Genomic DNA, 144179 nt, shown 5'->3' with positions numbered 1-144179 from the left:
CTCGCGGGAGGCCTCGGTCAAAAGTTTACCTTCGGACTTAGTCTCTTTTCTGAAGATTTTCTTCAGCGGGACGAACCTGCCAGTCCAATCCAACCTCCTGGAACTCTTCTCCGGATACCTGTCGCAGGAGCCCTCGGTGGAGATTTTTAACTTCGGACTTAGTTGTATTTTCGAGGTGAAAATCCTTCGACCGGGGTAAACCTGGATCTTGATCCTACGTCCTTGGAGCCCTCCTCAGATACGCTGGCTGGGAGGTCCCGGTCAACTTTTTACCTTCGGACTTAGGGCCAGATGTATGAAACTTTTTTGCAGTCGCAAACGGTGCGAATCGCAAAAATCGGCCGTTCGTGAATGCAAAAACATGGTCTGCGATGCATGAAAGGCATTCGCAGACCAAAAAAAAAAACGCCAAAATTGCGTTTTTTTGCTTTGCGACCTGCTTTTGTGAGTCGCATTTTGCTATTCGGTATTTCCAGTAGGAAATTGCGAGGCTCAAAATTCTATTCGCAAAATCCAAGTCGCAATTCGATGCACCAAAAAATTGCAAATTGCAATTTTTCACAGAATGGCATTTTGCACATGCAAAATATCACTAAGTGAACCAGGTGCAACCTATATAAAGAGGCCCAGAATGCCTCAGACTCTTTTCCACGATGGCTGCACTCTAGGTCATGGTGAGGAGGATGAGGATCTTGGCAGGTTTGAGGAGAGGGAGGAGGAGACAGGAGCGCATTTTCAGAGTGCGCATTACACTTTTTGACCAGCCTGAGGAGGAAATATTTGGGAGGTATAGGTTGAACTCAGCCATGATACTTGATCTGATAGCTGTGCTACAACCCATACTGCAGCGCAGAACACATAGGAATCACAGTATCCCCACCCATGTGCAGGTATTATGCTCCCTCCACCTACTTGCCTCAGGGAGATATCAAGGGGTCATAGCAGCAGCTGGAGGGGTCTCACAGAGTACCCTCTCTAGATTTTTCAATGCATTTATTAACGCCATGCTGAGCAGGATACACCAGTACATCAGATTCCCCCACACCCCACAGGAAATCCAGCAGGCAAAAATAGATTTTTACCGGATAGCACAGTTCCTCCATGTCCTAGGTGCCATAGATGGGACACATGTTGCAATCTGTCCACCATCAGCCACAGAGTATGTGTACCGCAACCGTAAATACCAACATTCAATGAACATACAGGTGATATGCAATGCCTCCTACATCATAACTGATCTCGTGGCCAGGTACCCAGGGAGCACCCATGATTCTACATCTTTCGCCATAGCGTCATTCACACAAGACTGCTAGCTGGGGAGTTTGGAGAAGGATATCTACTAGGTATTGTCCATCTGTACACTGGCACATTGATGGCGTGCTGATGTCAGATGGCTCAGTTACTCAATATACCCTCTGTCCCTTCCAGGAGACAGTGCCTACGCAGTGCGCACCTACATGATGACGCCCTCCCTAAATCCTACTACACCTGCTGAACGGAGATACAATGCAGCACACAGGGCACCCCGCAACGTGGTGCAGCGCACCTTTGGCCTGCTGAAGAGTCACTTCCGGTGCCTCCATAAAAGTGGAGGGGCACTACAGTACAGCCCAGAGACGACACGTAGAATAGTGGCTACTTGTGCAATCTTGCACAATATAGCTACCAGCAGGGGCATACCTGTGGAAATATCGGAGCCAGACTCAGATGAGGATGATGATCCCATACCAACCCTACAGCTAGCAGACAGGACCTTAAAGTCAGGTAATGTTAGTCCAACGAATACCAACAAAAGTGAGTAAAAAAAAAAACAATAGCAGTTCACAGTATAGCAATATTCCTTCATAGTGTACTCATTACCCCTCTGGCCACTACAGTCACTTCTTGCGGCCACGCATGCCACTCGAGTGCCCAGTTGTCTCACTGGCACCTCGATTATCTGCCTCTGTAGCAGTGCTGTGCCTGGCACTGCGCCGTCTGGTGTCCATTGCTGGCACAGCTAGGCTGCTGAGGCTGGATGTGTCCTTCGTGTCCCCCAGTCCAAGCTCGCTAGGTGTGGCTGACCTGTTTCCCATGATATTGTCAATCACATTTGTGATTTGGACTAGTCCGTGAGCCACATCCCTGCTGCTGTGTGCTGCCTCCACCTGTGCAGCCACTGCACAATGTGAAATTTGGGAGGTGGAATTAGCCAGCCTAGTGACAGAGCAACAAAATCCCCCAAACATGCTCATGAAGCGTCGCTCCTGCCTGTGGTTGCTCACCCTGTCATGGCGCAGCTCCTGGCATAGTTCCCTCAAGGCAGAAGTGAGCTCCCTTGTGTCCTGCGATGCCTGGACCTGTCCCTCATGCAGCTGTTCAATGTTTGCATTCAGGCCCTCCAGCTGGCGATGCAGGCCGCCCATGTTGGCATTATGTTGCTGCATCTGTTGTTGTAATGCAGTGATCTTTTTATTCTGTAGGCGCTGCTGCTGCAACACAGCCGATTCCAGGCCACCAAAGAAGGAGGTTCCCTCACCTGCCTCATACGCCTGTGCACTTGCATTCGTAGCCATCCTGCGGGGTGCTGTGGTCTGCTGCGAACTGGGCTCCTGCATCTGGGTGCATCTGCCAGTTGGGGATGGTGTATGTGGGCCTTCCTGCTGCTCATCAGAGTCCTGACTGAGTTCTTGCAGTGGCAGTGCCCTGGCCCTGCGTCCGAGTGGCGCAATGTTCAGAGACCCACTCGTATTGGAGTCTGAAGCAGGATGGGTGTGAGTCTCTCCTAAACTGGCACATGCTGTGGCTGCTGGGCCTGGCCCACCTGCAACGACAATATGCAGCATGTCAGTTATGTTTGTTACAATTACGGTCACACAATGGTAATAAAGGTACAGGTACTTCTCTTCACTGTGTTGTGGGAGTTGTGTTCTTCTGGGTGTCGCTCTACTTAATTACATTGTATGTGCTACTTTCAGCTCTGGGTTGTGGACTGCCACTCCCATAAGGCATTGTTGTGCTGCTTCTAAGATGTGGAATGGACTACTTCTCACAATGTTTTAAATTACTTGCTAATTCCTAAGGGGCTTTTGTGCATACACATATGGGGTTATAATTCAATATTGCACTTACCTTTGCTGGTTCTTGGTGTGCCGGAGGTGCCAATCCCAGTGACCCCACTGACTGCTTCAGGGAGGAGTGTGGACTCCACTAGGTCCTCTATCGGGGTGAAGGGTGACTCTGTGGGTGGTCCGCCTCCTATGCTCCTGGCCTCCTGCAGTCGTCTTACCACCCTCTCCTTGGCATGGGACCGCAGGTCATACCACCTCTTCTTAATTTCTTCTACCGAGCGCTGTGCCACTACAACAGTGCAGATCTTTGTTTGTATGTCTGCCCAGAATCTCCTTTTCTCACTCTCAGGCACCTGGAGTGAGCTTTTGCCAAAAAGACGGTCATGGCTCCTGACCACCTCCTCTGTAGGCACCTCCAGCTCTTGCTCGCTAAATTTAAGCTTACGCTTTCTTTCTCCCTTCTCCTTTACTTGGGCAGAGGTGTCCATGGTTGTTCTGGTGTGCTGCCTCCTTCAGAGTGTTGCTCAGTGTGGCTGGGCTGACTCTCTCTGAATGCTGGTTTGGGTGTGGCACCTGAAACTGCCTGGGATGACTCACTTCCTGCTTGTGATGTCATCAGGCTACTCCAGGTGTGCTTTCTCGCAATTTCTCGCAATTTGTGATTTACAATTACCGAATCGCAATTTGCGAAAATGCAAATTGCGATTCGGTAAATGGGCCTCGCAAACCACAAATAGCGATTTTTAAGAAATCACTATTTCCGAATCGGAATTATGATACAAGGGCTATTGCGACTCGGAAATAGCGATTTCTTCAAAATCGCTATTTGTGATTCGCAAAGCCATTTCTTCATACATCTGGCCCTTAGTCTCTTTTTCAGAGATTTTCTTTACCGGGACGAACCTGCAAATCAGGCCGGGTAGCGGTTGAGGCAAGCCGGCTAGAGTTCCTGATGTGGGTCGGTCCCTCTATGGAGCTTTTTTTCAAAAGTACTCCAAACTTCTGGGGCTTCTCCCAGATGTTCTTTTATGGTTTTTTGGGGGTCCACAGCTCACCCCAAGGGTCCAGAAGCTCTGAGATAATCCTTGGGGGTGCAGACTACAACTCCCAGAATGCACCTGTCGCAAACTCCTTTTTGGCCACTGGACAGTGGTCAGCTGGTTGATTTCTTCAGGAGTTGGTGCAGGGGACTCTGGTTAGCAATTTTTCACCTGTAGCAAACAGGGAGTCCCTCCTTGAACCAATTGAAGCCAGTCAAAGTCTTTCTTGTGGTGAAGCCCAAGTGTGCAGCTGGTGCAGTCCTTCTGAGTGCAGGTTCCAGGTGCAAGCCAGGGGTCCAGCAGGGCAGTCCTTCTTATTCTGTAGTTCTTCCTCGTAGGGATGTGATAGGGAACTGAGGTGTGGGTGCAGGTCTGCCAGTTTTATCCTTGCTCCTGGGTGAAAAACAGGGGGGTCCTGGTTCTCCAGTCATGCGCAGGGTCCTTCCCACTGTGAGGACCACTTCCTGGGAAGTGTGGCAAAAATCAATCCCAGGAGGCAACATTCCTCAAAAATCTATCATGGCTGAAAATTATTTTTGGAGGTTAGATCTGGCTGAGCTCACCCACTGGTGTGGCTAAAAATCATAAACACACCCCTCTCCTGCCCTCTCCTAATCTAATCAAGGTGGCACCTAGTTCTCTGGGGTTGCAGGATGTTGGGGTGTTACTGGGTTGCTCCAAATGTCCTTCTCTGCCTTTGAAGACCAGTTTGGCAGCCCTCCCTCTTCCTGCCTCACCATCTGCTGAGGGGAAATTCCCTCCCACAGGCACATCTCTTTGTGTGAAGCCAGGCCACTTCACACCTCATCAAGGCAGCCTGGCCAGGATGTCAGAGGCTGGCCAATCAGAGCACAGCAGTAAAAACAACACAGGGCTGAAATTGGCAACTTTTTAGGTAAAGTTTAAAACTCTTTAACTGAACAAGTTATATTAACTCCAACAACTGGAAGTTGTGGGATTTATTATAACAATTAATTTGATACCAAACTCTAGGTATCTATTACTTAAGGGGACTTTAAAAAATAAAATAAAGTCTCCCCATTCTAGCTTATGAAGGCCATTCACTACAATGAGGGAAAAATGAATTTGGCTGTTTTTACCTCACTAGGGCTTATAAAACTAGGGCACACCTTAGGGGTGACTGATATTTACAAATAAGGTAGTTTAAGACTTTGGAACTACTTTTAATTCCAAAGTCGAATTTGCATATAACTTTAATTTAACAGCAGCCAGCAAGGCAGGCCTGCCTTTAAAATGACACTGGGCACCTCAGCAGTGCACTACCTATGCTGTGGTCCCTAAACCTACATGCCCTAACATATACTAGGGACTTATAGGTAGGTTGACTTAGCCAATTATAATTAGCCTAATTTGTATATTGAATTTACACAGAGCACAGGCCCTGAGACTGGTTAGCAGTACCCAGGGCATCATCAGAGTCAGGAAAACACCAGCAAAAAGTGGAATATGGGGCAAAAAGTTAGGGGGGCCTCTGCAATCAGCCCTGTTTTCTCACATACGACCTGATGGTGTTTTGCTGGTGGATGCTGCTGCTGACAGCAGCGCCACGGACCGTCTCCAGCTAGAGGACCCTGTGCAAGCAGGTAAATCGGGTTCTCCTACACTACAGGAAATGAGGGTGGGGGGTGTTGTGTGTATGTGGGGGGTGTGTGTGTGTGTGTTTTGGAATGCGTGCATGCAGGTGTGAGTTGCGTTGAATGAGTGTGTGGATGAGTGATTGTGAGTGTTGTGAATCCATGTGTGTGACAAGGTATGTTGGTGTGTGTTGCGGTGTGTTGATATGTATGTGTGCATGCGTGGGTTGTGGTGGGTATGCGTGTGTGCATGTGTGTATATGGATGCGCGTGAGTATATGTGTGGGAGGGGCAGGAGAGGGAGGGGTCAGGTGGGGAAGGACTCTGGGGAGGGGGAGGGGTGAGGGGGAGACCTCTATCAGTGCCAGGGAAGGAATTCCCTGCCACTGACAGTGCCTACCGCCATGGTTTTCGTAGTGGTAAGATTGGCACGAAAACCATGGCAGTAGGCCGGGTCGTATTCCCGAGGGTGGGATTGTGACTGCCGCCGGGCTAGAGACCGAAGTTTCCAACCCAGCGGCCGTTACCACCCTGGCAGTCTGTGTGTTAAAGTGGCGGGTATTTGATGGCGGTTACCGTCAGGGACAAAATCCCTTTTTTTTTTTACCGCCGGCCTGTTGGCGGTATTAACGCCGCTTTAACACCGACCGCCAAAGTTGTAATGAGGGCAATAATGTCAACATTATATGCATCACCTTTATTATGGTGCGAAGGTCCCTCCTGGAACCTTCTCTCTAGCTTCACGCAATGTCTCCCCAGGACACACTCCCCATTTTTCAAGAAGGATCAACGGTTCACACGTATGCATGTCCTTCACTGTGCCATTAGTGTTTACGCATCAAATCTCTGTTGTTTTCTGATAACCCCATTGCGCTATGTGAAGCATTCTCAAAATGTGAATCCCACTTCTGTCACCATAACTTATTGTTCAAAAGTCACTAACTGATTTGCAATGTTGTGGCATAGTATTGTCTTTTACTTACTCTATTAATAACGTGATTTCTCTAGTGCACCATCCCCTCTGTTCAAAGGCAATCATATAATGATTGTTCTTTCATGTTGTTGGCAGGAAACATTCCATGTTACCACTGGAAATAGACAAAAGGTACCATAGCATACCACAAGTTACCAGGTACCACATGACCGATAAACAACAGAACACTTTTGCTTTGTATGAACACATTCATCAAGGGAGGACAAAGTCTAATATAATCGAAGTGCCTATGAGTAGAGGGTCAGACATAACAGTGCAAACTTACAAAAAAGTGTCCTTAAGGTCGATAAGCATCCCATTGTTCATGCTATCTCAAGGCAATAACAGTAATTATTGATAACCATAGATTGCGAAACGCTGAACTTTAGAGGTAAAAACTAAGTCCCTGATTAACTCTACATGCCTTATGACAGGCAACGGGCCAGTAAGCCTACGAAAATTGCTCTTATTACACTCAGGGCTGGCATATTCTTCTGTCAGTACCCACATTGTGAAGGGTTATTTCTAAAGGAATATGATACCTGACAGGGAGAGAACCTCATTGTGGGAACGTTTTGAGGGCTCAAAGTACAATCAGAGGTTATTGAGGTCAAATTGTAACAGGGAGGGCTGTTTCCCACTGGCGTCCTGGTGCTTAACTGGACCACTGAACAGACAACTGAACAGCTTTTTTGCACTTGAACCTCAGGGTGACAAAGATGATCTGTCCAACCCTTGCTAAGGTGGTGTGGGATAGAAACTTTGAACACAAGGAGCCATATAACCATAGTGAATACATCAGCAACCAGCCAGTGCTTTTGCTTAAAAAAAACGTAACCTCAGGGTGGCAAAGATGAGTTGTCCAACCCTCACTAAGGTGGTGTGGGATATAAACTTTGAACACAAGGAGCCATATAACCTTAGTCAATAAATCAGCAACCAGCCAGTGCTTTTGCTTTAAAAGAACGTACTTTCAATTTGAAATGCAAAATGCACATACATATCTGAGGTCAATGACATTGTACACATTTACCAATACAAACACCATTGTGAGATGGGAAACATCTTGGACTGGTTTAGGCTGACCTTTTTGAAATGGCATGGTGTAGTTATAATTATTGAAAGTTAAGACACATCATTCTCTTTGCAAAGTGGTGGCTAATGCTCTTATGACATCCACCTGGGTCCCTGCCATCCCACGCAAAACACTCAAGTTATGTGTAGCTTGAATTGTTCAGTTCCACCAGCTCGAATTAAAGTTCTCCCTGCAAAGTCTCAGACATGCACCGGACCTTTCTGTGTTTCAGACTTACTATTTCCTCATGGAGGTGGGGGATGAGCTGCTACTGGTGATGTGTCATCCTACTCAGCCCAAAGAGATCCCGCTGACTCTGCACCGGTGCAGTCAAGTGGATTCTAAATGTTAGATCTTCGTCAGTACAAAACACAAACCCATTAGCCTTGCAAAGTAAAGAGCTCGCCTTGGGTTAGAGAAGTGATTAAAAAGTAGAGGGTTGGTCGAAGCTACTGGTGATTGTGGTTTACAGCATATAGATAGTGGCTACTTGCACTGGGTGCTTTGCATGCTTTTGAAGAGGATGACAAATGTATTCATAATTTTCTTAGCACTTAAATATCACAGATGACGAAATTACCATGAGCACTAAGCTGTCACAAGCACTCTTGATACTTAGGCCCATATTTATACTTTTTTAGTGCCGCGTTTGCGCCATTTTTTGACGCAAAAGCGGCACAAACTTGCGAAATAGAGTTGTATTTTGTACGTTTGTGCCATTTTTGCGTTAAAAAATGGCGCGAATGCGGTGTTAAAAAAATATTAATATGGGCCTTAGTGGCTAAAGGGTCACTTGGCTCTCAAGGCCTCATCACATGATCTGGTGGTACAGAACCTCCCCTTGGCTTTAGCCATCTGTTCTCTGTTCCTTGTCCTCTACCTCCTCACAGTCCTCCACATCTATGCAACCTCTTCTCCATGCAAGAGTATCTCCAGCACCCTTCCTCAGCAGCGAGTCAGCTTTTTCATATAGGAAGGCTCAAAACAGCCCTTCTCCTGGCATGTTGCATAACTTCCAGCTACCTATTCCTGAACCTGGCCAAGGAGAATTGGAAGTCAGCAACCCAAACCCTGATGCATAGAAGAAGCACTCTGTCTCCATTGCTATGGTATCCAGCATTTTGGGTGACGAAAAATCACAACTGGTGGTTTCTACCATATATTTATAGCAAATTGGCAGGCTAGTCCAGCCATATTAATTGTCTCACACTGTCAGTAGGAAGGTGGGATGGAGTTGAGAGTTCCTTGTCTATGCTCTTTCAAGCCTTCATCTTATGTACTACTCCAGTGCAGGAAATATAAATGTATTTCTGGGTGACCACATGTACATGTAGTTCACTCACTTCATGTGCTATCTAGGACCCAGTTGCATAGGCTCACAGACATATTTCCAGGCCGTGAGTGGACTGGCGCTTTTCAGGTAGATCCCAGGCTCCTCTGATGCGTGTTTACTCACCCTCTTTAGGGCTAAGCATAAGCCTGTAGTTGTACTTGGGCTCCTCGGTGGTCGCATTGGGGTATGCATTTTGAGTCAGGGATGGCCGCTCAGGGGAGTGCTGAATCTTTTCATGGTTGGTCCGGTGGGTGATCAGTGCAGTCCTGATGCTGCTGCGTGTGTCCAAATCAGTGTGGTCAACATAGATGGGCTCAGGAAGATAGTAAGGCCTCACTCAGGCCTTTCTTGTTGAATTGTGGACAATGGCTTCAGGCAAGCCAAGGTCTCAGGTTGCACAGCAGCTCCAGGTTATGCTATGAGTGGGCACAGGTGCAGCAGCTACTGGCCACAAAGTGGTTTAACAGTTCAGGTGCAGCAGTTAAGGTCATGCTGCAACTTTAGAGATCGGTTCAGTGGTTCAGGTCACACAGCACCTTTACAGGTTTGACTCTGTGGCTCAGATCATGCTACAGCTTTGCAGATTGAACTCAGTGTCTCCAGTCACACCACAGATTCATAATTTTTGCCAGGAAATGCATTGGAGAGTCTGAGGTCTGTCAACATCAGGGCACAAAGATTGCTCTCTACTATTCTCTGCTTCTGCTGACGCCACATCGGGTCACACTGCACTCCCTCTGCCTGGACAGTCACTTCTCTTGCAGTGTTTGCTGGCTCCTTCAATACCTTAGCAATAGGCAGGCTTCTAGCCACTTCAGTGCAGGTAATTGGTCAGCTCTTGCAGCCCGTGTTAGTCTCAGGGGATGTCCCCTGACCTCTGGGAAGGCATCTGTCAGGAAGACACCAACTCTGTTTGCACAACAGTCTGCTGTGGAGCACTCCCTTACTCATAGAGAACTTGAAACTAGAAAAAGAAATGGATCAGTGGGTTGCACTTTTATATAGCCGAAGCAGTGACGGCTCCTCCATGATGGTGGAGGACATCGCCCCCGCCACCAGCAGTGAGAGCCGCAACATTTTTAATACTATGCTTATTATCATTATTTGGTAAAAGGGTGGGGCCGCGGGGAGACGAGCAGTGAGTGGGGGGGGGGTGCTCAGCACTCCCCCTCAGAGCGCATGTGTGTTTGGCCGGCCCTATCAGGCCGGCCAAACACACATGCGCTGTAGGCTCTCTCCAGCCCAGCAACCGAGTGGCTGGGCTGGAGAGAGCCTGCACAGTCTCCAAGTCTGCCTGGGAGTGCCCTGGCTGGGCGCTTCCAGCCAATCCTGATGCAGCATCAGGATTGGCCGCAGGGCAGGCTGGAGTCTGTGCCTGTAGCGAGGAGAAGCAGGAGCAGAGCATAGCGTTAAGGTAAGTTTTTATTTTAATTTAATTTTAATTTCTCCCCGGACCCTTTCCTGAGTGCCGCCCTGCCCCTTCTACTTGCTGCGAGCCGTTCCTGAGTGGAGGTAGATAGAACATATGAATCCACTGTCTGCACTTTCAGAATTGGTTTGGAGTGGATCTCCTTTCAAGTTTCCGCTTTAGGCTGCTCTCTAGACATGAAGCCTTTGTGTAGAATGATGCACCTCACAACACATTAGTCTCTAGCATGGAGCATTCACAACAAAGGCACAAAGAGCTGCAAGCTTTCGGCACCTGCCTGTCACGAGACATACTAAACAGTGATCAGGAAAAAGACAAAAGGCTGGCCTCACCCAACGGGTCACTTTCACCTTGAACAACAGATGAAGTCATTATCAGTTCCAAATCATTTCCCAAACTTTATGGCACAATAATCACAAGCATGCTACCATACTATCTTCTGCTAGGTTCCGCAGGTGCCAAGCCTGCAGTGTGTCTGTTCCTCACATTTTCTCTGTGTTACATCCCAATCATGCAGAGCTATGTAAGTGATTGAAATGGGGGTCTTCCCTCACTAAAAATGTTTTAAAATAATGTTTTCATCATTAAAATAAAACAAACTTGCAACATGCTGAAAACAAATAATTTCCTTATATTTTCAATGGTGGTGTGTGTTAGAGAGACAAAGACTTGAATGGAAAATTTGGGGTGCTGCCAGGCTGTTCAAAATGCGAAAATGCCCTGCCTATCTCTGATATAAATGACCTCGTATGGTCTATGGAGGAGAGCTGTGACAGTGGGTAACTTGCTAATGGCTGGTAGGGTTATAGGTTTGACAGAGACTTGCTTAAATAGTCATTTTCTTGGGTGCCAAACCTGCATCAGATGGATTCTACACTGCTCTATTCCTGGCAGTCACTGGGGCACAAGCTCCAAGTCCAGATGTTGCTCTCATGCTATACCAACCATGAGAGCAGCACAGGAATTGGCCTGAGTGGGCTGGTATGACGCTCAATCAGGCACAGGCAACCTACAGAGCTGACTGAAATAAGGGAGGGAGATTTTGTTCAGAGGTGAGAGTGTAAACATTGGAACATTGGGTCCTGCTGACTAATCAAACCTTACCCATTCAAAAAAGTGTGATTCTGTGGAATGTACCTGATTTCCTTGTGCCTCAGTAACCTTATCTGCTGAAACATAATGAACACTGACCTAATTCCCTCAGTGGTATTCTGGTTGTGATCAGACCTTGCAATCCAGAAACATGGTAATTCCACAAACATGGAAGTAAGACCACATCTTACTTGCCTTGACTGGAGAGGTACAGCATTAACTGGCAGTGTTCACACACACAGACAACACAAACGATGGCCCAAGAGGAATTAAACACAACTTTTATGCACAGTATCATTGTCTGTGTTAACCAAATTGTTTTCTGCCATCCTCCACTGGAACACATAAAACTTTTCCAGAATCTGAGTTCAGTTGATCTTCTTTGATAACAGGGACATGTGCTAAATTTACTGACATTTGGCAGGACACACCTTCCTCCACCTGCTCCTTCTTCTGTGATGGGAACCCACTACCTGGAGTACGCAGATGAGAAAAAGCAAAATAGGGTGAGAAAGGAAAGAGTTGGACACTTTGAGTGGATGTTGTCCTGGAGAGGGCTTTGTTAGGTTGTTATAGCATAGCACCAGGCACTGATAATGAAAAGAATAGTGCTACCATTTTCAACTGTGTCTAGCTGTGAAACAAGTTCATACTCGACTCTCACATAACTTGATGAGGCTCATTAGCTGTACTTGGTGTTCTATTGCATGCTTGAGTATCCCTTTAATAAGAAATGACAAACTGGAATTATCATCCAAACATTCTTGATCCCCAACATGCTACTTTTCAAACATACTGTGCACCTGGTTACCTCTTGCAGATGTATTAAGGTTGGTGGAAACTGCATGCTCAATGGATTTTACTATATCACAGGATGCAAACTAACTGCTCAATGGAGTTAGTAGGTGGAAGGAGGCAGATGGTCTACCAGGCTGGGTGACGTCTTCCCCTCCACCTCTCACTAACTCAGGGAATGTCCGTCTTTTCTCCCGATAGGACAGAGAGTATGGGTGCTTTAATCTGGGAGATCTGAAGAAAGGAGGGGTGGAGACTCGCAAAGACCTCTGGGCACATAATCCCTATGTCAGGGCTGAAGGAAGAGGAGGAGACTAACTCCTACTGGGAGAATGGTGCGTGACGTGGGAAATGCTGTCAGGGAAGCATAGACCCTTTGGAGAACCTCCTGAATGTGCCACGGATAAATGGTCAGCGGAGAATGACTCTTTACCGCAGGAGCTAAGCCATAGGGAGATCGCCACGCTGAGTGATGTCAGTAGTGCAGCAGATCGAGATGGGGCCTGCCGAGATGCCCAAAGTTCCAGCCATGTTTCAGGAGGGACGGCTTAGGCAGGTGCTTGCAAAGCTACAAGCCTTGTGGGGTACGGGGAGGACCTCCTCTCTCAAGTGGTGGAAGGGGATTACTTTCCTTCTTCCTATTTGTTTTTTTTTCTGATTTGCCTTTTCACATTTTTAATTTTCACAAGTTTTGGCCTCTTAAATAAGGAGTCCAATGAAACTACTATACCCTGGAGAAAAAAGGTTATTTGTAAGACAGTAAAGGGAATATATCCTTGTTGTTCATTCTTTTGGAGAAACATAAAGCATTTTTTCTTGACCCACGTTCACGCATACACTCGGTGAATGGTGATGGGTTTACTGATAGGAGATAGAGATACTTACCTGCCTCACTCCTGTTTTTTTCTGAGGTCCTCGGCGTGGTGTCCTTACATCTGGAGCTAGTGTCCAGAAGGGGAAAAGAGAAGATCATAAGAACCGCATACTTTACAATGAAAGCTGTTAGACCTGGCATCCATAGTGTGGATTCCCCTGTCTATTTGCCTATGCCTCCTGTATTTTTGACTGTGTGCTAGATTTTGTTTTTGCTGGTTTTGGTACTCTGGGCACTTTACCACTTCTGATCAGTGCTAAAGTGCAAGTGCTCCATGTGTAATGTGTGACTATGATTGGTTATCCATGATTGCCATATCTGATTTACTAATATGTCCCTAGCATAGTGTACCATGTGTGCCCAGGACCTGTAAGTCAAATGCCCATAGAACTGACTGTGCCACCCACATGAGTAGCCCTGTAAACATGTCTATGGACTAGCATTCAGTGTCTCTGTGTGCAGTTATAAAGTACCATATCGACCTTGGCAAGTGCACCCACTTGCCAGGCCCAAACCCTCCCTTATAGTACATGTACGTCACCCCCAAGGTAGGCCCAAGGTAGCCCCATGGGCAGGGTGCAGTGTATTTAAAAGGTAGGCCAAATACTGATATGGTTTACACGCCCTGATAGTGAAACACTGCCAAATTAGGTTTTCACTATTGCAAGACCTATCTCTACCATAGGTTAACATGGGGATTGCCTTGAAATATCTCTTAAGTATAATTTACAATTGGGAGCAGATAGAGATTTGAAGTTTGGGCTCTCTGAACTCACAATTTAAAAATACATCTTTTAGTGGAGGTAGTTTTTAAATTGAGGGCTTGAAAATGCCACTTTTAGAAAGTGGGCATTTTGGTGCTTAACCATTCTGTGCCTCTGCCTAGCTGTGGAATACAGGTTTGGGTCAGGGTGACAGTTGGTCTAGTTATTACTTCACTCTAGACGGTCAGACAAAAGGAGCTGAGTTGTGCCCTGCATATCCTGATGGGTGTTTGTGGGCTAGAGTGGTGGGAGGAGCTGACACCTGCACTTGAATAGGAATGTGTTTATCCTTACACAATGCAGTCTTCAACTCCCTAAAGTGTGTCTGAGACAAGAAAGGCAGGATCTTGTGCACTACAAAGACTTTCCTTTGACGTCTGCCTACTTCATAGGCAGAAATGAGTATAAGCATTGGACCCAAAACTCCAAGGAGAAGACCTGAAGAGCTGTGAGGAGGAGTACTGCCCCTTTACTGTGTGTGCTTTGCTGGGTTGGCCTGCAGTTGCTGCTTCTGCTTTGGAGAGGACAAAGATTGGACTTTGCTGTGTATCCTGCTTGTGAAGTTTTTCCAAGGGCTTGGACTGGGCTTACCTCCTGTTAAGAAGTCTCAGGGATATCAAAGACTTCACCTGGCAGCCCCTGAGTTCTCTTGTTGAGGGCCCTGGCTTGCCAAGAGGTGCCCATTCCATTTCTTGGGCCCTTGGGAGTGAAATCTGGCATGAAACAAGAAGACACTGGCATATTGACTCCAGATGACTCCAGAACAGACGCCGCTGCCCGACTGCAAGCCGCTGCCTGCACCTGAGACTGTAGCCCCGCTGAGGTGTGACGACCGTGATGACACTGCAGGCCTGATGCTGCCACAGCACCTCTGAAGTCCTGCAACATTTTGAGTCCCAAGTGCTGTGTCACCAACTCCGTGAATCTGCTGTGGCGCCTGTGGTCCGGTGGTGTGACTGTGACACAGCAAAGTTGCTTCATCGTGTCATGACCCGCTGGACTCATCGATCTCACCGGATCGTAAGGAACCGCTGCTTCACCAATGCCTCACCTCTGTTGCCTCCGTAAGGAACTCACACCTCACCTCCCCTGCATAGCAGTAAGGAACTGATGCCTTACCTCCTACGTAGCAGTACAGATCCAACGCCTCATCAGCCCCAGTGATACCTCACCTTCCCGAATCCGTGCCACGTCTTTGATTGTGCCTCATTTCTAAGGTACTGTACCTGGGGTCCGATCAACTCCATGACTGGTGCTGTACTCCTTCAAGAGTTGTGTAGGACTGTTGGGAAAAACTCCTCACAACGCTGTCATAGCACCGGTTGGAGCAATTGTGTATCTAAGTGCCTTATTGGGATTTGATCTCTTAAAATGTATCTCTTTGCTTGTGTATGTTGAATTTTTGTCATTTTGGTCTTGTATTTACTTAGATAAATATTGGCTATTTTTCTAAACTGGTGTGGTGTCCATTTGCAGTGATTTCACAGTATTACTGTGTGTGGGTATAAATACTTAATACATTGTCTCTGAGATAAGCCTGACTGCTCGTACCAAGCTACCAAAGGGGTGCAGGTGTTATATTAGAAGTGTGACTCCCTTACCCTGACTAGAGTGAGGGTCCCTATTGGACAGGGTGTAAACCGATTGCCAACTAGAGCTCCCATTTTAACAAAAGCATTTATACAAAATCCTGCAAAAACCCTCAGTACACCATAAATGGGCTATCACCCTCACTTTCTGAATAATCCCAACTCTGACAGTAGGTAAGGCTGTATTCCAAAACCAACAGTTAGTTAAGCAGGATTTGGGATACACCTTGGGGCAAGATTCACAACAGCCAGAGTCAAGGTGCAGGGTTCAAGGTGGTTTGGAGCCTCTTTTGTCCCTGAGGCTCTGATGAGGATGCCAGCCAGCTAGCATTTAGAGTCACACTGGTGGTCCTGGGTTCACATTGCAGGTCCAGTCCTTCTCATTCAGGCTGCAGGGTAGCATAGCAGCAGAGCAGTAGTCCTTCCTGCAGCAAAGCACCACAGCAGTCTTTCTTCTGAGTTTTCGTCAGGTCTAGAAGTGATCTGAAGAGTTGGGTCTGAGGAGCCACTATTTATACGTGGTGCCCACCTTGAAATGGAAGAAGCTTCTATAGCTCTCACTCTACAAGTGTGTATGACATTTCCTTCCTTCATGCCTGTTAGAAATGGGGTTTTTGGTTGCAGTCAGTTTGCACTCTGTCCATGCAGGGACCCTCACTCTAGTCAGGGCAATGAAATTGCACACCCAAGAGAGCGATTTGCCAATTTCCGGACAGGGAACCTTGGATCTGCGCAGGTTCACGATGACGTTCACACCCATCGATGATGCGTGAGAAATCCGGCCGCACAGTGTTAGAAAACAGTGCTGTGTGGGTTTGCGTTATCAGCAGCTGCAAGTGGGTGTTGTGTAGTTTCTCCAGTGTGATGCATTGATTTCCCAGCTGTGATGCAGGTAGGGCAGCGAAGGTTTTCAGTACGTGGATTTCAGTCCTTGTTCTGCCATCTTCACCTTTCAAGGGCTCAGGGACTTGACAGGACACCATTTGGCAGGGCAGGAGTCTCAGCAGAGAGTCCAGGGGCTGGCAGAGAAAGTCTTTGATGGCCCTGAAACTTGTAAATAGGAGGCAAGCTCAGTGCAAGCCCTTGGAGATTCTTCTCAAGCAGGAATGCAAAACAAAGTCCAGTCTTTGTCCCCTTTCACAGGCAAAAGTAGCAACTGCAGGATAGCCCAACAAAGCACCGTCACAGGCAGGGGCAGTACTTCTCGTCTGCTCTTCAGCTCTTCTCCTTGGTAAAGGTTCCTTTTGAATCCAGAAGTGATCTAAAAGTCTGGGGGTTGGGTTGAATACTTATACTCCTTTCTGCCTTTGAAGTAGGCAAATCTCAAAGAAAAGTCTCTGTTGTTTATAGTATTCTGCCTTGCCCAGGCCACAGACACACACCAGGAGGTTGGATACTGCATTGTGTGAGAGCAGGCACAGCCCATTCAAGTGTGAGTGACCTCTCCTCCCTACACTCCAGCCCAGGTGGCTCATCACGGTATGTAGGCCACACCTGACAAATAGCCCAGCTGTCAGTTTGACCCAGACAGGGAATCCAGAAACAGGCAGAATCACAGAATGGTTACAGCAAGAAAAGTGGCATTTTCAAAATAACAATCTAAAAACCAACTTCACTAACATGTATTTTTAAATTGTGAGATCAGAGACCCCAAACTCCATAATTCTTTCTGCTCTCAAAGGGAAACAGCACTTTAAGGATATTTAAAGGCAGCCCCCACGTTAACCTATGCGAGAGATAGGCCTTGCAACAGTGAAAAACAAATTTGACAGTATGTTACTGTTAGGACATGTACAACACATTGGTACGTGTCCCACCTTTAAGATACACTGCACCCTCTCCATGGGGCTATCTAGGGCCTACATTAGGGGTGCCTTTCATGTATGAAAAGTAAAGGTTTTGGTCTGGCAAGTGGGTACGCTTGCCAGGTCGAACTGGCAATTTAAACTGCACCCACAGACACTGCAGTGGCATGTCTGAGCCATGTTTACAGGGCTACTTGTGTGGGTGGCACAATCAGTGCTGCAGACCCACTAGTAGCATTTGATTTAGAGGCCCTAGGCACCTCCAGTGCACTTTACTAGGGACTTACTAGTAAATCAAAGATGCCAATAAAGAAAAAGCCAATTACATATACATTTCCACTTAGGGAACACTTGCACTTTAGCACTGGTCAGCAGAGGTAAAGTGGCCAGACTAACAAAAACAGCAAAAACAAAGTCAAGCACACAGTCAACAACCTAGGAAGCAGAGCTAAAAAGTTAGGGGAGACCACACCAAGAATGCCTGGTCTAACATGTGTCCCCTTCAAGTGAAAGTGGGAAGAACTAGCCACTCTCCTGGGAGTTCTTTTCACTAAGTCGGAAGAATCAGGACAAACCATCAACATTGGGGTGTTCTGTTCCAGGGCAGCGCTCCACCATAAAGTCCACCTCAACAGTTTTGGATTCTCACCTGTCATCTGCATCAACCATCTGAGTGGGCGTTGGCTGGTCTGAACCCGAAAGTGAGTCCCAAATAAATAGGGTCCTAGCTTCTTCAGTGCTCATACCACAGCAAAAGTTTCACGCACAATTGCACTCCACCTACATTTCCGGGCAAGTAATCTCCTACTAAGGAAGGCTACAGGCTGGTCTAGGCCCTCTTCATTTAGCTGTGAAAACACTGCTCCTACACCATGCTCTGAAGCATGAGTCTGCACGACAAATTCCTTAGAGAAGTCAGGTGCCTTCAGCAAGGGTTCCATGCATGTGGCTGTCTTCAGGGCATCAAAAGTTGTCTGGCAAGCCTCTGTCCAGATCACCTTCTTTGGCTGCTTCTTAGAAGTTAACTCAGTCAAGGGAGCAAGAATAGTGCCATACACAAAGCACTGCACAAAGCACTGGACAACACCGGACCAGAACACCTTAACAAACAACTCTATTTCTACACCCGGACCTGGCATCTCTGCTCCACTGATCTCACCCTCGATACCATCCCACGCGTCCGCAGAACTACAACCCGCGGTAGATCATTTTCACACCTCGCCGCCAAAACGTGGAACACTCTTCCCACCCACCTGCGCCAGACCAAAGATCCCCTTACCTTCAGGAAACTTCTCAAGACCTGGCTGTTCGAGCAGTAGCAGCACCTCCCCCGCCCCACTTCCCCCCTGCCCTCCCTCACAACCTTGAGACCCTCACGGGTGAGTAGTGCACTTTACAAATTCCTGATTGATTGATTGATACCCGTTGACAAACCTCCTATAGTAGCCTGTGAGACGTAAAAAGGCCCTCACCTCAGTCTGGGTCTTGGGGAGGGGCTCCTAAGCCAGAATGGTGTCAATCTTTGGTTGGCCACTCCCGACCTGGTGCCACGTACACCACAGAACCCTGCCCTATTTGGCACATACTTGCCTTAATAGTGAGGCTTGCCTTCTGGTGGGCCTCCAACACTTTGCAGAGGTGCTGGAAGTGTTCCTCCCAAGTGGAGCTGAACACAGCAATGTTATCCAGGTAGGCTGCACTGAAATCATCCAGTCAAGCCAACACCTGGTTAACCAGCCTCTGAAAGGTGGCAGGGCCATTCTTCATACCAAAGAGCATCACCTTAAACTGGTAGTGCCCATTTGGGGTGAAAAATATTGACCTCTCCTTCGTCCCCACAGTCAGAACAATCTGCCAATATCCAGAGGTCAGATCAAACAGACTTAGATATTTGGCGGCCTAGAGTCAGTCAATGAGATCATCAGCTCGGGTGGGGTGCACTTGAGTCTTAGTGACTGCACTGAGTCGCAGGTAGTCTACACAGAACCTGAGTTCTGGAGTGGCACCAGGAGCAGCAGCTTTTGGGACCAAGATCACAAGGCTCGCCTCAGGGCTACTGGAAAACTCAATAACCCCCAATGCTAACATCTTGCACACCTCGTCCTTGGTGTTAGCCATAACTTTGTGAAGTCACTCTGTAAACCTTATATTTTACAGGAAGGCTGTCCCCATGGTCCACATCATGTGCACACAGATGGCTGACCCCTGGGATCAAGGAGAAAAGAGAGGCAAACTGTCCCAACACTTGGTGACAGTCACTCTGATGCTCTGGGGCGGGTGAGGGGGAGAGGTTCACACCCTCCACAGACCCATCTTTCTCCTTAGCAGAAAGGAGGTCAGGAAGAGGCTCACTCTCTTCCTCCACCCCATCCTCTGTTTCTAGGAGTATTGTCACCTATGTCCTCTCAAAATGAGGCTTGAGGAGGTTCACATGTAGGACTCTCAAAGGGTTTCTGGGAGTCTGCAATTTCACCAGATAGGTGAAATCACTGTTGTGCTCCACTACTTCACATGGCCCAGTCCACGTATCCTAGAGAGCCCTGGGCTCCACTGAGGGCATCATCCACACTTTCTGGCCAGGTTGAAACTCAACCAGAGTGGCATTCGGGTCATACCAGTGCTTCATATCTTCCTGGCTTGCTTCTAGGTTCTCTTGGGTGGGCTTCCTGAAGCGGCTGTCTGGTTCCTAAAAGCCAGAATGTAACTGAATACATCCTGGGGTGGGGGGGTCTTGTTGGAGGTTTTCTCTAAGCCTTCCCTAACCAGACTCAAAGGTCCCCTGAGAGGGTGGCCATACAGTACCTCAAATTAGTAAATCCAAGACCCTTTTGAAGCACCTCCCTGTAGGCAAATAGAAGCATGGCAAGATGACATCCCACTTATGCCTCAAGGGCTCTGACAGGCCCATGATCATGCCCTTCAAGGTGTAATTGAATCTCTCAACCAGACTGTTACTTTGTGGGTGGTAAGGAGTGGTGATCTTATATCTCACCACACACTCCTTCCACAGAAACTTCATATATGTTAATATGAAGTTGGTACCCCTATCAGATACCACCTCCTTGGGGAATCCCAAGCGGATAGAAAACATCAATGCACGTCCCACCACAGGGGAGGTGATTGATATCAAAGGAATGGCTTTTGGGTACCAGGTGGCATGGTCCACCATGACCAGGATGAACTTGTTGCCCATGGCTGTCTTGGGATCCAGAGGCCCCACAATGTTAATACCAACACTTTCAAAGGGGTTGCTGATCACAGGAAAACATTGGAGGGAAGCCTTAAATTTCCCCCCACTCTTGCCACTTGTCTGACAAGTTTGAAAAGACCTACAGTGTGCATCTGAGTGCCTGCGCATTTTGGGCCAGTAAAAGTGGGTGACAAGCCACTCAAAGTTCTTGTCCGACCCCAAAGGACCAGCTAAAGGCACACCAGGAGCCAGACCCAGTAAGAAAGCTCTAAAGCACTTGGGTACCACCAGCACATGGGTTGACCCAGGCTCAGCAACCTTAGGCTCACTATGTAGGAGGCTGTCCTCCCAGAAAATCAAGTGTGATCCAGACTCCTTGCCAGACACGTGGTCCGAAGCCTGCTGCCGCAAACCCTCCGAACTAGGGCATGTCTTCTGTGCCTCACAGAATGCCTCCCTAGTGGGTCTCCATTCCTGCTGCCACTGAGCCGGCCGAGGGACCTCCCCCAGTTCAGCCACCTGTTCCCCTGTAGGTTCCGGAGAGTCCCCACAGGTTCTGCCTCCTCCTAGACAGTGGGAACTTCTGAGGCCAGTTTCCCAGGCCCCTTGCCCTTTCTCCTTCTGGTAGACACCTGGGCCCCTCTTTCAGGCTCCAGGGTCTCCTGATCACCCTGATGGGCTGCCATCAACTGGGTGAGCACACACACACCCAGGCAGACCCAACATCTCCAAGTGAGAACTGTGTTCCATCTCCTTTCAAGGGGAATCCTCCAGGTCATATCCAAGCAGACAATCTATAGGCATAGTTGGACTTGCAGCTACTCTCAAGGCACCAGAGACCCCCCCCCCATTCAAAGAGAACTTGCACTACCCTGCACAGGTGCTCTGAGCTGTCTACCGCAACTGCTCATTGAAGTACATGGGGATCTATTTGCTCTTCAGACACCAGGTCACTTCTCACAGTAGTCACATTGGCTCCTATTTCTCTCAGAGCCTCTACCCTCTGTCCATTGATGGTCACCCATTGCCTTTACTTCTTAGTGTTCTCAGGCATAAGGGTGCTCTGGACCATCTCACTGTCCCCTAGTAAAACAAGGGTCATCTCAGCTGGCTTCCACCCACCTGAAACCAATTCTTCCCCAAGCGCTACCTTGCCCAAACCCTGTGACTGAGCACCATTGGGTGGCCGTGTCCATTTGGGACATTTGAGATCCCCCCTCATGTGACCCTCCTGATCATATGAAAAGCACTTGTGGGGACCCTTCTCTGCAGGTTTTCCTGTAGAGACCAATGGTTTCTTTTTTACTGGGGGCTGGGATTTTTATCCTGGGAACTAGGTTGGGGCCCTTTAGAGAACTTCCCTTGTTTACTTTACCCCCCCCACTTTTTCAGATGGGGAATCTGCCCACCCTTGGCATGGTCTCCCCCGTACCCCCTTTGGACCCTAGTGCTCTCCCAACGGTCCGCTTCCTGCGCAAGCTTCCTGGGGTCAGTCAGCTTGTTGTCAATCAGGTGCTGGTGCAGCTCTGGAAAACAAAGGCTGTACAAGTGCTCCCAAGTAATAAAGTTGTAAAGCCTCTCATAAGTCGTTACCTTACTGCCCTTCCCCCAAACATCCAGTGACCTGCAAAAAGAGCCAACACATTCCAATCATGTTTGGGATTCCTTCTTTTTGTAGGACCTAAACTTGTCCTTGTACTACTCAAGGGTGAGACCATACCTTCTGAGTAGGGCTTCCTTCATGATAGGGTAAGTGAGCCCCTGAGGATCCTCTAAGGATGTCAGAGTATCCCTCCCCTCTACCTCAAAGTGCTCACAGACCTGCTCTGCAATGTGCATAAGGGACCATGTTCATGTGGAGAGCAGACTCATACCCCTTAAACCACATATATATGTCATCCTCCCTCTTGTAATCCTTAACTAGGTCTTTGGGAATGCGTACCCTCCTGTCAGGCTGCACTGTGCTACTGCTGCCACCATCTCTACTAGACTGGCTCCTCTGATCTAGCTCCCTCAAACTAAGCTCATGAGCCAGGAGCATCTTCGTCTCTTTTATGGCCAGCCTCCTCTCCTCCATTTCTCACTCCCTTTTCATCCTAAACTTCTCTAGCTCCAACTGGTGAACCCTCTCTGCCTGTCTGTCCTGCAACTCTTCAGGAGTCAGACCTTTGAATGACACACTACCACCTGCTCTGGAGACCCTCCCCCCAGGTGTAACAGGTACATCCACTACCACATTGTGAATACTCTGCACCTCTTCACCCTCATCCTCCTCTGTGCGCGCCGCAGCCTCCTTGGCTGTCACCCACGTCCTCAGTGCCTTCTGCAGCTCTTCCTTCCTGGTGGAGCTCTTAATGGTACAGGCAAGTTCGTTACAGAACTGTGTCAGGTTGGGCAACTGTGTATCTTTCCAGCTTCCCTAACTCAAAAACAGCTCCAGCTAGTGCATTTCCAGATTGAGACATGGCAACTCGAAAGTGCAAAGTTCCAAGGCAGAGCTAAAATAGTTCCCAATAAGAAGTTCAAAAATCACAAAAAATGGAAGCAGATGAAGTCCAAAAACAAAGAAAAAGGAAAACCACAAAAACGTCATGTAATGCCTGCACTGAAACTAGTAGTGTACACTCAATCACTGTATGTCAAGTACAGATACAAGTCCAATCCTCACCTCTGATCGCTAATGTTAGGATTGGGGTCTCTGGTTGGCAGTCAGTTTGTACTCACTCTAGTCAGGGCAATGATGTTACACACTGAAGATAACCCCTGGTCACCCTCTTGCTCACCCCCTTGGTAGCTTGGCACAATCAGTCAAGCTTATCTCAAAGGCAATGTGTTAGTATTTGTACCATTACACAAAGTAATCCAGTGAAAGCACTACAAAATGGACACCACACCAGTTTAGAAAAACAGGTAATATTTATCTAAATCAAACAAGACCAAAATGTCAAAAATCCAATATACACAATTCAAGATATTAATTTTCAAAAGAATAAGAGTCTTACTCTATAGAAATCAAGGAAACATTGATTTTACACAAAGTACCTGGTTTGCGTCAAAAATAAAGCCACACGGGCCAGTGTGTGTCGGAAAAGTCAGCGATGCATCAATTCCTTACTCGCAAGTGAGGCAGTGCATCATTTCATCTCCGGTCAGGTAGGTGATGCATCGTTTTTCTCCCTCACAAGAAAGTGATGCGTCGATTTCCGGACAGGGCACCTCGGATCCATGCAGGTTCACAATGACTTTGACGCCCAACGACAATGCGTGAGAAATCCGGTTGCATGGTGTTAGAAAACCATGCTGCGTGGGGATTGCATCATTATCAGCAGCCTCAAGCAGGTGTTGCGTCGTTTCCACAGCCGTGATATGCCAATTTCCCAAGTGCGATGCACGTGGGGTGACGGTTTCAGCGACGAATCGGGTAGCACATCGTTTTTCAGCCGAGTTGCAGGTGGTGTATCGGAAATTTCCCTGCACGGTGTTCTGTGTGTGGATTTCAGTCCTTGTTCTGCCACTTTCACCTCTTAACAGCCATGGGACTGGATTGGGCCCCACTTGGCAGGGCAGGAGTCTCAGCAGAGAGTCCAGGTGCTGGCAGAGGAAGTCTTTGATGACCCTGAGATTTCAAAACAGGAGGCAAGCTCAGTCCAAGCCCTTGGAGATTCTTCTCAAGCAGCAATGCAAAACAAAGTCCAGTCTTTATCCCCTTTCACAGGCAGAAGCAGCAACTGCAGGATAGTTCAACAAAGCACAGTCACAGGCAGGGGCAGGGGTAGCACTTCTTCTCAGCTCTTCAGCTCTTCTACTTGGCAGAGGTTCCTTTTGAATACAGAATTGATTTAAACGTCTTGGGTTTTGGGTTGAATACTTATACCCCTTTCTGCCTTTGAAGTAGACAAACTTCAAAGAAAAGTCTCTGTTGTTTAAGGATCCTGCCTTGCCCAGGCCAGGCCCCAGACAGGCACCTGGGGGTTGGAGACTGCATTGTCTGAGGGCAGGCACAGCGCATTCAGGTGCAAGTGACCATTACTCCTTCCACTTCAGCCCAGATGGCTCATCAGAATATGCAGGCTACACTCCAGCTCCCTTTGTGTCACTGTCTAGAGGAGATCCACAAACAGCCCAACTGCCAGTTTGACCCAGACAGGAATCCACAAACAGTAGAGTCACAGAATGGTTAAAGCAAGAAAATGAATACTTTCTAAAAGTGGCATTTTCAAACTAACAATTTAAAAACCAACTTCACTAACAGGTGTATTTTTAAATTGTGAGTTCAGAGACACCAAACTCCATATTCCTACCTGCCTTCAATGGGAAACTGAACTTTAAGGATATTTAAGGGCAGCCCCCATGTTAACCTATGAGATAGATAGGCCTTACAACAGTGGAAAAACAAATGTGGCAGTATTTTACTGTTAGGACATGTAAAACACATCAGTACATGCCCCACCTACATACACTGCAACTTGCCCATGGAGCTACCTACGGCCTACCTTAGGGTGCCTTACATGTATGAAAAGGGAAGGTTTGAGCCTGGAGAGTGGGTAAACTGGTATGGTTGAATTGGCAGTTTAAAACTGCACCCACGGACACTGCAGTGGCAGGTCTGAGCCATGTTTACAGGGCTGCCCATGTGGGTGTCACAATCAGTGCTGCAGGTCCACTAGTAGCATTTGATTTAAAGGCCCTAGGCACCTCTAGTACACTTTACTATGGACTTACTAGTAAATCAAATATGTCAATCAAGGGAAAGCCAATTACACATACAGTTTCACATAGGAAGCACTCGTGCTTTAGCACTGGTCAGCAGTGGTAAATTGGCCAGAGGAACAGAAACAGCAAAAACAGAGTCCACCACACAGTCAACAACCTGGGAAGCAGAGGCAAAAAGTTAGGGGTGACCAGTCCAAGGATGCCAGATCTAACAATGCCCTAGCCCCAATTGTTCAGGGTGCATAAAAGACTAGTGTGAAACCCTTTATGAGTGCTTGTGATGAGGCAGAGTCTTTGTGATGTGTAAATGAGGTAGGCAACAGCTACACCGCCCTATCAAGCCAGAGAAGGCCCATAATGCCAACAACTACTCCTCCTTTGTCAAGCTGCATGTGAGTTATACACAAAGACTAACTGCCAGCTACGGGTAGACATGTGACCCAGTATACAGGCTGCAGACACCACATGGTTGGAAAAGAAAATGCCAAATTACTAAATGAGTTTAAATAAAGAGGACAACCCTATCTATCCAAGTATACAAAGGTAGGTACGTATTTATATAACAACTGCCCTGTGAGCCGCATTTAAAAGTGGTGCCTTCATTTGTGTTTTAGAAGGATCCCACAGTTAATCAGACTTATTCATCGGACCAACATTAATTACAAAGAAGACAAACTACAGGACTGATATAATCTGCATTTTCCAATGCGTTGACTCCAATTAAGTGTAACAATCAACAAAATAAGTTTTCATAGTGCAGATGACGCAGTGACCCAATGTTGATTATATGTAAAAGGAATATAGATAAAATACACTATAAAATTTCCAATGGTTGTATGCACTGATTGATAAAATTCATATAAGGGTTTGCATCTGTCAGTGTGGAATCCATTGAAGTTAAATACACGTAACAAACAAGAGGAAGGGTTCATCAATGTTTCACCCTAGTGTGACTGTTCGGGTCTCTTCAGAACATAGTCATCTAACTACCAGGCCTACACATAAGAGAAACAGAAATAAAAACAACACTTCTAAGTCCTGTGCTTTTACAAACTGTAAACGTCTATTAAGCAATCAATGAGTAACTCACCACCTAATAGTGAGTGCAGTTGTCTAACAGGAAGAAGTATTAGGTATTCAACTTATTTATAATACAAGGCAAGGAAAAACACAATCCAAGTTCATCACAACTCAGTGGCATATATACGTTGGTTTATGAGCAAAAAAAGGCTGTGCACCAAAAGTGTTCAAGGTGACTTAATAAAAAAGGGTTAGAAAATGGGATCTCAAGTTGGAAAGATGCAGCGTGTTGAAACAATGCACATTGAAACTACTCATCTTATATGCGAAGTGTGAATACCGTTACTCATACCATTGGTGAGATGTACAACAGAACTCACTTTATGCTCATACGTTAGTTATACAAGAGCATAACAACAAGTGAAACATCACCTGTGCGCCTAACGAATGAATCACGCCTGGTATAAGGAACTAGGAGAGCCCATCAGATGGCAAGGCATCATGTTCTAACAGAATAAAAATAATCCTCTGAGTTGTGTTGGACCTCTCACCAATGGTATGAGTAACAGTATTCACACTGCTTATAAGAGGAGGAGTTTCACTGTGTAATGTTGTGACACGTTGCACCTTCATAACTCGAGGTCCCACTGCCTCACCCTTTCTGACTGAGTCACCTTGTATGCACACTGATGGTACACGGTCTTTTCTTGTGCTCTTAAACCACCAGCGTACATACGAGCTCTGACTTGTGACAAACTCAGGTGATGATTTTAATTGCCTTTCATTATACAATGCTATAAACAATTACTAAGTGATTGCTTAATGGAGGTTTGCGGTATGTAAAAGCACAGAACTTTGAAATGTTGTTATTATTTCTGTTTTAATTTTGTGTAGGGCTGGTATTCAGAGGACCACGTCCTGAAGGGACCATAACAGTTACATGGAGTTGAAGTGTTGGCAAACCCTCACTTTTGGTTGTTATGTCTAATTGAACCTTAAGCGATATCACAATTACAGGTGTAAACCCTGTTATGAAGGTTATCAATCAATGCAGACAACCATTTGGAAATTGTACACTGTCTTTTATATATGTTCCTTGTGTAAATAATCACAATTGAAACACTGATTTGCCTGCACTGTGATCACTTATTCTGTTGATTGTTACACTCGATTGGAGCCAAAACATTAGAAGATGCAAACTGTGTTTTGTTTTCTTTGTAGCTAATGTTAGACTGATGAACAAGTCTGAGTAACTCGGAGTTCCTTCTAAGACACATAAGAAGGTACCACTTTTGAATGAGTCCCACAGGACAATTGCTCTATAAATACACATTTCTAAAAGTGACATTTTCAGAACTGTGACTTAAAATTCAACTTTACAATTAAAGAGTGTTTTAAATTTATAATTCTTTAGAGACCAAACTCAACTTGCCTACCTGCTGCAAATTAAAAGTTATCATTTATTAAATGTAATAAAGTAACCTAATATTCTCCAATGGAAAAGGAAGGCCTTGCAGTAGTGAAAAAAATGTAAGAGTTTTTCACTACTAGGACATGCAAAAGTTAAAAGTGCACATCCAACGTTTTAAATGCACTGCAATCTGACCTATGGGAGGTATGCGGTCTACCTGTAGGATGACATATGTATTCAAAGGGAGTTTTACACCTTTTGCCAGGCCAAACTGGCAGTTTAAAACCGCACACACAGGCTGCAATGGCAGGCCTGAGACTTTTAAAGGGCTACTTAAGTGGGAGGCACAACCAGTGCTGCAGGCCCACTAGTAGCATTCAATTTACAGGCCCTGGGTCCGTGTAGTATCACTTTACTAGGGATTACAAGTAAATCAAATGTGGCAATTGAGTGTGAGCAAATGTTAACATGTTTAAGGGGCAGAGCACAAGCACTTCAACACTAGTTAGCAGTGGTAAAGTGCACAGAGTCCTAAAAGGGAATAAAAACAGGTTCCGAAAACAGGTGGGTGAAGGCAAACACACAGCAGAGAGGGGCAAGTCCAAACCGTTTTATGGTCCCATGAGGAACAAGGTTTATGAAGAAGGGAGCACATTTCCAAAAGCATTCTCCTAAATACATGTGATGGCTCCATGGCGAGGAATATTGTGAAAAACTACCTTCACATGGGATCCTTGAGAAGTGACCAAAACCGAAGGCCACTTCTCAAGAAAAAGAAGTTTAAACCATCACTCCCTTCCAACTACAGATTGCTCTAGAGTGGCACAATCCTGGGAAAACCAATAGAAAAAGTGGCATCCTCTCAGATCTGCAATATTATTGAGGAGACTGATACACTCCTGGACCAACAGTTGAGTTTGAACCCATACATGGAGATAGCAGTGCTAGCAATATGGGATCATCTGAAGTTAACAGTAGACAGAACTAGTATGGTATCATCACCGCTTCAGGGCCTGCCCACAGCCTTTCTCACTGTCTTTCATCAGATGCTGCAGTTGATATAAATGAAGAAATACTCTAAAAAGATATCCTCCTATCTAAAATACAAAAGGTGGTCATTTTGACCTCAGCGGTCTTTTGAAAAGACCGCTGAGCTGAGGGACTGCCGTGCTAAAGACCGCCAATGGTGGCGGTTTTCCACTCAGCGTATTATGACTGCTGGCAGCCCTCCGTCCTTTTTCGGATGGAGAGCCGCCAGCAGCCATACTGGCGGGCGGCTGGGAAGTGGAGGTTGCTCCACCTCCACCACCACGTCAACAGAACACCGCCCACTGAATCACGTCCTGTGATTCGGCGTGGCGGTGTTCTGTTGACGGTGTGGTGGCGGCGGAGCAGCCCCCATGGATCCCGTCCCCTCCCGGAGGATCAACGGACCAGGTAAGTTGATCTTCCGTTAGGGGAGGGGGTGGGGGTGTTGTGTGTTGTGTGGGTGCATGGGGATGTACGTGTGTGTATGTAGAGGGGGTGTGTGAGTGGGTGTATGCATGCAGGGGTATTGTGTGTTTGGAAATGAGTGCGTGTATGTCTTTATGTATGTCTGTATGGATGTGTGCATGTATGTCTGAATGTGGGTGTGCGTGTATGACTGTGTGTGTGGCTGTTGGAATGTATGTTGATGTGTGTGTGGGTATGTGTGTTGGTGGTGCCTGTGTGCGTGTCGGGTGTGTATGTGTAAGGTGATGTTGGGGGTAGGGGTGGGGAGTGGGGTCTTGCTACCTTTGGGGGGTGGCACGGGTGGTGGGGGTGTAGGGGACGGACTCGGGTGGGGATGGGGGGACCCCTATCAGTGCCAGGGAAGGAATTCCCTGGCACTAATAGTGCTTACCGCCATGGATTTCATGGTGGTTCCAAACCCCATGAAATCCATGGCGGTCAGCCGTGTCATAATACCGCCGGCGGTATTGTGACGACTGCCGGGCTGGAGACCCAGGTCTCCAGCCCAGCAGTCGTCTCCACCCTGGCGGGCGGAACGGAGAAGTGGCGGATGACCATGGCGGTAACCGCCATGGTCATAATTTCAAAATTTTTACTGCCAGCCTGTTGGTGGTAAGACCGCCACTTCTCCGCCGACCGCCAGGGTCGTAATGACCCCCAAAGTCTGGCACAATGTCAGCATTTACCTCTTCACCTCACACTCAGCACTTCTACATCCCACTGGGCTGCATGATTTTTCCACTTCTATTTAAACCTCTACCTTACCCCCTGTCCTGACCTAATCAATGGCCCTGATGTCATCTGTAGCTGGGATTGGGGCTGTCTCAGTGCTGTGGTTGGCTTGGAATCCAGATTGAGAGAGGTCGAGGAGGTTGTAGTGTTCGGTGAGTTGCTGGTTGATTGCCTTTTCAAGAACAATTGCAGGAAAGAGGAGCCGGGTGGTGGGCTGGTAGTTCTTTGCTTCCGCTAGGTCAGCAGATGGTTTCTTCAGGAGGGGCCTCACTTCAGCATGTTTCTAGACCTCAGGGAAGGAAGCCGTGGTGACAGAGGCATTCAGGACTTTCTTGAGGTCTTTGCCAATTCTCTTGCTTTGGCGGTTGAAGCCATGGGTCTGTGGTTGCCCCAAATGCAGACAGTTCATGATGGAGTTTGTAGCTTCAGTTGTCAGAGGGTCCCCTTGGGTGATCAGATGTTTGGGTTTGTGTCCATGGGTATGAGTAGGCTGATGCTGTCGGTGGTGGGGAGTTGGGGTTTGAAATTTTCTTAGATGGCTGAGACCTTGTAGTGGAAGTAGTCCACCAGGGCGTCACACAGTTCTTAAGAGGGGATAATGCTGTTCCCGGTGGCTGCAGGGTTGGAGAATTCCTTCAAGATGGAGATGAGCTCCTTACTATGGTTTGCGCTTGCTTCTTTGCTCCCTTCTAGAGCGATCTTCTTTGTTTCTTTCAGGAGGCTGTAGTATTGATTGAGTGCTGTTTTGAAGGTAGTGTGGTCTTTTGTTGTGTTCCACTTTTTGTCAAATTGCTGACAGTTGCTCCTGGTGGATTTCAGCTCTGCAGTAAACCATCTGGCTCTTCTGACAGGTACTTTGGGTTTTGCTGGCTTGGCTGGGGCAGATTGGGTTGGCACATTCTGCAATCCAATGGGAGACATTTCTCACAGCCTATTCTGTGTCAGATGTTATGTCTGGGAGGTGGGAGTTGAGAGCATTGTTCCACTGGTATTCTGATATTTTTTCCAGTTTCTGCCTGTGGAGCTAGGGAGCATGGTGCCAGTGTTGGTAGATACTGGGATGATGAAATGGAAGCTTTAGTGGTCGGTCCAGGTGAGTTATGAGACATGGTTGTTCTTTACTCTGCTGCTGGATGTAGAGATGGGATCAAGCGTGTGCCCTGGGATGTGGTGGGGTTGGAGGCATGGTGTTTGAGGCCGATGTTGCTCATGCTTTCCAGGAGGATGGTTGTGTAGGTGTCACTAGGGTCGTCGAGGTGGAAGTTAAGATCCCTTAGGAAGCTGTAGTGCTCAGAGTTTATCGTGATTGGGGCGATGAAGTCAGGGATAGCATTGCAGAAGCTGCAGTGTTGTCCCAGTGGACTGTATGCGACGGTGCCTCTGATGGCGCTTGTGCTGTCTGTGTGAATTTGAAAACTGAGATGCTCAATGGCGGAGTCGCCTGAGGAGGTTGTGTAGTGTATGTTATCCTTGTGGATGATGACAGGTGAATCTATGTTTTGCACTATACACATGAATAGTATTATTTTATCTCAATATTTATAGTTATCTGTTTACAACTACCACTAGCAATAAATAACAATAATGATATGTACAGACACTGGCACTATGGAGACAAGTGTGCTCGGAGACACAAACACTAGTTAAAACATACATTTACGTACACTGGAAGATATGGACACTAGGATATAAACTATTTGAGACATAGGCACTTGAAGACACAAACACGAGAAGGTACAGACACGCTGCGGAGAACACAAGCACCGAGAGACCCAAAAACCTAGAGATACAAAGACTGGGCGATAGGAAGACTGAGAGAAACGTGCACTGCAAGGCATGAACATTGCGAGACAAATACCTCTGGAAGAGTGGACCTTGGAGAAATGGCACTGAAGCAGACATGGACTGTGAGACAGATGGGGGCATGCTGGGAAACAAACACATTGGGAAAGACAAACACTAGAAGACTTGGACACTGAGAGGCATGGACATTGGAAGACAGGGATGCTGGTGATACAGGCAGGTAAACAGACAGGCACTGGGAGACAGATACCTTTCACGTGAAAATACAGAAACTGTGTGGCGCCGACAGTGTGAAACTGGCAGGTGGAAAAAGAGGCTGTATACACAGAGGCACAGGCTCTTGGAAGACACATAAACATTTGGGATAAACAGTCACGGAGAGGCACTGATAGTGAACAAAAACAGACTGGGATTATGTAAAATACCAATGATACTCTGTTTAAAGTTACGTATACATTGCTGTTATGTAAAACAAAACGTTATTTGCATGAATCGCGCTGTGTACACGGAAGTGTCATTAACCACACTCATGTCGCCTCTCTAGAACTCATAGTTTTGTATTCCTAAAGTATCCCTCCGGTTACATCGCAGGCACGCCAACTAGCTGTGGTGCTGAACTTTGACACAAAGATCCACACGTATCACCTTGACCTGGTGATCCGATGGGTGTCCCCTGCCCGGAAGTGCCTGTCCTTTGCTAGTACGCTTTAGTTACACGTGTCTGAAATGCATAACCCAGTCCAGGAAATGAGGCGGCGTGAATGCCGTTCCAGTCACACTCCTTGCTGGTCGCATCCGCTCAAAGTCCACTTCAAAGGCATGCGACACCATGGAAAATAGACTAAATTAAAATAATTAAAACAAGGGCTGGGGACAGTCTTTTCTACTTCCTATGTTGGTTCAATGAAAGGTGCCGCCTCTCACAACACACAGTGTCTTTGGCAAATGAGAAAATGGATTTGCCGGTAAAAGTGCCTGAGGGTGGGCTATCTACAAGGCAATTAAAGATCATGTAACTGACCCTGCTCCATTCTCACTAATTTAGAGAGGCGCTGGCCCACTTCTAGTGAAGTCAATTGCCTAGTAAAATGTATCATGGCTCATTTCTCCCTTCTTGAACGGTTACTCGTAGTGTGCATTAGATTGTACTGGTAGTTATAAACTCGGTGCTTTATAAATATCTGGGTGGGGGCGCCCGTACCTACTCGCAGGGATATTGTATTGGGTCCTGCATAGGCAAAGCCAAAGTCCTTATCAAATGCGCGCATCAATTGTTCTGTCGTCGCACAATCCACCTGCCCGCGCTCTGCTCCTTTCTTCTTGGGGTACCTGCCTCTGTTCGGTGCTGTACCGTCCCCTGCCTTAGACGGACACATAAGCAGGACCGGCGCTAGGCATGAGCAGTGTGGGCAGCTCTCAGGCCAAGAGCACAGGGCCCCACGCCAGTGCGATCATAGCCGGGCAACAGCACACTGACCCACCTCCCCCCCAATCGAAAACTGGAGAGCAAATTGTATCCTTGCAATTGTGTGTCCACGGGAGGGACCCCCTCCCCTGGGCCTCCGATCCATGGTATAGGGAGAGACCTAACGGAGGGGCGGCCCTCCTATGGGCCCACTTGCAAGGAGAATTCATGGGACGCCCATTGTCACACAACAGTGTTAACCTTTTCGATTGCAATCAACTCACACATTAAGTCATTTATGAGCTGCTAGGGGCTGCTTATCGGTGACTGAGAGGGAGGGGCTGCCACATTGGGGGGTTCTTAACAAAATCCTATAAGGGTCCCTGCACCTAAGGACATGCTGAGTTACAATGATATATTTAGTAATTTTGTGCTTCCCAGACCCTTGCCTCATCCCGACCCCCTCACAACCCTCTGGATCTCAAACAAGATAAATTGTGTACAGAGCGTTTCAAGGGACCCTAAATCAGGAGTTTCTAGTCCGCCCACTACCATTTTTTCTTTACAGTCTGTGATTTTTAGTCCCAGTGTCATATTAGAGCAAGCAAAGGCAAACAGGGCTGGCATTAGTTGCTAGCCTTTTGGCTTTGTCAATTCTTGTTTTATTTTGGGCTCTTTTTGTAAAACTTTTTTTTTGAGGAGCTGGCAGGCCCTCTCAATGTATAAAAATAAACTTTGGCTAAAAGATTTTGTCAATCAATAAGGATTTATAGAGAACGGTATTATTTAAAGAGTACCCACAAGAGTATTTAAGGCACTAAAAACAGAGCTGCTAAAGGGGTCAGTTGAACAAACAAGTCTTGAGTCCTTTCCTGAATTCCAAAGAGAGGATGAGGTCCGAAAGTGAATGGCTGGAGTAGATTGGCCCACAGCTTCAGGCAGTATGCGGTAGTAGAAAAACAACAGTACAATGGATGAAGAAGGATAGCATACATGTAATTTTAGTATACTCAAAAGAGCTTGGCTAAGGGCAGGCCCAAAAAACACAAAACAAAACGAAAAGAAGCAGAAAAGAAAAGAAAAAAGAAAACCAGGACTGGAAATGTTGTCCAGGCCAGACTTGCAATGTATTGATCTGAACAACTAAATGATATGGCATAGCCCACGGAGTTGTGTACCTCTCACGTGCTATTTATAATACCAGGGCTGACTTTAAATCGATGTTGTGCCACCTACCGGTCTCAGCACTTGCTCTCCCAGTCTGACACCTGCGATACCGGGACTATACTGTACTAACAGCCGTGCCCACACCTTCCCGGTCCCAGCCCTGCCTGTCCTAGTTCTCTGTGGCAGACACCAGACCCCGCCTCTCTCGCTCGCAAGGTCTAAGCGCCATTCCTTGAACTCTGATTGGTGGTACAGCTTTGCCCTGCCCGCCCTCTCTCAGACGGGAGCTGTGATTGGATCGGGCGTCACAGACAGGTGAGGCGTGCACCTGGACTGGGGAGTTTAGCAGAGGTCAGCGACAAGAGCGGACTGAGGGCAGTGGAGTCGGGCATTAACAACTTCATCGGGATACTATTGTTCATAAAGGACCTACGGAGTGCAGGGGGACGTTATTAATCACAGAGCACCAACAGCAGTACCGAGCAGCAGGTAAGCAAAGGGGCGGTGGCAGAGGTTGTGACAAAGTCGACGAGGGAGACTTCTGAACTATAGAAAGAGAAAGAGAGAATAAGGCGATGGAGAGGAGTGCGGTGGTGTCAAAGGAGAGGAAAAAGTGGGGACCGTAAAGACTTGACTTAAGGAACAGAAAACTCGGACTGGATTTCCTCGAGTACGGAGAGGAAGGGGATGAGAGTGCGAGCAAGGGGAGTACTAAAGACTAAATGGAGATGTAAAGACGGAGGTGGGAGAAGAGCGAGACCACGTGTATAATAATACGAATGTATATGAAGCCTCTACGCACGCAATAAAGAGCGCCAAAGAGGTGGCTGCTTGTGAGCTCCATAACCTGTAGGACTGAAGGATTCACGGGCTTGTAGGCAGTGAAGTAGCAGATTGGGAGGTTGCGGGTCCAGGACAAGCTTTGTGAAATATATTCGTGACAGATTGCAAAGCACGGCCCAAGCCTCAGGGATAAACCAGGAGTTAAAGAGAGACATCCCCACTGTAAGGTGACGAGATCAAAGAGAATTTCCCATACCCCTCTACCCCCTTAACTGTCCCGAAACAGAGCTCAGGGGGTAAGGCCAGGCAGAGCTGGACTGGGATAAAAATAGGCCAGGGCACCTCAAAACAGTGGCTCCTACTCCCGAAGCCCAAAGCAAAAGAGTGGTAATATTAGGGGAATTAACAGTAAAAACCGAACCACCTAGACATAAACCGGTCCACAACTGCTAAAAAACCTGCCCACTCAGTAATCTGTCAGATCAGCCCACCGGACATTGCCTGATTGCCCCATAGGCAAGGCCACCGGAATTGTGCGGCTGCAGCGATTTTCTAATAATGATAAAGTTGCTGCATTTGCCACATAATCGATCATCTGCTGCATAATCCATAGATTAAAAAAAAAAATCTAGCTCAAACGGTTCAAAAGTTACTAAAATCGTAGTGACGTGTGTTGCTGCACAGTGGAAGGCCATTGCAAAGGTTGACTTGTCACCTTTCTGTAGCGTATTTGCTATATTTGGATATTCAACTGGCAATGCGGTGCAACGAATGCCCGCACAGTGTTAACTTGTTTTTAAAATTACAAAAAATGAAGTCATACCATCACAAAAAGTGGCACATGGTGCCGCATAATTTGCCATTTCATGCTTCATAATTTACTCAAACCACCTGCAGCATAATTTCACCCTCCCCTACTGCTTAATTCCAGTGGCAGTGCCTATGAGCCAATCCGATCCCGAGGCCAGGCCCTTTTGTAAAGTCCCCAACAACAAAATAGAGGGTGTGTTCGCAGCACAGTCAGGCTTATGTACGCATCCTAATCCTCTCCCCCACCCTGTGATAGAATTCATTGGTTCTCTCGCACCCTGAGAGAGAGACTTCGGGGTGTGGGAGAACCCCCACCCACTAGTCACTCTGAGACAGATCATGATGCCAGATCTGTTTCTCTTTCCTCGAAGACAGATTTCCAGTTGTGAGTGGAGGTCACGGTCCAGGGCGCCAGGCAGTGGCGAGAGACGGGTTTTACTATGTAAGACAAGCTCTCGGAGACATACTTGACTTTGTCCCAGTAGGGACCGACGAGCCCATAATTAAAACGGCTACCACGCTGGCTCATCTGGTACTGCCAGAGTGCCCACAAGGCCAGAGGCATGTGTGTGAGAGAGGAGTCTTGTAGAGACCGGTGTGAGATGGAGAGACTGGGGATTGTCTAAAGGGAAGGTGTGAGAGAGGAAGATACGAGAGGAGAGAGTGAGGTGACCGGGATAGGGTATTTTTGTGTGGGCGAGGGAAGGATGCAGGGTGGCAGAGTAGAGAGAAAAAGGTTTTGCTAAATAAATAGAACACGGCTGGGAGTGGAATGTATGTAAGATAAAGAATGGGAATTGAGGTGGTTAGAAAGTTGAATGGGTGAGGGGAATGCCTTTTTCAAGAAAGGAATTTGCTAGCAAGATCTGAAGAGGAGGTGAGGGCAAATCTTGGGAAAGGTTGACACGAGCAGGGAGCGCCGTTTTACTAGTACCCGAAGCCCGATAGTACCCGATAGGCACCATCACTACAGGGGGTAGTCTAGAAAGATGACCCCTCACATGGGGCCAAACATTCTTGCACGACCCCCCCCCCCCTCCCCAAAAGGCGGAGAGGAAGATGGGAGACCGGTGTAAAAAAGAGGGCGAAAGCGATAAGGGAGGCTGGGAATGGAGAAATATGAAGGGTGTGGCACAAATGGTGTGTAAGAGAGAGGGCTGGTAGACAAATGGACAAGTGAGACAGGAGGGAACAGTGTGCGATTCGGTGAGAAAGAAAATATGACATTTGTGAAAAGGCAACGCAGCTGAAGAAGAGAGGAGGTGAGGGACAGAGGAAAGAATTGGAGGGGAAGGGTAAGAATGAATAGTGTGTGTGCGCGACAGAGTATCTGACAGAAAGTGGGAACAGAGTAGAGGAGGAAATGGAAGGTGGTAAAATAAAAGCAGCATAAAGGCACATTTTGTCTGTAAAGAGTATTACTGGGCAATGGCAGTGGGTATAACAAAGTGCCCATAGCCTATGAGATCTAAGATTCATTGACAAATATACACGAGACTGGCATAGGATTTACATGAAGTGACTGCAGCAAGTCCACAGGGTATGACCACAACTGTACTTTGAGTAACCAGAGAAGGACTTTCAGGATGTGACCTAAACGTCTGTTCTGTTTGCAAAAAAAAAAAAAAAAAAAACATATGTTGCTCCTCCTTCTGCACCCACCTGCTGTTTACCTATTCTTTGTGTTAGGGAAAAATACACTGCTGCCGCCCATGTTGCACCTGTGTTGTGTGTTAGTTGAATTTACAATAACTACTACGCTTTCAGGAACGTTATTGACCACCCCCTTAACACACACACACTTTTACAGCTACAGTGGGGTTACAATTCTTTATGGGCCTCTTCTTTCTGCTACTGGACAGACAGAAGGCTAAACAGGGATACAACTTAAAAAAAAAAGAGCGAGCAGAGGCAAGGGCAATTGAAAGATTGATACACAGAAAAGGGTAAGATGAAATGAATAATAAAGGGAAGGATGGGTGAAAGGTAGGTAGGATGGATGAGTGGATGGGCGAAAAGAGTGGGTAAATGAATGATTGGCTGAAAGGATGAGTGGTTGGGTGAATGGATGGCAGAGTGGATGGATGAGTAAACAAGTAAATGGTTCGCTTGCTGCACAGGTGAAGGGATGGCAGAGTGAAAGGAGCGTTGAATAGGTATGAACACAGTTTAAATAATGGGAGAGTGAAGGGATCAGTAGGTGGATGGGCAGGTGAAAGGAAGGCAGTTTAAAATGATGGATGGAAGGAAGCGCGATTGAACGGCAGAGTGGATGAATGTATAATGGATGGATAAGAGAGTGGATAGACGAAAGGGTGAATGGCAGAGTGGATTGATTTATGGGTGGATGGATCAATGGCATTTTGGATGAATGATCTAGGGAAAGACTGAATGATGGAAGAAAGAATGACTAGATGGCAGAATGTAAATGTGATAGTGGATGTCATTGGGTGGATGGAATGGTAAAAGGATGAATGAAAAGATGCTTGGATGGAAGAGACAAAGGGAGCTCTTCTACAGAGGGTTGGGCTTCACTTTCCTGGTGCCATCAGAGCTTTAGTTCTAAGTAGTGTGTGTGTGTGTGTGTGTGTGTGTGTGTGTGAGAGGGGTGGGGGCATTTTAATTTCTGGCTACTTCCCTGTACACTACCCACAAACCAAAATGATTGGCATTTTCTGTGGTTGTTTTGATGGATGATATAAATGAAAAAATGAACTCTCAAAAATGTGTGAGCCAAGCTTACTTTTGGTTTGGTGATTGAAACAAGAAACGTTTTCTAAATGGACTAGCAAATTTTAAACTTGGCTGTTACAAACTTCCATGCTACAGGGAGTGCAGAATTATTAGGCAAATGAGTATTTTGACCACATCATCCTCTTTATGCATGTTGTCTTACTCCAAGCTGTATAGGCTCGAAAGCCTACTACCAATTAAGCATATTAGGTGATGTGCATCTCTGTAACGAGAAGGGGTGTGGTCTAATGACATCAACACCCTATATCAGGTGTGCATAATTATTAGGCAACTTCCTTTCCTTTGGCAAAATGGGTCAAAAGAAGGACTTGACAGGCTCAGAAAAGTCAAAAATAGTGAGATATCTTGCAGAGGGATGCAGCACTCTTAAAATTGCAAAGCTTCTGAAGCGTGATCATCGAACAATCAAGCGTTTCATTCAAAATAGTCAACAGGGTCGCAGGAAGCGTGTGGAAAAACCAAGGCGCAAATTAACTGCCCATGAACTGAGAAAAGTCAAGCGTGCAGCTGCCACGATGCCACTTGCCACCAGTTTGGCCATATTTCAGAGCTGCAACATCACTGGAGTGCCCAAAAGCACAAGGTGTGCAATACTCAGAGACATGGCCAAGGTAAGAAAGGCTGAAAGACGACCACCACTGAACAAGACACACAAGCTGAAACGTCAAGACTGGGCCAAGAAATATCTCAAGACTGATTTTCCTAAGGTTTTATGGACTGATGAAATGAGAGTGAGTCTTGATGGGCCAGATGGATGGGCCCGTGGCTGGATTGGTAAAGGGCAGAGAGCTCCAGTCCGACTCAGACGCCAGCAAGGTGGAGGTGGAGTACTGGTTTGGGCTGGTATCATCAAAGATGAGCTTGTGGGGCCTTTTCGGGTTGAGGATGGAGTCAAGCTCAACTCCCAGTCCTACTGCCAGTTCCTGGAAGACACCTTCTTCAAGCAGTGGTACAGGAAGAAGTCTGCATCCTTCAAGAAAAACATGATTTTCATGCAGGACAATGCTCCATCACACGCGTCCAAGTACTCCACAGCGTGGCTGGCAAGAAAGGGTATAAAAGAAGGAAATCTAATGACATGGCCTCCTTGTTCACCTGATCTGAACCCCATTGAGAACCTGTGGTCCATCATCAAATGTGAGATTTACAAGGAGGGAAAACAGTACACCTCTCTGAACAGTGTCTGGGAGGCTGTGGTTGATGCTGCACGCAATGTTGATGGTGAACAGATCAAAACACTGACAGAATCCATGGATGGCAGGCTTTTGAGTGTCCTTGCAAAGAAAGGTGGCTATATTGGTCACTGATTTGTTTTTGTTTTGTTTTTGAATGTCAGAAATGTATATTTGTGAATGTTGAGATGTTATATTGGTTTCACTGGTAATGATAAATAATTGAAATGGGTATATATTTTTTTTTGTTAAGTTGCCTAATAATTATGCACAGTGATAGTCACCTGCACACACAGATATCCCCCTAACATAGCTAAAACTAAAAACAAACTAAAAACTACTTCCAAAAATATTCAGCTTTGATATTAATGAGTTTTTTGGGTTCATTGAGAACATGGTTGTTGTTCAATAATAAAATTAATCCTCAAAAATACAACTTGCCTAATAATTCTGCACTCCCTGTATGTGTGACACCCTCAGACACACATCTTTCCTAGTTAGGGATTCTGAGCCCATAACAGTATTAAAAGTAAAACTACAAGCCCCAGAATGCAGTTGTTGGTCACTGAAAAGTCAGGCTTGGCTAATGGTATCAAATCATGGAGCACCTGTCACCCGTGTGAAAAGTGAAATAAAATTAATCTGAGAATTGCTCAGTTGATTCTGGTCGGCATGCACGCTGCACAGTCTGGTGACTGAGAGTGCAGGGATGGCGTTTCAGGTTCAGATATGAGCACTCACTGCTAATAGGCTGGCACTACCACTCCTCGCGATAACAAAAACAAAATATTTCGGTACCCAGAACAACGCGCCTACATGGGGTTCCGGTACTCCAGCATCCCTACGCCCTCCCTCCTCCTCACATAAGGTCAATAACAGAACCTACAGCTGAGGTGCTGGAAAAGACAGGAACAGTTAAAATAAAACAATGCGCTGGCGCAGCATTGCGCCTTCTAAACCTCTGTGAAGCCCTCTGCTATGAACGAGGCAGCACCTGCTGCCATGGGACGGTCGCCTGTGATACTCATTTTACCAAGACCACACACATTGGGCGCAACTGTGACAACTTTTCAACCTATGAAAAAGGAGCAAATGGCTTTTGCACTAAGGGCGTTACGTTTGTTTGATGCTTCTTTTTGCATGTTGGGGGCACAAGAACAAAGGCGCTTTGTCCTCTTGTGTATAAGGCAAGAGGCAAACCATACACAGGCCATGTGCTTTGCATTTTGCGCCAGTGAAACCTTTACAAATGTGGTGTATACGTTTCAAAGCCACCAATTTACCCACAGCGTGGTTTCTCTCTGCCCTATGATTAAGCCTCACTTGTATGCTTGGAGTCATGGCGGCTCCACGTGAGCTCCCGTGACCAAGAGCAAGGTGGCTGGAATAAGAATTCGAGGCGGTGCACTGCAATCTGATGTCACTTTGCATGTGAAAGTGCCTGTGACGACGTTAAGCGCATGGCTGGCCAAAAAAAAGGAACAAGGCAGACGACCACAAGGACAGACTACCACTAAAGCTGCAAATGTGGCATACCATGATTGTGGCCAGTCTTGGTTTTCCAGGCAGCAGTACTAGGCATTCTTGAATTTGTAGGCCAATAATTACACAGTGGGAAGCCCCAGCATGTTTTTTTTTCCCACCATTAACTGATATGCCAGATCTTGCTAGAAGTCCTCCATGATAACTCGGGGGCCTTTTGAAGTGTTGCACTACTGAGGTGACTTTCCGAATTGCCATGGCATGCATTCAGTTTGAGGTATAATCCACTGATGCTTATGGCTACACCTACACCTGCAACTCCGTACCAGCCCAATAAAGGAACGTGATGTAATAAATAAAACTACAAGTACTAGAATTCAAAGGAAAAACCTGGACTGGAGCAGGACATCACCATGGACCTGTGAAACCTGGCAGCTATGCCCTGGTGTTGAGTGACCCCGGCTAAGGAGAACTTGGGCGGTGTAGCCATCTAAATTATTTGTACTCGTATTAATAAAAAAAAACTCCAAACTCCCCACCCTTAATGAAGCATTTGCCATATGCGTTCTAAGCAGAGAAAAGCAAACGACTCCAAAAGACGTGATCGGTCAAAATTGCAAACGTCGTCGACGTTATTATGATGGCGTGAGAACGATGGGGAAGGAATGTGGTTGGTTGAGCCAAATACTTTTTCAAAACGATCATAACGCGGTGGTGTACGTGTGGGGAGGAAACGCTTTCTAATGTCAACAAGTCCTGCAGGCGGACTTTGTGTTTTCAGAGACCTACGTCTTAGCTGGGTCTTGCTGGATTCACCAAGCTTTTCTGTGTTGGGCAACTCTCCGGATTCTGGCTATCTGAAAGTTGTGAATTTTTTTAACCTACTTTTGTTGTTTCTTGTTAGGTGAAATGTGACGCGTATTTTAATTAAAGAACGGTGTTTGTTCATTTGCGTTTAACTGTGGCATTATCACCGAAAATACAAATTTATGGGACTGTTGATCTAAAAGAACGTCGTTTAATCTAAATGTAATTGCCAAACGTGTTTGGAAAAAAACAGAGTAACAAATAATGTCATAGCATTTCCTATCCACCTAGTACCCTCGATGCCATATCTGAGAACTCATTCTAAATAGATTCTGAAAAAGGCTGTAAATAGTCCCCGGAAGAGTGCCTGACGCTCGCATCCAGCCTGTTGACTTTCAGCGCTCCCAGAACAACGGTAGCATGACCCTGTGCTCTCACTCAGCATGTTTCCTATGTATTCTTGCAGAAAGGAGACACATTTCATTGTGCACTCAGATTCAGCATGCTGTCTGTGACTTCTTTGAGAAAGCAGTAGCATTATTTTGTGTATTTATGTTCATCCTGTTGCCTATGGGTGTCCTAGAGAGCAACAGCATGTTATCGTATATTCAAAGTCAGCATGTTGCCTATGGTTTCTCTAGGAAAGTGACAGCAGTACTTTGTGTACTCGTGGCCAGCATGTTGTCTGAGTGCTCCCTGAAGGTAGCAGCCTCAAAACATTGTTCACTCGTGTTGAGCTTGTTGTCTGAGTGCTCTCATTAAAACACAGCAGGCCATTGTGCACTGGTGTTCAGCTTGCCATTTCTCAGAAAACCACAGCAGGCCATGGTGCACTTGTGTCCAGCTTGTCGTCTCTGAGTTTTTTCAGAAAACCTTAGCGGGCCATTGTGCACTCGTGTTCAGCTTGCTGTCTCTGAGTGCTGTCACAAAACCACAGAGGGCCGTTGTGCACTTATGTTCTGCTTGTTGCCTACTATGTGTCCTATTTAACAGCAGTATAACATTGTACGTACACATTCATCATGTTATCTATGACCAGTTCCTAACATTAGCAGCATGGCTTAATGCATCTTGTCGATTAAGACTATAACTTTTATTGATTTGTGGTGACAGGCCTCTGTAAATGATGTGTTGTGGAAAGTGGTGACCACCAGATTTTGTGGCTGTAGACCCCTTCAAAGCAATTTCGTCTTTTCATATGAAGACTCTTGCACCGACCATCTCATGCTCTTCTGCTGTAGTTCTAACCCAACCACCAAATCTATCTTCCGCTGCTTGGCCATTAGAGACTGTAACTGGATTGAAGATTTTTCCACATCTCCTGTGGTCTAAAATACAAAGCTTTGTGCCTTCCATTGACCAGGCAGAGATGGTATTCATTTGGTGTTTCACTCTCGTTTGTTCCTAGAGCTAGACACAGACAATTCTATGAAATTAAGTATGGGAGAAGCATTCCCTTGGAAATTCTCATCAGACGGTTTCAAAAGGTCTCTGCTCGTCATGTGGATTTTGCAACACTGTACTGTTATCAGTGTAACAAAAACAGCAGAAATATCTGTTAAAACATCATTAGGCGTCAATAACGTTTGCTGCCACTAGGAAGCAGCTAGAAGATCCACCTGAAACAATTGGGGTTTTCTGAATACAATGTAATTGAATATCCACATACCCATGGGCAAGCAGAGCAATATGTAACGTTCCAATGAAATCACTGCTAGAGATGTTTTGGGACAAATTGGTCCTGGTCAGTAGGAATGCAAGAAGTCCAGCATAACAGAATTTCACTCTGTCCACCGAACTTAAATAAACGTTTTGTAATAAAATAATGTTTTACCTTGTTTGTGCTCCCCAGACCACCACTGACTGTTGTATTAGGCAGCTTGCATTCCACTTCATGTTGTTTTCTGGATTGGGTCGCTCTTTTTCCTGTGTAAACAAGAATCGCCCATGCTGTGCCAAGGGAAATATTTGCTTGTTCACAGTGTCGGAGAAGGACGTAAAAACAGGCCATGTGCGTCCAGCGGTTTAACAATTAACCACAATCAAGGCCCTCTCCGATGTTGCTGAGGTATGGCCATGTGCCTACACTATTAACTCTTTTATTGAGAATGGATGCTGTTCTCTAAGTACAGTAAGTAGCTCAGTCTGCAGCAAATAATGATCTGCTCCACTGTTGCTAAACTGCTTCTCATGCACATTCTTCTCGAGAGTTTACCCATTTTTGCTGGAGCTTCAACTTTTAAAGAAACCCAGTATTCCTCACCACCCTACTGTTAGGTGTTAGACTACTCATCTCAAGATACGCCACCCCACATGTTGTCCAGAATGGCAGTCTAAGCCTGCTCTTCTCTCCAGTCGAAATAGGCTACCTCTCTCTTGGTATCTTGTTGCTGTCTCATGGCTTCTTGTACCCCACAACTCTATCAGGTTTGTTCTTCTTGCAGTACTTGATTTTCCCTGCCAGGCTCGTCTTCACACTTGCTGGTACCCATTTTGATAAGCACGATATCACATCCCCATAAAAAACCAGGCATCCTTTCCACATAAACATTGTATCATGAATATTTGCACTGCACTATTCTGTTACGGGTGAGGTACAACATAAGTGAAGTCGTACAAATGTAGATGGAGGCTGTTTTGGTTTGAGGCCTAGAAAAAACGTACGTTAAAAAAAAAATTTTTTTACTAAGTTTTGTGAACATAAGTTATCGCAATATTTCTTTAAGATAACCACCATAGAAGCTATATCATTTGCGTCATATAATCGAACCATGACCAGCAGTATTTAATTTGAGCCAGTGGTTGCAGGAGGGGCCCATCGGCACTCATTTTCGGGATCACCACCTATCTTACCCCACCAGACTTTGACCAAAAGGAAGAGAGTAAAAACACACAATTTTGAAAAAAGTTGGAAGAGAAAGACGGGCAAACCTCATAAAGGTAGAAAGAAGAAACCTTCAAGAGTGAGAAGAAGAGGCAGAGTGTGCCTGATAGTGAATTAAAGAGGCATGAGGTGGAATTAAGATTACATAGCCTTGGCAGGCCAACATTTAATTTTGCAAGCCGCAGGCTTCTCAGAAAAACATTAGGCCGGGGCACTTATTCTTTTGCAAATCAAGCACAGGTGACCAGTATTGTTGATACAAAAATCTGTGACTGAGCAGCACAACAAGTCGCCCACCCAATAACAAAAGGCCACATTGTCTTCTGACCAAACCAGTTTGGGGTTCTAGTGATATTCATAAACCACACTGCGTTTGACTGATTTACTATTGTCACTAGGACAACACAACTGCATTTATTAATGTAGTTTTGTGATGTGGGAGTGTTGTTGGCGTTTGGCCACCTGGACACAGCGTTTGAGGTTATTTCCTGTTGCGGTAATACGAGAGTCTTGAGAGCTCAAATAATCATGTTTCATCTCTGGCACCTGACGTTATAATGATGATATATGTATAGCAGGCTACTTTGTAAACATTTAGGTACTGTCATATAGAACCTGGATGGGGATCAAGGATGTGCACAGTAGGAGACTAGTGTGGGGTGGAATGTATGGTGAGGCTGATGAGGTATAATGTGGGCTGTTAGAACCCACTCGTCTGGTTAGATGGGACATCCCTTTGGCCATGTTGATTGCATGAGTGCCTTTGAGTACCATTACTCCATTGAACCTCTGAATGACCAAAACATTAATTAGATTTTAAGTGTCTTTCCAGTGCATAATCAGTGGTCTATTATAGGAGTGGCTTATGTAGTGAGTCATGTCATTCAAAAGTAGGCTGGTCACATTACAAGGTTACATTACAATCTACGGTTGTTGCTGATTGTCCACTTTTCTTGTGGAAAATGGTTATCTTTCTTTCATCAGCTAATCTATCCCCAAAAGTTACTGAAACACTTAAATTCTGTGGTGTCTTTTGCTGGATGCATGTGGATATGGTCTACTATCACTGATTGATGGAGCAGTTGGTTAGTTTGGATGTTCAACAGCAAAGAATCTGCAATACTCTTATTGAAATCCTTGACTTTGTGATCTTGTGGGTTTTTGTTCATCCCTGAGCTTTGGCTGTTCTGGATATATTTGTCCAGTATGATTAATCAGTGTATAATTATTTTTGGAGAGATGTAAAATAGGCAATGGCTACCTCAATTTCTACTTCCCATCTGCATTCATGAAAGAAAAAAAATAATCAACTCCATGGCCCCCCACAAGAATTAAATGTTCACACATAAGCTTTATTCGGCCAACAGACCATCAAAGCGATACAATACAATCCAATATAAATATAAATAAACATCATAATATCATACAAAATTTAAAAAGAATAAAATCCATGTTTGCCCGACTTAGAACAATTTCAAATCATTGTAAATAAGATGCGTATGCGCCATGCCGTTACTAAAAACTTGCTTACTGCATAAATTGTCACATTTGAATTATGGCTTTTTAAAATCCTCAAAGCGAAAACATATTTCCTTAAGTTCAATTCCCGACAGATTTTGCAAATCCATTTAAACCTTGGGGTTGAGTAAGCGGGACAAAAAAACATAAAATGTTCTACTGTTTCGGAAGAAGTGCCACATGCAGGACAAATATCAGAGCTTAACTTAGGTCCCCATCTGCTTGTCAGGGCCTTCAAAGGTAATGTTCCGAATCGAAATCTGGCATACAAACTTTTGCCTAGTAAATCAGGTATTATATCTAGATATAGTTCGAACTCTGGGTACCATTTGAAATCAATAAACAAATTATTTAAATGACCATTCGATTTTTGGGAAATGTAATTATTACGTATGTGGGACCAGTAAGCTCCTTTCAGTGCTTTTACATGGGACTTCACAAGTTGCTGGGGATTCTCCCAAAAGTTCCTCAATCCCAGCGTACAAAACCAACTGGATACGTGTTTAATCCATGGGATGGACAAAGAGTTAGGGCTTTTTAACAATTCTAATAAAGAAGACTTATATATGGCCAGTTCGGGGACTATCCAAAGCCTCACCCAATATAATAGAGGCCATAAAATAATTAGGTCAGCCATTCGTTTAAACCCTAGGTCTAAAAATAGGGGGGTTAATGGGGTGCTAGTAGGGCAAGCACATAAAGCCCGTGCAAAGCTATTCTCAATTTTGGTTATCCTGCTGCTATCTGACATGCCCCAAATCTCTGCGCCGTTAACAGCAGCACCCCGTGCCTTAGCCACGTAAATCTTTACTGCTGGAGACACAACTTTAGCGATCGTATTCCTATAAAGGCGCAATATGGATGCTGCCCGATGTTGCAAAAGCCCAGCACTCTTGCCAACTTGTTCCTCCCAAAGGAGTGAATCTGTAAGTCTCACATCCAAGTAGTCAATGGAGCTAACCTGGTCGAAAATAGCTCCATCTAACCTAATAGTACATTTCTTACGAGGGCCAGAGCGAAGCACCATCAGTTTTGTTTTCTTCGAGTTCAGCTCTAGACCAAAATTCCAGCAGAATGATTTAAATCTGTCCACAAGAATTTGCAAACCCATAGGGGTTTTTGAAATCAATAGAGAATCATCCGCAAAAAGGAGAATAGGGATTTTCTGATTGACTAGGGTGGGAGCATCATTCTGACATGTCATTAATTCTTGGACCACCTCGTTGATGAATAAAGAAAACAGAAGTGGTGCAAGCACACATCCCTGACGGACACCTCCTTTTAATGAGAAATTTCTTAGTCAATTCACCTTGATTGTCCCATCTTACTTGCACGTATGTGCCTTCATGCATGCGTATCAATAGATGGATAATATCGGGTGGTGCCCCTATTTTGTGTAACACTCCCCAAAGCTTATCTCTTGGGACCAAATCAAAAGCAGAACGCAGATCAACAAAAGCGACATATAAAGTTTGCTTTGCCAGGACTACGTATTTCCAGTGTAGCACGGACAACCTAAAAGCCTGGTCAACCGTGCTAACTCTAGAGCGGAACCCTGCCTGAAGCGGTGAAAGGATCTGCTGCTCCGTCACCCAACTCGATAGTCTAACTAGCAGCTGTTTGGCAAAGATTTTTTGTAAGTTGTCGATTAAACTGACCAGTCTGTGATTGATTGGAAGATTTACATTACCCTTTTTATAGATTGGGATAATTTCTGCACCCTTCCACGTCTCAGGGATCTGTCCTCCTTTTGTGATTTTATTTGACAGTAGGTAAATATACCAGGTCCATATAGATAACTCTGATTTGTAAAGGTCGCCTGGAATTTTATCGGGACCTGGGGCTTTACCTGACTTCAAAGAGTTGATAGCATCTGCAGTTTCTTCTAAGGAGAAACAAATATAACTCTCAGAGTTATATAGATTCCCATCAGGTGGAGAAGTGGCAAGGTTAGCATTTGGTAAAATAAGGGGGCCTAATCCCACTTTATCGCAATCAGCAGCCCCAGTGGAGATAGTTCCTTCATAAAGGAGAGTGAAGTGCTCCACCCAGGTTCCGGGTTGGATATGGTTCCTTAGATTGGACCTACCCCCTCTCTCGTGCTTAGTCAACAGTTCCCAGAAAAGCGTATTGTTGTTTGCTTTTGTAGCATCTAACAAATCCTGCCAAATAACATCTTCCCAAGTTTTCTTTGATTGTAAAATTGTCTTTTTATACATACATCTTGCTTGTTTAATCACCCCCGGGGTCCCGGCCTTTATGGCGTTTTTTAGCTCGGTCTTAGCCCTCATACATACATCATTAAACCATCTACTGTTAGACGAAACCCCCGTGTTGCCGGCTTACCATGGCTGCCTCTTTATAAAAAACACTTAGAAATTTGACCATCATATCTTCGTGAATATCAAGAAGTGGGATGGCTTCAGGCTCAAGGTCCTCGTAAGCTGACAAATTATCTAAAAACACTTGATAAATCTCACGTAGCAAATAGGGGTTTGACATAACTTTGGGCCACCTCACCTTTGTATTAACATTGTTTAAAATAGGGGGAGGGACCATTGATGGTTGCGTATTCGAGGTTCTACCAAAGATATTCCCAGAAAGGGTAAGCAGCAGTGGGAAGTGATCACTCTCGCACCTTGAATCTACCCTCATGTCTAGCAGCAACGGCCAGAGACGCACATCCACCAAAAAATAATCAATTACACTGGCCACAGAACCTCTTAGGAATGTCGGTGCAAGGTTTAAATCAGAAGGAGTTCGACCATTGCAAGCCCTTAGGCCAAACTTTAAGCATAATGTAGCAAGCTGTGCTGCGACACGAGAGCGTGGACGATGACTATCACCATCCAATTGTGCAATCCCCCATAATTCGTCCTCTTCCACAGTTACATCACTAAGAAATGCAGAGGGTTCGAAAGTGCAATTTACATCCCCGGCAATAATTAAATAGGAATTATTTTGTATGGTGTCTAAAAAGTCAGAAAGTAGAGTTAAAATATGTGATTCTGAACCACGTGCAACAGAACAGGCATAAACATTGATAAGAGTTATGTTAAAATTTTGTTGAAAAGAAATTTGTAAGCCCATCAAGTCGGGACAATCAAATTCTAAAACCTTATAATCACATTGGAGCTTTAAATTTAAAAGAATTAAAAGTCCCCCTTTTGCACGACCGGTTGCTTTCTCTGATGGCTGTGCAGGGATATGAAAAGAGAGAAACCCATCCATACTTGATTGGCCCTCAACCCAGGTTTCTTGGAAAAGGCACACATCTAGAGAATTTATGTAGGCAACCCAGTCCACATCATCCAGTTTCCTAGCAAGGCCAGCAAGATTCCAAGTCATAATGGATAACCCATTAGTTCCTGTTGCAGTCCCATGGTTTGAGGGTAGAGCATCCTTGTAATTCGGCTCATTGACAAAGGTCTTATCTGATTTATCTATTTTGGATGTCACTAAATTATCCTGATTGACGGCTATCTGGGCGAAAGACAGTCATATAGGACCATGATGCAAAAATACGCCTTCCTCCCTAGAGCCTTTCATTAACATGGGCAATGGGACCAGACACAGAAACCTGTTTTGAGTCAGTTAGATTAGAAATTAGCCTAATGCCTCCTCCTTTTATCCCCTTGTGCTGTCCCTTGCGTGCAACAGAGTCAATAAGTTGGTCTGCCAAGAATTTGTCCAAAAACACAATCGTAATTGCATCAAGATTTGACCCAGAGGGGCTCCATCTTTCAGTTTTTAGAATGTCCGAACGTATAACTGAAAGGCATCCCTGACGATTGCGTAGACAATGAATAACCTTATTAAGTCTAGACTCTTGGTCCTCAACAGACCTGGATGGCAACTTTGGGACATTAGTTAGGAAAAGAGTGTTGGCTCTGTGCCTAGGACCAACACTATTTGAAAACACATCTAAAGCACTATTCATTCTTCGAGAAGAAAAAATGCAGCTGGATCCTTAGTTAGAGGGTTAACAAGTATCTTTCTATTAGTGAGAAAAGGGCTATCCCTATTCTTTGGTATATTGATAGTAGGATTTTGCCTCGTAGTGGAATGACAGTTCGATGGGGCAAGGAAGCTACCATCAAGGTCTTCCCCGTGCCCTGTATTATCTCCACCGAGGGGGATACTGCTGCCCCCAGTGTATTTATTTTTTGGATGGATAATGTGAGAAGATATGTTACCTTCTGCGGCCCTCCTATAAGATCCAGATCTCTGGGCATGGTAAGTTGGCCCCTCACATATATTAGCATTAGATGTAGCAGAGTCGACTACCGAAATTTCACCTGCCCCTTCTGCCTCTGACTTATGACATTTGCATCCCAGTTGTTGAGCCGTATTCCCCTGGAGCAGTTTAGTTAGCTGCAATACTAGTTTCTTGACTTCATCTACTCTCTGAAGAATTAAAGGCAGATTAGCTACACTGGCAGACGGATCAGAACACATAGCAATAGTAGTAGGAGGGGAAGTGGCAACTTCAGTAGCTATAACAGCCGTATAGGGGTCGTGGGCCTCAATCAGATCGCTTCCCTCAGTCAGAAGCTCAAAGCGATTTTTACATGGAATGTTAGGGGCCAACCTTATCTCAGGACTCAATGGTAGGGGTATACATTCTATTTCCTCCACGTGCAAAATCCCCTGAGTTTGTGAGGGATTAGAAGTACTGCTACAAGCCACGATGCCCTGTTGAAGTGAGGGAACAGTGGCATTAACAGTATGTGACTTCCCTACGCAATCTGTTAAACCCCCAGAAATCGCTGATCGAACTTTCCTATTCTTGGTGAAAAACTCCTGGATCTTTTTAGGTTGGAGTGGAGGCTTCTTCGGGGGCAAGAGGCCATGAGTACCTAGTTCGCTATTAAGTATAGCCTCCACCTCCTCAAATAGTAGATCAATCTCATCAAGTGATTTCGGTTCCCCTTGAGCAGGCTTAATAGTTGATTTCCTAGGTCGCTTTTTCTTCTTTTTTTATACCTTACAATGGTGCCGTCGGGCCAACAGCCTTTCTTTTCCCCATGATCCGAGAATAACAGGAAGATGTGACCTTACTTAGTGACTTCCTTTAAGGGACTAGGCCCGTCCCGACCGGCGCACGTCCCACGTCCCGCGGGAGACGCGCCTCTTTGTAGAAGCCGGGAAACTGTGGTCGTATCCGGTCTCTTGGCAACAAGACGCTCCTTCTAGCAGGCAAGCTGTGGCTTAGGCCGAATCAGGCTCCAGGATCTGGATGAAGAAGTAAAGAGACAGGGCCCAGCCCGGCCTCAGTCGGTCGAAGACAGGCGAAGACGGGCCCGTCTTGGCCCAGGCGTGCCCTGCGAGGCGGGAGCGCTATTTCAGATTTAAAGGGCTTCTGCCCTTTGATGTAAGGGTCTGTGCCTTCCTCGGCCCCCTGGATCAGCTGTGCGCGTCCCGCGAGGCGGGAGCGCTATTTCAGATTTAAAGGGCTCCTGCCCTTTGATGTAAGGGTCTGTGCCTTCCTCGGCCCCCTGGATCAGCTGTGCGCGTCCCGCGAGGCGGGAGCGCTATTTCAGATTTAAAGGGCTCCTGCCCTTTGATGTAAGGGTCTGTGCCTTCCTCGGCCCCCTGGATCAGCTGTGCGCGTCCCGCGAGGCGGGAGCGCTATTTCAGATTTAAAGGGCTCCTGCCCTTTGATGTAAGGGTCTGTGCCTTCCTCGGCCCCCTGGATCAGCTGTGCGCGTCCCCAAGAACTAAATGTATTCTGGAAGCTTTCATCAGAATTTCATGAATGAGCACGCCGCATGCCACCAAGAGGTCGTGGAGGTTTTTGTCCAGTTCAATTAAGAGATTCATTCTTTGCTGGCCATGTCCTGTTTAGCTTCCCTAGTCTATCGGAATCACGATGACTGATTGTGGAAAAGGTTGTTCTTTTCAGTGTTGGTTTTGCACAATTAAGGGACATTAGGAATTGGTCTAAAATGGGTGTAGTTTGCAGGTCTTCCTTGGATTGTTTTCAGAAAAGAGGCCGCTGATCCACCTCAGTCCGTAGGATAAAAGACACAACATTGATTTAAGAGTGATAAATACGTTTAAAGTTAAAAAATAAAATAAAAAAAAAGCCAGAATATATCTTGTTTCACAGAATATCTGTGTACCTCAAATAAGAGTCCTACTCTTCTTCCTAAAATGTTAAAACATTGAACAAGATGTATTTTGACCTGGGTGTTCTGTGATCCCAAGCCAATCAACTAGAATCTTTTACTCTTTGGTTTCTCATTGCATTTTGAACGTTTTTAGCTGTATATCTCTCAGTTCATATATTAGGATGGCAAGGTTGCTCAGTTAGTTAAGTATCTTCCACTGACAACTGCTATGATCTTCTGGTCATAATCTCTTATGCTGGCTATACTGACTCTGTCTTCCATTTTTCTTAGGTTAGTCAATTGAGTACCACTATACTGGGTTACAGTAATACCTATGCTTATCTGGGCAATGCAATGCTTAGAAATGTTGGAAGTGCCTATAAAAACATGTTATTAGTAAAAGCTCATATCTCAGTGTGTCATATTTATTTTAGTCATTCATGGAGTAAACATTCCTTCACATTTTGCATCAATGCAAATCCAAATACATATTCTGCACTCTTCATAGCTCATCAGAAGAGTGTAGTACTGTGTAAATGTTCAGCTCATGAATACATACAATTACATAAGAAGGTGTACTTGGAAAAATGTAATAAGTTTGTAACGGGGGACCTGTGATATGCAAGAGGTCCACAATCAGAAGCTGTGAAAGACATAGCTATGTCTGAGAGACGTTTATGTTAGTTTGTGGAAGTGCTGCCATAACTCACTTTTGGATTCCATATTATTTACAATTAGCCCCAATATGAAAGCCTCATTGTCGTTGGTACAGGACTCTGCCAAATAAATGAACTAAAAAAGGATCTTCAGAAAAGTAATGCATTTGGTTGTTTCTGGTGATTTGGTGCAATTGTAACGGGTTTCAGTGAATAGAAGCATTGGCAAAGCCAATAGGCCTGGGTTTAATTTGCTCATACATGCACCACTGTCATATAGGAATGCAACACTTGGATTTCAGACAGCTGGAGCTGATAGAGGGGCAATAGTTGTAATGAAGTTCCTCATGCGGAGGAAGAAAGATACACTTAAACAGCATTAGGTGAGAGATGAATCCTTCTCTGGGCTAAGCCAAAATGTGATTGACAAAGTCTCAATTCACTGGCTATTAAGAGGCTGGCCCAAGGAAGCCAATTGGACAGATTCAAAGCCTTCTTGATCTTATATTATAAGCATTAGGTTTCATTTGACATGCGTGCAGTCAAAATCCAGACCTAATTAAAAAATTTCAGCCATAATTGGAATACATTAAGTAATTGTTACCCTGCGCCGTATTCATCAAATACCAGTATGGCTCACAGGTGCCAAGCCTCACACTGTACTGGAAAGGTGTGGGCCTTTTGTTGTGACATCACATGGACTATAACTACTAAGTTAAATTGCATGACTCGCAATCTGTTGTTGTGCAACAAACGTGATTTCAAAACCGATGGCTTGAATATCACTGACATCACTGCAGCTGTAGAATGTTCCAACTAAACACACTTCAACGTCCTGCTTGAAACTGACACTCAATACGTGACACATTATTCCCAAGTTCTGTTATGCATTTCCGGTGATGGTGTTTAAAGGGTGCTGACCACACTCGAGTTCAGACCCCTGGAGGTAAAAAAATAAAAATAATAATAAATAAAATAAAAAAAAAAATATATATATATATATATAAATTTCGAATAGCAAACATTGCAGACTGTGTTGTCTCCATGTGCTTAAGTTTCAAAACATTTTATTACACAGTGTAATAGTATGCATTTTATAGACATGATGGTCTGAGTTTGTCATGCAAAACCTTAAGTCTCATGCAACCCGTTACTCTTTGGTCTTAGCTAGTATCAATCAACACTTTTCTTGGTAACCCTTCTCTCAAGAACATACTATCTAAGAACTCCACAACGGACTCTGCATCTGCCTTTGATAACAACCGCAATTGAGTAGAACTTCAGGTAATTTCAATGAGAAGGATAATATACTTGGTTTCACCCAAAACTGTCTGAACGGGTCCCATTATAGCCACACCAGCTGTTAGCCAAGGCAGGATACTAAATAATTGGGATCAAGACTATCTCATGATATCCAAAGTCTTGTCGGAATTAGCACACTGTGCACTATTACATACAATCTGCTCAGGGTCCAAATCCATTCCAGGCCACCACCATGATGTCTCAACCCTAATTTTAGTTCTCACAGTGCCAAAATATTACTCGTGACAAAGATTAATTGCTCTGTAATAAAACAATTCGAAGTACAGGTCTCTCACTCTTCATGATTAATCCAGAAACAATGCTCAATTCATGTTTTTTAACCTCCCAAATCCTCTCACTGATGCTGGAAAATTCCATCCATCCCTCTCTCACAAATTACATCTCAATTGGAGATCTCTGCCCGGTTCATAACTGTCCTGTTCCCTCTTGTCAGTGTTTAGCTTCCTCATTTTCCACAGAAGCAATTTGATACTCATCCCATTCACTACATATATTTTCCTTCACAGATAAGGGTAACCTGTTTAAACAATCTTCTACTTCTTTTTGCGTACATGGAACATAACTTTCGATTGCTGAAGTCATAAAACCACATTGATAATCTAGCAAATCTAGGTGTAGCCCTTAACATTCCGTCAGTACTGAGTAGCTTCACCAAAGGCTTAGGATCAGTTCTGACTGCAATCTTTGATCCCCAATCACGAAGGAAAATGTTCATTCCTCAAATATGTCAATGTCCCCCCTTCAATCACGGAATAAGACTCTTCCACAGGAGATAAACTGCAAGACGCAAATGTGGTAACACTTTCTTTACCGTATTATTCACTTCAGTGAGTAGAGCCCCAAAACTCTCCCTACTAGCATCTCTAGTGATCACACTTGAGGCTTCGAAACCATGAATAGGAGCTGCATCACATATGTTGTTCCTAATTTCCTCAAAAGCACACAATCATTATCACCCACACACTTCACTTTTCCCTTTTGCAATTGTCTCAAAACATGGGTTTTTTTCCCCAGCAAAATTCTTAAACTTGGATTAATATTCGGTTAAACCTAAGAAAGAGAGCAAATCATCCTTATTCCCAGGAGCATTTCTCACTTCTTCTAGCAACTCCTTCTTGGGAAAAATACCCTCAGAACTGATCTTATTTCTCGAGTATGTTGCAGAGCTTGTGGTAAATGTATATTTTAGAAATTCAGCCATCAAACCCCTCTCAATGTACTAAAAACACTTCTCCACCTCTCATCATGCTCCATTCTATCTGCACTTATAAAGAGAATATTATCTTGAAAACACTGAACTCTTATTATGCACCTCAAAACTTCAGACATTTGTCTTTGGAAAAACAGAAGCAGCGGAAGCCAGGAACAAAAGCTTTATGATGAACTGGAAACATCCCACAGTGGTAATTAATGCCATTAACATCATATTTCTCCTATGTAATGGGACTTGATGATAAACTGAAGACAGGTCAAATGTTGAAAACCATTTGATTTCTTTTGTCTTGGAGAGAAATCTGTTTATCTTTGGTAATGAGTATTTATCCACAAAGATATTTTTATTCACGTTTGTTAAATCTGAACTAAGCTAAAACTGATTATCCAATATGTTCAGTTATTGCAGCAGCTTTCAATTTGAGCAACTCCATCTCCTCCCTCACCACCAATCGCACATTTCTCACTATATTTATAAATTAGAATTGTCCCGGAGAATTATTGAATGTTTAAATCCCACAGGTTTACTAATCATGCTTGTGAACACATTGGAGCATTCGTTACATACGGTCTCTCCCACAATAGCACACTCATCCACAGCCAACACTTGTTCTCTAATATTTGGGTTTATTATAATATCCAAACTTTGTTAGTCAATCCATCCCAACACACAAGGTTCACGCTCCGCCGCATACATTTTTCCCTCCGCTTTCCTTCCTTTAAACTAGCAAACCTGTACCCTGACATTGGTATGAGTTCTGGTGTGTATCAGACGCTATCAGGTTACTACCTATTACACTCTCAATTTTTTTCCTCCAGGCATTTGTATTATTGTGTGAGGCGACCCTGAGTCTGCAACAAAATTGTTCACAAGTCGAACAACAACTATCTCACTAGAAGGTTTATTCAGTGAATTTTGACCTTCATCACCCTGTCTCTCATGAGCAACACACAATCGTCACTTCCTGAATCATCATCTTCAGTATAAGAGCTCTTCTGTGACTGTCAAATATTTTACTTTGAGTTTTTTCTCCTTCTCCTACAAGCTCTTACATAGTGATCTACCTTGCCACATGCCAAACATTTTTTTTCCTTTATATGACAGTTCCTACTATTTGCTAAATGCTTGCGTTTCCCCACCTATAACAACTGATGTTACTCTCTCCCTCTTTCCACATCATTGTAGATACAAGTTGTATGGAATTCTTCTTCCTTTTTTTTTTTTTCTTTTCTCTCCAGCCGTGCTTTTTACTAACTCTTTTTTCTTAGCTCCCACTGGACATACTTGATTCACCTCCTTCACACCCCCAAGTTACTGCTTTCGAACAACTTCCTGACAGTTCTGATTTTCCTTCAATGGGTAACATATCTTTTAGTGCTGCAGCCCCATCCACCCAGAATCTTTTTTGTCCTCTTTAGTCCTTTGTATGCATAATAAGTTGATCCCTTATCAATTCATTTTGAATCACTCCGCACCTAAATGAATAGCCAGTTTCTTCAATGCAGACAAATAGGGCCTCATTACTATGCTGGCGGTCTTAGGATCACCAGCCTCGTGGTCAAACTGCCACACTCTAGGCGGTCCAACCACCACCTTACGACCCTGGAGGTCAGACCGCTGCCGCCGTCAGGAACAAGGTTCCCAACGGGGTGGGTGGCAGCAGTCAGAGTTCTGCTCAGCCAGGGCTGTGCTGAGTTCAATGCTGATCACAAGTCCAGTTTCTGTCATTCTTTTCATCGCAGAAATCCCATCATGAAGGCTTATGGAAACTCAGTGCTGGGGGCCACAGGCGGCCCTGCATTGCCCACGACCATGTGATGGGCAGTGCAGGGCCCCCCCCGCCCAGCATCTTTGGAACGCACACTGTCTGCTACAGCACACGGTGTGCATTCCGAGGGTGCTGGGAGCACCTTCTGTGCGACGACCTTGGCCTCGGCTCCATGAGGAGCCAAGGCCAGTGCCGCTGCATGATTTCCACTGAGTCGACCGGCGGAAACCTCTGATTTCAGAGGATTTCACCTGACCGCCCAGTATAAACCTTGTAATTGGCCTGGGTACACTGCAGCCTCCTCTCCATGGGGCTGGCAGGCTGATGATGGGCCTAACAACCTCGGAATGAGGCCCATAGTCAATCATTAATAGTTTCTTGTTGCTCTTGTTTCCTATGATAAAACTTATAATGGTCAATAGCTATGCTATCTTTGTTAATAAGTCACCAGATCACAATGATCATAACATCAGTTTCATCCAGTCTTGTGCTTTTATTTTCCATCTGGTTATATGGTCTAATTTCTCCTGCCCTAATCAATGCAAAAATATACCTTTTCTTCTTCTCAGAAGTTAATGACTCATTATCATTTGTTATCATGTAATTGCAACAATATACTTTGTATTCTTGCCTTTTCTTCGCGGTCCTCCTGGCGCTGACAAAAGTTGAACTGGAGGTGCTAACATGAAGGTTTTTTGCTGAAAACATTTTCTCCAAAAATGAAAGCACAAAACTGAGAAATATCCAAGGAAATAGCTTCTTCTCTATTCCAGAATTACTCCTTAGAACCGAATCCCTCTTTTTCTTTCCAAATATTATTGATGGCAGCTTCAATAATTATCCAACAGCATGTCAAAATATCGTAAATTATGGAGGCAAGTATTTTTGCTATTCTCTTTCACCTGTACCAATGTCAACAACAACTAGTAGATAAACAGGAAAAAACTAGCAGAGTAACCAAACCAAAAGTCAGACTAAAGTCCTGCACATTCCAAAGGTTTCTGTTTCCAATGATTCCTGACACAAGTCTATGCTTGATTGCAATCCAGTGCATCCTTTCTAGTTAATGTTTCCTACCAAACTTGTAAAATTGCCTCTGCTTAGGCCACAGTGTCGACCTTGCATATTCGTGCAACACGCTCTTCAGTCTCAGGAGTCCCACATGAACGCATGCGCAGTATAACCTAACAAGATACTGTGCGATGCAACTCAAGTCTTCAGTCCACCTCCACCTAGAATGCACAAAGATGCAGTTCACTGCATTACGGCCAATCAGGTCCGTATTTAAGTCGGGTCTACAATACGCTAACATGTATTTGGAACATGTGATTGGTTGAGCGGTTTCGTCCTTCCACTGCTTCACTTAAATAGTTGTCCAGCTTCTTTAGTCTTTTCCTGCTAAATATACCCCTCAATCCAATGATGCACACGAAATGTGAAAATTAAGTCCATGGGACTTGTTTCAGGCAATGGTTTCAGCCCAGGGCTGATTGCTGCCAGGTGTTGCATCACAGAGTACTCAAAGCAAGGTAAGTCATCCTTATTTATTCACCCCTGCAACAAAGGTCTGAACACAACGACCTCCAAGTATAACTTACTACTCATAAATTCAAGAGCTCTGTGGCAACCTAACACATTACAGACTCTTACCTCACAGTCCTGTTTACATGCCACGATTCTGTTACCACGAGGACCATCATGTACATTGGAGTGCATCGTAGCTTTCTTGAGGGGTTAACCAATTGTAGTAAGTCAGTGCCAACGCTTCTGAGCAGGAGTACCTTACAAATACAGTTAACTAGTTCAACCGTCTAGATACCCAACAGCACACAATAATGAATTGGCTTAGAGCTTAATTAGTCATATTATATACATCGAAATTGATCGTCGAAAGATGAAAGAATTGGTTGCGCTTGGCTAGGGTACTAGCATGTAAACCTGATCTGATGATATACATTCATCTGTATATCAACCCATCCAGTGTTTTGCTCTTTCCATTGTGGGCGTTTTGGAGATGTACATTTTAAAATGGGACTACATGATCCTGAATACAAAGGAAAATCCCGGACTGGAAAAGGTGCTCATACATGGACCATGGAACGGTGAATACCTCGGGTCTAGCACTTATGAGCAACGCTCTATACGTTTTTATAGTACCATATCTGCTATTCATACAAAAGCTGTTGTACTTTCAACAGACACACAGCAGGACTGCTAAAATTATAATAAGGCACAATGTATTTGATTATATAGGCTACTTAATGGAAGTTTACATGGGAGTCCCGTGTCGACGGAACCTTCTGCGTCAATAAAGGCACTTGTTAGCAAGGCTACTACACTTCCTATGGTAGTGCCAGCAGGTCAGCTGTACCTATTTTCTGTTGTTTTCTTTTTATTAATGAGATTCAAGCGCTGCTCAGTGAGGCACCTGCGCCTGGGACAAGCAGTTCTCCGCTGAGCCGAGGTATGTTTAATGAGTGTCCTGGCTGTTCTCAGAACTCGGCATGTAGTTTGGGGCAGAGATCACCTCCACTGCATGGTTTACAGTTTGGGTCCTGCCTTTGGCACACCCAGAATTGTGCCATATGTAAACAAACTTCCTCCGAGTCCCGTGGCTTCCAACAGCCGCTCGACGTGACATCTGCTTCTGACGTCCCCATGAGCGTGTCGCGGTAACGTGTCGGCTATTTATAACTCCATGCTTGGCAGTGAGGAAATGGGTCCGGCTAGCGTGATTTAAGACTCTCAAAACAGTTTCGTTTATGTTAGGCTGTACCCATATTTAGGCCTGCGTGTTAAATCGGCAGCTTCGTCCTTGCGGTCACGAATATCGAAGTCGAGGTAGTCATTAAACTATCCGAACTGGGGGTAACCGAGGGTATCTTGTTTCCAGTCCTGATCTTCCTTACACAATCCTCTGGAATGCTACTTTCATCCAATTAAAGTTGATGTAATACTACAACTCCCAGAATTGTTTTTTTTCTTTTTTATTTAATGAATGTCCGCTACAACAAACAGTGCTTTAAGTGGGATGAAAAAAGGCGGGTGCTTGAGAAGGAGGGTGGCAGGGCGAGTGGTGGTCTTGATTGTTAGGGGGGGGGGGGGGATTTTCCATGAAAACGTTTTGATCAAAGAAGCGTATACAAGATGCATTGTCGATAAGATATAATTAAAGGTATGGCATAAATATGGACTGATATCTTGTGCTTTCCACGCGTGCCACCTACCCAATAGTTGTGTGGCTAGCTGAGTTTTTAGTTGTTGCATCCAGCCGTGACAAAACGAGCATATACACAAAACAGTGCAGGTAAATTTGTAGGAGGCTGGACTGGCTTGTAGTGAGTACCAAGGGGTACTTGCACCTTGCACCAGGCCCAGTTATCCCTTATTAGTGTATAGGGTGTCTAGCAGCTTAGGCTGATAGATAATGGTAGCTTAGCAGAGCAGCTTAGACTAAACTAGGAGACGTGTGAAGCTACTACAGTACCACTTAGTGTCATATGCACAATATCATAAGAAAACACAATACACAGTTATACTAAAAATAAAGGTACTTTATTTTTATGACAATATGCCAAAGTATCTTAGAGTGTACCCTCAGTGAGAGGATAGGAAATATACACAAGATATATATACACAATAGCAAAAATATGCAGTATAGTCTTAGAAAACAGTGCAAACAATGTATAGTTACAATAGGATGCAATGGGGAAACATAGGGATAGGGGCAACACAAACCATATACTCCAAAAGTGGAATGCGAACCACGAATGGACCCCAAACCTATGTGACCTTGTAGAGGGTCGCTGGGACTATTAGAAAATAGTGAGAGTTAGAAAAATAACCCTCCCCAAGACCCTGAAAAGTGAGTGCAAAGTGCACTAAAGTTCCCCTAAAGACAAAGAAGTCGTGTTGGAGGAATAATGCAGGAAAGACACAAACCAACAATGCAACAACTGTGGATTTCCAATCTAGGGTACCTGTGGAACAAGGGGACCAAGTCCAAAAGTCACAACAAGTCGGAGATGGGCAGATGCCCAGGAAATGCCAGCTGTGGATGCAAAGAAGCTTCTACTGGACAGAAGAAGCTGAGATTTCTGCAAGAACGAAAAGGGCTAGAGACTTCCCCTTTGGTGGATGGATCCCTCTTGCCGTGGAGAGTCGTGCAGAAGTGTTTTCCTGCCGAAAGAACGCCAACAAGCCTTGCTAGCTGCAAATCGTGCGGTTAGTGTTTTTGGACGCTGCTGTGGCCCTGGAGGGACCAGGAGGTCGCAAATTGGACCAGGAGAGAGAGGGGATATCGAACAAGTCAAGGAGCTCTCTCAGCAGCAGGTAGCACCCGGAGAAGTGCCAGAAACAGGCACTACAAGGATGCGTGAAACAGTGCTCACCCGAAGTCGCACAAAGGAGTCCCACGTCGCCGGAGACCAACTTAGAAAGTCGTGCAATGCAGGTTAGAGTGCCGTGGACCCAGGCTTGGGTGTGCACAAAGGATTTCCACCGGAAGTGCACAGGGGCCGGAGTAGCTGCAAAAGTCGTGGTTCCCAGCAATGCAGTCTAGCGAGGTGAGGCAAGGACTTACCTCCACCAAACTTGGACTGAAGAGTCACTGGACTGTGGGGGCCACTTGGACACAGTTGCTGGATTCGAGGGACCTCGTTCGTCGTGCTGAGAGGAGACCCAAGAGACTGGTAATGCAGCTTTTTGGTGCCTGCGGTTGCAGGGGGAAGATTCCGTCGACCCACGGGAGATTTCTTCGGAGCTTCTAGTGCAGAGAGGAGGCAGACTACCCCCACAGCATGCACCACCAGGAAAACAGTCGAGAAGGTGGCAGGATCAGCGTTACAGAGTTGCAGTAGTCGTCTTTGCTACTATGTTGCAGTTTTGCAGGCTTCCAGCGCGGTCAGCAGTCGATTCTTTGGTAGAAGGTGAAGAGAGAGATGCAGAGGAACTCGGCTGAGCTCTTGCATTTGTTATCTAAAGTTTCCCCAGAGACAGAGACCCTAAATAGCCAGAAAAGAGGGTTTGGCTACCTAGGAGAGAGGATAGGCTACTAACACCTGAAGGAGCCTATCAGAAGGAGTCTCTGACGTCACCTGGTGGCACTCGCCACTCAGAGCAGTCCAGTGTGCCAGCAGCACCTCTGTTTCCAAGATGGCAGAGGTCTGGAGCACACTGGAGGAGCTCTGGACACCTCCCAGGGGAGGTGCAGGTCAGGGGAGTGGTCATTCCCCTTTCCTTTGTCCAGTTTCACGCCAGAGCAGGGCTAAGGGGTCCCTGAACCGGTGTAGACTGGCTTATGCAGAATTGGGCACATCTGTGCCCAAGAAAGCATTTCCAGAGGCTGGGGGAGGCTACTCCTCCCCTGCCTTCACACCATTTTCCAAAGGGAGAGGGTGTAACACCCTCTCTCAGAGGAAGTCCTTTGTTCTGCCATCCTGGCTTGACCCCAGGGGGGCAGAAACCTGTCTGAGGGGTTGGCAGCAGCGGCAGCTGCAGTGAAACCCCAGGAAAGGCAGTTTGGCAGTACCAGGGTCTGTGCTACAGACCACTGGGGTCATGGAATTGTACCAACAATGCCAGGATGGCATAGAGGGGGCAATTCCATGATCTTAGACATGTTACATGGCCATATTCGGAGTTACCATTGTGAAGCTACATATAGGTAGTGACCTATATGTAGTGCACACGTGTAATGGTGTCCCCGCACTCACAAAGTTCAGGGAATTGGCTCTGAACAATGTGGGGGCACCTTGGCTAGTGCCAGGGTGCCCTCACACTAAGTAACTTTGCACCTAACCTTTACCAGGTAAAGGTTAGACATATAGGTGACTTATAAGTTACTTAAGTGCAGTGTAAAATGGCTGTGAAATAACGTGGACGTTATTTCACTCAGGCTGCAGTGGCAGGCCTGTGTAAGAATTGTCAGAGCTCCCTATGGGTGGCAAAAGAAATGCTGCAGCCCATAGGGATCTCCTGGAACCCCAATACCCTGGGTACCTCAGTACCATATACTAGGGAATTATAAGGGTGTTCCAGTAAGCCAATGTAAATTGGTAAAATTGGTCACTAGCCTGTTAGTGACAATTTGTAAAGAAATAAGAGAGCATAACCACTGAGGTTCTGGTTAGCAGAGCCTCAGTGAGACAGTTAGGCACCACACAGGGAACACATACATATAGGCCACAAACATATGAGCACTGGGGTCCTGACTAGCAGGGTCCCAGTGACACATAACAAACATACTGAAAACATAGGGTTTTCACTATGAGCACTGGGCCCTGGCTAGCTGGATCCCAGTGAGACAGTGAAAACACCCTGACATACACTCATAAACAGGCCAAAAGTGGGGGTAACAAGGCTAGAAAGAGGCTACTTTCTCACAAAATTGGCTTGTTATTGCATCACAGAATGATTTTATAATAATAATATATTATAATTAGAACCTGTTTCAACTCTGAACACACGAGCATTTTAATAAAACAGATTTGCTTGATTATACTTGGTCTGATGTTGAGAGCCTCGTCGTGTGCTACTGAATTAGATGTATTTACATTTTGTCGAGAAAGGAGTTTGGGGGCAACCTTGGCACGTGCAGAGTATCGCTCAGTGTGAGTACAATGTTTCTTCCTTCTTAATGGGATAACGCAAGTCCACACGATGGTGACTCAACCTGCAGTCTAAATGTGCTAGAAAGTCCACAACACGTTCAGATAATTTTATGTGGAACACTGTTTTATCTAGTTTCAAGTCTGAACTTTGGTCATGTGTTGCAATTCTGAACTAGCATTGAATCTTCCGCTCCCATGACAGATTTGTCTTTAATGACATTTCAAGATAAATTGACTCGTGCTTTGGTTCGACAGATGTGTCAGTTAAATAAATGTACACCACCTATGCACGCAGAATGATTGCCAAACTGCAAGAGTAAAGTCGAGTGCTTTTCCATGTCATCGAGAGTTGTGCAAGTCTGGCTGTGCAAACATTTATTTAACTTGGCTTCAGTAATTTTTTATCTAGATTGCGGATTATTTATTCCCGTCGACGGTCCTCCGTTATTAATTTGAACCTACTAATGCCACCTAAATTAGAGGTTGGAAGCGTATTTATTTCAACTCCCTTTTTTATTTAAATGTCTTTAAAATGGTAGGTTGCAGAAGCAGACGAGCAGCTGTAAAATGATTTCCAACCTCCCTGATTTTCTAAATTTGGCATCCTTTGAATTCAGTTTTCTGTGCACTGACCGTGCCTCCAACACGACATGGTTTCCTGTAACCAGTGCAGTTTTCTGAAAGAGAGGACTGGTTCCTGCAATCAGTGCTGTTTTCTGAAAGACAAGATTGGACTGTCTCTTTTGTGCAATATGCTTCCCCTCCAGTATATGAACGCTAAAATCATTGCCCACACTTATGATGTGATGGCCTTCTGAATGTGGTGGTCGGTGTAGTTGACACCGCTGCCTGATGGTGTAAACCTACCTGTAAAACAGTGGAGTTCTGTACAAGGAACGACAAGTGGCAGGAGGATATGAGGCTAAGCAGAGAGCAATAATTACTTGCTATCAATGTGAGGGGATTCTCTTCATTTGTGTCTTCTATCAGAAGAGGTAGGCAGTTGACCTGACAGAAATTTGAATGACCACTAAGGCCTTAAGTCGGCATCGTCAATAGTCTGAGGATCTGCCTTGTTTTGAATGTCTGGCTAGAATCCTTGTTGGATTCGACTCTTGATTACATTCAGTAGTGCTTCCGAGCTACACCTTTCATGGACTTGACTACAGTGGCGTAATGCAACTGTAGGGGTCTGCCACCCATGGTCGGCTTTAGCGCTGATGGTGCCTGATGCCACAGTCCCCCCCCCTTTTTTTTTTTTTTGTGCCCCCCCGCCATGACCTTCTCCTCAATGAATTCCCTAACTGCTACTCTTCAAAAGTGCCCTTCAACTCTCAATAGCCCCTCTCTGACCCACATTTCTTTTTTGAAGCACTACTCATAGTTCACTCGCCTCTTTGTGATCTGCAGGGTACATGTTCTTTGCAGCAGGTACATTTTCCCTTTGTGCTACTTTATGATGAGTAAAAACTGCCACCAGACAAAATTCGGATCTCTCACCAGCAGTAACATTAATCACCAGAGTTATCTTGACATTTTTATTGTTGCCTGAAAACTGCTGGATGCACAAGCAAGTTCACTGCTTCTAAACACAAATGTTATCTGTAAACACAGCACCCACACTAAAGTCAGTGCACCGCTCGCATTACCCTAAAGCTGCCCCTGCCTCGGGATCAAGTCAAGAGCTCTTAAGCCAGGGGTCTGTGCACAGTGCTTTGGGGGACCCCCCAGGAGCTTTGGGCCTCCCCTGCATTATGGGGGTTGCGGGGCTGTTGTTGCGCCATTGCTTGACTATTGAGGAAGGAGCAGTGTTATTTTAGTGGGACATGGAGTTTACCAAGGTGAGGAGGCTGCTTAGGTTGTTAATGGTAAAGGAGTGAACAATGTCCATTTTTTTCCCCTCCATTTTTCTCTTTGATGTAGTGGTTGATTGTAGTTATCAATGGAGTGACCACTTTTGTCAGTGGGAGTGTGCTAGGGTGATGTCACTGGTAAGATTGGCACAGTGCCTGATAACCTCAAAGTTGTTTCTGCTTCTCTTTGTGGTTGCTTTGGTGGTGTTGGTAGTGCGTTACCTTTGCATCAGCAATGAAGTTTAGCATACAGAGGGTAAATTCTTAGGCCTTTATAGAGCATTGCCTTTTGTTATATCTTGTTGTTAGACCCAACAGCCTTAGAGTTGTCATCCCCCAACTTTGTGCCTGCCTCCCTCCTCTTTTCTGACACTATTTTTGATGGTTTTAGGACTCTGCACACTTTACCATTGCAAACCAGGGCTAAAATGCATATGCTCTTTCCCTTAAACTTGGTAATGTTGGGTCACTCCCAATTGGCATATTTGATTTACTTATAAGTCCCTAATAAAGTGCACTACATGTGCCCAGGGCTTGTAAATTAAAAGCTATGAATTGGCCTGTAGCACTGATTGTGCCACCCACATAAGTAGCCCCTTAACCATGTCCCAGGCCTGTTATTGCAAGGCCTGTGGGTGTAGTTTCACTGCCACATCGACTTGGCATTTTAAACTACTTGCCAAGCCTTAAACTCCAATTTTTCTATATATGTCACACCTAAGGTGGGCCCTACGTAACCCAGGGGGCAGGGTGCTATGTAGGTAAAAGGCAAAACATGTACATATGTGTTTTATATGTCCTGGTAGTGAAAAACTCCTAAACTTTGTTTTCCACTACTGGAAGGCCTGCTCCTTTCATAGGCTAGCATTAGGACTTCCCTCAATACTTTTTGAGTGGTAGATTCTGATCTGAAAGGGGTAACCAGATCAAATTTAGTATAGTCAGAATTGTAATAAAAAATCCTGTTTACTGATGAGGCTGGATTTTATATTACTATTTTAGAAATGCCACTTATAGAAAGTGAGCATTTCTCTGCACTTAAAAACCATCTGTGCCTTACAGCCTGTCTCAAATCAACATCAGGGCTGGGCTGGTTGACAGCTCCCTTGTGCATTTCACCCAGACAACCACAAACACAGGACACTCCGTTACACCTGCACTCATCTGCATATTGAATGGGTCTTCCTGGGCTGGAAGGGCCTAACACTTACATTTCAAAGGCTAGTGGCGTGCCCTCACACAATGGACTGCCAAATCCCCTACTAGGACTGTACTGAAAGTGGAAATTGGGCACTTCACAACCACTCTATGAAGTCTCCCCCCCCCCATTTCAAAGGCATTGTTTGGTATATAAACTGGGTCCCTGACTTTACTAACGTAGACACTTTTCAATCTACACCTGCATCCTGTCAAGAGTAACTGCCTGGCTGCCCAAAGGACTCATCTGGACTGCTTTGCTGAGAAGGACTGCTGCCCTGCTGTTGCCTTGCTGGACTCTGACATTGCTGAGGACTCTGCCTTCCCCAAAAGTGCTCTCCAGTGGCTTGGATTGAGCTTGCCTCCTGTTTTCTGAAGTCTCAGGGCCAAAAAGACTTCATCCCTTTAGGAAACTCATTGAGCGCTGAAAATTGAGGCACCGCATGGCGAAATCAAGGCAAAGCCTGCATTGCGACCAAGAAAATCACTGCACAGCCGACCGGAACGATGCAGCCCAAGTTCCCGAGTGGAAATTCGATGCAGTGTGTACCTTGCAATGGAATATGAGACGCATCACCTACCAGATCCAACACAGCACCTGTGCTTTCTTCTAGCGCGTTAAGGATTTTCCCTGCATCATCCCTGGGTGTCAAAACATTCCCGCACTGCAGTGAGGACCCAGACTGTACACTAGAAAACGACGCAAGCCCCTTGCTTCATGGAAAGAAATGAGGCATTGTCTGTGTTGCATCGGAAAATCCGACGTACACCTTATTTTTCCAAGCATCTCCTCCTCTGCGCATTATTACTTTTGACAAATACCAGGTACTGTGTGTAACAAAGAGAAAACTGTTTATTTTCAAAGATTAAGACTTATTTCACATCTTGCAAAAGTGATCTTTCAACTTGTGCTTATTGAATCTTTGTTTTTAGCTCATTTTATTCATATAAATATTATCTATTTTTCTAATCCTGTGTCGTATATTTTTGTGGTGTTTTCATTTCGTTACCGTATAATTTATTGCACAAATACTTTACACATTGCTTTCTAAGTTGAGCCTGACTGCTTAGTGCCAAGCTACCAAAGGGTGGGCACTGGATAATTTGGATTGTGTGTGACTTACCCTGACTAGGATTGTGGTCTTTAACAAGGGTGTATACCTCTGCCTACTAGAGACCACATTTCTAACACTTGTCTTGCCTCAGATCATGCATTTTCTGTGTGAGCTCTGTGCTGTTCCAGAGTGCTGATGACTTGGGTTTAGATGATTGAGTCTTTTCAGGAGTGCAGGGTTCTACTTTAGTGCAGCTCATATGATTTTAGGGGCTCAAATAAGGAGTGAACATCTGTGTATGGTGGGTGGGGCTCTTTTGGTGGTGGTGTTGAGGTCGGGTCTTAATGTACATTGTCCACGGAGTTTACTCCGCTGTACAGAATTGGTGCTTGGCAGAGTCGGGCAGTTTTTTTTTTTTTTTTTTTTTTTTTCCTTTTTCTTTTCACCAAGCATTTCTCTGGTGGTCTGGAGCTCATGGAGGTTGGTTCTAAAAGCTTGGAGCCGCCCCTGGTGTGTCTGTAAATTTCCCTAGCTCTTAGATGGTAACTGCAGTAGGCACTGGAAGGATTTAAGAAAGGAAGCGAGAAAAAAGGCAGAGGAAAGTTAGAAGGTATTCAGAGAGGTAAAAGAGAGGGGAGAGGGTTGTGGTGGTTAATGCATTTATATATTTTAAGTTAAGGTGGCTGGACCATGAGAAAAGGTTTTGGGGAGATGGAATCATTCGGATGACGTATAGTGAAGTTTTCTGCAGTGTTGGACTGACCATGCATTGCCCAATGGCCTGGTCTGACAGGTCAACGTGGGAGGTATTTTTTGACTGTTTGTGGGTCTTTTTTATGGTCTGTTGGGCCAGTTTTTATTGTTGATTTCCATGATATTAAAACACACTGCCTTCCGCAAGTTCATATTCTTGCAATCTTCCATAACTGGCAAAAAACGTACACAGTGTCTCTTCTTGCACATTCAAAACTGCCCCAATTTGTAATCATGGACCACTTTTTTTAGTTTTCTGATTTACTAAAGGAGGTCACTTTTATTTTGGTGCCCAGGCCAATTGCCTACCCCAGTCAGACCCTGGTCTTTGGCTGGTTCTGTAAATAAGTGAGAAAGCTAGTCTCTCTGCAGTAGAGTGAAAAGTTGGTGTAAAATGACAACCACAATAAAATGAAGCAGTGTAAGGTAGGAGACCGAACAAGGCTTGGGCCAGACAGAAACTGCGCACATGCAAAGGGTTTGAAAAAGTTTGGCTTAGTCACAAAGATAGAATTTCTGATCTTGTGAATTGTCAAACAGCGCACAGATGGGCCAGTGGACCTGGCAAAATATCACCATTGTAGTCAAAGGGTAAAACTAAAGAATGAATGATGTGAGAAAGGCCAAGTGAGGATCAATGACTTTCAAACACGCTGGGTGTACAGTGCCCATTTAACAGGCCTTTATGAAAAGATACTGCACTCCCTAGTGGATGCCGCAAAATGGGTAAACCCAGGATATATAGCAATTCAGAAGTTGGTGGTGAATGGGGCAAAAAGTATTTTGATTAGGCATGTGTGAAATTTTTATTATGCTGGTGAAATCGGGGACACTTGAGTTTTCCACGCTACGAATTTGCAAAATGTCTTGAAATTTTGTTTTGGCCATTATGGTATAATTTCTGCCTTCTGGAGTCTGGGTTGTGGGGAGGGTCTCGCTAAGAGATATTGACTGCTTACATTAGTCCACTTGCTAGTTATTTTTTAAGCAAGCTTGTTTCCTTCTAACAACAAATCTGGAAGAATACAGCAAATCACTTTGCATGCTGAAATGTTAACATCATGAAAATTCAAAAAATTCAATTTTTCCCTTCTAGTTTTGGACTTTCATAGCCAAAACTTTTGGATGAAGAGGTCCGTCTCGAGGAGAGAGTGGGGTTTTGGGGGGCAGCCAATCGTAAGTAAAGTCTTCCCCCTCCCCCCCCCCCCACCCCCCTTCCCAGGAAGCTTTGGGAGCTCCATTGGAGCCCAATATAGCCCAATGAGGCAATATAATGACATTTTTTGGCTCCGCAGCCCCCATTTTAATAAAGGTGACCTAGTGGTGGAAGTTTTTTGCCCCCTGTAACAACCCCTTCCCCTCCCCTGGGATAAGGGTTCGTTTAGGCAGGTTCGTTACTGTTGACTTGAATTAGGCTGTGGTTTGTCACAGGTGTTCAAGGGGAAGTTGTGTAGTTCTATGCTTTGTTGTCACTGGAAGCAGGTGCTGAATAGTAGAAGCGGTGTCCTGTAAAGTTTGCCACCAGGTTCACAGAACTTGAGGTGGCAATGCCGGTAGGAAACACGAGAAACTGAAAGGTGGACAAGGAGTTTAAGGTTAAGAAGTTGGTTGTTTTGAGTGAATACTTGCAGTTTTAAGATGGAGAGGTAGACTAAAGTTGTTAGGGTATAAAGAGCCAACTTCTTGGAAAGTAGTGCAACAATTCTAAGAGGGCATATATCAGAAGGAGAACCCGACTTACCTGTCTTAAGAACATTGTAAATTTAATTTGGAGTAAACAAAGCAAAGTTTGGTAAACCGCCAAAATTAGTGGGGGGAGGAAGGAGTCAAATTTAGCTCAATATCTTTGAGCTTGTTCGCTATGGGGAAGTTTTGAAAATAAGATTTATTTTCTGCTCAAAAAAATCTGCTGAAGAGTTACATACACTTTCATGTCTGGAACACAGGCCCGAAGGGTTGGTAAATTCTTTCAGTACTTTATAAAGTACTTTAGGTGAATAACAAGCTAGATTAACTTGCTGAGTAATTAAGGTATTTTTGGGCCAGTGTGATATTTCTGTGGTATGCACTGTGGGCTGATTTGTAGGTTTACTTATCATTGGGATTGTTAGTTGTGCATCACGGTCTTTCAAATTTTTTACAGGAAGGTTTCTCTATGCTCAACCGTCGGTATAATACCAGACTGCATGAATTCTGCACTCAATTAATTTGCATGTTTTGAGCGGTGCTATTTAGCTCAGGGCCAGAGTTAGTGCATTATAAAAGTCATCGAGTGCTTGATCCGGATCTACAACCTCCGAAGAGAATGAGTACTCAAACTCCTTAGAGAAAGACTCTGGGTTAACTCTTTGCCAGTGGCTAGATATGCCGATGTTCATACTACTCGTCTTGTCACAATTGTCAATTTTGGGAATCTGAAAATTGAATAGGTAGTGATCTGTCCAGACCAGTGGTGGTGGAGGTGCACAGGTAAGGGTTTGAGAGTTTGTGAATAGTAGGTCCAATGTATGTCTGGCAACACTGACTGTAAGTTCACTTTTAAACTGCTATTTATGGATCAAATCTGTTTATTGGTATATAAAGGCATAATAACCACATACAAAACACCTTGCCTACAACCATAATGGCCGGCAGCAATGAATACAGACCAGTACCACTGTCCTGGATAGCAAAAGACGAACTGGGCAGGAGCTGAATGACAAGGCAAACAAAAGTTGCTATCCCCCTCAACCCCAACCATTGGTGCTGACGCCCGCATTGCCCGTGTCCAGGAAACCAGACCGTAATAAACTGGAAGGCACAGAAACAAACAAAAACGAAATAACAAAACAGTGCTCTCCCATTCAACCTTCAGCAGTGCCTCTCCATCCCTTTGCCCCCCTCCGCGCGCTCTTCCAGGAGGCCCTCAAGCCCCATCAACCTCCCGTGCCGCCCATCGGCCCCCCACTCTCGGACACCTCCAGTAGCCCCAGTACCCTTAGGTAGGCAGGGCAAGTCAATTCGTTAGATTCTGTGGAAAGAATCTGAATGAAGGGTCCCCTTAGCACAGATGCCTCCTCTGCCCTCTGCTAAGAAGCCAATGTTAGTTTCTCCATCGCAAGGATAAACCACAGCCTATGAAGCCAGGAGGTATAAGTGGGGACCTTGTCCGAGCCCCACAGAGCCAAGATAGTCTGATGCGCTGCGTTAAGGACAAGGGCCATCTGTCGGCCTCTCAATGAGGGTAGGTGCAGGGGTTGGGTAAACCCAGTATAACATATGCCGGAAGTCTCGGTATCTCTGTATGAAATACTTTGTCCATATCTTCAAGGATGCCCTTCCAAAACCTATTTAACTTGGGACAGTGCCACAGCAGATGTACAAGTGTCCCCATGTTGCCGCATCCCCTCCAGCAGAGTCTCGATCTAGAATGGTCCCATGCATGCACCCTAGCCGGAGTATAGTACCAATATGTTGCCAGCTTATAGGCTGTCTCTGCCCCCGACGTGTTGTGCGCTGTGTGGTGAGCTCTGTAGTGGATACTCTCCCATTCCTCCTCTGTCAACCCCCGCCCCAACTCCTCCTCCCATCTCTTCTGTCCCGTAGTTTTCGACGGAAGCACTACTCCCTGCAAGAGTCTATACAGTGCTGATATCACCAGTTTATCATCTTTCTTCATCTGAAGCCATTTCTCAAAAGCGTTGGCGCTCTATCTACCAAGGGCCTGACCTTCTGCTGGAGGGCCCAATGTCGAACCTGATAGTATGTCAGCCTGTCAGCCTCCATGAGTCCTTAATCCTCCCTCATCCGATCAAAAGGGATTATTCCCTCCACATCAAATAAACTCCCCACCCTTCTGCAACCCCCCTCATACCAGTGACGAAAGCCCTCTGGCCCGGGCGAAATCCAGATTCTCACAAATCGGCGTCAAGGGAGCGGGGAAGGTCGTCAACCCAAGCCTGACCGCCACTGCATCCCATACTCGGAGGGTCGCACCCGTGATCTGTGATGAATATAGCCCCTGTGCTCTATGTCTAAGTTCGAGCCACGGCTCCTTCCATATGTGAGACCCAGCCACCGCCTGGTCCATAAAGCACCAATGCTTTTCCGTAAGCGGCCGGCTCCACTCCAGCAGAAAGCACAACTTATCTGCCTGGTAATACCTCAGTAGACACGGGACCGCCAATCTTCCCTCGTCCTTAGAACAACACAACGTGCGGTGCGGAATCCGCACTGGCATCCCATCCCATATAAACTTCAGAATCGCTGTTTGAAGCATTTCAATAGTATGAGGCGGTGGCACCAAAGGAAGCGTCTGAAACACATAGAGTATGCGTGGCAAAACCGTCATCTTAACCGCAGATAGCCTGCCAAACCAGGACAGCTTTTGTTTACCCCAATGCCCTAAGTCCTTCAAAATCTTCGTAGTATGGGAGGTGTAATTCACGCTAATCGTCTTAGTCGCTGATGTGGCCAACTCTATTCCTAAGTACGGGATATGGGTCACCGTCCATATGAAAGGATATCTAGACCGAAGGGCCTCCTCATGCTCCGGAAGGACTGACAAATTTAGAATCTGTGACTTCTGTGTGTTCTCTTTAAACCCTGAGACCCTGCCAAAAGTATGAAGGGCGTCCATAAGCACCGGTAACGAAACCATGAGTTCTTCCAAAGCAAGAATCACATCATCCTCATATAGACTAATGAGATGATGATCCCCCAAAATTTAACCCCAATAATTCGGGGGTCATCCCGGAGGCGCTGCGCTAAAGGCTCCATGTACAGAGCGAACAAAAGCGGGGAGAACCCCTGCCGCGTTCCCCGTCGTATCAGAAACGGCGATGACAGAGTCACATTGACACGGACCGCCGCCTTGGGCTCCTGATATATACCTTTTAATCCAGGTCAGGACCGCCGTTCCTATCCCAAAGCGCTCCAACACCCGGAAGAGATGGGGCCAGTGCACCCTATCAAACGCCTTCTCCGCATCTATGGAGAGAAGGAGCGCCTCCCTATGGGACCTGTTCGTTTTATCTATTATGTGCAAGAGCCTCTTTGTATTGTCTCCATACTGTCTATGAGGTATGAAGCCTGCCTGTTCCGGGTCAATAAGTACAGGCATAATAGGGTTAAGAAGCTGCACCAGGATGCCGGTGAATAACTTAGCATCTATATTCAGGAGCGACATGGGTCTATAAGAGCTGCAATCCTCTGGGTTTTTCCCAGGTTTATGGATGACCAGGATAGTGGCCTCCAGCATGCTGGGAGTGAGGGCCCTCGTTGTGAGGAAGCAGTTGAAGAGCCGCAAAAGGACTGGGGCCAACTCTGGACAGATGGTCTTATAAAAGAGCGCCGTGAAGCCGTATGGGTTGGTCAAGACACTCCGAATCCTGTTTGCGTAGTGGCACAACCTGACAATCCGCAAGGTACGAGGAAGGGTCTGCGCTAGATACCATATCTGCGGCATATAGCTCTATAAAAATCCTAAAAAAACGCAGCGATCTTCCGATCCGTCCGCGATTCACCCATTTTGACAGCAATGGCAGAGTGCTGAGCCCTCAGCTTGTGAGCCAAAAGTTTCCCACATCGGTTACTGCATACTCTGCTTGGTCCCAATCTAGTATCTTCAGCTGATGACACACCTTCTCCAGCTCTCTCAAAACTCTAGGGGCACCAGTGCGTTTGTGGGAACGTTCTAGTGCTGACACTTTCTACTCTAACGCCGCCCTCAGCTCTCTTTTAGTTTTATTTTCTTTGGCCGAGAGTGAGCTCACCTCCCCACGTACAACTGCTGTCAACGCCTCCCAAAGTGTCGCTAGACTAATCTCCCCATTATCATTGTGTCTGAGGTAATCCAGGATCACCCGACCCAACGCTTCTTCCACCAATCGGGACTGCAGCAATGTGTCCCGGAAGCGCCATCCCGGGACCCGGGCCTGCTCTGCTTCAAGACAGGCCACCAAGGTATGTGGGGCATGATCTGTCATAGCCCTAGGATCAATCGAGGTCTCCCTAACTCGGGAACCAAACTCCGAGGAGGCCAAAAAAAGGTCTATGCGCTTATAAGTCTTGGCCGACGCCGAGTATAACGTGTAGTCACGTATGGTCGGATGCGCCCTCTGCCATACGTCGTCAAGGTCACAGTCAGTCAACCACTGTTGCCCCGCAGGTGTCAGCGCCCCAGCCTGCCCATAGCGGTGTCCCGATCGGTCTAGCTCATTATCCATGACCAAATTGAAGTCCCCGCCTATAAGGCTAGCTCTGTCCGGAGTAGTAAGCATTGTGGATATAGCCTGCATCATGAATTGTTCTTGCTGCACATAACGTAGCAACTGTAAAGTGTAATGATTCTACGTGCAGTCTAAGGGCCAGAAACGTCACCTTAACCTCATGTATCTTGGCGACTACCTCCCCGGAAAAAGCTCTTGATATCAAGATCGCCACCCCCGCATGCTTCGTAGGGGCGGAAGACCAAAACTGTTGGGGAAACCATCTGGAACGCATACGGTATGTGCCTGCCGCCAACAAATGCGTCTCCTGCAGCAGACAAATGTGGCTCTGAGATCTCCCTAGAGCAGAGAGGATTGCCAACCTCTTCGTTGGACTATTAAGGCCCCTGACGTTAAGACTTAAGCATTTTAATGACATGGATAGTTATGTAAGTATAATCCTGGGCAGTATCCCTCCCAGTGGGGCAGCAGCCGGGGACACCCCCGGAAGAAGCACACTCTCTGGGGAAGAAGGGCCATGCTCACAGCAGGTAAGGCCTCTAGGAGGAGCACAAAAGAAAAAGACCAAAGAGCACAACAGGTGCACATCAAACACAGACAATTCCTCTATCTGAAGTCCAAGAAGAGGTAAGTTCCAGATAGGACGGGGTGCGGAGCTGGAAGGGGGGCTGCGGCGGAGGCTGGTGACACGTGGTGGAGGCCTCCCTGGCCTGGTGAGGGCCTGGCTGCCTTTGGGGAGGCCCGACTGAGGCAGTACAGGCTTGGAGAGGGAGAGATAGAGCCCCCGACTCCTCCCTGGTGATGGCAGAGCATAGGGCCTGAGGTGAACGGGGAGAGCACAGGTGCAGGGCTCTGCAGGACATTTCGGCGAACAAGCAGAAGGTGGCCGTTGGAGGGACTTTAAGTACGGGATTGGGGCCCTGCAAGGCCTCACAGTGAAGCAGCAGCAGGATGCGCTGGCCCTGAGGGAGCAGCAGTGGAGGGGCTGGCCGCTTACCATCAAGCAGGTCTGAGGGCCTTGGGCAGGAGCTAGGGGCCCCCAGGGGAGGGCAGAGGCCCGGCTGTGTGAGACAGACTGCTGTGAGGAGCTAAGGTGGGAGACAGGTGGTGTTCTCACTTTCGTAGCGGCTGCTATATAGGGCACAGATGGCGTCCTCCAAGCCGAAAAGAGACCAATCAGTGAGAGAGATGCTGACGCGATCTCACCCCTCACAGAGCAAGCCTGCCGACGGGGCCCCGCAGGCAAGGAGGCCTGACAACCGGGGTGAAGAGGAAGAGGATGGCGGGGCCCCAGTGACAAAGGGTTTTCTTACCTCCTTATTTGACTCGTTGAGGATGGACCTGCTGGAGCTGCGGAAAGACCCTTCCAAGGAGCTGCGGGATTTACGTACCGATGTCATCTCGCTGGGGGAAAGGGTGTCGAGTATGGAGGATAATGAGATCTCCCGGGGAGAAGAGATTTAACAGTTACAGCAGGAGGTTCTGCGTCTCAGGGAGCAGCAGGAGCAACTGCGGATTGCCGCCGAGGACCTGGAAAATCGCTCTCGGAGGCATAATATTCATATTAGAGGTGCTCTGGCTGGGGCGGAAGGCGAAGATATTAGGGAGTTCGTAACGGCCCTGTTTCGATCCATCCTGGGCTCCGACAGCATGCATGAGATTGCACTGGACCGGGTCCACAGAGCTGGTAGGCCGGTTGGGTCCAGCACACGCCCCCAGGACATCTTAGCTTGTGTCCATATTTTTGTGACCAAAAAAAATATCTTGCAAAAGGCATGCAATCTTCCCCAGGTCCAGTTCAGAGGGCATGCGCTACAGTTGTTCCAGGACCTTGCGCTGCAGACATTGATGAGGCGTAGGGAACTTAAGCCTATCACTGAGCAGCTCCGTGCTAACTCTACGCCTTATACCTGGCGTAACCCATTTCATTTCATGTTCCGATGGGGGGACCAGATGAGGCATGTGAAGTCACTGCCAGAGGCACGCTGGATCCTGAATTTGGAGGAGGAGGAGGAGCCAGGTTCCGCGCCTCCGGAGGAGGGCCTTGCCGAGAAACTGCCAAAATGGCGAAAGAGAGATAAGAAGCAGAAGCAGCCACAGCCGTCATCGTCCGAACGTGCCCTGGAGAGACAGTCTGTGTTGAGCAGTCTGGCGGCGGGGACCAGTTGCTAGATGTGAATTGTCCCTGGAAAAGCCGCTAGAGTGCAGGGCTGTTTTCAGAGCAAGCAGTGAAGATGCTGTGGAGGAGCATGGGCGGCGGGGTCCGGGACGTCGCGAGACTGCTTTGAGAGGTGTTGTCGGCTCCTCTCCTCAGTGGCGCCGGGTCAGAAGCTCTGCCACTGCTCCTCAGGCCGCTCCACCGACTGCGGACCCAGGCCGGTGCACCCACCGAGTGCGCGCCTGGCCCCTCCGACGCTCTGCCCGGCAGCTTCCGTCAGCCCGACAAGCCCATATCCGGCCGCTCGGAGTGGCCCCCGACTCTTCTCGGTGCCCTCTGGAGACTCAGGGGACGCCTCAGCCAGCAGGACCCGGGACCATAACGGTTCCGGAGAGGACCGGGCAGCGGAGCTCCGGGACACACGTCCGCTTACGCTGCCATCTTAGCCACACCCCCTAACTGCTATTTAGACCTGTCCAAATAAACCTTTGGCTGAGCCCAAACCTTCTTTTTTAATACATATGGCACCCCTACGGTAGGCCATGAACAGGACATTGGGCAGGGTACAATGTATTTAAAAAGCAGCACATGCAATGTTACGTTTTACATGTCCTGATAGTGGAAAAACTCACACATTTCTTTTTAACTACTGCAAGGCCTGCTTCCCTCATAGGATAACAATGGGATTGCCATATTACATTGAATGAGCTATAACTTCCAAATGGGAACAGGTAAACAGTTCATGTTTGGTGTCATTGAAATTTTAATGAAGAATCCTTTTTTATGGTTAGGTCAGATGTTGATTTACAGTTTTAAAAATGCCACTTATAGAAATTTGGCATTTTCCTGTCTTAGCCAGTTCGCGCCCGCAGCCTGTTTCTGGGTCTCATGACTTGGTGCAGTTGGACTTTGTGTATTCCTCCTAGACAGCCACACACAATAGAGAACTTAGGTGTGCCTGGATGGGCCATACTGGCAGGGTGGGAGGGCAGAATTAGGCACAGCCCTACATACACATGATTAGGCTGTGTCCTGCCTTCACACAAAAGATTGTAGTCAGTCTGGAATCCAGGCAGGGGAGGCAGGAAATCTGTGCACTTCAAAAGGATACCTTTAGAAATGTTGCCTATTTCAAAGGCGGCACCAAGTATAAATATTGGACCTCGGACTGCAATCTAACTTTCCATGTTCTCCGTCTGATTTTGTCTGAACCCTTTCTACTTACTTCCAGTGACACAGTTTGCATAGTTACAACAAAAATCCCTAAGCAGCCTGCTTCAAAAGAGCCTGCTAGGTAGGAAGAGGGATCTTTGTTATACAGAGTATTGATCAATCTCTCCTTTGCTTGCACTGAGAAGGCGGTGGCTACACATCTGCCTGTGTCCGATGAAGCCATACATTTGCCTTGCCCAATTTCCCTAGCAGAAAGATTCCCTTCTCCTCTGCTGCTTTTCTGTTTGTGGAAAAGGCTGCTTCATTTGGAACCAAGCAGAACTCTCAATATATCAACTTTTCACTTAGCTGTACACTTTAAATTACTCTCCAATTCCCCCTTCACAAACAGTAACCATCCCTTAAGGTTCTCAATCTCCTCTCCTTTCAGTGCCAAACCTTTCTCACAGGTCTATCCAAATTCATATTCCTTTCCCTCTGAATCCCTATCAACATCCTGTCCATCCAGCCAGAACTAGATCTAGGATGACTCCAATTTCATTCATTGCTATGTACTTTAACCACACATAAGTTCCTAAATTTTCCTGCTCTCCCCTTCCCTTAATGTGAACGCTCACCACCAGAAACCTTGTTTCCTGATGGGTTCTTTTTGTCATCCTTTCTCATCCTTACTTTCTTTCTCCACCAGTCCTTCAGCTTGTCCACTGCCATCACCAAATACATTCTGTTTCTGTAGTGATAGTTGCACTGCTTCCTATTGGAAAAACAAAGGCCATTTTTTCCTAAAATCGACTTGACTTACTATCCCTCTGTTGTGTATTTTCAGAAAACAGACACCTACCTATTGGCTTTTTTGCATGCCTTGTTGATAGCCCCAGCTTGCAAGCTCCCCATCAAATCATTCTAGGTAGAAGTTGGGTCAAACAAATACCTATAAATTCCCTTTTGTCCTGAATTACCCACATTTCTCATTTTATCATTTTTACCATCTCCTAGATCTTGAACTGCAAGAGGTAATTTCCTCATAGATAAACCAATATCATGTGAGTCCAGTGCCAACTCTCTCTCAATACCCAAAGCATGAACAGCGTTTGGCTCCACGCATGTCACCTGTACCATGCCAGAAGACACAATACCAGTTTTTCATTCAGGCCCAGCTACTTGACTGTGAGACCATCTTTTTGCATGCTTCCTTGTCAACTTCCCTATGAAGCATTGGGAAAGTCTGGGATGAGAGACTGCCTTGAATGGCACTCGGTTTCCGAGAGATGTGGCATCCACCTTTTAAGTTCCCCAGGGCAATGACTTCATCGGAGGGAACCAAGAAAGGTGCCAGGAAGGTCCAGCAGATGTTTTTGCATGAGTCTTTACCAGCCTGACCCCACCTTAAGGCGTGCGAGAATTGGGGCTGCCCCGGGGAGGAGAAGTGGGGCCCAGTGTGGAGTAAGAGACAAGCAGGTTGGGCCCTGGAAAAAAAAAAAAGGCCATGGACTGCCAAACGTATATCAAGAAGAACAATGGAAAAGAGTGTATAAGGCCACAAAGGGCTATGCCCACAGAATAAAGGCCTACACGTCTCAACAGCTGTTTCTGGCAGAGACACAGTCATCCAAAGAGTCACAGGCACGGACCACCGGGAGGAAGTAATGGTAAATGGAGTGAGGGCAATATGTTGAAGCCTTTATTTCGAAGACCTGAGTGTGTGGCCGATAGAGAAGAAGAGATAAAACAGGTCTCGAGAAGGAAGCATAATGAAAATGGTGGGGGAAAGAGGATGGTGCGACACTCTAGAAGTAAGCACACCCAGTTCTGGTCTAGGATACTTGTGAGGAGGAACAGGTTCACTAAGGCACCCACTTTCTCCACATGAGGAATGGAAGGCAGGCAAATTGAAGCCACTTATACAGAGGAAGAGAGGACAAAGGTGTACAAAGGTCCTTTTTCTCAAGAAAAAGGGTGTTTCAAGCATTAAGCTTTATCGATCTAAGTTGCATGGAAGGAGCAGGAAGGCAAGACAAACATCTCTGGTGAGACCAAGGGGGAAAATAAATTCATAGGGCTGCTTACAAATAAAGAGCAGGGGCGAGGGGCTCAGGAGTTTCAAGCTAGCCATGGGATTGCCAAGGGGCTGTAAGCTTGTGGGTAAAGAGGAAATGGAGTAGCTGGATGGGTCTTCTTTGGACGAAGCAAGCCCAACTGAGGAGGAAGAGATGACATTCACCTTTAGGGTACAAAGGCAAGTGGAGTATAAGAAAGATGCCATCTTTAGTGGTCCCATAGAGCACAAGAATCCAAATTGATGAGATACCAGAGGATCAAAGCGACAGGAGGAAGAAAAGAGCAGCAAGCTACAACCCACTAAGGAATGTATTGTTGAAAGAGAGAGAGTCAACAACTGGTGTTACAGATACTAAAATACAGCAATAATCCGGGTTCAGTTGGTGCCTCAGACTCTGGGCCTTAAATGACACTATGGCGGTCATTCTGACCGCGGCGGTCGGTGGTCGCCGCCCGCCAAGCGGTTCCCGCCGAAAGACCGCTCTGCGGTCAAAAGACCGCGGCGGCCATTCCGGCTTTCCCGCTGGGCCGGCGGGCGACCGCCAGCCGGCCCAGCGGGAAAGCCCCTTCAACAATGAAGCCGGCTCCGAATGGAGCCGGCGGAGTTGAAGGGGTGCGACGGGTGCAGTGGCACCCGTCGCGATTTTCAGTGTCTGCAAAGCAGACACTGAAAATCTTTATGGGGCCCTGTTAGGGGGCCCCACGACACCCGTTCCCGCCATCCTGTTCCTGGCGGTAATTACCGCCAGGAACAGGATGGCGGGAAGGGGGTCGGAATCCCCATGGCGGCGCTGCAAGCAGCGCCGCCATGGCGGATTCCCTGGGCCAGCGGGAAACCGGCGGGAAACCGGCGGGAAACCGGCGGCTCCCGTTTTCTGACCGCGGCTTTACCGCCGCGGTCAGAATCGCCCAGGAAGCACCGCCAACCTGTTGGCGGTGCTTCCGCTGCCCTCCGCCCTGGCGGTCATGGACCGCCAGGGTCGGAATGACCCCCTATATCTGCTGTACGATTGATAGCAATACCATTGAATGGTGGCACAAATTAGAGGATTGAGGATGCCCTGACAAGCATTTGTGGTTTTACTCTTGAATCATTTCAAAATGTTTGTGGAGTTAACAGACGACAAACAAAGCTGGTGACATCAGGCAAGATAAGGGTCACAAACCCGGGGGAGAGGACCTCCAGCGAGGTGAGGTGACAGAGTAGGCACATAACAGGAACAGCACAAAGTAGAAATGAGTGAAGGAGGGGGTAAGGAAAGGGACACCAGGGCTGTTGAGCGTATAGCTGAATAAACAAAAGAAAAGGATGACATATGACATGGGGTGCAAACCCGAAGGTTACGATTTTTGAGGCAAGGAGAAACTATTATTTATGGGCATAGCAGCACCATTAGGTGAACATTGGATGACGAATTTATAGAAAAGCAATGTGTCAGCAAGCATGTTTATGTATTCGAAGTGCTACATAGAGAAATATTTTGAAAAGAAGTGTCCAAGACAGGGAGCTCGTGAATTGACTGACAGTGTCCAACAACACAGGCACATTTGTCACCATTTTCTGGGAAATGTACACGAAAAGTAGTGCAACACTTCTCATTTACATATATATAATAGGGACAGACCAGAGTAGCTTTAGAGGATTGGCCTGGCCTTGGTAGGAAAACGATTTTCAGGCCTGACTGGGAGTAAACAAATCAAAATCTTTGGACACGATACACAATGAGCTGTGGCTCTAGTTGAAGAGGCCATCTTGTCTCAGTAGTGTACACAGCGAGTGGGCCACCTGTCCTGTGAGGGCCATTGCTAGGCTATATCACCTCTGGGAGGGAAGGTGCAAAATCAGACCATGAGCGGAATGGTTGAAGCATTCTGAATTGTCAGTGAAGGAGCTTGCCATCAATCATTGTGCAAGTTTAAGCATGTATGTTCCAAGTGCAATGGAAAGTATGCACTGGTCCAGTGTTACTCCTAGTTTTTGCCCTGAGATGCACCCCCAGGCAGCACTTTTTAAAATTCAAAATTACTACTTTTCAACTGTTGCTAAAAATAATTGGGAGGGGGTGGTATAACGTTCTCCAAAATACTCCAGGACTGGAGATAGAATTGTAAAACAAGCTGCCTGGAATATTTTGGAGAAAGTTGCCCCAAATATTCTAGCACTGGAGTTAGAATGGTAAATTTGACCTCCCAGTGCCCACTATGTCCACTGCTGCTCGAAGGGTTCGGTTCAAGGCAAGAAACACAAATGAGCTGGTCCAGTGCTTCACTGGGAGAGGAGTGGGTGTCATTTTGCATGGCAGAGGAATTGAGAGGGGGACTCTGGGCAAGTGCCAGTTAAATTAGAGGCTCTGAATCCATGGTTGAAAGGTACATGGATAGGAGGGCAGCATGACAACAGAAGGGGGTTAAGAGTAAAAGACATGGCCAACATTATAGAGGCTAAACTGAAGAAGTGCAGGTCGGATGTACGCCAGATTTCTTTTGAGAGCTCAAAGATCTAGACCATATTATCTGTTAGCTGTTGTCCTGATGAAGGCGAAAGGAGAGTGGCGACTGGTTCACCACCTATTGTGTCCATAAGGTAGGTCTGTTAATGATTGTATTGGCAAGAGAGAGTCCTCAGTGCCTGATCCAAAGATTAAAGATTAAAGTGTATGGACATACAGGGATCTGAAAAATAGACACAAACTTGGCTTTCCATTTACCACAGTTGCAGCCAGTTGATTGTCCCTCACCAGAGATTAAATTTGGAGGAGCAATATTTAAGGACAAGGCCACGACAGCCTGTCATGCGACCTGGACGTTATAGATACCTTCATCTTATTCCTGGAATAAATTATAAAAACAGGGTCAGGGGAGTATGAGCAAGTGCTATATTTCCTGGACGATTTTTTTTTTTTTTTTTTTTTAGTAAGTAAGTAGGGCAGGCGGTTAAGGTGTTCAGGGTGTCCAAAATGCTACTAGCCCTTCATATAAATGTTGGGCCAGCAACACCCATTAAATTACTCAGCATTGACTGGATTCACTAGACATGGTGTCACGTTGGCTGACTGAGAAGCTGGAGGTCATGTGGGTCAACATACAAATGTTTGAGTTAAGGAAGGAGCAACAGGTTCTAGGCCACCTTTGCTTTGCATCCAAATGGTTGATCATGGCGGAGATTTCAACAGACACATGTATACCTTTGCAATAAGAGAAGCTACGAAAGCACACCACAGGATAAGGTTTTGTGAACACATAAGTAGGGCGATGCTGATGTGGATTACGTTCTTTGACAGGTATAACAGATCAACAAAGTTGCTGCAGATAGACCCGTTGCATCGATGGGAGATTATTTTCTGATTAGGCAGAGGCTTTTAGTCTTTACTGAAGAGGCACATGGTTGAGGAAGAGGAGCCTTATGACTCACATGAGATTGCCTTTTTAACATTCTTTTGGGTATTAGTGTTAATAAAATTGTGGAGGGCAGGAATTTGAAAACATGAAGGTCTTGTTTTTGAGGTTCAAACACATACCAGGTTTTGTCAATCATATGGCTGATTAATTGTCTTATATTCAAAGGCATAGATATCTATGCATTGGCAGCGGAAGAGGAAAAGTCAGAGGAGGGCAGTACTGGAAAAGATGTGGAGCTCATGATGGTGAGAGTGCTGTGGTTATGAAAAGGCTCCCTGGCCCAATCCATGAGCAGTTATTATTCAGCATTCAAGGGATATTCAGGAGCAATGTGAGCAGAAAGGACGCTGGTCAGCAAGAAAGTCCTCAGTAACTATTGTGGACTAACAGTCAGGGATAACCATTTTAGGGAAATGATTCTAGGGTTCTGAAGCGACCAGGGTGTTATAGCAGAATCGCTATTGCATAGGCCCACGCTCTCTCTCTTTACAGCTTGCACTATATCAGCCAGATAGATTCCTAAGATCTACAGATAAAACTCTGCTTACTGTACCACGAATTGGAAAATCCCTCTCAGGTGGCAGATCTTTTTCTTTCCCGGGCCCCTCTGTATTGGAATCAGTTACCTTTACACTTGTGCACATTTTGAAGACCGAGCTGTTTGTGGCTTAACTGCTCTGTTTGAAGCCTTGTGCCTGGAGCCGCACCGAGATGCCCCTCCCGGCATGATGGAGCCGCACCGAGATGCCCCTCCCGGCATGATTTGTGTGATTTATAGGCCTTATTAACATAACAGAAGGATGGATCAGAGAGAAGGGCAAAAAAGAAGGTAAGAGAAGAGTATTAACATTTGACATTTTGGAAGGGATCGTGAGCCAGGTTAAACGAACTGTGTGCGGGTCCACCTGGCAAGCCTTCTTGTTTCATGTCATTTTCATTATTTTGGGGTTCTTGGGGGTTTAGGATATCCAAACTAGTGGGAACCAAGAGCTACTAGAACATTGGAGTGCAGAAACCGATAGGAAAAGGGGAATGAATGCAGATTACAGTACATACTAGTAAAACAGGAAAGAAGCCGGAAGGTATTTAAGTGACCCGGGGACATTCAGGTAGGAAGAACTAGAAGATATGCCCAGTTAAAGCTTACAAGTGTATGGTGGCAAGGGGGCAGGGGCCAGGCTGGGCTGTGAATCTAGGAAAACGGATAGCAGCCGAGTGATGGAAAGTTTTTTAGGTTGAGGAAATGCTTACCGGGTGTATGACCTTTGGGCTGTTTTGGGACAGGTTTACTGGCTGAGGTCTCCAGCTCTAAATGGCTATGCGCTTTGGGCGCCTTGGGAGCAACAAGAAAGATGTAACTCTACGTTTGAGCTTTAAATATCCTTGCCCTAGCCCTGTTAAGAGTCTTGAAAATTGAATGCAGAAACAATGGTTTTTCTGTTTTTTGCTGATGAACAAGCGTTTTCTGATTCTTCTGAAAATCAGTTGTTTGTATGAAAAGACAGATATTCTCAGAGTTTTCCCATGCAGATTTCTTCAACTCTTAAGCTTTGTCTCCCTGCTGCCGCCAGCGTGCATATATACTTGCTATTATTATTAACCAACACCGCAAGGAATGCTTTTGCATGACACCGTTTCTTGTTGGTAAAATCGATCAACAGCATAATAACGACATGTAGTAATTTGCATAAACCAGCATCGTTATTTGGCAAGACAATTCCGGTTAGTGTGTGCATTGATTGAATGGTCAATGTTTTACAACATGATAGCATGTCAAACGCGTGTACTTAAATGTTTGCTCTGGTATGTAGAAGTATTTTGAAGCAGACTGTGGTGCTATGTAAACTCCCTCGCCACGGAACGTGACAGAATGTAATTTATTCAAATGAATGATGCGGTGAAAGACACACGATCAGTTGTACAGAAGCAGTGAAACACTTTTGTTTTCTCCCTTTTCAGGAAGTAGTGAACCAGCCTCTTGCGAGGTGGCAGAGTGTGTGATGCCTGAGAAGGCTCTGGGGCCGGGGTATGTGGGTATGGCATCCGTAGTCGGCGTGGGCAGCTGCGACAGCGTGGCCAGCATTACTTCCAATCACTCTGCTCTGGTAAGTGCAACTATCGCATCGTGATGCAGTTTAATTTTACAGCTGGTAGTTAATTCCTTTTGCTTGTTCAGACGCTTAGAAAATATGGAAATTGTCAGATGTGTGGCTGTTGAGAATGTGCGAAAGGTAACAACCCGGAACCAGACTACGAGGAGCACCGGCGCGTTCCCTAGAATTTTGGAGAATCTCCTCCATCCAATTTGAAGGTTAGAGTATTGAGTAATTGCTGTAAAATGAGGCAACTACATGGCAGACGGGGCTCAACAACAACTATGAAAGCTTTTGTTTCTGGGATCCCTCTAATACACCTGTACTACTAGACAGAACTGAAGGCAGAGAACACAGTGATGTTGACAAGGGCCAGTGTCACCTCTGCTTTTTCATCCAAAGCACTGCAAATCTGAACGTCTGCCGAGGCAGAATCCTCGATATGCAGCCAGCACGCAGATTAGGTTGCCACTGTTTGGATGATATCCTCTTAATAACATTAACATAAATGAAAACCTCCGCGACATCGACCTGTGCTGCTTCCCTAATCCCACTGACGATCTGATAAATGTCTAATCATAATCCAACAAATAGCTGCTATTCACAGACGCAGTAAGTGGTAAACCTAAGAATATGCCCCCCAACCCCTTTTCTGACACAATGTTGGACGTGACTATGGAATCTTTCATGAAAGAACTGATGGATCTTAAACTGTCGGAGGGTTGAGCTGATTCAAATGCAACGAACACGCAAACTGAAGTCCAATTAATCTGAAACGACATTGGCAGTTTACATTTCCGGATATAGACAAGGTGGAAATGGACTGGTGGCTAGGGAGGTCAAACTGAATCACTCACAGGACTGCCGAGACAAACTATGATATTTGCACGGAAAAACACTGATTTGGAAGACGTGAGGCAAAATGGGATGTCAGATTTCCAGGCCTGCCAAGAAAGCCACAGAAGGAAGATTTATGCTCTGCTTCCTCATAATATTTGTTTTAGAAGTCATGCAATTAGAATGCAGTCCATTCTTTGAGTGTAGACAGAGGCCACCAATTCACCGCACAAGGAAAATCCTGGATGAGGGATGAGAGCATTGCCGTGAGGACCTCAACAACTCGGCGTCAGTAAAAATATGAACGTAAAAACAATTTAACTCGAATTAAAAAATAACAATAATAAGTGGCAGTAAGTGCCTTGAAAAAGTGGAGAAGAGGGAGAGAGGTAGGAGGAGGAAGTAAGGGAGAGAGATGGAGATCAATTGTGATTAATTGCCTGCAGTGGCGTAGGACTGGGCAGGGGCTAGTCCTTCTGCTAGAGGGCCTACATACTGAGGTCTCGGAGGTGGGGGATGCAGGCAGCTAGTTTTGAAGGGGGAAGGACAAAGCAACAGGAAAGGGCAAAACTTGTCAGCATTGCCAGATTACAGAATGTGTGTTGGGGCAGAAAAACAAGAGTGTGGAGTCGAGCTCTCTGGTGGTGAAGTAGCGGTGGAGTCACACAAATACAGTTGGTGCAGGTAGGCACTTGAGAGTATTGAAAGCCTGCAGTACAATGCAAATGTAAGTAAAAGCTGTCAAGCAAAATGGGCTAGCAGGTTAGCTTCTATTGACTTATCTGGATGGGTTATGTTGAATCCTGCCTCTTAATTGATATTTTATGACTTTCATAAAATCACAAAAAGAAGATGTTTTAAAATATTACCTTAAACCCGGAATTTTCCCTAATTCCTTAAATCTTCATGCATCGTTGTCAATGAGCCTGGCTAAACCCTTTTAAGTGATTCATCACACAGTATTGCCCATAGCCATCTCAAAACTGAGTTAAGTCTATAGCTTCCTTTTTTTGGACAGGAGCTCAGACTTCTGAAGCTGTAGGGTTTTGCCCTACTCCTCATCTATCATTGACCCACCCAACTACCAACTGATATCTTCCTACTCTTCCCAATTAAGTGCCTTTCTGCAAGTGAATCATGGCGATTGGGTTATGTACTCCTACAGACAGACAGACAGACAGACACACACACACACACACACACACCACACACACCCCCTTTCCAATTCTTTGCCTCACTGCTTTTCTTAATCAGTACTCAGGACATGTGCATGTTGCTTACTTATTCTCAAACAATAACTTGGGCATTGTTTTTATAGAAGTATCTCTCCCCACTGCCTCATATATTCAAAGGAATTCGAGATGAATGCATAATCACTCACCAGTAAGGCATCCACAAGACTAGTGATAGGCTTGCCATTATGCAGTAAAACACCCTGCAACTAGGGACAATTAAATTGTTCCTGACCACCTCAATTGATTGCCTCTGAGACTTTTGATCCTCAAATGCTTCCTAGCCATCCCATGCAACCAACAAACATACCTCTGTGCTAACACTAGTATTCTTTCTTATTATACACATAATTTCACATCCACAGCCAACAGCAACATCCGTCTTAGAGCCTTTAACTTCCCCAGTGATTTTTAACAGAAACTATGAATGCTACATTTGCTTGTAGCACTGTATTATGATAGCTCACCTTACACATAACTGGACTAATTCTCTTCAAAGGCCACATGTCGAATTTTGTTACCTTACATTCAGTCCTGACCAGCCGTGGCCCCTCATACATGACCAGGTCATTCCTTTTAGTTATCCTATGCTGCCCCACAAAGGATAACCAAATCAACAAACATCAGATCATGCCTATTCAATAATGTCCTTGCAGCTGTATTCCACCTAGCACTACACCCATTCCCCCAGCATCCCAAACATTGACACCTCAGCAGCTTTAATGAAGCTTTTAAAACCTTAAATAACCAAAATGCTCTTCTCTCCCACACTTTGCCACAAGCCTTTTCAAAGACCAAAGCAATTTGGACCACATCACTTCAAATCTGAAACAATTTACCTAGTTAACCGGAACCACCCACATGAAATCTAAATTGTAATTTGCTGATCATAAAGTCATTCACGTACATTTCCCAAATTATCTTGTTGCTAGTCCTTCTCTACACAGGTACTTGGGTGAGGGTTAAATTGAGTGATGGGACGCACCTTTCCAGGAGAATTCCTACCTCTCAGGGACTGTGGCAAGGATGTGTGCTTGCACCTCTTTTCAACATTTTTTTTGTTGTTGTTGCTGATTTACCAGTGAGACTAAACAAGGTGAACTCGCACCCACCAAGGTGGGGGCTAACTGCTAGAGCATGCTTGATGTACGCCGATGATCTCATTCTTTTTAGCCATATCAGAATAGGTATGCAAAGGCTACTCAACACAACAGCGAAGTTTTCAGAAGAAAATGCTCTTCTGATTAACCTGGGCAAATCAAAAATCATGCCCTTTAGGACGACCACGCGGCCGTGGCACAGGTGGTACTTGGGCAACAACAAAATTGAAACAGTGCGCAAATGTAAATACCTACGGGTTCTTCTTGACTGCAGTGGCTCCTTTAAGCCCCACCTGGAATGCCTAAGCCGGAAGCCATCTTGTCCACATTTACATTTAACCATGTTAAAAAAAGCAACTGGCTCTTCAACCTACGTGCTGCTATAAATGGTCATCCAAGCCAAATTAATTCCAACAATCGCATATAACAGCGAAGCTTTGAGGGGCAGAGGTGAAGACCACCTTGACAAAATGATCGACAAGCTTTTTAAGAGGCTGTTCACCTTACCAAATTGTGCCTCACTGGCTCAGGTCCGCCTAGAATTTGGCCTGGTCAGACAGTCTCTATCAAGAAAAGAGACATTTATCAACCTAAGCTACAATCTGAAGGCAGCAAGGGAAGGCTCTTTAAGTTCCCTTATCTGGGCCGAAATGGCTATTGACTCTAACGCTCCATTTTTTTTTTTATCTCGAGGCCTCTCGGACGGTATTGGACCTTGTAGACCAACTGCCTCAACTTAGCACGCTCCAGCTTGTCAAGCGTGTGACGAAAGCAAGAGTCAAGTCTCCCTCGCAGAAACTGGACAAAGAAGTCTTATCGAAACGGGGCCATGCTTGGCTCATCTTGTCATCAAATGATACTCCTGTCCCACAATCCTACCTGAGTCAACCCACGGACTAAAACAGCTTCTACAAAATACCGCATGGGCTGTCTTCTATCATACTCCCACCTCCCCAGGTGGCCGCAATGTAATATGAGGGGCACCTGTCGACTCTGCGGCCTGGCTCCCGAAACACTGGTCCACCAGATGTGTCTCTGCAAAAGCACTACGATGGACCATAAAATTTTCTGCTAACAGTTTGGCTTCAAAGCGGGCTGCTCAGTTGTAGACCTGCGACTCAGCTCAGAGCCCCAAAGGTGGGCAAAATCCCTCTTGGTCACCACCAGCCCGAGGCCACAAAATAAAAGCTTCATTCCTGGCAGATCAACATCGTTGGTAATTCCCAATAGAATAAATTTGGGATCAAGCGGTATCAGCTCCGATACCATCCCCCCTCCCCTAGTTCCCCAAGAATCCTGGTCCAATACTCATGGATCACAGGGTAGTCCCAAAGTGTATGTAGGAAGGTTCCAATATTCCCACAACACCAACACAATTTGGTTGCTGCGCCCTTCCCATCATATGTAAACGCCTAGCATAATATATAATGAAGGATTTTAAATTGGATTAATCTTATTCTCGATTGAATATCCACTTCTCTTGAAAACATCAGTGCTGCCTCCCTGTCTATGTCCTCTAGTTCCCCTAATTCAGCCTCCCACCGCCTATGCAGTTTTAGAAGTGTGTTTGGTATGTTATTATTAATAGTCTAGTCTTATACGTCATAGACGTCACTTTTGTGTCTAGGCCCTCTATTAATAGTCTACCTTCTAGTGGGCGTAGTCAGGTACTCCCTCTCCAAGGAGGCCCTCCGCTTTCCATGCATGTCGCAGGCGCGCATATTGGAGGAACTGTCTTGCTAAGTTCATATTCGGCCAGGAGGGATGCAAAAGGCATTATGTCACCCCCTTCCATCGCGTCTCCTACCTTGGAAATATCGATGCGGTCCCAGCTCTCAAAACCTGTCAATTTACTAATTTCCAGCAGCCAACATCCTTACCAGAGGGGGCGGTCTCACACGTGGGACAACAATGGCATCCCAGTACTGTGGTAGAGCTACTGCATGCCCTGATTGTCCCCAGGGGCAAACAGCCAGTCATTTATGTTAATCAGGTGGGCAGCCCAGTAATACACCTCCAGGCCTGGGAGAGACAAGCCCCCTCATATTGATTGCACTGTAGCGTTTTGAGAGCAATTCTTGGGTGTTTCCCCTCTCACAAGAAGAGCCACATGTCTCATTCCAAAGTCGTGAAGAATCCCGGAGGGATCTGATAAAATGCGTTTTGCACAACCTAGAGGAGCTATTGAAGAGGGATCATCTTAAACATGGCCACCCCCCCTCCCACCCACCCTCATCAACATGAGAGAAAGACTTCTCCAGTGCTCCAGGTCAGCTCAGCATTCACAAAAGCCCTTTTCAAATTATATGTCTGACAGAGGTCTGCCCTATGTGGTGTCAAATAAATACTGAGGTATTTGAATCCCTCAATTGAGCTTTGCAGGGGAACTGGAAAAGAATGATCCCTACGTCTCTCAGTGGGACATATAGCATTGATTTGTCCCAATTAATTTGATACCCGAGTGATTCCCATATTCCTCAAATAAGTGGAAGAGTAGCGGTAGGGATACCTTGGGCCTTGCGACATATAAGAGTATGTCATCTGCATACAGGGAAATGCGCTCATCCTTTCTCAACTTGAAGTCATGCAGCCCGGGATGTGGACAGATTACACACACGAAGGACTCTATAGTGAGGGCAAAAAAACAAGGGGGACAGGGGACATCCCTGTCTAGTACCCCATGCAATGGGGAATTCAGAGGAAAGAATCCCATTCACTCTCACTGCGCTACTAGATTACAGTTAAGCAGCCTCACCCATTCCCTATATTGAGGGCCAAATCTGAACGCTCTAGTGTGGCTTCCAAGAATGGCCAGTGTACCACATCAAATGCTTTCTCAGCATCAAGGGGCAAAAATATTTTTTGACTCGGGCGGCCCAGTATGGTATTCAGCTAGTTGTGCGTTCGCCTCAGATTGTGTCCTGTAGAGCGTCCCGGTATGAAGCCAGATTGTCCCTTATTAATTTGGGGGGAGGGGGAGAGGAATAATGCTGTGAAGGCGGGTTGCTAGTACTGTGCCCATAACATTCACTTCTGCATTAAGGAGAGAGATTGGTCTGTAGGATGCACAGGACAATTTGGGCCTCCTGTCCTTGTGAATAACAACTATCTCGGCTCTTCTCAAATCAGGGGGAAGAACTCCTTGACCCCGGGACTCCTGGAACATATTTAGAAGATGGAAAGGTAGGATATCACATAGACTCTTAAATAGCTCTGTCGGGAGCCCGTTGGGTCCAGGGACTTTGTCCGGGCGAAGCCATGTCAAGGCGGCTGTAACCTCTTCCAACATCTGCTTGAGCCTCTGCATCCAGGACAGGAACAACTATATTCTGCAAAAATTCTACAATCCGACAAGCGTCTTCCATTGGCCTTGCCTTATATAAGTCACTATAAGGGCAGGCAAAGGTCTCCGCAATGTCTTTATCTGAGGACACTCTACCCCCTCCGGAGTCACTGCCTCTTGTATCCACCTCGCTTCAGTCTCCCTTCTCTGTAGCCAAGCAAGGAGTTTCTCGGCCTTGTCCCTGCCTCATAGAGCCTATGCTGGGTAGCACGCAACTGACTTTTAACCTTTTTTATCTCTCTGTAGTCTCCCTGTACTCATCCCTCACTAACTCCAGTTGGTGGAGTGCAGGGAGGGACAGCTCCTGTCCCAAAGCCTCCTCACATGCCAGCAGCTGTTGTTCCAACTTACTCAAGGTTTCCCTTGCCTTTCTTCACTTCTGGGCTACTTAGTACTTGGTGCAATCCTGAAGCACCGTCTTGTATGCCTCCCATAGCACCACTGGAGACCCGACTGACCCCACATTTTCTTGGAAATATAGTTCAGTGTCTACCCGGAGCCCATGTGCCACCTCTGGATCCTGGAGGTCCCAAGCCCCCTACCTCCATCTCGGACCCCTCCCCCCCCTTGATTCCCTATATGCACCACCAGAGGGGAGTGGTCAGACAAACCTTGCGCCAGGTATTCCACCTGATGTATAGTTCCAACCTTTCCTGCGGGGATAAAGATATAATCCAATCTAGAAAATACCTTATGAGCCCCAGAGAAGTAGGAGCACTTTCTGTCAGTGGGATGGCCACGTCTCCACAGGTCCAACAACCCCAGGGCTGTAGCAAACTCAAAGTGCAGTGGAGGGGCAAGGCAGTCCCAGCATCCCGGATCAGTCTGTGTCCAACACCATCACATCATTGAAATCTCCCCCTAGGACATGAAGCAGGGAATCTACCTCTAGCAAAATCTTCACCAATATCCCCAACGGGGGGCCTGGAGCCTGGGTGGGGCGAATGAGCTCATCAACAAGACCTCTCTCCACCCCCATAACTCCTTCACTCCCCCATATCTACCATCTGGGCCTGTCCATTGTTGTGTGATGCAGAAGGAGGGGACCTACGAATGAAGATTGCCACCCCTCTGGAACCAGAGGTAAAACCTGCATGTTGCAGCATGACATAAGGCCCTCTGCCTAAAAACATACATTTCGTGCCCCAGAGGTGCGTCTCTTGTAGGAATACATCATCTGGTCATAGCCTCTTTATATACTGGGACACCAAGCCGCGCATGACCTTATCACCCAGTCCAAGAAAGAAACGTGAGGCCCAGCATATCCATCAAAGGAGGCCCTGTTCCACCACACATAGGGGTAATTTTGTGCTAAAGAGAGAAATGTCAAAAGCGGAGGAGCTCCCCTCCATGCAAGGCACCCAAGAATGGGAAGGGGAATCCTGGAAACCAGCTTCACAGTGGATAGACCTCTTAGTTACATGAGTCTGTGGTTTAAATTTATGAGCCACGTACAAGAAAAAAACGAACCCCCTGAACACAACGGCATCCCACCTTCCACCGGCCCCTGCGAGTGCCAACCCCCATACACCAACTCGGCAGGAGTCATGAGGTCTGTAGCCCACCACCCCCTCGTCCCTCAAATATCAAGACTTAGAGCTAACTTAGGGAGTTCACCCACTACAGGAAGCGGAGACCCATGATTTCAACACACAGCACACCAAAGGTTATTGCCCCCGTAAAGAAGATCGCAATATCCATATGGGAACTCTCTATCAGCAGGGGGCGGGGCAGGAGAAGAAGGTCCATACTTCTCCGCCCCCCCTATTCACAGTGCTGCCTCCTCAGTCTCACCACCTCCATTGGCCCCCAGGGCCTCCTTATCAGTCTCTAGACAGGTGATGGCCTCTACCAGCGGATGGGGAGACTCTGATCTAGTCTCATTGTCTGCGCACAGATGGTTTTCCATTGTGACAGCATCAGGGTCCTCTCTCCTGTCTCTCATCCGGGTGCTAATGCTTCGGGTCCCTTTCGAATCCGATGAATCCACTCCACCCATGTTCCTCTTGGGCGGCTGCCACGGCGTATCCTCTCTGCCTTTCCGTCGTCTCTGGCCCCTGTGCCTGTGGAGAGACCACTCCTTCGGCCTCGTTCCCCTTTGTCCCTGGGCCCATCATCAGCCTCCTGACTCCCCCTCCCGGAGAGCTGGGGGCGATCCTCCAACCACACCAAGGCCTCCTTCAGGGACTGAAAGAAGAGTGCTTTTCCCTGGAACAGGACCCTCAGTTTAGCCGGGAAAAGGAGCATATACTGCAACTGAAGACTGTGGAGCTTGGCTTTCAGAGAGCCAAAGATGCAACGCTGTCTCTCAACTTCTCTGGTATAGTCTGGAAAAATGAGGATCTTGGAGTTTTCATACTGGGCTTCCCCCATTTTGCCTACCTCTGCTAGGATCATGTCCCGGTCCTGAAAGTTTAGAAAGCAGGCAATCACTGGTCTGGGGGGCCCCTGAAGGGGGCCTACTCCCCAGCAACCAATGGGCCCACTTAATATCTGAAAACAGGGAGAGAATTTCTCAGGCAGGAGAACTCTCCGGAGCCATGTATCTAGAAACCGGTTTATGTTTGTTCCTTCTACTCCTTCTGCAAATCCTACATATCGCAGATTGTTCCTTTGGGCCTGATTTTTCCATGTCTTCCAGCCGCTACATGATATCTTTGTTGAGGATCCTGGTCTATGAGATCTCCTTGCGCAGGTCCCGGATGGTATCTTTGAAATCCTTGCCTCCGCTGTTGTAACTCGCGCTGTCATATTCCGCAGCTCCTGTCGCAGAAGGGAGACCTCCGATCGTACCTCCACCATGCACCCCTCCAGGGCCTCTCTAGAGGTTTGTATCACAGCGAAGAGGGCAGCATTGTCCGGGGCTTCTGGAGTGTTGAAGACTGGCAGCGGAGGGGTCACAACTTTAATGTAGCTGTCCATTTTTCCCTGCCGGGGTGGCTTAGGCTCCTTATCTCTCGCCATCTAGAAATGGAGTCTCTGACAATTTCTGCAACCCCACCCATCTGCACAGCGAAGCGCATCTCAAGCAGTAAGTTTTGGTCTCTATGAGAGTGGGAGAGTCCCCCAGACTGCTTATCTGCCCCCCCCTTGCGGTGCCTCATCTACATCCGCTCTCTTTCTTGGCTACCAGCACCACAAGACTCCAGGCCACTCCAATCACTGAGTTGCTTTGGGGAGCACCACCCCTTCGCCGTCTCCTTCCCGGGGAGGGGGGAGAAACGACCCTAACTTCAGCGATTCGCTCAGCCTTCCTACCCCTCCCAGCGCGATCCCGCTGGCGAAACCAGGGACTTACCGTTCGTAAGAATCACCATTGACTCTGCTCAGCTTCCAGCACTCACCCTCCAGCGAGGGGGCCCACATGATCACTCTGGCCTGAGAGTCCCCATTCCAGCTCTCGGCGGCCTCTCCTCCGCCGAGGCAGACTCTGAGGGCACGCCAGGCCAGGAAGCCGCTCGGCCTCGTAACCGCCCATAAGCACACCTTCACCGTTGTGGCCCATCTGCAAGCCACAATTAGGCTCACCCCGGCTGACGAACCAGAAGGCATTTCTCTCGGCCCTAGGGCCCAGACTGGGAGGCGCAAGGATGCGCCAATAGTATTTCAGCAGCGGCCGGTACGAAGCTCTCAAGGAGCGTCTGTCTCCAGCGCCATCTTGGCTCCGCCCCCAATCCAGCTGAATATTTTAATTTAGACAGATTAATTTTTTTTCTTCTTTTTCTTTTAGCCACATGCCGATTGTGTAATGGTTTTAATTAACTTAGCACACTGATAAATACATTACAAAAATTAGTCCTTTTCTCCAGACTCACCCAAACACCACCAGCACCCTTTGTGTGAAACTAGAATCTGGGTACTCACAAACATTTAACCAGGGACCAGAAAGTATGGTCTGTGGCATGACTAAGGGCTGCATTGAGGTCATCTGGGTGAGGGTTTCATTCCTTACTGACATCTAAATTAAACCCCTATTTTAGTCATGTAGTTGGTAATACAATTGTATGCTTTACCTGAGTCGCTATCCCTCTACCATACCCTGGGGTAAGACTTCTCTCTTTCCTTTGGCAAGTCAAGTGTACAAAGGAAGTAACTTGATTATTGAATTGGAATGAAATAAAGTCTAATGCCTCACAATCTCAGTATGCCTTTAACCTCTTTTATATTAGGAGTGCTTAGTTAAGATAACAAGTGCTACAAAAAATCCGTGATAAAGACTCCTTCTCCAGCTCCCCACCCCGAATCTTGAAACTAGGAGTAATGTACTGTGGTGGTGTTACCCCTGCTTCACCAAATTGTTTGATGATAGTCAAATCCTATCCTTCCTGTGCCTTTTGTCACCTTCACTGCCATTATGTGATAGAGATGAATGAGCCACTGAAGACTAAAGGTAAACTTGAGCCACATGTCCGGCCGTGAAGCATGAGAATAAGCAAGCCTTCATGTGGCTTCTGTCTGCCACCCACATTCTAAACTCCCGTGCCAAGCATTAAAAGCACACCATTACCATTTGATGTAAAATGAGGGAGACAGATATCCATCTAGAGACCGAATTCTACAACTTGAAAAGACTAAACCTGCCCTCAGCCCCAACTTCAACACTTAACACAATTGCCTAGGATCACACAATTTGGTTATTTCATTTTGCCTCATTTTATTTCATTATCGCATATGAAGACGTACTGAAATTTCAGAGTTTAGGGTGTGCTCTGTGAAAAAGCTTATCTTGTGTGTGATTTAATAAGCAATTTTGTTGTGCCATGTATTTGAACAACCTAGACCATTCAAAGGGCGCACTTGACAACTGACTTGCCTTTTGGTTCACTTAATGGTACTGTTGTGACCAGGGTGGGAGACAGTAATGTTTGTAGGTTCATGCTTGAAAACTATCACTTTTAGTACATGCTTGTCAATGCAGTAATGTATTCTATGTACAAAGATGAAAGGCTCTACATGATATTGAAATGCATCATTCTGAATTTCAAAGAGGCGCAATTATATTTCACATTTATTTCAACATGTGTTAAAAAATGAACTGTACATAAAGCTTAGAGGTGCAGTAGCTTTTTGCTTCTTTTCCTTTACTTTAGTTAACATATAAAAAAATGCGAGCCACCTTAGCACCTTTCTGAATGTTAATGCTTAGTCAAGTAAACAGTAGCCAAGCGCTGCAGTTCACCATGAGGGGCACACATAAATGTGAAAAGGGCCGCTAGCAGCCCCGGGGAGTACTTTCAGTATCACTGGACTGGAAATTCGGAAAGCATATAAAGGAAAAACATGGTATTAAGCTTTCTTTGCATAAACTTCTACTCTTTGGAATGAATCTCTCGCTCGCCTTGCAACAAATGTAGGAAAATGCTGAAACTCACCTCTCACTCCTTATCCACGCACACCTTTCTAGGCAGGCTTTGGTCTTCTTGATATCTGCCCAGCTATTGCTACTCTAGTCACCAAATGTTTTAAATGACCTTGAGTCTACCCTGAAACCACACGCGCTTCGTATGTATCAGTTACTCAGTAAGGTGTAGCCTGCACCATTTGGCCAGTTTTGCATTTTAGAAATTTCACAGTGAGCTATAAAAGAGAGTACATAGTAATTTCTGGTCAGAGAATGCCTTTGACAGCCGGTAGAGGAGAGTGATACTCTTCACAGCTCGTGCCTTTTGGATGTGCTTGCTTAATCCACTGTGCTAACGTGTGCCTAAATCATGATATTTAGCTTCCATAATTGGCGCCATCATTCCTCAATGAAGGAAGGTTGCATTATTATGTCAGGTTATGTACAGTTCCAAATATCTGGGCCTTCCAGCAATGCTGCCACTCATCACCTGGGTAATAAGTTCTTACGTCTCCAGTTTATCCATATGCAGAGCATGAAAATATCACACCGATCCTCAAAAATACATGCAGCAGATCCTGATAATTTTGCTAACTGTAGACCTATCTCAAGCCTATGTTGTGTTGCGCAGGGATTACATACTGTTGTCTCCTGCAAACTCTCATCCCATCTGGAGGAAAGATCCTCATAAATGATTTTGAGTCTGGCTGTAGACTTCAAAGGGAAAACAAAACTATATTACAAAACAGATGAGTGCTACGTGGTGCTAGGGCCAGTGAAACTCCTTATGCATTAGTACTCCTGCACCTGGGCAGCATTTGATACCATTGACAAGTGCATACTTAATAACAAGCTAGAACTTTGCACTGGGATCAGTGGAAATCTGCTATCCCGGCTCACCTCCTTACTGTTCAACCACTCCATCATGGATAAAGTAGGTTAAGCCAAAGTCAAGTCAGAATAATTCACGTCAGCCAATATTACTTGCACAGTCTCTCAAGGCTCCATCTCAGTAGCCACGTGTATCATCTCACCAGGGTCTTAATTTCTGTGAGATCGGTTATTTTGTGTGCACGCGAGTGAAACACACCTCCATTTCAAGCTATGTAGCAAATCCGGAAACCTATCTGATGAAATACATTGCCTCCCCCACATTCACAATGGTATGTAGAAAACGTGCTGTGCAAGGATGGGGACAAAACTGAGATCCTCCTCATGGGGATTACTAATCCAATCCATCTGTCCATTTCCATGAATAACTCACTGAGCTCTCCTCCCCAATGTGTGTTTTTAAGCCCATAACCTGGGAGTTGTTTAACAGTGAGCTAGCTTTCATATGCCAAATATGTTGTCATCAAATATTTCTATCACCATTGTCTGATGAGAGGCATCATTCATTTCCTCCACCTCTCTCAAAACATTGCTAAAATCCTTGCCATTATGATTTCCCTCCTTCGAAATTGTAACAGCCTGTACCTCAACCTACCCAGTAAATCATTTCTGAAATTCCAAAGGGCTCAAAATCATGCTACTAGTCTGTTTGGCCTGAGCTGCTATGACCATTTCATACCCATTCTAAAAAGCATGAAGTGGCTCTCTGTAAAAGGAAAGTGAACTTGTTTATAAAACTGCACAGCTCAGATCACCTGGCCACTTAACCAAGCTACTAATCTTGTCTCTTCCATCCAGAAGCTCCCTTATCCCTGCAGGGCAGCTTCGGAACGGGCACAGAGCATCACGTAATTTACTTCACACCACAGAAAAAAGCTTATCAAAACTCAACTCGATGAAATACCGGTGTTTATTAAAATCCAAATGACAGTATTTTATTCCCTGACTCCTTTCTCAGTAAGCCTTGTTCACAGATGAGCAGAATGATAGCGCACCTTGTTACGTGGCTTAAATCGCAGGAAGCATGTGACCAAAGCTATAATCCTGCTATTACCCCAATGCACCTGCAATGTCCATATCAAATGGAGAACTTGAAATGCCTATTTAATTCATGTCTAAATGACGTCTTGACATTGTAGTCTCACAATAAAATATATTCTCCAGACTCATCCTAGTTAAAAAATGGAACAGTCACCTGTGTTTTCCAACATTTTTAAAACTTGATTAGTAGTTAAGATAGACCCTACAAAGTGCTCAGTACGTTGGTAAAGACAAAGATCAGATAGTGGAAAAGTAATAACATGGAAGCAAAAGGAAGCAAAACTTGTTCTTATGACTACGAGCTGAGTGGAAGGGCAATTGAGGACATACTTTGTTTGGGCATTAGGTGATGCAATGCACCGTGTGAGTTATTACTCCATACAGTGTAGATTTGAGGGGTAAAATGGCGGGAAGACGTGTGTAGTGTTTTTTTTTTTTTTGTATTCCAATCCATGGAAAATATAACCACGTGGAGCTTGACTTTGCATGTTATTCTACGGGAGAGGAGGTAAAACGGATATTTGTTTGTTTTTAGCAGACCACCAAAGGATAGACCCTAATATCAAACACTTAATAATGAACTATAATTAACAATGTGTCAGACAGACAAGAGGAGAGGTGATCCCACCAGTGACAAACATGCAGTCTACTATCCTTTGTCTGCAGGTTGGGGAAGTTTTGCAGGACCAGTGTGTTAGAGTCTCGAAAAAGCTTTTAAAAACTTATGTTTTCAGTCACTGCTGTGGCTAGCCTGCTAGGAGGAGCTGTCCACTGGACTTCACTCCATATCATTCAAGTCCATGTTAGATGCCTAAAATGAGTAACTTCCACTAAGGTCTATAAGAAAACTGCATTATTCCTCTCTAATGCTTTTACATCCTCTACACCTGTTTTACTGATCACGAAAAAATATATCTTACCTAAAGCACTCCGAGGCTAGCCCCAATGGCTTAGAAACCTGAAATAAATAATACAGTGGAATATAACTGCTTTCCAAACTTCCTATAGCAGTTCATCTCCATTGCTATCATAATACCTGAGTCTGGTCTGAATGTTTTCTGACTATTTTTATAGATGTGTAGCTCACAATCCATTCGTTGGTTGGTTATGTTGGTCATATCTCTTGAAAATACAGTTGTGGTGGATGAGGGCAGATCTTAACCCGGGTGTGCTCATCTGCCAAAGTACATTTGCTTTTCCCTGCTTTCCAATGGCTACAGGCTGTGGAGATCTGCTTTGTGGGTGGTGGGAGCGATTTGCTTAATGCGCCAGTCAATCATACATTTGTCTTTTCAGAGCGATGAGAGCTATGATTACCTGTCAGCTGAAGAAAGGGATGTTCTTATGTACTTGGAAGAAACCATTGATTCACTGGATACAGAGGGAGACAGTGGACTCTCCACTGATGACTCTGAACGTGCGGAAGAGGTGCCTGTGCCACTCACATCACCAAAACAAGCAAGCGCTGAAAGTAAATCAAACCATTTTTTCATAATACTATTGGTGCTTTGACTCCATGTTTCAACAGTCTGTTTTTAAAGTAAATGTGTCTAGAATTATAGGCTTTTGATCAGTTGTCAGGATTTGTGAAAGTGACCTGTGCATTATCTATGTACAGATCCTTCAGAAAGCTATGCTGGTTATCAGCACTTGAGCAGTACTGTGCTGCACATCAGTGGCGATGTCTGGCGGTGGTAGGTGACAGCTGAAAAAACAAATAAGGATTGAATCATATCCAGATTGAGGTGCTCTGGTAGAGGTGTGTGACCCCCTGCCTCGGTAACGAGGGGCACTGCAGGCCATGAGTGACTGACATGTCGGTACTTCACTAGCTAGTTACATTAGGGTTTAGGTACACTGCCAAAGTTGTGTAACCCCTGTGCTTCATCAAAATTCATCTTGAGATCTCAGTTAAACTTTATTCATGGACTTTGCATTCCAGAATTTCAGCACTGTGTTCTGCTTAGCACGGAGGGAGGTAGTTGGGTGAAGGATTAGTGCTTGGGAGACCCAAAAGCCACACTTGAAATGCAGTAACCATGCCAGCTTTGTTGGTGCTTGAGTGCGCTAGGGCAATTCCGAAGTATATTAAGCCTATATACTAGAGTTAGTGCAGTTCCAATTAGCGTTTTGGGTCAAATCTCCATGTTCTATCAACAACATTTTTCCCGCTTGTGATATGCAGATAACGTAAATGCAGACATGGTCTCTGGCTAAGCACACTGATACACGGTATGAAATCTCACCCAACAAGTAGGAATTAAGTTTCCGAGCACAGCAATATGATGGCATGAAATTCACCGTTATAGATTGCGTTGGTGAGGGTGTACTTCTATCAGTACACACAGTTCACTTGGTTCTGGTTCAGTTGATTAACAGACCTTTGAGAGTTATTACGTTACTGAAATCTTACTGAGGAGTAAGAAAACAAATCTTTTGTTGGCTCGAAAAACATTAACCATAGATCCTTATTTGAGCATTACCTCCAGTTGCCACTTCAGACCTAGTACTAATGCATGTTCCTTATCATTGGGGAAAAAGATAAATGCAATAGAGTTTTGTTGCCTCTCTTCTACCGAGCAAATATACCTTTCTAACGTACTAATGCAGACATCCCAGGGTTTCAATGCACATGTGCAGAGGGTTATATGGAATTGAGTGTAAGGACTTGCCTCTGCCTTTGGCTATGGTGCAAATGGGCGTGTCTCACAAGTGAATGTTGTCCTGCCAGTCTTGCGTAAGCTTCATGCATACGTAATTTATTTGAGCCCACAAGTACAGCATGCATGTATTAACATTCCAGAGTGCCAGAAACAAAGTAAAAATAGCCTTTCGGGTGTGGTAAAAACTCACAGGAACAAGAAAATAAAATAGGAGCACATAAAATCAACCCCAACAAGGTTCGGCTTATTCTTTTCATTGTGTTGTGTGGTTTCGGTCTGTCCTAGTGATGATTATATTTTGAACTAGGCACGTGAGGAATTACATGTTCATTATTAGAAGATCTCATGGATTAACCTATTAAAAAAAACATATGAGAGAGGATGAACAAGGAAGTGGAAGTATTCTGTATCTGAAAGTATAAACAAATCCCCAGGTAATGGTGTTTTTGTTATGTTAACACGCAGCTCTGGTGCACAATCAACGGCTTCTTTCATGCTTACGGTTCTTTCTTGAACTTGTGAGAGTATCGCTGATTGAATCCTTGTTCTTAGGGTGAGGTCTTGCCAGTTTTCTTGAAATGCATACAAGAGTAGAGAAGGTTGGTTTACTTCTGGAATTAATCATGGAAGTAAATTCAGTAAGGGTCTTATTCTGTGATGAACTCAGTTGTGGGATGCTGTCAAATAAGCCTATGTATTTGCATTATTTTATTGTTCAGTAATTTATTTTATATTAGTGATAATGTTTTTCTTCTTTCCAGACCCATATGAGAATGAAGACTCCTCCACTGAAACTTCCTGTCAAAAGATGGTTAAAAAGAATGAAAACGGAAGTTTAGGCTTTTCTGGCTGGAACCCAGAAGTGGCCACAAAGCCAGGTTACAACAGCCTACCTAAAAACCTGATGATACCAAGAGTGGAACTTATCAAGGATTCTCCGGTCCAAGCAGTGCCATTTCCGGTCCAAGCAGTGCCAGTTCCGGTCCAAGCAGTGCCACCTCTGGTCCAAGCAGTGCCAGCTCCTTTCCAAGCAGCACCACCCTCAGTCCACACAGCAGCTCCACCTTCAGCTCAGATGGCACCACCCCCTTCAGCCCACACGGCACCACCACCTTCAGCCCACACGGCACCACCACCTTTAGCCCACACGGCACCACCACCTTTAGCCTACACGGCACCACCACCTTCAGCCCACACGGCACCACCACCTTCAGCCCACACCACACCACCTTCTGCAGTCAAGATCTCCTTGACACCAGAGAAGCCCAAAAGATGGTCATTGGCAGCTGCAAATGAGCATGTGCCATCTATTTCAGATATTGGTCTCATTCCACCCCCAGAGCCATTTCGTGATATGCATCCAATTATGAAGCATGCTTCTTTGAAGAAAGATTCACCTTCTATAAGGGACAAAGCTATGAAATCTGATTTTGTGGATGGGACAGACTTGAAAGGGAAAGCTGGGGTAGCTTTGAAGAAGCATCAGTCTCTTGTTGCGTCACCACAGCCAATGGCTGAGCAGGTTGGAAGCGATACAGATCAGAAGAAAGCTCCTTTGACTTTTCAAGCACAGCAAGATCACAGTGCATTGCATCAAAATGTTCAGCAGCCAGTGGGAAAGACTATTGATACACAATTCAAGCAAGGACCTCCTACCCAGCCAAAGCCTTTAAAACTACCCCCTCACATTATTGTAAAACCAGGCAACGCTAATTACAACACAGACCCCGAGCAGAGGTCTAGAACACAATCTCTAATAAATTTACCTGCTCCAAATAGAAATAGAGCTTCAAGTGTAAAAACGCATATCATCAAAGACCAGCAAACTGCCAGACAGGAGGCACTAGAGAAACTAAAGTTGTCACAAGGTAAGGCTAACTTAGTGAGTGACAGTACTGTCACATCCTCAGCTATTGCAAAGGTGGAACCGAGTCCTACTTCACAGACTGGAGTGGAGAAGGTGGTAAATGATAAGACAACCAGTGAGAAAACTGGCCTGCAGGAGAAGACAAACACTGGGTTACAGGAGAAATCAAACCTAACTATCAATCATGGCAAATCTGTTTCTGGAATTCGGTCAAGGCAATTTCCTCTTCTGCAGGAAAATGCAAACTCACTAAATGCACACACCGTTAACCCTGCTGTGCTTTCCAAAACCAATGAGGTCCCCATTCCACAGTCTATCAAAAACAATTCACCAAACCCTGAAAAAGTTGGAGATAACTGCACAGGTCCAAAAAGTGGATGGCAAGATAAAATAAACACTTTCAGTGTGAGCCCCGAGAAAGTTTATGGTGGCCTGAGGTCAAGGGAATTCCCTCTTCGCCAGACTGAAAAGGAATCTGGCAATAAGTATCCACCAAATAATAGCAAGGTTCCTGAACATCAAAGCAATCCAAAAGATGGACTACAGGATCAGAAAAGCAAACTAGTTCCCAACCCTGGAAAAGCTTCTGGTGATTTGCAGTCTGCGTTTCCACCTTGCCAGATCATGGCAGAAAATGAACCCTTAACTGGGAAAACAAAAGTTCTATCCAGTAGTCAACATGACCTGAGACCGGGATTCCGGTTTGCACAGGGACCTGCTCCTGGTTTAAGGGAGGTTAGTTTCAAATCAAACACCCTGGAGCGTTCTGGGATTGGCATGAGCACTGACAAGGATGACGATGGACAGAACCGAAACTCTAGTAGTGTCTCCATTTTCCAAAAATCAACAACCAGCAAGCTTACTCCCAGTTTTCTAAAGAAAAATAGACCACGTCCAGCATCCATGGGCACAGCGGTTGACTTCAAAGCTATCCAGGAGGCCGCTGTTGTCTCAGCCAGTGACTCACCGGTGGCCAAGCCTGAGAGCCGTCGGTCTTCTCCATTCACCCTTTTTACTTCCAAACCTCGTCCAGCCTCTCTTATCAGTGTAAAAATTACCCCCAAAAACTCTGCTGATGAACACAGAGAGGCTCTGAAGAAGCTAGGCCTTTTGCATGAATAGTTACCAAAAATTCTAGCCTGAGTAAAAGCAGAAAAATGGAACTTGTCCAATGAAAAGAGTCTCAAGTGGAAAGTTACACTTTGGAGGATATGATGGATGGGCCACAGTTGGAAGTATTATAGACCGTCTTTGTTCTTTCCAAAATGGTCTTCTATGTCTTTCTAAGTGGATGGTGCATACTAGATATCTTTCTTACCAGAGCACATACCACACTACTCTAGGTGCACTTAAAGGGTTCAAATAATCTAAAAAAGGTGGGGAGAAGTGCAGCTGTATGGGAAAGTTTTGAGCCTATCAGTAGCATAGGTGTCTCCACAAAATATGCATTGCAGGTTTGAAAGAAAATGTAATGAGAAGAAATGTTGCTATTCTGATTGTTTTTCTGACCTAAACTACTTGCTGTGCCCAAGCTACAGACACTGCCATCCCAAGGTTGTGTGGAAGTAAGTCTCTGTTGCATTATCGAGCAATAAGTGAGAAATAGAGCATCTCTCGGTCTTGCATATCCTTTTGGTCAAGTTCAATTCTTCAGGTATGAAGCTAGATATGGAAAGTAGAACTTGTCCAGCAAGGGAACCGCTGGTGAAGCTGAAGTTACTTCAGAGTATAAAGACATACCTATCCTGTAAAAAATCACACTCAAAACATCTGGCAAAATAGCTACCCTATAAAAATATATCCAATCAAACATTTTACCCATTGTTCTTGAAAAAAATGGCAAGCCCACTTTCCACGTATTAGAGAACTGGACAGACTTACTATTCCATCTTCACTCTTAATATTTAGAAGTAAGTGTAGTTTGTTGTGTATCAAAATTTGTCTAGGGGGATATTTATGTGTGGTTGGTATTTTGGCAGAATATGCTTTTGAATACGTTGTTTTAATCCCTTTTCTCTTTCTCTTTTTAACTGCCTCGATACATCTTCTTCTAAACCTCAGTAGTGTGACTTCAGACACCAAGGGGGTTATTCCAACTTTGGAGGAGGTGGTAATCCGTCCCAAATGTGACGGATTTACCACCAGCCGTATTACGAGTTCCATAGGATATAATGGACTCGTAATACGGCTGGTGGTATATCCGTCACTTTTGGGACGGATTACCACTTCCTCCAAAGTTGGAATAACCCCCCATGTCTGAAGAATTTGTGACTGGGTGGTGCTCCTGCATAGTCAGTAGGCTTGTGCATTTGTTAGTCCCATAGTCTGTTTCAGCTTGATTGTAACTCTCTTCCTGGAGCTACTGCACTTTCAGAGTCACTTGGATGTGGCTTTTATTTTTTTCAATAGCTCAGTTCTTCGTGGGTGCTGGTTCACCTGCTCCAGTGTCAGTTTCCCCATGCTTAACAAAGCACAATAAACGTGGCTTGTATTGTAACTTTTTAATTGAGGAAACTGCAGTTCTGGAATTCATCACTTCTATGAACCTATGAATCAAAACACTAGCCAAAGGGAAGTTCTTCATGTACATATGTGTATACAACCTTTATGGAAAGCATCTAAGGTATAATTATTTATGTGTACAATGTAAGTGAGTGTGTGTGTCTTGTGCAGTGCACCCCAATCACAGTTTTAATAAGAAATTTTAAATTTTCTGTATTTTGGACAACAATCCATATTGCTTTGAAAGATGTTTTGTGTTGGGGTTTCAGTGGGGAATGCACTGCAGACTAGATGAAATCAAAGTGCTGCTTCCACTGAAAATAAACAGTGCATTTGTGACTGGCCAATCTGCCCCCATTACTGTTCTCTTTTAAGGAGTTGTCATCTGATGGCTTTTTTGTAATTGACCTTGGAACTAGAAGACTTGTTGAAATCCTTGATTTACCCCCTTGACAAGTGTCTGATCCCAGACAAACAAACTTCTTCAGATGCAAAAATTGGGAGTGCATCAAAATGTGATATACATGTTATTTGCTGTTAAATAAACATATTATTTTACTCTCTCATTTGCTGTTCTATCCCAGTAATATCCTATGTGGTTTTAAATCATCTATGAAGTTGCACAGCCATGTGCTTGACCATTATGTGCCTTGAAACAGTTTGTGGTTGGTGCTTTGTACCTCCCGGGAGCACTGAAGTGGTTGTTTTCCTGTGTGTTCTGAGTGAATGGTGCAGTATGCAGTTTTATGGATGCACAGTGAGCTGTTAGAAAAAGATTTTTAAGTCAAGTAATAAATTTTGTTTTTATATCATGCAATGTCTTTGTGGTTTATTTTACTTTTTGGTGCTGTTCAAAACCTTAGTGAATATGAAGGAACAGCTTCTGAAGTACAGCAGATCTGTTCCACAGCTTTCTGGAAATACAAAGTTCCCAGTCTAGGTTAATAGTATTTTACTACTTTATAGTATTATATTTGTTAGAAATGGGGTCTCTAGTTGGCAGAGGTATACACTCTTGTCCAAGTAGGGACCACATTTCTAGTCAGGGTAAGTCACACACAATCCAATTTATCGTGTGCGCACCCTCTGGTAGCTTGGCACTGAGCAGTCAGGCTTAACTTAGAAGGCAATGTGTGAAGTATTTGTGGAATAAATCATACAGTAACACAGCGTAAACATCACAAAAATACACCACACAGGTTTAGAAAAACATAGGATATTTATCTAGTAAAAATAAGGTCAAAACGATAAAGATTCAATAAGCACAAGTAGAAATATCACTTTTGCAGGTTTAAAAAGAGTCTTAAATCTTATAAATCAACAGTTGTCTCTTGATAACTCAAAGTGCCTGGTACGCGTCAAAAATAGCACACACAGAGAACGCAGAGGAGGAGATGTGTGGAAAAATAGCTTGTGCGTCAGATTTTCCAATGCAGCACACCCAGTATGTAGTTTCTTTCCACGCTGCAAGGGGCTTGCGTTGTTGTTCAGCACACAGTCTTGGTTCCTCACTGTAATGCAGAGATCTTTGTGATTCCCTGGGATGATGCAGGGAAATCCTGGGTTCGGTGGAAGAAGTCACAGGCATTGCGTCGATCCGGTGGGGCAATGCGTCGATTTTTCTTTTGCACGGCAGACGCTGCGCTGATTTTCCACTCAGGGAATTGGCTGGGTCGTTCCGGTTCAGCTGTGTGCGATTTCTCGGTCGCAAGAGGACTGTGCGTCATTTCCGTCAGGCTATGCGTCAATTTTAGGCACACAAGGGGTTTACTGAAAAGATTAAGGCCCTCATTATGACCTTGGCGGGCGGCTACAGCCGCCCGCCAAGATCAGACCGCTGGGCGGCCGCACCCCCGCCGCGGTCATTATGAGATCCCCGCTGGGCAGGCGGGCCGTAACCTGGTTTCCGCCTGCCGGCCCAGCGGGGATCTCGGCCGCAACATAGGAGCCGGCTCCAAATGGAGCCGGTGGTGTTGTGGCCGTGCGACGGGTGCAGTTGCACCCGTCGCGCTTTTCACTGTCTGCATAGCAGACAGTGAAAAGCTGCATGGGGCCCTGTCAGGGGGCCCCGCGACTCCCTGTACCGTCAGCCTTTTCCTGGCAGTTCAAACCACCAGGAAATGGCTGGCGGTAGGGGGACTCATAATCCCCTGGGCAGCGCTGCTAGCAGCGCTGCCCTGGCGGATTACTACCGCCGGGGTCATTGTGGCAGGTAGTAATGACCAGGAAGCACCGCCAGCCTGTTGGCGGTGCTTCCGTCATTTCAGCCCTGGCGGTCTTGTACCGCCAGGGTTGTAATGACCCCCTAAGTCTTTTTAGCCCTGAGACTTCAGAAACAGGAGGCAAGCTCAATTCAAGCCCTTGGAGAGCACTTCACAGCAAAGTCAGAGGGCAGAAGGGCAACAGCAGAGCAGAAGTCCTTCTCTGCAAAGCAGACCATATTAGTCCTTTGGGCAGCCAGGCAGTTCCTCGTGGCAGGTTGCAGGTTCAGGTCCAGAAGCGTCTCAGTTGGTGGGATTAGGGCCCCAGTTTATATACCCCAAAATGCCGTTGAAGTGGGGGAGACTTCAAAGAGTGGTTTTGAAGTGCAGAAGTTCCCCTTTCAGTACAGATCTGTCTGTCAGGGTCCCAGTAGGGCATTTCTAAAAAAAAGTAATATAAAATCCAACCTCACCAATAAGCAGGATTTTGTATCACAATTCTGGCCATACTAACTATGACCTGGTTACCCCTTTCTTATCAGAGTCTACCACCTCAAAAAGTATATGCGGGTAGTCCTAATGCTATCCTATGAAAGGAGCAGGCCTCACAGTAGGGGAAAACAAATATAGGAGTTTTCCACTACCAGCACATATAAAACACACATGTACATGTCCTGCCTTTTACCTACATAGCACCCTGCCCTATGGGTTACCTAGGGCCTATCCTAGGGGTGACCTATATGTAGAAAAAGGGGAGTTGAGCGCTTAGCAAGTACTTTTAAATGCCAGGTCAAAGTGGCAGTGAAACTTCACACACAGGCCTTGCAGTGGCAGACCTGAGACATGGTTATGGGGCTATTTCTGTGGGTGGCACAACCAGGGCTGCAGACCCACCAGTAGCATTCAGTTTACAGGCCCTGGGCACATGTAGTGCACTTTACTAGGGACTTACAAGTAAACAAAATAGAATGAACCAATGTTACCATGTTTAAGGGAGAGAGCACATGCACTTTAGAATTGGTTAGCAGTGGTAAGTGTGCAAAGTCCTAAAGCCAGAAGAAATAGTTTCAGAAAAGTGGACGGAGGCAGGCAAAAAGTTTGGGGATGGCCACCCTAAGGCTGTCATGTCTAACAATATCCCACTGAGGCAATTTCAGAGCTGTGTTTAATCCCTTATGAGTTTACATTGCATTATTCATTTATGACGTGGTTTGAATTTAGAGGACCTGGGTGCTAACACTCCATATTCTATTTGTTGTCCCTACCTCATTCTGATATCCCATGAGTTCTCCTCAAATTTCATCTCCTGTTGCAATTGATGCAAGGTCCATTTTACAAACCTGCAGTGACTTTTTTCCTGAGGCCAGGCTTTTACCTTTTGCCATTTCAAAAAAAGCAGTAACAATCAGCAATCAAGGGAAGGTGGTACCTCTCCAAGTCAGCGGTATCTGTGCTATGCTATGTTATTTAGACTCATAAATTGCATGGCTACCTAAAAGGTTTCCCAGTGCTAGCCTCCACCTGAGCCGGAGGCCATCAAGCCATAACCTTGCTAATTAGAAGGACGATGAAAACAGCCAGTTTTTTTAGCTGCTTCCGAAAAGCTGTGAGTGATTGAAAGGCTCTCAGTGAATGTGCAGCTCGTTCCAAATCTTGGGGCCAAGGAACGCAAATGTCCGGCCACCCTGACAAGACTTCCTGAGCCTGGGAACTATTACCAGATCCTGATGGCTAGATCAAAGTGTGTGATTTGGACAGTATGCAGAAACCAACTGTCTCAAATACACAGGCTCTATGTTGGCAAGGCAAGTGTGCATGTAACAGAGTCTTGAAATGGACTCACTGCTCAATGGAAAGCTAGTGTAAGATGTGTAGTAGAATGGCTGAAGAAGTAAATCTAGGTGGATGAAGAAGTAAGTGGGCTGCCACATTTTAGACTACTTGAAGATGTTTCAGCAAAACCTTTGCAGCACCCAGATATGATATGTTACCATAGTCCAGCCTGGAAGCCACCAGAGCTTGGACCACAGTCCATTGAGCAGCCATACATGCCAAGATGTTCCTCGGCCATTTAAGGATGCCAAAATAAGTGGCAGCCACCTTGTTTATCTGGTACGATATAGTCAATGTGTTTCCTAGCCATACTCCCCAAACATTTAACTATCTGAGCTGGAGAGGGGAACAAACCCATGTTTGCAGGCCAAAGAGGATGACCCCAGAGGTGGGGATGATTTCCCAAAAAGAGACCCTCTGTGTTGTCCCCATTAAGTTCCAGCAAATTGGTATTCACCTATTCAGAGACTTGAGCAAGAGAAGCTGTTAAGGGCTTCTGTATTGCAGTTATTCTTAGTAGATAAGATTACCACAATTTGAGTGTCATCGGTGTAAAAAAAAAAAAAGTGGTAAGCCCATTGGATTTCACAATCTGGGTGAGAGGCCTCACATATAGATTAAACAGTGGCTAAAAGTAAAACCCTGTGGCACTCCCAAGGCTAGGTGATGTGGTTTGGACCTATATTGGTATGAGTGCACCTGAAAAATGTGGGTAGACAAGGAAGAACTGAGCCACAATGAGGCCATGCCCTAAATGGCCATTCCTTCTATCCTACAGAGCAGAGTGTAGTCATTCACAGTGTCCAATGCAGCACTGAGATCTAAATGAATCAGTGCCGCAGTGCTATTTGAGTGGCCTCAAAGATATTCCATAATACCAAGAAAGGCTGACATAGTACTGTAACCAGCCATTAATCCTGATTGCAATGGATGTGTAATCCCATTGAGCTCAACCTATGATGTAAGTTGTTGATTAACATATTTCTCCAACACCTTGGCTAGTGTAGGTAAAAGTGAGATGGGTCTATCATTTGATGTGTGAGAGGATCAAGGATAGGTTTCTTCAGTAGAGGTGTGACTAAGTTTGGCTTCCATGCTACAGGAGACATCAAGGAGCAGGAAAAGATGCTCCATAATTGGCATGTCTAGTTTAGCTAAAACATGACATGATCAAGTCAAAATCCTGACCTGGTCACTGCCAATAATTACATGGATGTAAGTAATCTCTAATGGACAAGAGGTATGCAGAACACAGATGAACATAATGAAAATTATCTGAACAAGCTGTTGATGTCTCGAAGAATGCATTTTGAATAGTCTCTTTTTTTCTTAAAGAAATCTGTGATTTCATCACATTGGTCCTGTGAAAGAAGGGTTGTAGGGGCTGTCACAGCTTGAGCAGAAAGATTTCTTACCACCCTAAATAGGGTTTTACGACCGTTATTAGCCACAGCAATTTCACCTGGATAGTATTTAACTCTAACAGTGCAGCACTTTTTCTGATAGTCCCTTAAAGCCCTTCTATAACTTTGTTCATACTCCTTGTTATAGAATTTTTGTCATGTTCTTACAATCTTTACAAAGTTTTTTAAGCTGATGCAGTGACTCATTGTTCCACGGAACTAGAGGGAGGATTCTATGATATTTCATACATATAATAAGTGTTAAAACATCCATGGAGGATCTAATCTATGCATCTATTTTGCCTAAGTCTTCTACTGACTGGCTCAATACAGGTTGGTTGGCTTCCAGTGCTGATTTGAGAGCAGAAAGATCTAACTTCAACCAATTCCTGCAAAAGAGTCTTGACTGGTTGTCCTGAGTACAAGCTCCTAGGAGGGCATGGAGGGAAAAAAAGAGACTGCAAAATGGTCAGACCATGGCAAAGGAATTGGTTGGTCTGGTTGAATCTTCCTGGGATTTGGAAAAAATGGGATTCAACAGATGATCGGCAACCTGAGTGGGTTATTTTGTAACAAGCTGCATATCAAGTGCAGAAAAATCCTCAATTAAAGATGTAGCCTTATTACAGGCCACGCTATCAAAGTGGATCACTTAGGATAATAAAGTTAGCATATTTGAGAATAAGTGAAGCAAGAGCTTCCGAAACACTCAAGCTCTAATTTGATGCTTTGCCAGGTCGGCAGCAAATGACAACCCAAAACTGAGTCAATAATTAAGAGAAGACAAACTCTTTACAATCTACTCTTGGACTTTAGCACAGCCATCCTTAAGGATAAGGATACTATTTAATCTCTAATCAATTTGGTCACTACTCAATTAGACTGTATTCATTGGCCAATGCAAATTTCAAGTATGGGTGAAGTCTAGAATGTTGGACTTCCCTTCTCCAAGCTGCCAGCTGGGTTTTCTGCAGATTGTCCTCTCTTGAAAATTCCAGTTGAGGCAAATGGTATCCTGATATCCACCATTCTTAATTAGACTTTCTGGTAGCTTGAAGTTATGGTCTCGGATTGTGGTTATTGCTGACTAAATCACCTCCGGATACATTGAGCTATGGAGATTGTGGTGGGCAAAGATTAGGTGCAATGATTTGGTTGACGCTGTTGAATATTCCAACAAGGTATGATCACAATGCTTAACTGCATACTCTCATAAACCTTGTTCTTTCTACATGTTATCCATTGTGACTGAACAAGTTCTCTCTTGGATGGACAGGCAAGCCTCCAGGTTCAGTTTGCTACCCTTCTTGGACTGAGAGATGTAGCAAAGGAGGATTTTAGTACCAAAGCAATCAGTTCACATATGGAGCCATACTGACCCTCTTCTTGGGTTTGTCCTGTCGTAATATTAATAAAGGACATGCACGGAAGAACGCCTCCAAGCTTATGGTTTGTTGGAGGACACACACCAACTCTGCTTCCAATGGAATAGATGATTGCTTGCCTTTTGTAAAAACAGCCAATAATATTACATGGAATACAAAGTGAACCAGAACGTTCATCATACATAAATTCCAGGCCTACAGCCAATAACTGTACATGAAATACAAAGTGAACCAGAACGTTCATAATACGTAAATTGAGGCCTAAGTCATAGTGTAAATAAAGTATCTACACTATGATAGGTGCCAGGTAGGGAGACATGATTCCTGGTGCAGCACTCACCATCATCATCTTTTTCTTTCCTCTAGTATCCAGAGTTGCCCAATGACTGATTTCTTACTGCTGCGGGTCTCTATACATATCTTCACTCTTTTCTATCACAGCTCAACCCCTTGAGAGAGTCCAGCATTTCTGAGCCTTTCTCCCTTATGCCACCTCTAGGGCCTGGGTACCAGTTGAGATGTATTTCTGATATGCAAGTCGCTTCTTCTTGCGAGACACCCACGCAGGGGAAGGGTCAGTGGGAGGGAAAGGTTAATTTCACCTTCTTCTAAATATGAAATGTAGATTTATATAGCGCAGCTTATCACCCATGGGGTCTCAAGGTGCTGCCCATGGGCAAATATAAAACCTCCCACCATCTCCTAGTTAGACCTCACCAATTTCTCTTGGCCTCCTTTCCTTTGGGGTATTTCCATCATTAGGCTTTTGTAACACTGAATTGTTGAGGAGTTGTCCCCTGAATCATTGGGTTTTTCATTACAGGATTATCTCCTGCATTCTGGTCTGCCTGTCTCCTCATCCTGGCTTCTACTCACCTAGTGCCTCCTCCTCTTGATTCTACATTTTGGTGCTTGCAAGTAGATCAACAAATTATTCATCCATTCCAGCTATGTGGATACAAATATGAATGTTCAGTTTCAGTTGTGGCTCGCAGTGCTAAAAAAGTGGCGGGTGGGTGCGGTTCAGGGGGGAGCAGGAAGCTGGGGCAAGGGGGGAGCGTAGGGTACATCTAATAAATATATATATATTTAAAACGTACCTGATCTGCCAACCCTCTCCACTCTCCTTTCCATCGCCTCTGCAGGCACAGGCTACCAGCCTGCCCTGCCGCCAATCCTGATGCTGCTCAGAGCAGCGTCAGGATTGGCTGCGAGCGCCCATCAAGGGCGCTCCCAGGCAGAGTGAGAGTCTGTGCAGGCTCTGTCCAGCCCGGCAACTGTTTTGCTGGGCTGGAGAGAGCCTGCTGCGCATGTGTGTTTGGCCTGCCCAAGATGTCCGGCCAAACACACATGCACTCTGAGGGGAGTATTGTGCACTCCTCCTCACTGCTAATCAACCCCATCACCCGCCCTTTTCATAACATAAAGGATAATAAACCTGGTTTATTATCCTTTTGTTATGAAAGCTTTGCAGCTTCTGACGCTGGTGAGGAGGAGGGGGGCGACCCTCCTCCGCCCTAACGGAGAAGCCACCCTTGTTCAGTTTAGACTCTGCTGTTACAGTTGAGCTTGACAAGCCTAAAGGCACCAATAAAGGAAATTATATATTCCAATGAAATTGTATAGTCCAATTAACTATTACCTATTCGTTTGTATTGCCAAAGTGAATTTCCTGCCTTGTCTTTTGATACCACTTTCCAGAGGCATTCTTCAGTGACACATTAAAAGTTGAAGAAGAAAAAGAGTTTACAAAATATTTGTTTGGGATGAAGGGGCAGATCTAGTTTTCCAGAATGTGAACACCTAATGTGGTAGCGCTCTTGTTTATTTTACTCTAGACTTTAATTAGTTGATTGTCAAGACTAAAGCTTCATTAAGAGATTGTGCGGCAGTGCTGTAAAGGGTACAGCAAGATGAGTCTTATAATCTCACCTTTCTCCCCCTCGTTCTTATGAAATGAGCTATTTATTTTGTCGTGAGGGCGTATCTAGCTCTGCAAGGTTTTTGCTTGAATGGAGGCATTTGTTCATGGCAGATTGTCTTCTATTTAAACGCCAAAGACGTCAGAGAAATGTCTAAGTACTGTTCCTGAACCAATGTTGCAATAGCTAGCAAGCAGGTGTGGTGTAGTTATCCTCAGTATGAGTTTTCTAGTCTTTATAGTCCATAAAGTGTGGCGAACGAGTTCGCCTGTTTTTTTTTTTTTTTTTTTTTCCTTCCATTCAATGTTACTTTCACAGTCTATGAATGATTAAACAGCCTTTTTTGGTTTTACTTTAGGCTACTATTTATTTTGGGATAGAGGTGAAAAAAGCAGTGCCATCTGCCTCTGTCATGCCACCAGCTTTTTAAAAAAAAAAAGTATTTTTCAAGTTCTTGCCACTAATGAAAACTTTTCTGGTCTCATATGCTTATTCCTTGACGAAGTCCAGATGCTTGCATTATTTGTTACTGTGGTGACCCCTTGACAAAGCCAATAGGCCTCCTTTATTTAAAATGATACCTCTCTATATTGTGATGTAGGTGGGGATACTGAGAATTTTGCGGGCCATAACCAGGGCCACTGGAATTATGCCACAGAGGGCCAAATTATGCAGCACTGTTGACTAAATTATGTGGCAAGGAAAGCCAAATTATGTGGCATAATGTGTCACATTTTGTGATACTATGCCTTCATTATTTTGTCATGGTTACACCTGATAACGGTGTCTGGGAAAAGAGTTCACATTATCAGTCCAAATTTAAAACCCAAATGCAGCAATTAGCAACTGAACGATGACCAGTCAACCTTTGCAAAAAGCCTTGCGGTGCACCGATACCTGGGTTGCCATATTTTTTGTAACTTTTGATCTATTTGAGCTAGAACCATTTGTTTTTTATATCTGTAGATTATGCAGCAGATGATGTGGCAAATGCAGCAAATCCATAATTTAGAGAAAATTGAAGTGGCCACAGAATCGTACAATTCCTGTGGCTCTGGTCCTAACCCACTAGGGGTCAAATGTGGTTTAAGAATGTCACCAAAGTTATTTCTATCAGCCAAATGTATATAGATGTAAATGCATATTATTTAGTGACTTGTGTAATAAATTTACTTTTTCTTTTTAAAAGAAAAAGCCCTGACTGGACAAAGATTTATTGAATGTTGTTGCGTGCCTCTGGATAGAGATTACTACCCCACACCACATCCCCTGAGTAGGTTTAGAACTACTTTACTTCGCTACCCTGAAATAGTCAAGTACTACACTGGGATACTTGGTTCCCAGTGAGGAGACAATCGAGGACCTATCAGAGGGCTCACACCCTGCACAACTAGTAACCAAATATCTTGCATGCTTCATTGAAAAATTAGGTTCACTCTAGCAACCGTCAATTCTGCATTCCTTGGACTTAATCTTTAAATTACCTATCTGAAAGGCACTTAAACTGCAACAGGTTCACATACATGCTGCTTGACTTACTTTTGTCGACAATGCTTTGACCATATCAAGCCAGCTATAAAGTCATTCCACTGAATCTTGATGAAAGAGAGATTACACTTAAAAGAAAATATGTATTTAAGAGCATAATTCTTCCAACAGCTTGCCCCCTCACTACCCATCCAAAGTCCTCCAACCTTACCATCCATCATAAAAAAATGAGATTTCCTAAATGTAGAAGGGCAACACAAAAACAGTCAGCAAGTAAGTACGATCACTTGATAAAGCCCAAACAAAAAAAATAACAGTGATAAGAAGGTTCTCTTCATCCCTTATATACTTTTATTGTTCTTCAATACATAAAGGCGAGCAATGAGATTGGCTTCCCCGAGTCTGCTGTCAACCTCCTTCCTAGGTTTTGAACACTTATTTTGACTTGGCCTCATCCTTGTTCAAGCTGAAGATGATCTATATAGAATCCTTCTTTCTGCTACCTGGCATGTCATTGCATGTTCCTATCCTGTTATTTCCAAGTTGTTTCCCAGTTGTACAAAATGAGTGAGAATCCATGTGGTAGAAGTTTTAGATCGAGCTATCCCTCTGGTTTGGCAAACCTCATAGACTCAGATATTAGTCCTACCACTTGTGTAGTGCAGACCTTTCCAGTTTAGGAAACATAACTGTATAGTTATATCGCTCCTAAAGGATCTGAACCTAAGCAGCAGTAGTGCTAATATAGCCAAAGAAACTATAACAATATACGTCCTGAAGTATCCCTAGTCTGTGCTGTGATGCATTGCCCACAGCAACAAGCTTGTTTGAGTACAAAGAAATAAAATGAGCAATAATGTCTTAACTCAACATGAATTTCCTCCCACTGCAAGCTTAGAAAATGTTTTGGGAAAGCAATAGTTTTGTTCTGACACATGAGCTCGATATTTTCTGAAAGCACACACCTCCAAAATGTGAAATATCACATTTTTATTTCGGATAACTGAACACAATTCTGCAAGCAAAAGCTGTTATTTTGCCCCAAACACTAACTTGTCATGTTTTGCTGATGAACATTTGGCCACAGATCTTCATCACATATACATAATGGGCGCAGTTAACACCCTCTAGCTGCACACCCCAAAATAAACACTTCAACTACACATCCATGGGTGGATGAATCTGAGGCCCTTATGAGTCTGGAGGTCCTGGGACCGCTGTCTGGCCTCCACATTATGACCACGGTGGAGCCGCCACCGTCTGACCCTCGGCACCACCAGGTTGCCGCCGGTTGACAGCCTGGCGGTGCCGGCAGTCTTAATCCACCAGGGCAGCGCTGCAACCAGCATTGCCCTGGGGATCACAAGCTCCCTTTCTGCCGGCTTTTGCATGGCGGTTCCACCGCCATGTAAAAGCCGGCAGAGACTGGGTGCTGGGGGACCTATGGGGGCCCCTGCACTGCTCATGCACTTGGCATGGGCAGTGCAGGGGCACCCATGAACAGTTCCGTCGTGCTTTTCACTGCCTGAATTACAGGCAGTGAAAAGTGTGATGTGAGTCATTTTTGCTCTCCTATCCTCTGATTTTGCACAGTTCATTTACATGTATTTATATTTTGTCGTGTTATAACACGGCATCCTACAGCCTTTACTTTCACAATCTTGTTACCCCAAAAAGATTGCCACAAAACACACTTACCTTTTCTTTCTCTGACTGCAAAGGGAGAGAAGTTCGTAAACACCATTCCTCATGTTATAAAAAAATATGCAGCAATATGTCAAAAGACCTAGCCTGACATTTGAGCTCTGTCTGTGCAACTCAGAAAACATGACAAGGTAAATATAGAAGTTAAAGGCCTCTTTGTTTGTTGCTTGAACTTTGGCAATCCATCAAAAATTGGCTCCAGTCGCAACCGACAGTTGTGGAAACACTGCTTTTTTTTTATCTGCTTGTTGTGTATTCATTGATGTACAGAGACACTTCATCAGAATGTTATATTCCATATAGGTACATCTTAGGCAGTGCAATTTTTACAATACATTTCCCTTTCTGGACTGGTGTCAGCTTTATGTTAATCAGATTTGGTTTTTCTATTCAATTAACACTATTACAACACTTCGAATAGGTTGTGTGCAGGGGCCGCTCCTGCACTATGGCGAAGGAGCATAGCCCCACTGGCTGAGCCATCAGTTGAAAAATAAAACAATATTTTACTGTTGTTTTATTTTTCAGCTGCTGGCTCAGCCAGCAAGTTCAGGGAGGGATGGGACTGGGGATTGGGAAGGGGAGGGGTGAGGAGAAGTGGAGTGCACTAAGTGCGCATGTCAGTTTGGCCGGCCATCTTAGGCTAGCCAAATTGACATGCATTGTTAGCTTTCTCCAACCTGGCTGTACTGCACAGCCGGGATGGAGAAACTGCACAGACCTCAGAGCACTGTCTGAGCGGCAGACTAATCCTGACACTGCTGTCATGCTAGACATAGGTAGCAGGATTTCATGGGGACCCTGTGCTGGTGTCCTACGGACATCCAGAGAGCAGAGGAGTGAGGCGGCAGGCAGCAGCAGTGGTAAGTTTGTTCTGTTTCTTTTTTTTTTTTTGAATTATTATTTTAATTAACACCTCCCCGCCCATCTCCCCCTGAGATTTGTGGTGGCCGCCACTGGTTGCGTGACACGTGCTTTGCTTGTATTCACATTTTTGCGTATCGAGGATAGTATGCAGACGCCTAGTCCAACCCATCCCCTTGTGTGGCTTGATAGGTTCCTGTGTCAGCGCCTTCGGTCGCATGGTATATTGGGTCTGGTCATTCAAACACCGCTATGAGCACCCTCCATGCAGCGGCATAACAAAGTCCCATGCAGGCACCGTGGTGTGGGGGGCCCCCTCAGCACAGTACTTTGGCCTGAGAGCTACTGCTGGAGTCCAGAGAGGGGGGGCCCCACCATGTCATGTGGACGGGGCCCTCTGCTATAGAGTATTTCTTACACCCTCTGCTTTACTCCTGTTTCAGTACTTCTGTTTTCACTGTGGGCCTACTGTAGCACATCCCTTTTCCAGTGAATAAGAGGTGGTCCTCTGTTAGCTTTTCAATGCATAGCTATACTCCACTTTACTAGTCTAAGGACTAAAGCCAGGAACCTACTGCCCACCAGTCTCCCATTGGCTATGTGCATGAGTTCCAGCAGACAACCTCTGGTACACATCCCTCCTCCTTTCCCCTCCACAGAGCAGCACCAAGTGCCTTCTGGGTGTTCCTTCAGAACCCAGCAATGATATCATATGCCTATTTATGTGCATACAATCTGTCTCCTTGTGCTGGCATTTGGGACATTTATGGACTATTCACTGAGCCTGGGACAGAGATGTGAGTCTTTTGGGCATGAGGTATGTCATGTGTATAATTGAATTGTATGTACTTAAGCCTTGCACTGTGGGAGGCCTTCAACTTTTTTTTCCATAGCTCTAACCCATTCCTTATCTGAATTACCTGTTGACTGGGGCCTACAATTTTAGCTCAAAGGGGTTGTAAGTTCACTTTGAGCGTGTGCATGAGTAAATTATGTTACCATGAGACCAGTCATCTGCCACCACTCCTAGAGAAGAGGAGTTGCAAGGCTTATTGTGCACTGGGCTCTGTGGTGCAATTACTCCAGGGATCTCTTCCTGTTTCTTTAATCTTGCACAATAAGTAAGGAAATATAATCATTTCTTCCATGGAGAGGAATCACCCATCCTTAGAACAGTCCCCTACTCTAAACATTTCTAGACCCAGTCAACCTCAAGGGGTGTGTTTTGGATTTGGTGCCCATTAAGCCAAACAAATAATTGAGTATAGCGGACAGCCTTGTCATATGCCTCAGTAGACTTTATAGACCTCTGACACTACTTTCCCCTAATCTTACCAGGTTTACTTACAGCATACCTACCGATTGTGACCAGTCATCTCCCATATTCCGTTTCTGCAACACTGCCCTAAAGAACTTTCAACTCAGAGCATCAAAAGCCTTCTCAATGTCTATTGATTGGACTGTTTTGAATGACTGTCACTGAGGAGGTCACACCACAGCAGGCCTGGCGAAGCAGACCGCCACATCATGACCATGGCGGTGTTCTGACTGGAACACGGCCAATGCGCTGCATATTGCTCCCCCTTCTGTCTATCGCACAGACATTTGCAGGACAATGGTTTGACTGTGATGACATTTCATTCAACTGCAAATTTTACTCATTACAATAAAGACACATAGGCAGTAGCTGTGCTCAAAGATGTTTAATGTTACTCACAAGTGCAATGTCTGATGAGTGAGGTCATTGTAGGTGTAATCATCAGAGTAGTTGTCCGGGCTGTAGGTAGCCCAGGTCCAGTATCCAAGGGGGCAGGGGAAAATGGAGGCATGACAGTGGACAGTCAACGGGGTGTGTCAGTGGCAGACAAGGGAGAACGTTCAGGAGAGGCTCACTTCCTAACAGTGGTCTTGGTCTTGGCAACAGGTCATGCAGGATGTCTGGATGGATATCCTCGCTTGCATGTGGGTTCCTCAGCTACGGGGGGAGCAGTGCTGGTGATCTGCAGATCCTCTGGCAGGGCTTCCATTCCACCAGCTGCTGCAGAAGTGGAGGCCTCTGTTGGAATGTGCTTAATGGAAGGGGCCTACTGGTTGGTGGATGACGCAAGCAGGATGGTTGTTAGTTCCTCCAGTACCCCTGCAATGGAGGCCATGGTGGCATTGAGGGTCTGCCACTGCTGCATGTCCTCCTGTGGTGTTCCCTTTGCAGCTACTGTTTCTCTTGGACGGTTGCGAGGATCTTACCCATAGTGTCCTGGCACTGGTGATATGCTGCCAGGACTTGGGAGATGGCCTCTTGGACAGTTGTTTGTTGTGGGTGCCCCTTCCTTTGGGCTACAGGTGCCCTCCCTCTATCCCTGCCCCCATGCCCCTGGCACAGTGTGCCCACTCCCAGTTGCACCAGGACCTTCATTGTCTTGGGTGTGCAGCCATGACTCTGGTCCCTGTACTGTGGGGCACACTGCTGATTGACCTGTCCTTGGAACACAGGTGTGGGGATGTAGGGTTGGCTGTGCCATGTTAGCCACATGGGAGGGGGACTCAAATGTGTCCAGTGTGGAGCCTGTGGCGGTGGACTGACTGACCAGTTGTCCCAGAGGGCTCAGGCAAGTCGTCAATGTCCAGACATCTACTGGGGCCTTCATCCTGGGAAGGGCTGTCTGTCTCTGGCATCTGCTGCTGGGTGGCAGTAGCAGCTGGACTTGTGGATGGAAAGGGAGGGAGATACATTGTTGAGATGTACTTGTTGGAATCATCGTCTGATGCTTGGAGTAGCTTGACTTGCTTCCCAGTGATGGCAATGACAGCTACAGTACTGCAGACAGTACTTGCATGTGACATGTTGTGGCATTGTATCAATTAGGCATTTAAGTTTGGGGATTGTGGATTCCATTGCTGTCATTGTCATGTGTTGGTACGGAGTCGAAGCATCCAGTTGGTGTGGCATGTGCTGTGGTTGTCCGTGCAGGTGTTCCACTGTGAAGTGGGAATGTGCATTCTTGATGTGTATGGTGTGATGCATTGTGGGAGTTGTAGTGCCTAGCATTGTGATTTATAGCTGTCCATTAAGGGGAACTGAGGGGGGGGGATAGTGGCTGTGGGGTGGTGTGGCATGGCACAGGTTGTGGGATGATGGGGCAGAAGTGTGTGATAGGGTGGATTAGGGAGTGATAGGTGGTGGGGACGCATGCTGGGCATGAGTGGTTGAAGGCTGGGGAGGGTTTTTGACTTACCAGAGTCAAGTCCTCTGATTTCATTCAGGCCCTGAGGATGCATGATGTCCCAGACCTTTTCCTCCCACGATGTGAACTCAGGGGGAGGAGGTGAGGGCCCACCACCAGTCTTGTGAATGGTAATCTGGTGCCTGGATGTCATGGAATGCACCTCTTCCTGTTGTCCTCCCTTGTGCGTGGATGGGTGCCCACTGAGCTGACCCTGTCAATGTTACTCTGCCATAACCCCATTTTCCTGGATATCGAAGTTTGCTGGACCTTGGCTCAGAACAGTTGTGGCTCTACCCTGACAATTTCATCTATCATGACCCTACAATCATCATTGGGGAAATGTGGGTACTTATGGCATGACATGGTGGTTGTGTTGGGGGGGGGGTTGTGTGTGTAGGGTGGTTGGTGGGATCGGGTGTTTGGTTGTTTATGCTGGTGGTATCTGGTGTATGTGTGCAGTGGCGATGTGTGTATTGTGTTGGTGGCGCAGTTGTGTGGTGTGTGATGTCTGGGAAGTGTGTTGGTGCCTATGGTTTAGATGTGCAGTGTCCTCCGTTGGTGTGCTCCTGTCTCTCTGTTGGTAGTTGTGGTTGCAAAGGATTGTGAGGGTGTATTACATAGTGAAGTTCGCAGGTGTGTGTCAGGTGTGGGGTATTCAGACTATCCAATGTGGTGTCAGGTTCTGGTGGAGGTGATGTTTTGGCAGCGGCGGTTTTGCACCGCCAGTGGTTTACCGCCGTGCAATGACTGCCATGCTGATTTGTGGGTTGTAATATGGAGGGCGGGTGTTGTTGCTGTGGAGGTGCTGGTGGTGGGACTGTCTTTCTCCAGCCCTCAGTCAGCCTGGCGGTTTCAGAATTGTGGCTGTATTTGGGCATTCTTCAGTTTATGTCTGGTAATATGGCAGTCACTGTCCCATCACTGGCGGTCTTTTGGCGGCCGCCGGTATGGCGGTCTTCCAAAAAAAAAAAAGCGAAAGTCGTAGTGAGAGCCTCTGTATGCTTTACCACTGCTAACAATTGCTAAAGTGCTTGTGACCACTCCCTAAAACATAGTAACATTGATTACATCTAATTGTCATATTTACTTTACTTAAAAGTAAAGTGGTATACCATATAACCATGGCCTGTAAATTAAATGCTACTAGTACGTCTGCAGCACTTATTATGCTACCCACATATGTAGCCTCTCTAAACACGTCTTAGGTCTGCAATTGCAGCACGAATGAAGGTTAAACCTGCTAATTTGACTTGGCAAACTAAACGCCTTGTCGGACCTTCAGCTCCCCTTTTAAAAACAGCGGTCATGCTCAGAAGTGGCATCCAAGATATGGTACAACATTTTGGCTAGTGTTTTATTTATGTAGTTCTTAAGTATACTGAAACAATTGCCTTACTTTCACATTTTCTTTACATATCTCATCCCTAAGGTTGGTCTTAGGTAGCTCGAAGGTGAGGGTGCATTGTAATTAAAATGTTGGACATGCACTTTAAAGTTGTACATGTCCTGGTAGTGAAAAAGTCCCAAATTCATTCCTCACTACTGTAAGGCATACTTCTCCCATAGGATAACATTGGGTTGCCTTATTAACTTTAATAAGTGCTAACTATTGATTGGGAGCAGGTAAATGTTTTGCATGTGGTGTCTGAGAAATTGTAATTTACACCAAAGTCTGATTTTTAGACTACAAATTTGAAAACTACACTTTTAGGAATTTGGCATTTTCCTGCCATTTTTGGTCCCTGCAGCCTGTTGCTGAGTGACATGACTGGTAGCAGTTGGCAGTTGAACTTTTATTCCTCCCCTACAGCTATACAATAGAGGGATGGGGGTGGAGATGGGCACAGCCCCATTTACAAATCAATAGGCTTCTCTCTGGTAGGTTTATCATGTTCCTCAGGAGCAGTACCCTCAAAATGCCACATTCTGGCAGCACTCTTCAGGGTTTGGGGATCAGGATGTGCGAGTACTGGGGCTGAGGTAAAGGCATTGTAACTTTGCCCCTTTCTTTAGCAGCATAGTAAGTGGACCACCTAGTGAGGAGAAGTTGTTGATAAACCTTCTATAAATGTTGTGAAAACCAAGGAAGCGTTGGATATCCTTTATATTTAGCAGTTTATGCTAATCTAACATTGCTTACACCTTTCTTTCAGCCATGGTAATACCTTGTGGAGGGAGAATGAACCCCAAAAAGTCTACTTCTGTTTTATGAAAAACACATTTTGATAACTTGCAAAAGAGTCCATGCTACCTGAGAGTGTTGAGGACTTGTTTGACATTGCCAATGTGTTCATCCAATGATTGAGAATAGATGAGTATGGCATCAATGTATAATATGACAAATCTTTCCAACAATTCCCATAAGACATTGAAAAAAAAAAAAAAAAAACTAGAAAGCTGTTGGGGCATTTCACAGGCCAAATGGCATTAAGCAGTATTCGAAAAGCCTCTAGTGAGGATGAAAGGCCTTTTTCCATTCATCCCCAGATCTTATTCGGACTAAGTTGTATACTCCCCGTAGGTCTAATGTAGTACAAATAGTGGCAGACCTTGGGCTAGAAAAATTGAAATTAGTTGAGTGAATACCTTTTTTATGGTGATGTTATTCAAGGCTCAGGAAGTGATGCAAGGTTATAACTCACTTTTGGCCTTGGGAACAAAGAATAGTGGAGAAGCTGCCAAGGATTTGGAAGGGCATATTAATCTGTTACGTAGGTAATCATCATCGTATTTCCTAAGGCATTGGTTCTCGCTCTCCATTAGGGCATAGATTCTACTGCATGGTATATTAGCTTCTGCCATTAGATTGATTTGGTTGTCATGGGTACAGTATGGGGGCAGGGTATCTGCCTCTTGTTCACTGAAAACATCCAGAAAACCATGATATTTTTCTTGTAAGGGAGTGTCTTGCTCAGCGGCTGTGGCTTTAAAATGGGGCCCTGTTACTAAGAGGTTGTTACTATTTGTCTGTGACATTTCTTCTGACATGGTTCTGAGGAAAAGGTTAAGGTAAAGGCTCCACAATCTATTCTTGGGTTATGTGTGGTAAGCCATGGCATTCTCAGAAAAATTCCACATTGGGGGGCATTGATTAAATCGAAACTTGAGTTTTCTTCATGTAATGGGCTGAAGTTGGTACATGCTAGCCATAATGATTTGGTGAGTAATGGGTTCTGAAGTCAACATAGTGCCATCTATGGCCCGTACTGCCTCTAGTTTCTATTTTTTGCTTGTTGGCAACCCTAACTTTCTACAGTGGGTGACATCAATAACATTTCTGGTGGCCCTGGAACCAGTCATAATGACGACTGGTATGATAGCATCATTCAATCTCGGAGCTGTGTCTAATTTTTATTTCTGCATTGATGGTTAAATGAGGGGCTAAGGACTGTAGTTTGTTAGTAAGGGATTGTTCTGGTTTTGTCATATTGTCACAGGAGAAACTCCCTCGATTATATCCCGGGCATTCTAGTTGCCCATTGGATGGTTGATAATGGAAGAGGTTTTACTAGTTGACATTCCTTTGTGACCAGCATTATATTCTATCACAAAATATCCAGTCTCGTCACAGTATAAACATTGCTTGTTTTTGCGACATGCATTTTTCTCTTCAAGAGTGAGAGGTCCTCTAATACCTCTGATTTCTATAGGTTGGACTGTCTCTAGAAAGGAACTTGGGCAGAATTTATCCTTAAGTTTGAATGGCTGCTTTTGGTTCATATAATCTTCTGTTCCCTTTTTCTTTTGGACAGTCTATGCTCTAGCCTTAAGATTAGGTTAACAAGTTTGGAACATGTTTTGGGTTGAGGATCAATTTGGGCTATTACATTATTCAAATCATCTCTTAGGCACTTGTAATAAATAGTCACTATTTTCCCTTCTGGTCAATTGAATTCTGTGATGAGTCTATTGAATTGTGTTAGACAAGCAATTAGGTCCTTACTCCCTTGTTTTAATTCTAATAACTCTCTGTCTGTTGAACTAGTAATAGTTCTTCGATCAAACATCTGTTCAAACTCTTTCCTACAGGTATTCTAGTTCTGTAGGATAGGATCATCGGTGTTGACTAATGGTATTGCCCAACTTGTAGCATCTCCAGCTTGGTACAAGATTAATAATGCGGTATGAGATTGAGCAACTGGGAAGGCATTCAGTCTAAACATGTGATGTAGTTGTACTTGTCAGGAAGACCTGAACTCTGAGTCTTCTGTATAACATTCTGTTGGTTGTAGAGGTACAGCGGTAGGGGCTGTTACTGAGATGGTGGTTGGGGGTGTGGGAGTCATCAGTTTTGGGTTACCCCTAGATAGAAAGTATCCACTTGAATTTTCTTGAGAGGGTTGTAATCCCACTTGGTCCTGTAAGCATACTTCCTGACCGGCTAAGGCTGCTGTTTCTAGCCCAGAGGCAGTTAACTATTTCTGCATTTGTCCAATTAATCTACATGAGTCTTATTTGGATGACATTTTAAGGAACTACATTTGTGGGCATGTTATTCGGTCAAGCTTGTCACATTTCTCAGGAGCCACACCATCAAAATTCCCACCGACTGTGAAATTTGAGAATTCCAGAGTTTCATAGTGGATGGATGCGTAGAAGGGAATTAGGGAGCATACTGTGTGGAGGGAGACCTGTGGATGAAACTGATAGTTTGCAGAATCCTTCTGTAGTACAATTGTTGGTTGGCACAATTCATCTGTAACACATTTGTTAATCAGGAAAGACGTTCTCCTGTGACTCAGTTTCCTTTATGTGAATGTTGGTGTTCCCACACTCAGTATTTGTTGTGTGTACACACAGATTGCTTTTCAGTATTGTTTGAGCTATGCCTTTTAACTTAGAGAGTTCTGTCACTTTACATATAAGTGCTGTTTGAGCTTTTGGCTTTTAACTTTATAAAGCTGTATCACTCTATATCTTAGGACCTTTGAGTTGCGACCTTTTAACTATAATGTTCCTTCACTCTGATTTAACAATCAAAGGGGGTTATTCTAACTTTGGAGGAGGTGTTAATCCGTCCCAAAAGTGACGGAAAAGTGACGGATTTACCACCAGCCGTATTACGAGTCCATTATATCCTATGGAACTCGTAATATGGCTGGTGGTATATCCGTCACTTTACCGTCACTTTTGGGACGGATTAACACTCCTCCAAAGTTAGAATAACCCCCAAAGTGCCTTACTGTTATGAAGTTCTTCAATAGCTGGCAGATAGTGCATGCGCTCACACTTTCATCTGTGAAATATTGCTACATGGGAACTAATAACTTACTGCGGTTCTATAGACAACTATGGACTCATGGTGAACCAGAAAAGCTTCTCTTGGTTTTCTGCTCAAGTTCTTCTTACCAGGTTAGGAACTTTCACAGGATTTGCCAATCCACTGGAACGGCTCCAATAACAAACAGCGTGGTCTATGTTCCGCTCCTTCATATACTGGAAGAACTAAGATGGCGGTTGAGATTTTGTCAGTCTCTCAAGAGTTCATCCGTCACCTCGCAATTTCATCAGGCTTCAAGAATCTTGTGGGATCTTGCCAGTGGCCACCAAATTGAAACCAGGAGGAGATATAGGGCAAGAAAACAAGGATGTGAATTATTAAAACGTGGTAGTCATACATCATTGGCACTTTAATATGCCTGGTGCAAAGAGATAGCTGTAGTAGCCCCAGGACGACTAGCAGATGTCAATGCAAACGATGGAACCCAGGCACGTCTATGTAAGCAGCGCTGTGTTTAACAAGGAAAATGGATGCAGGGAAAATGGCCATGAATGCTATGCAGGCAAGTGTTGTTGTGTGGGTCTGGCAAAAGGGGTTTGTGTAGGCAAGCAAGTTAGAGCAGGGTTGTCCCTCACAGCCCTGTCGTCACACAAAGTTCTTGTCATCACTGCATTGTTCATGCAGCTAGCTCGGAACAGGGTAGGGGAGGCAGAAAACTTCTTTCAAGGGAAATCTCCAGAAACTTCTCTTACTTCATAGAAGGCACCAGGTATGAAAATAGGAACCTCAGACCTACTCTTCAGTTCACTTTCTGGACCTGCAGATGGACTTTCAGAGGACTGCTTGTTGTGTATGTCAGACTGCTTTGCTGCACCTGGAAGGACTGCTTTGCTGCCTGGCACCTCCCTTGAACCTTAGGAGGCCAACACTCCTGCTTGAGCCCAGTTCCGCTTCTGGAACAAAGACCTACCAGAGTGACTACATAGGTTAATTGGCTGGCCTCTTCATCAGAGCCTCAGGGACAGAAAAGGCCCCAACCAAATTGAGCACGCATCTGGACCCATCCTGAGTGAGTTCTATCTCCCTAAGTTGCACCCCTTCAATCCTGGACCTTGGTGGTGGTGTTAAAGGTGCCCAGATAGCCAAAATACGAAACTTGGGACTTGAAAAATGTTTGGCTTAAAACTGCTCTGAGAACCGACAGGCGATCACAGTCAACCTGCTTTTCTATCCACCCAAAGTGCACTGTGGATCAGCCTGACTTTGCAGCAGCTCCCATTACCTTCTTCTCCACAGCAGCTTTGCAAAGTATGTATTTGGCCTCATGGAACACTAATTAACTACAGCCTCCAGCTTCATCCCACTGGAGATTTCTGACTCCCAAAAAACATCTGAACATGCAAACCTTCACCACGACTTCGTATAGCAACTCCTGGATCAAAGTACCTCTCCTTCAGACACCCACTGCTACCTTGCCCTACTAAACTTCCACCTTCTCAGAGACTTTTGCTGGAATTTCTTCTAAGTCTGAACATTAAGTGTGGTCTGTGCCCAATCCACTTTTTGTATCTGACTCCCTCTCCATCATGGTCGGCCGCATTTTCAGACTCTGACCCGGCCTTGCATGACTAGATGCCTGAGGTTGACACTGATCGTTTGGACACTAGTTTTTATCTTAAGCTTTAAAAATGCATATCTCCAGTTCTACTTAATATTTATTTTTCATTTTGATGTCAAATAGTTTATTAACATTCACTCTATTGTTTCTAAATTGGGGTGGGATTATTCTTGTGTTGTATTTTCACTTTATAACTGTTTTTGTACTCCATAAATACTTTACACATTGCCTCTAAGTTAAGCCTGACTGCTTCTGTGCCTAACTACCATAGGGTAAGGCAATGGTTAATTTAGTTACTTTAGTGGATCACCATGACGGGGATTGTGGCTGTTGGTTGAGCATGGTTAACATCCTACTCAGCCAACAACACATTTTCTCACTGCTGCCAAGTACACTTTAGCAAGATGCTGTCCCAAGGTATCTATAGAAGTGCTGTAAAATTCTGCTGCCAATCCGTCTAGCCCCAGAGTCTTGTCAATGACAGTCTTGAATTGCTACTTTGGTTTTAATTTCTGTTAATAGTTTACCAAGCCTATGGCGCAGCTCAGCAGTTATGGGAGACAGTTGGCTGCATGCTAGCTAGGACACTTCCTCCTCCTCAGTTGCTGGGAGACCCGCTGTGTATACAGTTTTATAGTATTTATAGAATACCCTGTTAACCCCAACTTGAGTGCTTTGAATTTTGCCCCGTCTATCCCAGCCTTGTACCATTATTCCCTCTCTGCTGTCAGTTTTTGTGAACCAGGCCAAAAGCCTTCCTGCTTTGTTCCCCTCCTCATGAAACCTTGCAAGGTGTTCTTTATAATGTAGATTTTCCTAGTGATTGATGAAGGAAAGTCTTAATTTTTATTAAAGACACGGAGGCAAGTATTATGCTTATTTTTCTTGCTTTAATTAAACAGCAGCACAGTCAAGAAAGAAAAATCACCAATCCAAAAAAGGCCAGAGAAGTCCTCGGCCAATTGGAACATTACAATGAACACCATGAACCAATCAGTACACAACATAGCTAATATATACCCATCTAGACCGCGAGCAGTCCTCTTTTCTTGATGGAGAAGTCTAAGGATAAGAAGTAAACATTGGAAAAATTGAACTAATTAACAAAATGGCCAGTATGATTGAAAAACAGTCTTAAAAAAAGTCAATCCAACGTTGTCCAGAATCGGTGAACAGAAGCAGTCTTGTTGAAGAGTCTTTTGGAGAAGAAATTCTGGCTTGAGGAGACCGCGTGGTGGCAACTGGTAGAATCTTATCTTTAAGCATTGTTTGCTGGAGCGGCGGAAGATGAAACTGTCGTGTGGGAAAGAAATATGATTAATATGGTATTGCGGTGGGATAATACTCGCCTCCATGTCTTTAGTAGAATTAACACTTTCCTTCATAAATTACTAGGAAAATCTACATTTTATGTCCAGACTGAAGGCTCCTATTATGCTTCTTCAAAGCATATCAATCACCACCAAGAAACTGTACTAGTTGGTTTACAATAAAACATAGGAAAATGGTATCATTAGACCAATCAGCCAATCTCAGAATGGCCTCTATACGAGAGCCAGCCCAAAAGGCCTTAGAGGCCAGGCCATAGCACCCTGGAAGAGTGTGCGCCAAATTTGGAAGTATCAATCCCCGCCAGGGACATTACCCATTTAAACCAACGGGCTAGTGTGGGAAAGGAAACTGGTTTATGGGGTTTCTTGAAAGAAATGTGGAGTTGGAAAACAGAGTACGTTCTGAGATGGACTGTCTTTTGTTCATACATTTTTAAACAATTTCCTACACACAACTTTGGTTGATTTTGGAAAAAAGGATAAAAAAAACGTAGATATATTTGTTTTGGTTCGTCTAATAATTTTGAAATGGATACCTATGGGAGTAAAATGTTGATCAGAGATATCTAAAGCTTTGACATCTGACAAACGCTTTATGGAAACTAAACATAACAACATTGTTAATTTAGCAGAAAGTATTTTAAGAGATAGAGATGAGTTTTCCGGCCATGAAAAAAACAATTGCAAAACCACATTAACGTCTCATAGCTCACTATATTTAAGAGTAGGCCGATTGGAGAATTTTACACCCTTTAAAAGACGGCAGATAAGTTGGTGCTTTCCAACTGGTTTTCCATTGATGTGGGTATGATTAAGGAATATCACAGAACAATAAAGATTGATGGTTCTATAAGTCCTGAACTTGCTTGAGCTGCTAACAAAATTAGCGATTAAGGAGATAGCTGCTGAAATGGGATCACAAGATTTTCCCACACACCAGCTATGCCATAAAGACCAGGCCGATTGATAAGCTTTTGGTGTTCCGGGAGCCCAAGCTTTTGAGATATATTCCGAAGCTTCCTTTGAAATTCCTGAATAAGATTGGGAAGCCCTGTTACCTTCCAAGCTGAAAGAGTTAGAGACTTGTTGAGAATCAGGTTGTGTGGGTATCCCTACAGGATGAGGAGGAGATCTGGGAACACAGGAAGAATGACCGGAAAATCCATTGCCAGTTCCAGAAGAGGAGGACACCATACCTGGGATTGCCAGAGGGGAACCCCCAAAATTAGACCGGCCTTTTGACAACGTACTTGACAGAGGACCCTGTTGATCATTAGGAAAGGAGGGAATGCATAGTTGTTTGACTGAGACCAGTCTTGTTGAAAAGCATCCGTTGGTAATGCTAGAGGATCTGGTCTCCAACTGAAGAACTGAGGCAGTTGGGCATTTCTTTGTGACGCAAAGAGATCTATGTGTAGAGGGCCCCATTTGTGAAATAGTGTTTTGAAAACAAAATGATGAAGTTTCCAATTGCTGGAATCGGACAGCAATTCCAATCCGGTACCCAATTGAGTTTCCTTGGCAGATATTCCACCCTGACAGATAACTTTTGTTGTAGACAAAACTCCCAAAAGCTTTTTGCGAGCTTTCACGACGCTTGGACTTTGTACCTCCCAGATGATTGATGTATCTGATCGCCGACAGGTTGTCCATTCGAAGCAGAATGGAACATCAGACTTTGTTTTTTACGAAGCTTCTGATCGCAAAGGAGCCTGCAAACATCTCTAACCAGTTGATGTGCAGTGAAGACTCCTGTGGAGACCATGTACCTCCAGTCGATATTTGACCACACCTTCCGCCCCATTTGGTCAGGCTTGCATCTGATTCTAACACAAGATCTGGGGCAGATACAAAGATAGTCCTGCCGTTTCAAGCTTCGAGGTGATCTAGCCACCACTGAAGTTCTATATGGGATTCGTGGTGTAGGGGGATAGAATCTGAATAAGCAAGACCATTGCGAAGATGATGAATTTTTAATCTCTGAAGAGCACGGTTCTGGAGAGGACCAGGAAACATCACTTGAATTGATAAGGAAAGCAGACTTACAATTCTTGCAAGTAACCTGAGGGAGACAGAAGGAAGGTGTAAAGAGTGGGATATCTCTGATTTTATTGCTTTTATTTTTGTCTCAGGAAGTTGAAGAGTGGCTTCTACCGAATTTATAAGACATCCGAGGAACTCCAGTTTCTGAGATGAGACGAGAATTGATTTCTCTTTGTTTATGAGGAAACCCAAATCTGTCAGGAAAGAACAAGTGTGGTGCATCTTTGATAGAAGGGATTGAAGATTCTTACCCATTAAAAGAATATCCTCTAGATAAATGGTCAGGCGGATACCCTGTGCCCTGAAACCATAGGTTTCATTAATTTGGTAAAACACCATGGAGATGAAGAGAGACTAAAAGGAAGGGAGGAGAACTGAAACGTTTCTCTGTGCCACTGAAATTGAAGAAATTTCCTCTGATCTGGATGAATAGGAATAGTGAGGTAGGCATCCTGTAAATCCAAACTAACCATTCAATCATTTTGTTGGAGAGCATGTAATATTGTCTCCATTTTGAAATGATGATATACCACTAATTGGTTGAAATCCCTGAGATTTATGACTGGGGTCAACTTTATGTTTTTCTTGTGAACCATAAAGATGGAGGGAAGTGCACTGAATCGCATGTTTTTGAAGAAGGGATTGAACTTCTTGAGATACCAGTGAAGTAATTTGTGCAGAGAATTTTAGTGGATGGGGACAACGTGTTTGAAAAGGAGTGTCATAAAACTCAATAGAATAACCCTGAACCGTATTTAGAATCCATGGATCTGAACTTATGATCTCCCACCTGTGTAGAAAAAACTTTAGACAACCCCCCCCCCCACAGAAAGATGGCCAGAAGGTACACTTACTTGCTGGTTGTGGGGACCTGTGATAACGTTGGTTCCTTCCTCATAACCTCTGGGGATAAAATTGGGGATGAAATTCATGTGAGGATGAACTATAGGAGCCTCTGAAACCCTGAGATCTTGGGTAGCAGCTGGTAAAGCGACTCCTTCCTCTACCGGCCCTGGCGATTAGAAAACACGTTCCTTAAAGATTGCTGGGCTTTTTCCAAAGAAGCAAAAGTTGTAACATATTTACTCAGTTCCTTAATAAAGGAATCTCCAAACAACAAGCCATCTGCTTTGATGCAAGGGTCCATTGATGCCAGATTTGCTAGTTTAGGATCAAGTTTGAGGAGTAAACTTTTGCACCTCTCATGAGTCATAGCCGAATTGGTGTTAACCAAAATACAGAAGGCTCTTTGGACCCATAAAGACAATTCTTCCAAATCAATAGCAAGATTGTCCAGTCTGGCAGTTTCTGCTAAGTCAAACATTTGAGCCAAAGGACCCACTATGTCCAGAATTGTATCCTGGCACAAAGACCACGCCCTGTCAACCCCTTTGCGTGGATCTTTGCCAAACTTTGTAAAGAAAGTCAACATGGAAGGGTCGATGGAAGGGGTAGCGGTGATATGCAATTGGACATTGGGCCTTTAGTTTTTCCAGGGACAAACGTAATTTAGCCGAAATATAATCTCCTACATGTTGTGATGGAAACCATTCCGTGGAATTAGAATGGTGAATTATCCTTGGATCAAACATGGGCTGACCCTCTGAGTCCAAAAGTGATTTGGATTCCGGAGGGTCATTGACAGCCACTGACGTTTGTTTTTTAGGAGTAGGGCCAGACCTAAAATCAGAGACATCTAAATCCTCATCGTAAGTATTATCTGAATCAGGGTCAACATCATCGTCAGTATCTTGAATAGAAGAAATCACAATCTTTTGTGCACTATTATCAAGGTGCTTACTTTTTCTTTTACTTTTTGCTCCTGAAACAGTCCCCTCCTTGGATGGAGGCCTGTGAGGAACTTCGTCCTCAATCTCATGTGAGTTAGACTCACCTTCCGTAAGCGCAGATTTTTTAGTCGGTTGTTTGCTGGAAGCCACTGTGGCTTTGTGCTTTCTGCTTTCCCCCGCAGATAGGGCCAATTTAGATTGTGACATTATAGATAAAGCAGAGTTTTTTTCCTATGTTTTTAGTGACCCTGTTCATAGATATTGAGACGGCTTTGGCAACTGAAGATTGAATGAAATCATTAAAATTATTTTTAAACTCCTCCTCACTATCATTAATTAGGAATCATTGGAAAACTCCATGTTTTCACTGAGAGAAACAAATTCAGAAGAAAAATACAGACTAGAAAGGGTTAACCTGAGGAAACAACCAAATGGGTGTGTTCTAGGAAAAGCCACGTCCCTCTGAAGAAAAGAAATGCTGAGGATGAAGCCGAGCGACGCTGCAGAAAGCAAGCGAAGCTTTGGCTGAGGCACCCAGGAACGTTTGTGATAAGGAACAGGTGAAATATGAAGAGCGGTGACCGAAATTGCCATCGGAAAGTTGAACTCGAAGAAAGAAAGCATTCCTGATTGAAAAGGAAGGCTTTCGAACGCTTGCGACCGGAGAAAAGCGCAACCGGCCAAGGAAGACCCCACCGGTAATGGGCGAGCAGGGGGGAGGGGAAACACGCATCAAAACGCGATAAAATAAAAAAGAATGTCAACTAAAATACACGTACAATATAAAAACTGAAACTCTGTTTAACCTTAAAGTTAACATGCACCCAACGTGTTAAGAGAATATATAGAAAATATATACTTATCTTGACTGCGAGCAGCAAGAAAAGCATTTAACTCTTGTTACAAAGCGTTGTGTAACCTCACCACCTCTCCACCTATGTAGTGACCTGCATTTCTTTCTTGAAGGCTTCCCATTTCATCATAGATGAGTAGGTAGTGCCCTGATTGTTTTCAAAATATTCATCTATCACATTGTGTACTCCCTTCTGGGATGTAGGGTCCTGCAGCCTCCACGTGGGCACTGGGGATATGGGTATACCCCACTGTACATTAATTATCAAGGGTTTGTAGTCAGATCTAGGCCCTCATTACTACCCTGGCGGTAAATCCCCCTTACTGTCGTGCTGCGGCGGAAATCCGCTACAGGTATTACGACCCACATCTCGTAATCCGCCACAATACAGACACCCACACAAGTCCGCCACACAAAAGGTCAGTGATAAACTGGCGATAGCAAAACCTACAACATCACGTCAACAGGAATACGCCCACACTATCACGAGCCACAAATCAACGTGGCGGTCTTTCAACTGCAGTAATCCATTGGCGGTACACACCGCCGCACTCAAAATACACAAACATTTACAAAACACAACCACATTGGACAATTCCAAATACACACACCTGATACAAATACACACACCACACCCACACACTCACACCACTATAAAACACACACCCACATTACCCACAACCCCTTACAATGATTTTTTTCAAAAAGCAGAGAGAAAGAGAATAGCAAACACAATACCAGCATCCACAGGCACACAATACCATCACTCAAACAACATCCACACACCTCAAAGAACACACACCAACACAACCTTTCACACAGCACAACAAACATCACCTCACACATCACCCACACCACATTATGGCACCTCAAAGACACCCCAGGATTTCTGAGGAGGAGCTCAGGGTCATGGTGGAGGAAATAATCCAGGTAGAGCCACAGCTATTCAGATCACAGGGGCAGCAGACGTCCTTTGCAAGGAAGATGGAGCTATGGCGGAGAATTGTCGACAGGGTCAACGCAGTGGGACGGCATCCAAGAACACAGGATGACATCAGGAAGAGGTGGAACGACCTACGGTGGAACGTACGTTCTGTGGTATCAAGACACCAGGTATCCGTACAGAGGACTGGCGGTGGACCCCACCTCTTCCCCCACAACTAACAACATGGGAGGAGCGTCTTGGCGATCATGCATCCTGAGGGCCTTGCAGGAGTAGCAGGAGGACTGGACTCTGGTAAGGCAAATATTTACTATTATACCACTCACCCTACCTGCATGCTAACACAAACTCCTACCCCTACCCTCACACCCATCACCCCAACACCTCACAGATACCCCACTATCACAACCCACATATCCCAATACCAAGCCCTGCATGTAACACCAATGCATGGTCAGCCATCACCAAAGAATGTCCAGTAGAGAGACTCACCCAGGCCCCAAAATCACCAATCACACAAATGCCAAGGCAATAATGCAAGCACAGGAGTAGAGGGTAACTCACCCATTGCACAAGATGGCACACACAGATACAATAACAATGCAGTTACACCCCAACAGGACACCTACCCAATGTCACTGGACAGGAGGTGCCAGCCATACCCAGTCCCCCCACAGAAGAGGCCCACAGTGACGACAGCAGCTCTGCACGCCTGGATCAAGATGACCAGCCCGGCCCATCAGGGACCTCTGGACAGGCCGGTCCCCTGCCACAGTCCCAAACCACCACTGAACCTCCCTCCTCAGGAAACACCACCACAGCACCCACCCAGCGGGCCCATCCCTCTGTCCCCAGGCACGTCAATCAGCAGTGTGTCCACCACTACAGGGACCCCAGGCAAACCCACTAACCCAAGACAATCAGGGACCTGGGCTCAGTGGCAGTGGGCACACGGTTCAGGGGACAGAGGCACAGGACAACAGGCAAGTTGGGAGGACTGCTGTGCGACAGGGGGAGGATAGGCCCAGGGAACCCACTCTCCACGAGGCAGTCTCCAACATCATGGGAGCATATCACCATTCCCAGGAGACCATGGGCACGGTACTGGCCAATTTTCAAGAGACCCAGCGGCTGCAGGAGGAACAGTACCTGGGAATCAGGGAGGACTTGAAGTCTACTAACACCATCCTGGTCACTATTGCAGGGGTGCTGGCACACATGGCCAACACCATGAGGGAGACAGTGGCCCACCAACGGACCCCTGACACTAGCCTGAACGATGAACAGCCCTCCACGTCCACCGGCGCTAGTGGACAAGAGGTGCCGCACAGGACCAACAGGCCACCAGCACCCCAACCCCTGCAGAAGGAGAATCGCCCTCAAACGGTCCCTCAGATCCAGGCACAAGACAGAGAACATTGTCCCACCCCAAAGGAAATAAGACTCTCCCGATTGTCGCCCTTCTGTCCCACTGTCACCCTGACAACCTTGAACTGCCATTACTCCACTTCCTATGCCCCCTTGGACAATGCACCTGTGATAGAAAGAGAATGGACTCCACCATGGACATTCCTCCACCATCACCCCAGCCCATTGCACATACCCCTCCACTGAATAGCACTTAAATAAACACCCTTGAATCACAAAATGATCTGGAGTCAGTCTGTACTTTCACAAGTGTGTTATTACAACCTCTCTGACAAATATCAATGTCAATGTTCATTTTCACATACAAGTGTTTGACAGTTGTTGGGCAGCAGTAAACATAGCAGAAGGCAGAAAGTGGTACCCAGATCTGTGAAATGGAAAGGCAAAGTGAACTGTCAGGGTCCATACACAGAGGTAAAAAGGCAAAATCATGCAATGTCCTACAGTATTCTTATATGAGAGGAGCAGTGCCAGTTTCTTACATGTGTCTCACTGGAAGTATTGCATGATGATGTTGTTTCGGTTGTCTATATCTTCTTCTTCAGCCTCCTCTTCTTCACTGTTCACAGGCTCCACAGCTTCCACAATACCAACATCAGGCCCATCCTCCTGCAGGAAAGGCACCTAGCGTCGCAAAGCCAGGCTGTGCAACATACAGCATGCCACGATGATCTGGCACACCTTCTTCGTGAGTAGTATAGGGAGCCACCTGTTAGATGGAGGCACCGGAACCTGTCCTTCAGGAGGCCAAAAGTCCGTTCTATTATCCTCCTAGTTTGCCCATGTGCCTCATTGTAGCGTTCCTCTGCCCTTGTCCTGGGATTCCTCACTGTGGTCAGCAGCCATGACAGGTTGGGGTAACCAGAGTCACCTGCAAATATCGAGGGGTATCTGTTAGACACACACCAACCCTTAGGGACTCTCCCATACCCAGACACCTATTCCAACTGTGTGGGGAGCATGGGCTCATCTACTAGCCACACACGGTGCCTCTGGAGTTGGCCCATCACATGAGAGATGCTGCTATTCCTCAAAATGTAAGCGTCATGCACTGATCCAGGATACTTGGCATTCACATGGGAGATGTACTGGTCTGCCAAACACACCATCTGCACATTCATGCAATGGTACCTTTTGCGATTTCTGTACACCTGTTCATCCCTGCGGGTGAGACAAATGCCACATGTGTACCATCAATGGCACCAATGATGTTGGGGATATGTCCCAGGGCATTTAAGTCACCTTTCACTGTGGGAAAATCCTCCACCTGGGGGAAAACAATGTAGCTGCACATGTGTTTCAGCAGGGCAGACAACACTCTGGACAACACGTTAGAGAACATTGGCTGAGACATCCCTGATGCCATGGCCACTGTTGTTTGAAAGGAACCACTGGCCAGGAAATGGAGTACTGACAGGACCTGCACTAGAGGGGGGATTCCTGTGGGATGGCAGATAGCTGACATCAGGTCTGGCTCCAACTGCGCACACAGTTCATGGATTGTGGCACGATCAAGTATGTAGGTGATAATGATGTGTCTGTCTTCCATTGTCGACAGATCCACCAGGGGTCTGTATACAGGAGGATGATGCCATCTCATCATCTGCCTCAGCGGATGTGCCCTATGGAGGAGAAGGGGGAGCAGAGGGTCATACATCACATAGCTTGCACAAGGGTGTTTTGCACTACTGTGATGTAATCGGTGTATGGCGCTGTCTGTCCGTATTCCTGCCCAAAAGTGCTGTGATGCAGTTAGTTGCCCTGCCATGTGGCCCCTGAAATGGCGGCTGCCTGACCTGTAAGGAGGGACAAGTGGAAATAAGGTAACTGCGCTGGCATTGTGCAGCGTCGTGGTAGGTGGGCGAAGACCGTGGTGCAATTCAGCATTGGTTATCATTGGGCCCTATGGGTTCCAGGAGCCAATTACGATGAAAGCCGGCGGTGACGGTACGCACCGCCGCGGACGTAACCGCCATTTTCTATCTGTTCACTCACTTGATACCTGACCTTCAACAGGAAAAGACCTACACTGTAAGTGCTGCTGTGACCTGAGGCTGGAAGCGACAATGGCTACAGTGGCTGGGGAAGGGCCACTGCCTTCACCGTGGAGGAGTTGGACAACCTGGTGGCTGGGTTCCTCCCCCAGTACACAATACTCTATGGGCCTCCAGACTAACAGGTGAGTACACTGTGAGCATGATGGATGGGACATGAATGTATGGAGTGACGTGGATGGAAGATACATGTGGGGCGGAGGGGCTGTGGCCAGCATGTGAGGATGGTCAGTGTAAGTGTTTCAGGGCATAGTTGGGAAGTTGTGGCCAATGAGAAAGAATAACCAGACGGGAGAGTAAAATCCATTCTTACTTCACTTTTCATCTAGGTCAGCGCCCACCAGAAGAAGGGTATTTGGCATGCCATAGCCAAGGAAGTGCGGACCCTGGGGGTCTACTATAGACGGAGCACCCACTGCTGCAAAAGATGGGAGGACCTGCGCTGCTGGAGCAAGAAGGCGGCGAAGGCCCAGCTGGGGATGGCCTTCCAATGTGGAAGGGGTGCCCGTCGCACCAAGACCCCCCCTAATGTACCGGATCCTGGCGCTGGCATATCCTGAGTTGGATGTGCGCTTGAGGGCATCACAGCAGACACAACGGGGTGAGTACTGTGTCATTCAGCTGACTCTGCGTGCTTTGTGATGTGTCTGGGTGGAGGAAGTGGGCCTAGGCCAGGGCAAACTTGCTAGGGTAGGTCCCTTGTTAAGCAGGCTCTGTGGCTCTCCAACCCCAAAAGTGGGAGTGCCCATCTACACCTAGACAGGCTCCTGTGGGTTCCAGGTGTGCAGAAAATGGGCTTAGGCACAGTCACCCATTGCCAGGTGATTTTCCTAAGAACTGTTAGTGCATGGCCTAGTGCATAGGGCTGCTCCCTTTGTGTTGTGTCCGCCAACGGTGGTGGTGTGGCTGGCATTGACTATGTGTCTCCTCTGTCTTTCCCCCCTTTTGTTTTGTCACCCTGTCCTTGTGTGCATTAGAATCATCTGGCGGAGGAGCACTGGCACCAGAGCAGGAGGGAGCTGCAACCCACATGGCCCAGGAGGGTGAATGTACTGAGTCTGAAGGCACCAGTGGGACGGAGGGTGAGGGGAGCTCCACGACAGGGACAGGAGGAGACACCAGCGACAGCGGCGACTCCTCTGATGGGAGCTCCCTTGCGGTGGCGGGCACCTCTGTGTCCACCGCAACAACAGTTACAGCTGCCACCCCCACTACCATCACCCCTCTCCCAGCAGCCCCTCAGCTTGTTTCCCCTGCCCGCTCACCCAGGAGGGTGGGAATCTCCTTTGCCCCAGGCACCTCAGGCCCTGCCCAAGTCAGCCCTGCTGCCCTCAGTGAGGAGGCTATTGACCTTCTGAGATCCCTCACTGTTGGGCAGTTAACCATACTGAATGCCATCCAGGGTGTCAAGAGCCATTTGCAACAAACAAATGCATACCTGGAGGGCATTCATTCTGGCGTGGCAGCCCAACAGAGAGCATTTCAGGCTCTGGCCTCAGCACTGATGGCAGCCATTGTCCCTGTGTCCAGCCTCCCCCTCCTAATTCCACTACCCAGACCCAATCCCCTTTACCTCAGCCTATCCCAAGCACACCATAAGACCAGCATGGACACTCATCAACACACAAAAGTGGCTCAGGCAAACATAAGCACCACACATCACACAGGCACTCAAACAAGCACCATACCAATGCAGACACACCAACATCCACTGCCTCCACTGTGTCCCCCTCCTCCATGCCCTCCATCTACCTCCCAGTCTCGTCTCCACTCACACCTGCATACACTACATCCTCCACCACTACCTCCATCACCAGCACGCCCATCACCACACACTGCTCATGTGCAATCACCACCCCCACTACCATTCACAAATCCCCTGTGTCCTCTCCCAGTGTGTCTGTGAGCCCTCCTCCCAAAGTACACAAATGCTGGCACACACCCACTCCACCTCACAACAGCCTCCAGCCCATGCACTCTCACCCAAGCTCAGCAGACGTACACCTCCTACAACCACTACCTCTTCCTCCACTCCCAAACCCCCTCCATCTTCCCGTGCCAGTGAGTCTAAAAAACTTTTCCTAGCTAACATTGACCTCTTCCCTGCACCTCCCCTATCCTTTCCCTAGGGCCAGGATGTCCATATCCCAGCCCAGCACCTCAGCCACAAAATCCTTGAGCACTGTGTTCTCCCAGGTTGGGGATGTAGTGTCTTCTCTCAGTCCTGTCCCACAAATACCTTCTCACCACAATCTGCTATGTCCCTGAGTAAATATCAGGCCTTACAGTGTTGGTTGTTGCAGTGATATCCCCTTCCAGCAATCCATCTGTGGTTGGTGTGGTAATATGGCAGTGCAGCACCTCACTCACTATCTGATATCAGGGAATATCTTGTTATGGGGTGCTCACAACTGGCTTATCCACTTCAATTCTCCCCCCTGACATCCTAGGTGTGTGCTCCTGGTCTGTGTTGAACTTGGCATGCATACCACAAGCCCACCCCCATTTTCCTTCTGCTCCCAGGCACGCGCCTATCTAATTCTCCTCACCTTGCCATGAAGTGCTCAATGTGGCAGCTCAATGCGTTTGTGATGAACATGTATGTTGGCCCCAGTGGCCTCTTAAGACTGGCATTTACCCCTGATTAATGCCAGATTGATGCCATCTTGGGCTACTGCTCATCCTACACATGCCATAACAGCACACCTTTTGCCAGTCTCCTGAGATGGAGTAATAGTGTGTCAATATGCCTCTTAACTAACACACACACACACACACACACACACACACACACACACACACACACACACACACACACACACACACACACACACACACACACACACACACACACACACACACACACACACACACACACACACACACACACACACACACACACACACTCCCTCTCTCTCTCTCCCTCTTCCTCTCTCCCTCCTTCCTCTCTCCCTCTTCCTCTCTCTCTCTCTCTCTCTCTCTCTCTCTCTCTCCCACTCTCCCTCTTCCTCTCTCTCTCCCTCTTCCTCTTCCTCTCTCTCTCTCTCTCTCTCTCTCTCTCTCCCTCTTCCTCTCCACCTCCCTCTTGCTCTTTCACCCCCCGTCTGATGACTTATGGCTGGCTCTGCTGTACTTACCCTTTAGTTCAATTGCATGGCGTGCCAGGGCTTGCTGCTGGGTCTCGTGGGTGGCCTTGACTTCATCAGGTTTGTTCACTGGTGAGCGCCTTCAATCTTGGGGCCACTGTTCGTCATCTCTGCAGTGCTGCAAGCATGTTCCAGCAAACTCTTGCACTAATTGCTTGCGAGGGGGCTGCACATTTCTGGACCTGCTTAGAGCCCTGGTCTCAACCGATTCTCAGGTGCTGGGGAGCCGCTACCTCACCAGTGTTCGTGGTCAGCAGACAGGACCAAAGCTGCATTCTACTTCCTTTGTGGCTAAGCCGTGTTACCTTGGGAACACTTCTCTACGAGGTTCTTATTAAAGCCTTACACTCTCTTCTGACCCTTACAGGTAGCAGACTGCAATGGCAGTTGCTCCTAGGGGGAAAACCTACACCCTGGAATGCTGGGCAGCTTTGCTTCTTGACCATGACAGAGTTCTTTGGGAGTCCCAATATGAAATTATTATATTTCAAGATTCTGAATGATTGGTACTGCTCCCCTTGGAAGCATCATAGAGCTAAATATTTGCCGCAGGACCTCTGCTGGAGGTGTGGTGTTGATCATTATGACCTGTTCTACATCTTCTCAGTTGTCTCGCTCTTTCAGACTGATGGGAACATGGGTTGGGATGACTCTGACAATGTAGCCCCATACGAATACCGATCTTGCCCTCTTCACAGCTGGCCATTTCCCATATCATCT

The 144179-nt window shown here is 45.7% G+C and overlaps 1 protein-coding gene across 1 annotated transcript; it reads left to right on the top strand.

The window, feature by feature from the left end:
• The first annotated feature begins 34669 nt into the window (after positions 1-34669).
• C6H1orf116 (chromosome 6 C1orf116 homolog) lies at positions 34670-107820 on the top strand. Its single transcript, XM_069238605.1, has 4 exons — positions 34670-34838; positions 86058-86203; positions 101273-101447; positions 103401-107820. Exons 2-4 carry the CDS (start codon positions 86099-86101, stop codon positions 105626-105628), a joined length of 2508 nt encoding a protein of 835 aa, XP_069094706.1. The 5' UTR covers positions 34670-34838; positions 86058-86098; the 3' UTR covers positions 105629-107820.
• The last annotated feature ends 36359 nt before the right edge of the window (positions 107821-144179 follow it).

This window comes from Pleurodeles waltl, chromosome 6 (genome assembly GCF_031143425.1).
Source record: "Pleurodeles waltl isolate 20211129_DDA chromosome 6, aPleWal1.hap1.20221129, whole genome shotgun sequence".
Taxonomy (NCBI): domain Eukaryota; kingdom Metazoa; phylum Chordata; class Amphibia; order Caudata; family Salamandridae; genus Pleurodeles; species Pleurodeles waltl.
This window is presented reverse-complemented; position numbering and strand designations above follow the sequence as displayed.

Coding starts and splice junctions, on each gene's coding strand:
- C6H1orf116 (XM_069238605.1), top strand. CDS start 86,099: ATGCCTGAGAAGGCTCTGGGGCCGGGGTATGTGGGTATGGCATCCGTA. Junction 86,204..101,272: donor CTTCCAATCACTCTGCTCTG/GTAAGTGCAACT, acceptor TTGTCTTTTCAG/AGCGATGAGAGCTATGATTA. Junction 101,448..103,400: donor AAAACAAGCAAGCGCTGAAA/GTAAATCAAACC, acceptor TCTTCTTTCCAG/ACCCATATGAGAATGAAGAC.